At 38.2% G+C, this 144179-nt stretch overlaps 4 protein-coding genes across 5 annotated transcripts; 1 reads left to right on the top strand and 3 right to left on the bottom strand.

Annotated features, from left to right (window-relative positions):
* Positions 1-5297: 5297 nt before the first annotated feature.
* On the bottom strand, positions 5298-5921 carry LOC131153897 (uncharacterized). The gene has a single exon (XM_058106344.1). It carries the CDS (start codon positions 5919-5921, stop codon positions 5298-5300), a length of 624 nt encoding a protein of 207 aa, XP_057962327.1.
* Positions 5922-11112: 5191 nt separating this feature from the next.
* LOC131153896 (uncharacterized) lies at positions 11113-11832 on the bottom strand. Its single transcript, XM_058106343.1, has one exon. It carries the CDS (start codon positions 11830-11832, stop codon positions 11113-11115), a length of 720 nt encoding a protein of 239 aa, XP_057962326.1.
* Positions 11833-26895: 15063 nt separating this feature from the next.
* Positions 26896-31054, top strand: LOC131153170 (endoglucanase 12). Its single transcript, XM_058105296.1, has 5 exons — positions 26896-27783; positions 28723-29030; positions 29115-29712; positions 30072-30244; positions 30500-31054. Exons 1-5 carry the CDS (start codon positions 27345-27347, stop codon positions 30899-30901), a joined length of 1920 nt encoding a protein of 639 aa, XP_057961279.1. The 5' UTR covers positions 26896-27344; the 3' UTR covers positions 30902-31054.
* A 25729-nt stretch (positions 31055-56783) lies between these two features.
* Positions 56784-141595, bottom strand: LOC131153094 (beta-hexosaminidase 3). Of its 2 annotated transcripts, XM_058105139.1 has the most exons (16): positions 141246-141576; positions 140459-140519; positions 140021-140350; positions 137971-138045; positions 128230-128265; positions 128028-128139; positions 126706-126776; positions 111347-111477; positions 111192-111257; positions 99282-99382; positions 99106-99165; positions 91521-91554; positions 70558-70656; positions 70426-70485; positions 68372-68622; positions 56784-57174 (listed from the first exon to the last, which is right to left on the bottom strand). In XM_058105139.1, exons 3-16 carry the CDS (start codon positions 140339-140341, stop codon positions 57008-57010), a joined length of 1584 nt encoding a protein of 527 aa, XP_057961122.1. In that variant the 5' UTR covers positions 140342-140350; positions 140459-140519; positions 141246-141576; the 3' UTR covers positions 56784-57007. The 2 variants fall into 2 exon arrangements, with proteins under 2 accessions (XP_057961122.1, XP_057961121.1); XM_058105138.1 differs by having other exon boundaries at positions 140021-140519; positions 141246-141595.
* Between the last annotated feature and the right edge of the window lie 2584 nt (positions 141596-144179).

Below are 144179 nucleotides of genomic sequence, written 5' to 3'. Positions count from 1 at the left end.
AGTGCCTCGGTAGGGAAGATCAGCACAGATGCAAGGGGAGTTCTTTCGAACTCCAAAGGAGATAAACTCTTTCTTTCTTCCCTTTATATATATATTTTCAATTTTGTGTATGCTTGATTGCTGATTGTTATTTGCGTGGAAATTTAGGGCTTGAAGTACTTAAGGTTTCTGGTTTAGAAGTTAGGGTTAGGGGTTCAGCTAGGGGTGGTGAGGTCGAGGTTGAGTCAACTCGTCTTTGAGTCGAGTGAGTTGAGTGAATTCGGGGGATCACGAGTGAGCCACATGGGCTCTATCACATGTTTAGGTCACGTGTGGTCTTTGGGACAGGCTTGAGTGAATTGGGCCTGAGTTCGCTTTCGAAAAATGGGCTTTGATTGTGTTTTAAAACGGGCCGGCCCAATTCAAAAAGAAATAGGGCCCAAGTCATTTTTAAAACAGGCCGGCCCACTTTTCCTTTTAAAAAATAAAGCACGTGTCTATTTAAACGGTTGGGCTTGAATTGAGTTTTAAAACTGGGTCGGCCCAATTCAGAAAGAAACGGGGCCTAGGTCATTTAAAACAGGCCGGCCCACTTTCCCTTTTAAAAAATAAAGCCCGTGTCTATTCAAATGGTTGGGCTTGGATTGATTTCAAAACGGGTCGGCCCAATTCAGAAAGAAACAGGGCCCAAGTCATTTTTAAAACAGGCCAGCCAAAAAAAAAAAAGAAACAGGGCCCAAGTCATTTTTAAAACAGATCGGCCCACTTTCCCTTTTTAAAAAATAAATCCTGGGTTTATTTAAATAGTTGGGCTTTGTGCAAAATAAACTGGCATCAGGTTCTTTTAAAAACAGGTCCCAGGAATAAATGCGCCCCCCCCCCCTTTTTCTTTTTCTTTTTCTTTTTCCTCAGGTTTAGATATTATGGCTGCTCCACGTCTCTCAAAATCTGTCTCGGGATTTTTTTCGCCGCCTTGTGAACATAATCCTCCACTGAGGGGACTTCACAACTCCCACAGCTTACCTTGCTCACAATCCTTGGGGGTTTCTTGATGCACGTCGTCTCTCTCGTCCTCCTGTCAGACACACATTTTAAGACATATACAGCATGACAATCCTTTTTATTCTATTTAAGTAGACTTCCTCTCACACTTAAGCACCACAGGAAAACTCCACGCGTGATTGTAACCTATCTTTGGCCATCCTCTGTTACGAGAAACCACACCTTAACTATCTCAAATCTCTCAACACTCTTAACCGTTTCTCGTGGCTGGGGCTTCATCTTCCAAGAGGGTTCCTGATTTGAATGTGGCACCAGAGGTGCCATCCTATTCTAGTGTTCTCAGCTCCTTCCAACTCTTTCCTCAGTTCCAAAAAGAAATGCTGAGGAATGAGACAGTACTGGCCTCGATGTCCGATCCCGGCATAGTCAACCAGGCGCTCTATCACAGTGCCCAAGCAATGTCCTCGACATCTTACTTAGCCCATCGTTTGCAGAAACAAAACGAAACCATGACCCTCTTCGGAAATGAAGTCTACCTCTTATGGCAAAAATACCAAGAGAAACAATAGAAGATGAGAGACTTAAAGCAAGAAAATGAGATGCTGAAACGGGAGGTCGAATATTTGAGAAGAATGGTGGTCGTTTACTCCAACGACCTTGGGCCTAAAATAGCCGAGTTGAAGAAAAGCCGGGAGGATATCCAACGAGAGCATAAATGGCTCAAAACCATAATGCATGGAAAAGGCCAAACTTCTCATTCCTCAGCCTGAAAAGGGAAGTAGAGAAGCATGAAAAGTCGTGATGTTATGTGTTTATGTTGTCATACGTGACCTGTAAATGTACACCCCCCCCCCCCCCTCACCTTTTTTTTTTTTTTTTTTGAATTTGGTTTTGGGAGAGTTTTGGTTGTAATCTCCCAGGACCGTGACTGTAACCACGGTATTCCTCAACCATAAGCGAGGGTAATTAATAAAATTTAGGGTTTTTTTTTTTTTTTGTCTTTACATTACCTACTTTGAGATTTAACAACCAATGCCTCAATTGATTCTTGGGGTCAACTGCCACGATTTCAAATATTTCAAGACAAGAATGGCTTAATCAAGGATGCAAAAGGATTATTCAAAAGTTTATTTAACCAGGCAAGTATAAATGAATGGTACTCCATTGCTATATGTATGCATGTTACTAAATTGTGATGCTTGAATGTAGGGGCATGTTGTTGTATATACATGATGCCCGTTACATGATATGTCTATATGCTGCTACCTATAATGGGAATGCCTTGCATGAAATGCATGAGGATGCATGAAGTGCATGCCTGAAATGTATGAGGATGCATGACCTTTCTTCTCAATGTTGGATCTTAGCCAGACTTTTAAGCTATAGTCTAGCACGACGGTACCCGACTTCGCCTTAATGGAACTCAACAACTGCCCCGATTTTGTTCATTGGCTATTAGTCTTTACTGCGTTTCAGATCCCAAAAGGGTCTCGAAATCTGCCCCAATGTTTTCTTGTCACGGCTTTGACCATTTTCAAATTTTTATAGCAACATAAAATCTTCCCCAGTGTCTGACTGTCTGTATTTTCTAGAAGATACTCAACATTTGTTATAGTGTCTGGCTGTCAGTACTTTCCTTTAAATCCGAAATATGCTCAATTTCTGCCCCAATGTCTGGCTGTCGGCACTTCAGATTCCAAAAGATACTCAAAATATGCCCTAGCGTCTGGCTGTCAGTACTTTCCATGATCTTCAAAACTTAGGGATTGTTCAAGATCTATCCTGGTAGTTAATCACTAACACTTCCAGTGATTCCCAAAACTCGAAGGAGTACTCCGACTCCGACCCAGCATTCCTTCATTACCGATGTTTGACATGCTTCAGGCTCCCCGTTGGTGCCTGAACACCCTCTTGGTGTATTGGGTTCCCTGTTTTTGACCTCAATAAATGGGAGATTCCTAATAATGAGAATAATCATGCATTTATGTCATTAATGTGCTGAATCAAGACGTCAATTTGTGCGAAATAGTTGTTCTATTACATTCAAAATTTATTCATGAAAAAGATAAGTTTTACAACAGCATCCCCTGTTCTAAAAGGTATCGACATTAATTTGTGAAAACTAAAATCTCTTATTCTTGCGACAACTGCCCTGGTTTCAACTAAAAGGAGACTGACCCTTTTGGTACTATAAGGTTGAATAGTGCCCTTAGGTCCGTTGTTTGCTCAAGGCTTATTTGGTGCTTTGCTTCATGTTTCGATCTCTGGATGGTCTTTAAGACTTGGGACGAAACGTAAGCTTGGGGATTTAGGTTTTCAAAAGAATAAGGAAATCAAGGCTCAAAAACCCATCCAATGGCAAAAAATCCTACCCGAGTTTAGGGTGAGACATTTTTGCAAGAGTTTGACCGAACTCGTCCTTTGAACAAGCTGCCTATGTATCTTTTCAGGATCAAGTCATTACGTAGTTCATACTCAATATTGAGTCTGACAAATCATTTGAGGCAACAACATATGCCAATCTGGTCAGATCTTTTCATTCGGGTTGTAATGTAGGTTGTGGGTATTGGTTAAAGAAGAAAGGGTGCATGAGGCTCGAAATTATGAATTTTACCAAATGGTGAATTGGCCAAAGATCACAAACGACGCATATCTCCTGCCTTTCCTTTGCTTTGATTTTGCATCATGTTCTTTTGCATCATTTTCCCTTTTTTTTTTTTACGAGGAATCGTGCCTCCATTTATTTATTTAGGCTTCGTTCGAGATCGGTCTTTCCAAAACTGCCCTAGTGTGGGGTATGATCCTTTGGCGGGTTTAAACGAAAGATTAAACATTTTTCAGCACAATAGGGGGTATCAAGGGGTGTTTTCTTTCTCTAACTTTTGGGTAGCAGAAGAATGGTATGCCGTCATTTTAACACCACATTATTGCCTTGCATGATTTTCCTGACCTTTGAAAATCCCAACCCGGTTTAAATTTTGGGAAATGACTTTTTCGAAGAAGATGGTTCCAATTTTAAAGTTCAAAAAGGTTCATCAAGTGATTAAAAACATTGGGTTCTTTAAGGGAACTGGTGGTCTAAAAATGGCCATCTGTCATTTAATTGAAACAATGAGCAAAGAGGGAACACATGAAATAACATTGTGATCCTTTCATTAATTTCTTTCGGAGATGTATACAACTATTAGGCAAAATATTTCTTTACAGCATCAGAGTTAACAGGGTGCAATAGGTCGGTTCCGTCCATATTTGCTAACAGTAGGGCGCCTCCTGAGAATGCCTTCTTTACCACGTAAGGCCCTTCATAGTTTGGTGTCCACTTGCCATGAGGGTCCATATGAATTGGTAAAATCTTTTTCAGTACTAGGTCCCCCTCCTAAAACTGTCGGGGCCGCACTTTTCAGTTAAACGCTCTCATCATCCTTCTACAGGGACCACTGCCTCCATTCCGTACACCAAAGAGAAGGGAGTAGTGCCGGTGGAGGTTCTGGTCGTAGTCCTATAAGCCATCAGGGCGAAGGGAAGCTTATTATGCCAATCTCTGTAAGTTTCTGTCATCTTCTCCAAAATGTTCTTAATGTTTTTGTTGGCTACTTCCACCGCCCCATTCATCTGTGGTCTATACGGCGCTGAATTGTGATGCTTGACCTTGAACTGATTGCATAGCTTGGTCATTACTGCGTTGTTCAGGTTCTTGGCATTATCTGTGATTATTATTTCAGGGATTCCGTACCGGCAGATCAACTCTCTTTTGACGAAACGACTTACCACATTCTGTGCGACATTGGAGTACGAAACGGCTTCTACCCATCTAGTGAAATAATCGATTGCCACAAAGATGAAATGGTGTCCGTTACTGGCCTTTGGGCTTATCGGCCTGATCACATCCATGCCCCAGGCTGAAAAGGGCCAAGGTGCGGAGAGAACATGAAGTGGGGCCGATGGGACTTGGATCCGATCACCATAAACTTGGCACTTATGGCACTTTTGAGCATAGTCAATGCAATCTTTCTCCATGGTCATCCAATAATACCCGCTCCTAAGTATTTTTCGTGCCAATGAGTGGCCTCCAACATGGGTACCGCAGACTCCGTCGTGAACCTCATGCATGACTTGTCGGGCCTCCTATGCCTCTACACACCGTAAGAGGGTCATGTCATGATTTCTTTTGTACCAAACTTCACCATCTAAGAAGAAACCCATGGCCAACCTTCTGATAGTCCTCCGATCATTACTGGCTGCCCCTTCAGGATACTCATTTTTCTAGATATAGGTTTTGATATCATAAAACCACGATTTTCCATCGGCCTCCTCTATCACCATGCAGTGGCAGGTCTGGGTTGTACTCTGATTTGAATAGTTTCGATCTTCACCCCTTCTTCTACCTTGAATAAAGCTTCCAGTGTGGTTAGTGCATCAGACATTACGTTGTTTTCTCTTGGCGTGTGATAGAAACTGATACTGTCAAACCCTTCTATCATCTTTTTAATGTACTCTCGATACGATACCAGCTTGGAATCGTGAGTTTCCCTTTCTCCGGTTAGCTGGTGGAAGATCAAGGCCGAGTCTCCTCTTACTATTAATCGCTTGACACCCCGATCTAAAGTGGTCTGCAAACCGAATATACATGCCTCATATTCAACTATGTTGTTAGTACAAGGGAAGATGAGCTTAGCTACCACCGGATAATGTTTCCCATCTGGTGATATGAGCACCGCACCTATCCTATGTCCCCAAACATTGACTACCCCATCAAACAACATCCTCCATTCTTCGAGGTCTTCTTCCCCTTGGGTTAGGGAGTCTATATCTTGGTCTGGGAATTCGAACTCCATAGGTTGGTAATCCTCCATGGCTTTTTCAGCTAGGTATTCCACAATGACACTACCCTTGATAGCTTTTCTAGTAACATAAGAAATATCATATTCCGTCAACAACATCTACCATCGTGCTACTCATCTAGTTACTGCGAGCTTTTCAAACACGTACTTGATTGGGTCCATTTTGGAGATCAACCAGGTGGAGTAATACAAGGTGTATTGCCTCAACCAGTTGTGTGATGACCCAAAAATATATATACGATTAAAGTACAATAATAATAAAATAATAAAAATGGTCATTAAGTTAATATCAATACAGAAGTGTTTTTCTGTAGGATCCTTGATTCCATGTTTGATGCCTAAGAAAGACTTTGTCTTAGCGAGTGCTCAGAAACCATTGCGGTTCAGTCGCTGCCTGAAGGTCGGTCTGGTCAAAATGGAATTTCATAGGATAAACAGGGTAGACACTGTTTATATATGTAAATAAGTAAATAAAATAATATTTTGACTGACATAATTTCTAGAAATATATGATAAAATAATAATAATAGAAATATCCTATGTAAGGCCCACATGAGTCCTGAAGCCGTGTGGAGGTTTACACGAGTCTCGAAGCTATGTAGGGCTCATAAAATTGCATGAGGATTATTGGAGTTACGTAGGATCCATTTGAGTCTCGAAGTTGTGTGGGACCCCCAAGACTATGTGGGGCAGGGCCCATATGAGTTTTCAAAATTCAAATTTAATTCTTGTTTAAAAATAAATAATAAAATAAATAAATACTAAAAATAGTTTAAAAGTAATAACAATGATAATAATAATGATAATAATGATTAAGAAAAATAATAAAATAATAAAATAATTAATTAACTAATTCATTAATTAATTAGTAATTAATTAAAACTTTATTTAGTGGGAATGGTGGCAAGCACTCTCATATGACCTCAATCCCTATCCCATACTCAACCCATACCTTGCCCATCCCTTGCCCATTCTTTAATTTTAAAAAAATTATAATTTCACCCATCTCCCCACACTTTTATAAATTTCATTTCTTCCCCAAAATTTTGCTATAAATAGGAAGCTCTCAACCTTCATTCTTCACAACAATTTTTCCAAAGAAGAGAAGGATTAGTGAGTGAAAGAATTTGTGGTGGAGAGAGAATTTTTGAGTAAGTTCTCACTCACCCACTCTTTCCGATCTCATTTCTTAAAGATAGTTATTGTGTTCGTAGCATACGGTAAAAGAAGAAGGTAAGTAAATTTGATTATGTTAGTTTCTTTTTTATTTAAAATTCATACCCGAGTTTATTTTGTAAGTAAATTTCAATTATGTTACTTAGTTCCATAAAATTTCCATGAGTTTATTTTTACGTATATTTAATTATACCAGTTCTATCTTTAATATACTTACATTTATTTTTGGGTTAAGAAATGTTCTAATTCCCTCAGGTAAATTTTCAGCATTTATTTTGATAAAAAAAATTATATATATTTTTCACACAAAAATTGTGTGGTATGAGTTTATTTCTACGTTGCATTATTCATGAAAATATAAGTAAAGATGAGATTTTCACGAGATTATTTTAAATTGCATAAATTATAATAAGATGGTTTTAAAACCCCTTATGGCAAAGTAAGTTTAAAGTTACAGATATTCGGTACTGCAATTTAAAGTTTAAACGGATCAGAGTGCACCCACACTGTTTATAGAGTGGTTATTTATGTTAATGAATTTCTCCTAAGTGCACACCTGGTTCCGGACCAGGACTTAATAAGGAAAATCTCACTTAAAGTTTACGTACGTTGATTTAGTTTGGTCGGTCAGCCAGCTAAGTCCAGTCTTCGGACCGCACAACCTAGTCATGGGGGGTAAACATGACTTACGGAAAATAGGCCTAAGGGTAGTTTTTACAATATATGTTTATACATATTTAATTACGTGTACAAAGTTACTGATGATTTGAAGGAAAAGTGTAAGTTTACATGAAAATGATCATTCTGGTGCTTAAATGACGATCTGAGGAAAACATATAAGTTAAAGTATATGTATGTTTATCATTAAATATTTTCATAGTTTTAAAGTTAAAAGTTTAATTTAATAGTTATAGTATATGATTATAAAATTTTACTATTCTAATTGATGGTAAAAGTTTTATGTAGTAATTTTTAAATTTATATTTATTCTAGAAGCGATTCTGAAGTTATAGTATTAAATGTTATTTTACGAAATTTTTAAAAAAACTCATTTTGGCTACACGCTAATAATAATCTTATTTACTTACTGAGTGTCATCTCACTCTAATCATATTTTTATTTCAGATAACTCTGAAGGGCGTGTCGGAAATTAGGCTTAGCAAGCATGCGGGTGGGGATAGAAAAATAAAGATTGATTAGAAATATTAGTATGATACCAGATATTTATGCTTGTGTAATTTTTCTTTTTTTTAAATAAATGATTGTAATATGGATAGTTAGCGCTCTGGTCTAATAATAATTGAGTTTATTTGCTTCCACTGTAAATCAATAGTAAAAAGTTAATATCCCAAACCCCTCGGGGTTGGGGTGTTACATGCTGACCGTCCATACCAAAGCGCAACATGTTTTTTCCAGATCAAAGTACTTAGACTCATAATCTGTGAACTTCTTACTAAGGTAATAAATGGCCATTTCTTTCCTCCCAATCTCATCATGCTGGCCCAATACGCAACCCATGGAGTTTTCTGAAATCGCCAGGTACAAGATTAAAGGCCTTCCGGGCACTAGTGGCACTATACTGGGGGATTCAAAAGGTACTCCTTTATTTTTTCAAAGGCCACTTGACACTCTTCGTTCCACTTTTCTAGGTTGTTCTTTCTTAGCAGCTTGAAGATGGGTTCACAGGTGGCGGTTAATTGATATATGAACCGAGCAATGTAGTTGAGCCTACCCAAGAAGCTTCGCACCTCCTTTTCGGACTTTGGGTTGGGCATCTCTCGAATGGCTTTGACCTTGATAGGATCTACCTCAATCCCTTTCTCACTCACTATAAACCCCAATAGCTTCCCGGACGTAGCACCGAAGGTACATTTTTTGGGGTTTAACTTCAATTGGCACTTCTGGAGCCTTTCGAACAATTTTTCCAAGTTTAACGCATGGTCTTTCTCATTTCGCGACTTGACAATCATTTTTCCAGATGCTACCCCTGTCTAATCATTTCGGACGCCATCATATGCATTGTGGCGGAGTTTTGAGGGCGTGGGATTGGAGATCCTTTTGCTATAGTTGCGACATTTATGATCTCGAAGGCTCGGAATGAGTCCTCCAATGCCTCCTCCGCGGCTTCCACATAAGGAGTGGAAGTGGGCTTTGTTATCATAATGTCGTTTTCACCATATACTCAGACCAACTGGTTCCCTAGTACAAACTTCAGTCTCTGGTGTAGGGAAGATGTGACCGCCCCAGTGTTATGGATCCATGGCCTTCCCAATAAGCAGCTGTAGGAAGGTGTGATGTCCATTGCCTGGAAGGTGACATTGAAGATGACTGGCCCAATCAGTATGGGAATCTCAATTGCCCCTACAGACTCCCTACGGGTTCCGTCAAAAGCCCTCACTACTAGATTGTTCGGCTTGACATACGAAGGGTCTACCGGCAATTTCTGAAGAGTGTTCATTGGAAAAACTTTGAGAGATGACCCGTTATCGACTAACACTCGAGCAATTATATGGTCCTTGCATTTGACCGATATGTGCAGTGCCTGGTTATGCCCTTTTCCTTCCGATGGGATTTCTTCATCACTGAAGGTAATGTAGTTGGTCGCGGACAAGCCTCCAATTACATGGTTGAATTTTTCCATACTGATGTCTTGAGGTATATACGCCTGATTAAGCAGTTTCAACAGTGCTTCTCTATGAACCTCTGAGTTTAAAAGCAGAGACAAGACGGATATATGTGCTGGCATCTTTTTGAACTGGTCGACCACACTATATTCGCTATGTTTGATAAACTTCAGAAATTCTTCAGCCTCCTTCGGTTGAACTAGCCTTTTAGTGCTTCTGCTTGATTCACCAATTTGTTCTGTATTTAAATTCCTAGACTGAGCTGGTGCATATACTCTGCCACTACGGCTTACACCCGCAATATTGCATGTATCTTCCACGCCTTGGGCTTGGCAATTGTACTTCCATGGCACCGTCTTGTCATTCTGATACGAGAACGATCGAGGTATCGAGATAACCAAATGGGTTGGGGTCTTATGGACATAGCTGGACTTTTTGGCCAAGGGTATGAAAGGTTGGTGTGGGCATGGGGGATGTTCTTGTTCTTTATCTCCCAGAGTCAAAACTTCCCCATCCTTTTGAATCGAGCCGACTTCTATGGACTTGTCATCCAACATTTTGCGTAGGATCATCCCAAAGGTTTTGCAACCCTGAACAGTCTTTCTCAAAGAACTTTAGCATTCGCACCGTGCTCCTTTGGGACAGGTGGCCTCTGATTCTATTAGGCCCGCCTTCCTAAGCTCTTGATACACCCAATCCAAAGCCAAACAATCTAGGTTGGCTTCTTGTGCCTTTTTGAGTTCTACCCCGACCATACCGATCTAGTCTCCCTCATGATTGGGTAAAGGGTTTTCCTGAATGCCCGTTGCCTTGTCATCAAAGTCTAGCCACCCCGCATCCTTCAATGACTGAACTTTATATTTGAAAGCCCAGCACTGGTCAATGGAGTGGCCCGGAGAGTTTGCGTGATATGCACAGCGAGCATTGCGATCAAACCATCGTGGTGGGAGATTAGTGACGAGAATGGCTGGTATGGTCGTTACCATTCCTCTCTCACATAGTTGAGGAAATAAGTCGACATAGGGCGTTGGGATTAGGTCAATCCTTCTAGCATTCCTTGGTGCATCCCTTTCTCGAACTTGATTGTTTGTTGGTGCTGGTCTTAGTCGGAGGGGGGGGGGTGTGAACTGGGGCCTCGGGCCCATATGTAGTGTTTGGTTTACTACTGGTTCTATGTAGAAATTTCCCCTAGGTTGTTGACTTTGGTTTCTCTGCCCTAGGCTCCTGATAGACCCCTGTATCATTTGGGTCTCTTCTTCCTTTTTACCTTTGACCCACTTCTTACTTGGGCTGTTATCAATAGTGCCAGTCTTTATTCGTCTAGCGTTGACATCAGCTTCCACTCTGGCCCCTGCCGCCACAATGTCCATGAAGTTATGAGGGGTGGACCCTACCAGGTGTGAACGGTAGGGATCTTTTAACGTCCCTACGAACATTGATATTGCCTCACAGTCGCCGACCGAAGGATCCACTTGAGTGGCCGCTTCTCTCTAACGGTGTGCATACTTCCTGAAAGTTTCTATTGGTTTTTTCTCCATTTCAGAAAGAGACATCCTGTCCAGAGCCATTTCCAAGATATGACGATATTGCGCTTCGAAGGCATCGGCCAAGTGACCCCACGTACGGATCTGGGCCTTATTCTGCTGGACATACCATCTAGCCATTGTCCCGGTAAGACTGCTTCGGAAGCAATGCATCATCAACTTCTCATTATTGGTATAGGCGGCCATCGACTGACAATACATCTGAAGGTGGGTCCGAGGGCATGTGGTCCCGTCAAACTTCTCAAAGTCTGGAATATTAAACTTTGGAGGAAGGACTACATTAGGCATCAAGCAATAATCTAAGGGTCTGGCGGTACTGGCGGCCCGAGTCCCCTCTATGGCCCTTAGCTGCTCTTCCAGCTCGTCACAAAGGTATTCCGTCATGGTCTTGCTTGTCCCTATGCCCGCAATTCTTGTCACCACTGGGATAAAAGGCGGCGTGCCATGCGGCGGTTTCTTCAAGGTGAATCGCGGTGGATCGGAAGATTGCCCATGAATTGGCGTAAAACCGAGAGGGTGGATAGGGTCATTTTCTTCTTCATGATCTCGATCTTGGACTATCTTCCCTTTGTTTAGAAGTAGGTCCAATATCTTCTTCATCTGATTACTCAGCTCTTCCTGCCCCTGCTCGATCCCCAGAACATGACTCTCTAACTGTTCTTCCATGGCCTTAGCTTTTCCGTGGGTGTTGTACGGGTGCGTACTTGCCTTAATCTTGCTAGATCTCAGTCACGTCCGGCTTGTTTCCGCCTCCCTGTTCATGAATGGATGTTTATGAGTATGTATGAAAAAGGTGCAATCATGCAGTCCTATGTGCTTTAGCCAAGGTTCTGAAAAAAAAAATCCTTATTATTTCATTTCAAATTTTCATACAATTTTTAGTGAGAAACACAGAAAATTTCCAACTAGTCTACACAGATGTCAGATCCTGATTTCCTGGTCCACTCTCGACAAGGCAGCTTGAATCTTCTAGGGTTGGTTTTGACTTTGTGAGAGCTGCACTATCCACCTTCTACTTCAGTGCTTTGTACTGGGCTTCCCAGTAGTTGGCCTTGTTTACACAAGGCTCCATCTTTTCAAGCACTTTGTTGAAATGGTATCTCTGTTTGTCATACCGCTTTTCTAGGTCTTGTATGTATTGAGATTTTTCTTCAATTTCTACTTTTGACTCCCTTAGTTGTTGGACCTTTTGATCAATCACCTTTTGAAGTCTCTGCTTCTCCTTTCTCAAAACTACTGATGCTTTCTTTGACGATGAGCCCTGAATCTTCAGTCGCTTGCTTGACTTAGGTTGAGGATCTACCGGACCACGTTTTGGCAACTGTTCTCTGGAGGTCTTTTTTTTAGACAGAAACATGGTTTCTCTCGGCCGTTTCTTGTTTGTCAGAGTTTTTCCCTCGCACAGGACCCGAGGGTTCACCCTATCACATTTCCATAGCTCATAACTCTCCTGGACTCCCGATTTCTAACTGGTTGCTTCGACTATATGGACATGCCTCCATGATACAACAAACTCTCGGATCTTCCTTTGGCTATCATTATCCTCATATGTGAACTGAGCGTCTGCCAATCCATGGGTCATGGGTACGAACTGTATCGCGCCTACTTGTCTTCAGAACATAAGCGGTGCGTAGGATATTCCACCCCAAGGACCTAGTAGTGGGACCCAAGGAAGGTTTCCACATCTGTATATCACTTTGGGCTGGTTGATCCATGGTGCCTGCCATACAATCCCCTTGCTAACTAGATTTTGTAGTCTGTCTTTCCATTCGGTCCTGCTGGCGTGTTCCTCCCATCGAGCTACCTCAAACTCTGCTAAAGGTATTCTGATCATTGAGAAATAAGGGCGAAAGAATCCCTAGATGCATGGCAAATGGATCATCATCCACATATAAAGCAATGGTACATAGCAGGTCAATCGAGCATGTCTCCTGGTCTAGCATCTGTTAAGAGATTGAAACGTTTTGGCCAAAATACCGTAGACTAGATTCACCCCTTCCCTTACTTGTGCTACAAAGGCAATGGTGGCATGATCGATGATTCCTAGTTCCTTCGGGAAGATAAGCAGGCCGTAGATGGCTAATGCCAGTAGATGCAGCTGGGCTTCTTCCTTTCCCTCCTTCTTCATCAACTCTTTCAGGTGTTCCCAAGTGACCTTTGAGTCTCCCAGATTTTGGACCTAACCTCGATGGCCCTGAACAAATCCTTGATGACAGATGTTCGAGCGGACACATATGTTCTGTAGGGCGTCGGCAGTTTAGCCAGATGCAATAGTGAAATGTATTCCTTTATGGTGGGAGCAAGGTCTACCCCATCCAAAGTAAAGCGGCAATACGACAGATTCCAAAATTCCACTAATGCTTCAATCATGTGGGAGTCTACAGAAACATGCAACATAAAGCCGATGTGTCCTTATGTTTGAGAAAATGTCAATCATCCCTGAGGCGTCCACCCCTTCCAAATGTCTCTCAGCTCCTTTAGGGAATTGGATCGAGAGTTGATGTCAACCCTGTCTGGTATTTCAAGCACTGATTCCTTACTCGTGCTGTCGCCCCTCTTCTTTTGCTGACTTTCGGAGTATAGTTGCACCACTGGTTCGGTTTCATGGTGGACTACTGTGCTCTCTATGAGTCAGATTTTAAACGGAACCTTGGCCAAGTAGATGGGAATGCCTATTATGAAATGCAGGATGTTAGTAATCATGCAACATGTTTTAAATCTCAAGTTATAATCATATAACGTCACAAGGAGAAGGATGAAGCCTCTGTCCCGACCCCGGGGTAATTATGTACATAAGGTCCTCTGAGGCTCTACCCTAGGCAAGAGATTATGGACAATCATGTGTGGTTAAGCTCTAACCCCTATTGAAAAAGGTCAGCAGATTGAAACTTCATCCTCCCTCAAAAAGGTTCGGAAAAAAGCTTGCACTGAGCGGAGTGGTTCGCAAGTCCCCATAGGCCATGCCACATGGGACCTGGCACTATTACACTCCTTTCTAATCCTAGCTGGGAAAGCCCAGGTATAGAGCTATGAGAGTGTGTGAGTTTAACCATTTCAACCTACACCCTTATCCCATATCCATCCATTATTCAGAACACATGCTTAATAAAATAGCAAAGGAAACAAAACATCATGCTTATCCAAGGTACTACTAATCACATGCTTAGCAAAAACAAACAGAACCAAACACATGGTTATTCATGTATCAAAGCAAGCAAGGCATTTACAATTATTCATGTATATGCAACCAAATTTGTACAAAAATGAAAGGGAGTAATCAAAAAAGCTTATTTAGATTTGAGATCGGGATAATTCTCAATTAATCACTTGCTCAACTCTCAATGGTCCCCAGAGGAATCACCAAGCTATCACGACATCCCGGACTTGGCCTAGAGAACCAATCTTTGGTTAAAAATGGGTTCGGCTTGCAAACTGGAAAAAATGAATGTGTATTTTGAAAATGTGAATTTTCGTGGAAAACGATGTGTGGTGGAGTCGCCACTAACCTTTTGAAGTGCGGTTAGAACACTTGATTGCTACCCCATTAGGGATAGAATCGGCCTGCGTTACCAGAGTCGGGCTTGGGAGTACGGTTACGCAAGGGGAGGGTATTAGCACCCCCTACACGCCCGTTCTTACGAACGGTACCAGATTAATAAAGAATTATCTCGAAATAAATGTTTAAAGATTACTCCCTTTCAAAAATCAAAAGAATGAAAATACTATATAGGTATTCCCTCATAACCAGGGCAATCCAATACCCCAAAGAGTTAATGCTCTTGGTCACAATCATTGGGAAGAAAAATCGAAAATAGGATACAAAATACGCTCCCGGGGGTTTTGAAATCTATAGGTTTTTTTAAGTATCAAAAATACTATTCCAGGAGGTTTTTGAAATTTGTTCGGGATTTGAATGATTTTTTTTTTTTGTGCCTAAAAAGATATTTTTGTGATTTTTCCTAAGTGTGAAAATGATTTTTGTGATTTTTCCCAAACTTTCAAAATAACACAAATAAAATCAGTTGAAATCAAAATGTGAAAATATTTTTGGAATTTTTGAAAATTTCGTGATTTTTGTGAATTTTATGGATACAATAATAATATACAAGCGAAATGGAGAAAATCGGGGTGAACCAGTCCGGGAATGGTGAACCATCAAACGTTGACCGGTTTGGGGAAAAACCAGTTTAAGGTCTTAGTTAAGACCATTGATTTTTCGGCGTTTTCCAATGTTCTTCCGAATACAATAGAATTTTAGACAACAATCACGAAAGTCATAGTTTTAAAGATATGACTTTAGAATGTATTTTTGAAAATTTTGAATGTAAGGAAACAGATCTAACCTTTGCCAAACATATTGGAAACTTTCTTGGATTTTCTTCAAAAATGTTCAAATGTAAATAAGTTTCAAACCCTTAAAAATGTTTGAATTTTCTTTGAAAATATTTCTGAAATTTTGTGTCTTTTATGAAATTTCCTTTTTGTTTTTTTGTTTTTATGGGTTAAAAAGAAGCTATTTAAAATTAAAAAAATGAAATAAAATCAAATAAACCAGCAGAGGCCGGTTCGGGAAAGGGGGCGAAGATGTAACATAGGAAGAGAAAGTTCGTTGGTTTTACCTATCGTCTTTTTCTCCTCCGGTCTTCCTCTCTTGTCTGTGAATCTGTAGGGGTTAGTCTACAGCGCCTTCCCAAGGGTTGTTCTTGAGCTCCGACTCGTGGCACTACAAAGTACCTTCTTCAGATGGGGTGACCCGGCACCGGTAGGAAACGGGATCAGTCGATTGCTTGATCTTCTTTCATTTTCCTCTGCTTCGGTCTTCTTTTCCTGATGGTGAGTCTACTAGGGCCGCTCAACAGCGTCTTCCCAAGAGTTGTTCTTGAGCTCTGACTCGAGGCACTACGGAGTGCCTTCTTCAAATGGGGTGACTCAGCACCGGTAGGAAACGGGATCAATCGACCTCTTGATCTTCACTCAGAAAAACTAGCTTCACAAACTTATAATAGAAAATTTCAATATTTGAAATCTTCTCCTTACCACCACCAAGAACTCTCCTCCTTTGTTCTTGGAATGAGAGGGCTATTTATAGACTTAGCTTGGGGTAAGCATGGGAAAGAAGACATAGGGGAGTCATGATGGGGGGAACCAAGTATGGGGGGGAAAATGATGAAGGAAAATTAGCATGGGAAGAATGATAAAAGGAGATAATATGACATGTAGTGAGTGATGATAGGGGGAACAAAGTATGAGATGAAGAATGATGAGGGGAATATAGCATGGGAAGAATGATAAAAGGAGGAAACATGACATGTGGTGAGTGATGATGGGGGGAACAAAGTATGGGATGAAGAATGATGAAGGGAATATAGCATGGGAAGAATGATAAAGGGAGGAAACATGACATGTGGTGAGTGATGATGGGGGGAACAAAGTATGAGATGAAGAATGATGAAGGGAATATAGCATGAGAAGAATGATAAAGGGAGGAAACATGACATGTGTTGAATGATGATGGGGGGAACAAAGTATGCTTACATTTGACAAATTAAAATAAATAATAATAATAATAATAATAAAATAATAATATGAGGGTCCTAGAAGCTGTGCGGAGCCCATCAGAGATGTGTGGGGCCCATGCGCCATATGGGGTCCACAAGCCGTTTGAGGCTTATAGGAACCCGAGCTAGCAATGCACCGGATATGTGGATCCGAGGTTACGTACCAACGAGGGTAATGTGCACCGGATGTAGGAATCCGAGTTAGCGTACCAAGAGTGGTGGGGTCCATAAAACATATGGGGCCCAATGGAGATATGTGGGGCCCACAAGCCATGTGGGGTCCATGAGCCATTTGAGGGTTATAGGAACCCAAGCTAGCAGGTGCAAGCATGCCAAAAGAGATAACGTGCATCGGACGTAGGGATCCAAGCTAGCGTGCGAGAGGGGGTAACGTGCATCGGATGTAGGAATCCGAGCTAGCGTACTAGAGGGGGTAACGTGCATCAGATGTAGGAATTCGAGCTAGGGTACCAGGGGGTAACGTGCATCGGATGTAGAAATCCAAGCTAGCATACCAGGGGGTAACGTGCATCGGATGTAGGAATCCGAGCTAGCGTACCAGGAGATGTGGGGCCCACAACACATGTGGGGCCTAATGGAGATATGTGGGGCCCACAAGCCATGTGGGACCTACAAAGATGTGTGAGGTCCACAAACAGTGTGGGACCTACAAGATGTGTGGGGTCCACAACCGTGTGGAAAGGTTTTGACATAAGGTCTCCTCGAAGGGCCTGGTTAAAATTAGGGTGTCTACAATATTATTCAAAATCTTGAAAAATATTGCAAACCGATTAAAACCTCGATGTTGTAAAGCATGCATATTTATTTGGATGACTATTTAGAAAATAGATTACAACATTTGGTATGCCCACATATTGGTTCATTATGTGGTTTTCCTTTGGGATGTCAATGTACTTGTCTATATAAGGACATGTTTTACAACAAAATGAGATGATAAGATGATTACCAACATCTAGTTCCTGAAGAACTAGACTGTTAAATTTCTATAACTCCAAATTTTTTTGTATTCCTCTTTATTTCATTTACAACATGTTATCAATACGATCAAGTCTCTAATGGTATAGCAAGTTTCGTTAATATTATTCTAAGGTAAGAATCTTGTTTCCTTTAACATTTGTTATCTATATAACTTTAATTTTTCGTCAAACTATATTTATATGTTAATTATATCTCTTATCTTGAGTACGTGTCCTTAAATACTTTTATGTTGGGGGATATGTGAGAACAACATTTCCATTTAATATTTACCTAACTTTGAATTTTTATTTGTTTTCAAAGTGACTTTATGATGTCAAATCTCACAAAGTTTGAATTCGTTGCCTTTGATATTTCTAGAAGAAATTATCTACCATGAGTACTTGATATTGAGATTCACCTTAATGTAATGAATCTTGTAAGTACAATTGAAAAAGAAAATCAAGTATCCTGCAGGAACGCGTAAAGACAATAATTTTCCTTCAACACCATTTACACGAAGAATTGAAAATTAAGTACCATACTATTAAGGATCCATTAGTCATTTGGAATAACTTAAAGGAGAGATATGAACACCAAAAAACGGTAATTCTTCCAAAAGTTCGATATGATTTGATATACTTACTACTACAAGATTTTAAAACTATAAGTGAATATAATTTCAGCCTTGTTCAAAATTAGTTCTCAATTGAAGTTATATGGAGAAAAAATTGCTAATGATGATATGTTAGAAAGAACATATTCAACTTTTCATACCTCGAATATGCTCCTATAGCAGCAATATCGAGAGCATAGATTTACAAAATATTCTGAATTAAGTTCTTGCTTACTTGTGGCTAAACAAAATAATGAGATTTTGTTGAAAAATCATCAATCTTGTCCAACTAGCTCAACACCATTCCGTAAAGTGAATGTAGCTTTTTCTCAAGGTCGTGGTGGTAAAAAGGGTCGTGGTAGGAAAAATTGTTGGACCTGTGATGATTATCCCTCAAAGTTTGAAAGCAAAGGTGCTAAAAAGGCTCACAGGAAATGGGCAAAGAATAAAGAAAACTTTGAACAAAATATCAAAGTGCAAAATAATGACAATATTTGCTATAGGGTGTGGAACAAAAGGTCATTGGTATCGAATATGTCGCACTCCTAAACACCTAATTGATCTAAACCCATTGATGCTAAGTATGAGTCTCCTTTGGATGTTGATTTTGATGCTTCTGATTTTATTTCATTTTTTAGGATCCTAGTGGCAAAATTGATCATTTGATTGGGAATGAAAATGTCGACTATTAAATTATCTTTATGTTTATGTTATTTTGAAAAAATTAACTTATGTAATTTTTTTTATTAAAATTTTTACATATAATATGCTTGGTAATATTTTGTTATCTTTCCTAATTCTTAAATTTTACTTTTCATTTACTACATCATACAAAATAAAATTGATAAAATGGAGGATGACATGTGTTTGGTGGACAGTGGCACGACTCACACAATTCTTTGTGTTAAAAAATATTTATTGCATTTAACATTAGCTAAAATTAATGTTAATACAATATCTGACTCTACAAATGTAATAGAGGGCTCTGAAAGAGTTCACATTATGTTTCCAAATTGGAAAAAATTGTATATTGATGACGCGTTGCATTCAAGTAGATCCCGAAGAAATCTACTAAGTTTTATCAGCAATACTCAACAAACTTCTACTTGAGATTATTTCTTTCTATTTTCAAAAGAATAGTTTATCTGTTTACCTTTTTATTCTCTTTTCTGTTAGTTAGTTAATTGGGAATATTTCCCATCTTCTGCCCTATATATATACAGGCCTACAATGACTATTCATCACATGAAAAATTAATACAATTTAGTTTCTCTGATTCATCTTCTCTATTGTAGTTGTATCTGCTTTTTCTATTTTTCTATCATGGTATCAAAGCTACAATAGGACTCACGTTCATTTTATTGGGGCCTTAGCCTGAAGCTTGCACCATCTTTTTCATGGTTGATCTTCCCATTGGATCTCCTTCCCAGCAATCATCTGTTACTGTGCTTCCTCCTTCCATCAATCTAATCATAGTTAAGCTCAACCATGACAACTACCTGTTGTGGAAGGCGTAGATTATTCCCTATCTCAAAGGGCAGAATTTGTATGGATACATTGATGGCTCTATCATTTCTCCACCTTTGCTTGACAAACCATCGTTTGAATACCTAGCCTGGCAACAACAAGATCAAGTGATTGTCAGCTTTCTGATTTCCTCTCTTTCTGAAGCACTCATTGCTCATGTTCTCACGGCTTCCTCCTCTCTCGAGGTATAGAAAATTCTTGAAGATCTGCTTGCTGCAAAATCAAATGCTAGTATCATGCACATTCAATTACATCGTACCACAATCAAGAAAGGCTCAGATTCCATAGCTAAATACTACCATCATGCAAAGCTGCTCCAAGACCCTCTTGCTATGGCCGGTAAAATCATTTCCTCTTCTAAGTTAATAACCTTTCTCTTGGCTGGTTTAGGCTCGGATTATGACTCCCTGGTTACGTCCATCTCCACTCGTGTGGATCCTCTCACACCTGCTCAAGTCTATAGTTATCTCCTCACTCATGAGGCCAGATTAAATCATCAAACCTCCACCCTTACATCTTCTTTTGAGTTCTCTGCTAACCTCACTCAAACAAAATCTGAGTCCAGCTTCTCTCATGGCCGTGGCGTATCACATTTTCGAGGCAACTTCAGAGGTTGTGGTGGTCGCGATAGGCATGGAGGTCGTCCCTTCTCCCCTTCCCCTATTTCTCATTCACCCAATCGCCCTACATGTCAGGTGTGTCATAAGCCTAGCCACACTGCCCTTACCTGCTACTATCGTTTCAACTTCAACTTCCAGTTTTGCCCTAAACTCCGAACTGATGGCACAGTTTTATGACCTCTATCTAGCACCCATTCCTCTTTGGTTACTGTTCCAAATGAGCCCACCTCTATTACTTAAGCCTCCTGGTTTCCCGAATGGCGACAAGTAATGTAGCTGGAGTTTGACGCACTCATGACCACCAATACCTGGTCACTAGCTCCTCCTTCCTCCAATCAGAATGTTGTTGGATGTCGATGAATTTTCAAGACCAAACATTTGTCCAATGGTTCCATTGAACGTCGTAAGGCATGCCTAGTTGCTAAAGGTTACAATCAACTTTCTAGTCTTGATTACACTGAAACTTTCAGTCCTGTTGTCAAACCCACTACTATAAAGTTGGTTCTTTCAATCGTCGTTTCATCTCGTTGGCCGATTCATCAACTGGACATTCAAAATGCCTTTTTACATGGCACTCTAGATGAACATGTATTTATGACTCAACCGCTTGGGTTCATACATCCTCAATTCCCTCATTATATCTGTAAACTCAATCGAGCTCTATATGGTCTCAAACAGGCCTCCCGTGCCTAGTATGCACACCTCAGCTCTCATTTACTGGAATTGGGCTTTACTGTCTCAAAATTAGATGTTCATTATTTATTTATCGTCATCAATCAGCCACTGTGTACTTTCTTGTCTATGTTGATGATATTGTTATTACAGGCTCCAATCAGAGCGTGATTTCTCACTTCATCTCTATTTTACACATTAAGTTCCCACTAAAGGATCTAGGGGACTTACATTATTTTTTGGGTCTTGAATGTCATCGTAACCCTGCTGGTCTCATGCTCTCTTAACGAAAATATATTCTAGACCTGCTAAAAAAGGCTAACATGCTTAACTGCAAGCCGGTCACCACTCCTATGTCTTCCTTTGAAAAGTTATCAGCCTCTGACTCCACTTCTGTACCTGATTTTATGCTATATCGTAGTGTAGTTGGGAGCCTCCAATATTTACTATTCACCAAGCCGGACCTCGAATTCTTTGTCAATCGTGTTTGCCAATACATGCATGCTCCATGTGTTTCTCAATGGCAGAGTGTTAAGTGCATTTTACGTTTCTTGAATCACACTCTTCACTATGGCTTACTTCTGCAATCTTCTTCACACTCATCTCTGGCTGCTTACACTAATGCCTACTGGGTAGGGTGTCCTGATGGCAAAAAGTCTACTGGTGGTTATTATGTCTTTTATGGCTGTAACTTAGTATCATGTAGCTCCAAGAAACAATCCACTATTGTGAGGTCCAGTAAAGAGGTAGAATATGAGGCCCTTGCTCATGGTACTTGTGAACTACTATGGTTACAATCTCTCTTATCTGAATTGGGCATTTTCTCATCCTCTCCTCCAACCCCTTTTTGTGATAACTTGGGTGCAACTTACCTCTCTATGAAGACTTACCTCTCTATGAATCCGGTGATGCATTCTCGCACCAAACATGTCGATGTTGATTATCACTTTGTTCGTGATTGGATTCAGGCCAAAGCTCTTCAGGCCTCTTTTCTCTTAAGCAAAGATCAACTTGCTGACATCTTCACCAAGCCCTTGTCTTCCTCCAGATTTGCTTCTCTCAGATCGAGCCTCACTGTTCTTCCAGGACTACTTGGCTCGCCGGGGCATATCAGCAATACACAACAAACTCCCATTTGAGATTATTTCTTTCTATTTTCAAAAGAATATTTTTTCTATTTTCCTTTTTATTCTCTTTTCTGTTAGTTAGTTAACTAGGAATATTTCCCGTCTTCTGCCCTGTATATATACAAGCCTGCAATGACTGTTCATCACATGGAAAATTAATACAATTCAGTTTATCTGATTCATCTTCTCTATTGTAGTTGTATCTCCTTTTTCTATTTTTCTATCAAGTTTTAAAGATATACATCACAATGGATATCATGTTGAAACCAAAAATGAAGGAGATATGGAATATCTTTTTATTACATCTACAATTTCAAACCAGAAGATCATATTAGAAAAATTTTCAAGCTTTTCATCTGACCTATATTTCAAAAAAATAAGGATGGTTGAATCAAATTTTATGCACCAGAAGTGCTCCGAGCCTAGAAGTTTTATATTTTGGCATGATCATCTCGGCCATCCTAGTTTAACTATGATGCGATGAATCATTAAAAATACACATGGACATCCATTAAAGGATCAGAAAGTTCTTTTACCTGGTGATTATTTTTGTACTTCTTGTGCTCAAGGAAAACTACTTGTTAGACCTTCTCCATCTAACTTATCTTTAGAGTCTCCATCTTTTCTGCAAAGAATACAAGCAGATATTTGTAGTCCAATCCATCCATCTTGCGAACATTTTCGATATTTCATGGTTTTAATTGATGCTTCCACTTGATGGTCACATGTTTGTTTACTTTCAACTCGTAATATTGCTTTTTCTAAATTTCTTGCTCAAATAATAAAGTTAAGATCAAGTTTTCCTGATCATTCCATTCAAACTGTCCATTTAGATAATGCAGGTGAATTTTCTTCAAAAGTATTTTATGACTATTGTATGTCAATAGGAATAGTGTTGAACATTCTATTGCACATGTTCATACACAAAATGATTTAGCAAAATCCTTCCTTAACATTTATAATTTATTGCTAGACCTATGCTTATGCGATCAAAGCTTCCTATATCTGCTTGGGGTCATGCTATATTGCATGTTGCGTCTTTGATTAGAATTAGACCAACTACATATTACAAGTTTTCACCTTCACAGCTTGTGTTTAATCACCAACCTAATATATCGCATCTTAGAATTTTTGGTTGTGTTATATATGTTTCTATTGCACCTACACAACGAAGTAAGATGGGACCATAGTGTCGGCTTGGTATTTATGTTGGTTTTGATTCTCCTTCTATCATTAGATATCTTGAACCACTAACAGGTGATCTTCTTAAAGTAAGATTTCTAGATTGTCGATTTGATGAATCAGTTTTTCCATCATTAGGAGAAGGAAAAGGTAAAGGATTAAAAACACAAGAAATTTATTGGAACACACCAATTTTGTCTAATCTTGATACACACATAAATCAATGTGAACTTGAAATTCAAAGAATAATTCATTTGCAGAATGTTGCAAATCGATTGCCAAATGTTTTTACAGACACCAAAAGAGTCACTCAATCACATGTTCCAGCCGTAAATAATCCTACTAGATTGATTGTTCCTGAAGAACACCCAATGGGAATAGCAGCTAATGAATCTAAAATGCGCCAGAAGCGTGGTAGACCAACTGGTGCAAAGGATATTATTTCTCGAAAGAAAAAGGAAATGAATAAAAGTGACACTCCAAAAGAGTTCATTAACACTCGAAAAGAGGTTAAAAGAAATATAGATCAACAATCCCATATTTCCACAAAAGCAACACCAGAAGTGATTCCGATATCGGAAAATTATGAGATTTCATTAAATTTTGGAAATATGCAGAGAAAAAATAAAGTTGTTGTTGACAATGTGTTTGCATATGTGATTGCTTTTAGAAATTATTAATAATAATGAGTCTGAGCCTCAAACTGTAGATGAATGTCGATATCGAAATGATTGGTCATTAACCAAACGTAAGGTATATGGATCAGTAGTCCAAAAACCTGAGAATGTCAAACTTGTTGGGTATAAATGAGTTTTTGAACGTAAAAGAAATGAAATAAATGAAATTGTGAGGTACAAGGCGCGTCTTGTAGCACAAGGTTTCTCCTAAAGGCCTGATATAGATTATAATGAGACCTATTCCCCTGTTATGGATGTAGTTACTTTTAGATTTTTTATTAGTTTAACAATTTCTGAAGGACTCGACATACACCTCATGGTCGTAGTAATAGCTTACTTGTATGGCTCATTGGATAATGACATATATATATATATATATATATATATATATATATATATATATATGAAAATCTGTGAAGGATTTAAAATGCCTGAAGCATATAATCCAAAACAATGACAACTGTATTCTGTTAATAATTACAAAGATCGTTGTATGGATTGAAGCAATTTGGACGAATGTGATACAATTGTATAAGTGTATATTTGTTGAAAATTGGATATGAAAATAATCTTATCTATCATTGTTTTTTCATTAAGAAGATAATTTCTAGATTTTCTGTAATCGTAGTTTATGTTGATGACATAAACATGGTAGAAACTCCAGAAGAGATCTCAACGATTGCTGATTACTTAATGAAAGAATTTGAGATGAAGGATCTTGGGAAGACAAAATTTTGCCTTGATTTTCAAGTTGAACATTTTACAAGTAGAATTCTTATTCATCAATCATATTATATAGAAAAAATCTTAAAACAATTTTATATGGATAAATATTATCCATTAAGCTCCCCGATGGTTATTCGTTCACTTGATGTGAAAAATGATCTTTTTCGTCCTCGATAAGATGATGAAGAAATCTTTATTCCTGAAGTCTATCTTAGTGTAATAGGAGCACTCTTGTATCTTGCAAATTGCACTAAACTAGATATAGTTTTTGCGGTAAATTTGCTAGTAAGGTTTAGTTCTACACCAACTCACAGACATTGGAATGGAGTAAAATATGTTCTTCGTTATTTTCGCGGCACATATGATATGAGTTTGTTTTACCCAAAGAGAGTAAAGTCTGTGTTGAAAGGATATACTGATGCTAGATATCTTTCTGATCCTCATAAAGCTCGATCACAAATAGGCTATATTTTTACATGTGGTGATACTGTCATTTCATGGCGATTTGTAAAGCAAACGATCATTGCTACCTTTTCAAAACATTCAGAAATATTAATAGTTCACGAAGTAAGTCGTGAATGTATATGGTTAAGAACTATAATCCAACACATTAAATGGACAAGTGGATTATCACTGGAAAGTGACACGCCAATAATATTGTACGAAGACAATGTAGCATGTATTGCACAAATTAAAGGTGGATACATAAAAAGTGATAGAACTCAACATATTTCACCAAAGTTCTTTTACACTCATGAACTTCTGAAGAAATGATATGTTGACATTTGCAAAATTCGTTTAAGTGACAACTCAATAGATCTATTCACAAAAGCATTGTCAATTTCAATTTTCAAAAAACATGTACATAACATTGGAATGCGACAACTTAAGGACATTTCTTAATTGATTGTATTTGTTAGGGGAAGTATGAATATTGTACTCTTTTTCCTTCGTTAAGATTTTGTCCCACATGATTTTCTTTCGTGAAGGTTTTAACGAGACATATTCATAGTGTATAGTCATCCAAGGAGAAGTGTTGTAAAATATACATATTTATGTGGATGACTATCTAGAAAATAAGTTACAACATTTAGTATACTCATATAGTGGTTCATTATGTGGTTAATTTTTGGGATGTCAATTTATTTGCCTATATAAGGACATGCTTTACAACAAAATGAGATGATAAAATGATTAACAACATTTAGTTCCTAGAAAACTAAACTGTTAAATTTCTATAATTTCAAACTTTTTTGTACTCCTCTTTATTTCATTTACAACACTCGATCTTTAAAATTAAAATCTTAAATTTTAATTTTGAATATTTATAAAAAATTATTTTGACTTTCTCAAAGATGGACGTGGCTTGCCATTTAAAATTCCTAGGTGCCTTGGGCATTACATTCTTGAGAATGTCGTAAGGTTTCACCAACTATGCCAACTAATTTACTAAACCTATTTCACCAAAATCAAAAATACTTATAGCAAAAGTTCTTAGGAGAACAGAGTAATTTTATTCCCCCCTTTTAATACAAGACAGGTTCATTCATCAGTAATATGTAATGTATATATATAAAGAGATGGGAATTTTTTTATTAAAAAATAAAAAGGTCTATGTCTTTCAGTAAGCCAGAGTTTTAAAAAATATAAATGGGAATTTCTTTCCTGTATAAAAAATAAAAAGGGCAATGCTTTTCATTAAAGTCAACCTTCCCTCCCTCTCTCTCTCTCTCTCTCTCTCTCTCTCCGTGGGTGTGTGTTTTTCTGCGTAGACCAACGGGCAAAGACTAGCGGAAACCAGAGGCCATAAAAAATAAAAGAGACAGGGAGGGAGAAACCAGAAAGTCCCTTGTGGACAAAGAAGGCAATGTTTGCTACGCGTTTTGATTGACAGCACAGCCTCTCTCTCTCTCTCTCTCTCTCTCTCTAGCTTATAACGTGGTGGAGGCGCGTTATCAGATAATCTTTCTTTCCCCCAGATTGCGCCATTATTATTTATTGTTAATACTTATTTATATATTTATTTGAAATCCAGACATTGGATTATTATTGTTCCATATATGTAAATACGACAAATATGGTAGTAATTAATTAATTAATTATATATATATATATATATATATATATATTACTCCCACCCATCGCCTCTCTCCATGTTGCTGTCCCATTCATATCCCTTTGCAGAGCATTCTGAATCATAACACCGTGTTCCCGCCTCCTCATTCTTCTCCTTCTTCGTCTTCTTCGCTGTGCTTTCCTTTTTCCTTTTTTTTTTTTTTTTTAAAAAAAGTTTCCGGCCAAAAAATAAATACAGGCGCAAAGGTCTTATATAGAATCGAAATTTCTCTTTAATCCCTCATTCCGTTTTTTATCATATCATATGCGCCTCCCTCCTTAATCAATTTCCCGACCGGCTCCACTCCTAACTCCGGCGGGCAAAACCAATCCGATTACTTTCTCGAGAAAGAGACGGAAAAGGGTGGAGAAAGGAAGGGAGGATGCATTCGGGGAATCACTGGGGAGGGTCGTTTGAGATAGTGAATGGGGGTGAAACGGCTTCGGCTGGGGAGGAGGAGAGGAGCCGGAACATGTCGGACTGGGACCGGGGTTCGCTGTCGTTTCACCGGCGGCAGCAGGAGCAGGATCCCGACAACCCCGGGAATCATCATCATCATCAGGAGTTAGACGAGACGCAGCAGAGTTGGCTGTTGGGGCCGCCGGAGCGGAAGAAGAAGAAGTACGTGGACTTGGGGTGCATCATGTGCAGCCAGAAGGCGTTGAAGTGGACCGCGTGGTCCATCGTCGCCGTCTTTTTTGTGGTGGCGCTTCCCATCATCATCACCAAGTGCTTGCCCAAGCACCACCCTCGTCCGCCGGTGCCCGATAACTACACCGTCGCTCTCCATAAGGCTCTCCTCTTTTTCAATGCCCAAAAATGTACGCACCTCTCCCTCTCTTTTTTCTTTATATTTTTATTTTTTGATATAGTGATCAAATTGGTAGTTGATTTTTGGCTAGTATTATCTATTTATGTTTTCATAAATTAAGAGGAAGGAATAATGGAATTGAAGGAGTCAAAGAGAGAGACCCATGTATAGTTGTAGTGTCCCAAGCTACCCTTGCTCTATTTCTTGCAGTTTCCCTCATAAACCCTAGAACGACTCTTTGCCAAACATGTGGGGGGAGGGGCAGGAGACTATCGAATCTTAGATTTAGTTCATTTTTATATCATATAATACTAACGAATTTTCTCCTCTCTGGCAAGTAATAAAATAAATTTAGCCCGGCCCTCGTAGAAAATTCTGGGACCTATATTAAGCTAATCATAATCTAAAAATACCAATCAACAAACACACCTTTACTAGGTCGCTCTCAACTTGAAGGTAATTAATATTTTGAAAAATTCAAAACCGACCCCATCTTTTATCAGATATCACGCGAAGCACCAAGAAAGCAGTACTGAATTTCATTAATACACCCCGCGCTAGCAAAGACCTACACGAGTAGAACATGACCCAACAGCGCCGCGTCCACACTCGCCCCTAGCATTTGTAGAGCTGACCTGGCTGGGTAGCCGCTGGGCCCACAAAAGAAGACTATTGAGCTGTGTGGGACTCGCCACCTAACAAATCCGTTGTGATTTTTTTTTCCCTCAATCACTTTATTTTGGTCAAAAAAAAGACTTGACTTCGACGAGAGAGGATGTAATGTAAAATTATATTTAATTTTTTCAAAATATATTTAAATTTAAACCAAAAAATTTTAAAATCTTTATCAATAAAGACAATTAAAACAGTAGAGAGAGGATGTGATTGATGCATGACATTATTTCAATTTTGGGATTTAAATTTATGATCGGATGATGGTTTTGCGCAGCTGGAAAATTGCCGAAGAACAATGGAATAGGATGGAGAGGGAATTCGGGGCTGAGGGACGGATCGGACGTGCCGGAAGTGAAGGGAGGGCTCGTCGGAGGATACTACGACGCCGGCGACAACACCAAGTACCATTTTCCGATGGCGTTCACGATGACGATGTTGAGCTGGAGCGTGATAGAGTACAGCCACAAGTACCAGGCCATCGGCGAGTACGACCACGTCCTTGACCTCATCAAGTGGGGCGCCGATTACCTTCTCTTAACCTTCAACTCCTCCGCCCCCAAAATCAACAAAGTCTTCTCTCAGGTATTAGCATTACCTTAATGTATATATATATTCTTGAATAATTAATTTCTTCGTTGTTATACAAGTTTTTCTTGCACCTGCAAGGTTGGTGGATCGCCGAATCGCACCGCAACCCCAAACGATTACTACTGCTGGGAGAGACCGGAGGACATGGACTACAAGCGGCCGACCCAAACCGCGACTTCGGGTCCCGACCTCGCGGGAGAGATGGCGGCGGCGCTGGCGGCGGCCTCCATCGTCTTCCGCGACAACCTGGCCTACGCCACGAAGCTGAGGAAGGGTGCGGCCACGGTGTTCGCGTTTGCGAGGGACTTTGGGAGACGCACCCCCTACTCCCGCGGGAACCTCTACATCGAGCCCTTCTACAACTCGACGGGGTACTTCGACGAGTACATGTGGGGGGCGGCGTGGCTGTACTACGCCACCGGCAACAGAAGCTACATTCAGCTGGCGACCAACCCCGGCGTGCCGCGGAACGCGAAGGCGTTTGTGATGACGCCGCAGCGAAGCGTGCTGAGTTGGGACAACAAGCTGCCGGCCGCGATGCTGCTGCTGACGCGGCTGCGTATATTCCTGAACCCCGGTTACCCTTACGAGGACATGCTGAGGAGTTATCACAACGTTACGGGGCTTAACATGTGTTCTTATCTTCGGCAGTTCAATGTCTTCAACTGGACTCGCGGTAAGCTTAGAAGTAATTCAAATTCAAACCTACTCTAAATATAACAAACACTAATCTAAGCGCCGACTGTAAAAATTCAAATAGAAATGAAATTCGTAATCCTTTCTTATAAACACTTATCTGACATATATAAGGTACACACTAGTATTAATATACTGCAGGAATGGAATTCTTTCAAATATGAAATCAAATCTATCTCTATGTAAAATCTACAGTCAGCAAAAGGAAACTAATATTAAAAACAAGTCTAGCTTCTAATATTTGCATGGTGAAGTTTCTGAACAAGAAAAGGAATAATGGATGCTTGAAAAAAAGACTGAAGTGAATATTTATTTGGGATAGTTAATGAAATACTGCAGGGGGGTTGATAAGACTGAGCCAAGACAAGGAGAAGCCATTGCAGTATGTAGCAAACGCAGCGTTTTTGGCGTCCCTATTTGCGGACTACATGAACGCCACTGGCATCCCCGGTTGGAATTGCGGCCCCAAATTCATTCCTTCCCATGTTCTTCGCAGTTTCGCCACCTCCCAGGTACATACATACATATGCTTCATTAATTTCTCTTCTTAATTAGTTAGTTCCCCCATCTCCACCTGCCTCTTTTCATTAATTAATTCATTTTACTCGGCACTAAAAACACAGAGAAGTATTTGTGTAGTGTCTGTTTGATAAACGAGGATAAATGAACCAAAATTTTGAAAATAAAACTAAATAATTTTCCTCTTTTGCCTTTTTTTTTTAATTCCTTGATTCACATGGAGTTCTTCCTTGTTTTGCAATGAACAGATGGACTACATCCTTGGAGCAAACCCCATGAAGATGAGCTACGTGGTGGGCTACGGCAACAACTTCCCGAGGAAGGTGCACCACCGCGCCGCGTCCATCCCCAGCGACAAGAAGAAATACTCCTGCACAGGCGGATACAGGTGGCGCGACAGCAAAAAGTCCAACCCTCACAACATCACGGGAGCCATGGTGGGTGGCCCCGACGCCTTCGACCGCTTCCAGGACTCCCGCAACAAGCCCAGGTACAACGAGCCCACCCTCGCCGGAAACGCAGGCCTCGTGGCTGCGCTCGTCTCCCTCACCGCCAGCGGCGGCACCACCATCGACAGGAATTCCATTTTCTCTGGGGTGCCGCCGCTGTACCCCCCCAGCCCACCGCCACCCTCCCCTTGGAAGCCATGAAAGACGACGACTCAAGAGTTCATTCATTAGCAAACCCTGTAATTAATTAATTTTTGTTCCAAAATTTCCCTGTAGTTTATATAAACATTATACAACATCTGGTGATTTGTTGAGGCGTACAGACAATACAGGATTGATAATCTCTTCCTCAAATCTTTTTCTCTTTCGAGAAAAAATTGCATTTTTTCTGAGGTGTTGTAGCCTTGAAATACATGAAAAATAAATATAAATTTTAGGATGTTGCAGACGATCGACTTTCATTTCTACATTTAGGTTTGAAAAAAATTACAAAGAAATTAACTACTTTTCCAGCTCTACAATATTCATATAAAAATATAATAATAATAAAATTTCAATTTTTTTTTTCTAATGAGGAAAATTCAATAGATTTGTACTTATCTACAAGGACAAAATATTTTATAAAATTGTATTGAGATTTGCTTAAATTAACTAACATTCAAATTCAATTCTCAAATTTCATATTCCCTTTTAAAAAATTAATGCTAATTTAACTTTAAAGATTCTCTTTTATTAGCAAGGAAAAATTGAAAGAAATTTTTATGAACTCTTGTTCATTTTTTTAAAATTTTTTATTTCACTTCAATCATATATATACCATATATCACTTAAGAAAAATAAAAATTCTCTTTATATTTCTTCTATTTTCTTTTCCTCCTTGTAATGTAAAGCAATACATTCTTTGTTCCTAACAAGAAAAACATGCCTACGTGATTGTTTATATTTATGTTGTGTTTTGAGCATGAATTTTGACTATTAAGTTTAAATTTGGGTAGATTTGGATAAAACTCCATAATTTTGTATTACATTATGTTCGAATTAACACAAATCGAAACTCGAGGCCTTTTCCAAACATACATTTATGTTGCGTTTGGGAACTCTATAATTTTTTCAATGTATAGATCTTCCTCTCATCAATTCCCCACTTATAAGGAATCATTAAGGACATTAGAGGTTACACATGGACTTAGTGGATTTTTGCTAGAGAAGTTACATGTGTATTATCTTCCCTTTATTTGTCATTAAGTCAATTCCTAGTTCTCATTGACCTATAATGGTTCTTCAATTTTATACCTCATTAATTGCCTCTCTTGACCCTAGAAGTTACTTTTTTCAGCTTAGGAGTAGTTGCCATCTTTTATAGGCTTCTAGCTTAGCCTCACAATTTTTCATAAGCCTAAAATCATTGGGCTCTTGAGAAAATCTCCTAGTATATATGTTCATATATACAAAAATATGCTAAAATTATATTTAAGTGCAAATTTCAAGTCTTGAATTTAAATTTGTAAATTTAGACAAAAATCAATGACTTTATGTTGCATTATTTTTTCTTTACACTTAAATTTTGAAGTCTAGATTCCAAACATTTACCGTTCGAACCATCTTTTATGCTCTCATATAAAACATTATGAAATTATATTGAAAGTGAATTTCAAGTCTTGAATTTAAATTTGTGGGTTTGGAAAAAATCAATCTAAGCTTATGTTACATTTTTTTGTTTTAAATTTTATTCTTTGAAGGAGTAACGAGTACAACTATAACACTATTACTCAAGTTAGATTATTGGTTTAAAATTGACCTATTAATAATGTTTTTTTTAATGCATTATGTTCATGTGTAATTTTTTGACTCTTTTGTTATATTTGTGGCAGTATTTACTCATGATTTTATTTAATGAAAATTTTCCTTTTTTTTTTATTCATAAAATGTTGATATAAAATATTTTTAACCCCCCCCCCCCCTGGTTGTGTTTCTTGGATTTGCCATTGTTTGTGTGTGTGTGTGTGTATGTGTGTATCCTCCAACAAACATCTTCCCATTAATTAATTAAACTTGATGACCCATCAATTCCAAATTTTACTTTTTAGTGAACACCCCCACCCCCAATGTATATATACATGGGCCTCACCGACATTGGATTTAAATTCTCAAAAATGACTTAAAGAATTTTTACTTATTTTTCCTAAAATTTTTTTTATTTTTTCTTCATTTTTTTTCTAATTTCCCCAATTTTTTAATTAAAATTAAAATTAAATTAATAAATTTTAAAAATAGGACAGTCCAAAGAAGTTAGACCGATTCAATCATTTTGAACTAGGTCAACAGATCAACTTGAGTTGACCTGAGTCCAATAGAGTTGACTCGATTTAGGGCAAAAATAGAGGTAGGAGATTAAATTGGGCTAAGACAAATCTGGGCTAGTCCATGTGGGGAAAGGAGCTTAGGTTTTGGTTAGTTTAGGTTGCGGACCATGTTCTATTTTAGTCAAATCGAGCTGATTGGTATTGGTTTTGAGTTGAGCTTTTGGGCTTTAGGTAATTGGGGCTAGCTTAGGCCTGAACTGTCAAGTGGGTGGCCGAGTTGGGTTAAGCACAATTGGGTCCTGGACGAGACGGTTTTGGGTTAGGCCCAATTGGGCTGTCAATTGGTTGGTTTTAAGTTGAGCCCAATTGGGCCTTGGGTTAATTGCAAGATTAAGTGGGCCTAGGTAGTTTGGGATAATAGGTCAATTGACTTAGACCCGGGTCCTAGGTAGGGTCTAGGGTTTTATGAATTCGAGGGTTTGATTCAGGCCTAAGCATTTTTGACTTGAGTTTTTGAGTCTATTTTTCCGAATCTAGGTCAAACACCCAAATTTGGTGTAGAGGATTTGTGTAGGTTTTTTTCTTTTTCTTAAATGTTGATTTTGGCTTTGTTTGGGGCTTTTTGAATTTTGGGGTACTGATTGGGAGCTAAAGAAATTATATTAAATGAAATTTGGGCAGCCTATTAATGCCTCCACAAAAATCAAATTCCCTAATTAACTTAATCAAACATTAATACAAAATTAAAGAAATTGATAATAAGTACTTACCTTTAGTACGTCCCTTTTTGCTTCTGCTTTATTGCTTCAGCCCAAATCTCTTCTTCTTTAAACTCATTGCTCTACCTTTCTCCTCTATGACCTCCTAGCTACTTCTTCTCCTCTTCCTTGGCAAAGCCCTTATTCCAATTTCTCTACATCACTTTTATCTCTCTTTTCTTAGCATCCATTCTTCCTTCTCCAACATTCCTCTAAAGAACTCTATTTGTAGGCCAGAGGGAGAACCACCAATCAATTTTGATTGATCAATCAATTTTAAAACTAATTGGTTGATTTTTATTTTCATTGATCAATCAAAATTGAATTTATTTTGATTTGTTTACATTTATCCACCCATTACTAATCCCTTTTTATGTGTCCAAGTCACCTTGAAACTCTTTTTTTTTTTTTTTCCTTTTTTTCATATATATTTGTTTGTTGTGATATGGTTGGGATAACTACTAAGCACATCGGAATAAATAAAACTCAACCAGAAAATGATAAACAACAAGAACAACAATGAGATTTATGGGGTTCGGCAAAGCCTACATCTACGGAAGCACTGGTATAAGAATTTCACTAATGAAATCTCAACGTACACAATACACTTCTCAAAATGATCATACACACTCAATACATGCCCAAAATGACATATATAACAGTGTTTCAGAAGCTTCCCTCTGATTACCCAACCACCCTAATGTTCAAATTTAAAATTCAAAAAACTGTTCGCAACCTAGAACTTCTTGTTGACGAGAAGAGGGAATTCGTCGATGAGACCAAGAAGGCCACTTGTCGACGAGAATAGGGCATTCGTTGACGAGCCCATTTTCTGCTCTCGGTATCTCAGGATCTCTGATTTTTTTCTTGCTCTCTAGATCTCCTCGTTGACAAGTACAGGACACTTGTCGGCGAGTCTTCTGCTGCCACGTAGGAACACTTCAAAACTCATGTTTTTCTTCCTTTGTTTGTGAATCCCACTAAGTATAAGAGTTACACACAAATATAACAATCTCCACCTTGGTGATTATACGCCACTTAGGAGAATCCCGAAAAACATAGCTAACTGTTCAACTTTGAACTTGAACCGCTCGATTGGGTTTGTCTCCCTTTCATCAATTGGAGACATGGAGTAAGTTCAAGCAATGCTTGAACTTCTCAGAAGTAACTGATTTAGTCAGAATATCCGCTGCATTTTAGACGTGTGAACTTTCTCCAACACAAGCTCACCCGAAGCAATCAATTCCTGAACCCTGTGGAACCTCACATCAATGTGCTTGGTTCTAGCATGGTATATATGATTCTTCGCCAAGTAAATGACACTCTGACTATCATAATGAAGCACCACTCCATCTTGTTGTAACCCTAGCTCTCTGACTAAACTGATAAGCCATAAAGCTTCCTTTGCAGTTTCGGCAACTACCATATATTCCACCTCAGTTGTGGAGAACGATACCAGAGACTGTACCATGGATCTCCAACATACCGATCCTCCTACAAGAGCAAATACATATCCCGTTGTAGACCTTTTGTCATCCATATCTTTAGCATAATTAGCATCTACAAACCCCATAACTAAAGGACAACCCTGTTGCTTGCCGAACATGATGTCATATCCTGATGTACCCTGTAAGTATCTGAGTATCCATTTGACAACTTCCCAATGCTGCTGCCTTCTTGGATTAGAGAGAAACTTACTTACCACACTCACCGCATGAGCCAAATCTGGTCTCGTACACACCATGGCATACATTAAACTCCCCACAGCATTAGCATAAGGGACCTTTGATATGTATCGAATTTCCTCATCCATACTTGGGCAATCTATAGTAGACAACTTAAAATGATTCGCTAGAGGTGTACTCACCGTTTTTGCATCAGCCATGTTAAACCTCTCCAACACCTTATGTACATAACCGCCCTGAGATAGCTATAATCTCTCTGCAATTCTATCACGACGAATCTCCATCCCAAGTACTTTCTTGGCCGAGTTAAGATCCTTCATGTCAAATTCCTTATACAACAGGTCCTTTAACCTATTCACCTCAGTTAAATCTTTTGCATCTATCAACATATCATCGACGTACAATAACAAGAAAATAAGTGAGCCATCATCAAGTTTGTTCACATATACGTAGCAGTCATACTCACACCTGTTGTAGTCAATCTTGATCATGTAGGAATCAAATTGTTTATACCATTGCCTTAGAGACTGTTTTAGCCCATAAAGAGATTTCTTCAACCTACAAACTAGATTTTCTTTTTCCGATTCAATGAATTCCTCTGATTGTACCATGTAGATTTGTTCTTCCAAGTCAACGTGAAGAAACATCGTCTTCACATCCATTTGTTCCAAATGAAAATCATAATGAGCTACCAACCCCAACATAACTCTGATAGAAGTATGTCGGACCATTGGAGGAAAGATCTCATTCCCTTCTTCTGTGAGTATCCTTTTGCCACCAACCGTGCTTTGAATTTCTCTTTTATTTATTTATTTTTTTTCTGAAATTACCTCCTTCTTCCTATATACCCATTTGCAACCTATCGGTCTCTTTCCATCTGGAAGTTCCACCAAATCCCAAGTTTGGTTCTTATGTAGTGATTCCATCTCCTCAATCATCACACCCATCCACCTATCTTTCTTTTGGTTGTACACTGCCTTTTGAAATGTAGTTGGATCGTTGCAACTAGTAAGGAAAGTATAAGATACTAACTCTTCAAATTCATACCTTGGTGAAGGTCTGATAGTGCATCTGGATCTCCGTATAGGAATATCGTCGACTTGTTGGTTTCCCGAGTTAGAACTCTCTGCAACCATAGGACCATGATCATTTCTGTTGCACTGAGCTTCCAACTCCACCTACACAACATGCTCATCACTGCCCCAGCTTTCTGGCTCATGTTTCTATTCATTACATTCTTGAATACGCTTCACCATAACCTTCTCATCAAGGACTACATCCCTACTAATCACCACCTTGTTTGTCACTAGGTCTCAAAACTTGTATGTCACACCCTGAACCCAGTGATGGGACCCAGAGGTGAATTAGTAACCAAACCTGTCCCTGTATTATACAAAACATCAATGACACGGCCCAATGAATGAGGGTCCAACCCCGTGGGGTTCCCGGGCACCTTATACACATCCATATACAAACCATATACACAGTGAAAAAATGTCTTTCTATACATATACAGTACTATACCAGAGTCTATACAAAAGGAAACCAAGTTCCATAATACAAAACATAATCCCGGTTGCCTACCATGTCCCAAAAACGACAACCTGAAAACAACAGTCGTAGCACTTACACAAGCGTTATCCACAGTACACCGACCACTACGCTCCCAACACAAGGACGCTAGTTCCGGTTACTCAAAGGACCTGAAAATATGTACGTACAACAGGGGTGAGACACATCTCAGTAAGGCAAATCCAGGTTATATCGGTGTGTGGCATATGAGTGTTATCATGACATAAAACATACACAGTTAAATGCAATTCCAATATTTTCACAATACAGATCCAGTATAGTGCATCACACACACACACACACATATGATCAAGCAACCAGATGTCGTCACACCCTTCGGCCCAAAGCTGACCTGCATTACACAGCATCCCTGGCACATAGCGTAGCCCCAGGCTCCTATGGCATCATACCAGTACAATTGGTGGATCCACACCCTTCGGTGATCAGCTGGTAAGGCTCACGCCCTCGGATATAGAGCCAAACACTTTTGCCAAACATGGTTAGCAATTTCATATGCCCTTGGATATAGAGTCAGACACTCTTTCAGTACCTAGAACAACTTGGAACCCAGTTTCTATTGCATTTCAACAAACACAACCATGCATGCTCATATAACCAAACAAAACCACACTCATTTAGTAATCTCAACAATCATGGTTTTCAAAATACAGTTTATAATAAGTCAAAGGACGGTCATCTCTATAACACAATATATTTACAGTTTTCCAACAAAACTAGAGATGCATCCCAATGCCCCCTTTTCCCCAAAACTGTAATATGCAAAACCCATAATTTTACTCGTTAGATCCCCTCAAATGAGTAACCAAAACGCACGCAGGATCGCGAACCATAGTTCTACCGAGTCCAATTTCAAAAATAACTGACATAAACAGAATTCCTTTACCTTTCCCCAAACGACCAATCCCGAACTCTACAGGTCCTAAGCAGCAAACCGAGTTCTCAAAACCTATAAAACACAGTACAAGAAGTACTCACGACTCCGTTCTCTACAAAACTACCGAAACAAAAATGAAAACTGAAAATCGAGTCTTACCTCAATTTTACGCCAAAACCCGAAAATGCCCGGAACGAAGATCCGATCCACAAATCTTGAAGAGAATCTTTCCCTGATCCTCGTAGTAATGTCGGATTGATGATTCCAGCAACGTACAACGAAGAAAACTAGAGAGAGAGAGTGCCCTTCGAGTTTTAGAGAGAGAAAGAGGGAGAGGATTTTTAGATTTCTTAGCTAGGAAGTAATGGAAACTAATATTTATAGCCCTTTTGACTCGGTTGACCTCGTCGACGAATGGAAACTTCGTCGACAAGCCAAAGTAGACAACTCATCAACGAAACGGTGGCCTCGTCGATGAGCCTGAGATTCCCGGTTTCCCGAAACCTCACGGTTTCTTCTAGTCGACGAGCACCTAAAATTCATCACCGAGTAATAAAGGGCCTTTGTCGACGAACTCTAGCTTCATCGATGAAGCCTGCTCAATTACCATTTTACCCTTCTCTCCCTTAATTAAATCCATATATCATGGTTCAGGTTTTTACAACCTCCCCTCCTTACAAAAATTTCGTCCTCGAAATTTGCAATCTCTCATTCACGAACTCATTCATACACTCAAACACAAACTCGACTCTAGAAAGAACCGGTGACTACTATAACGCAACCCCGTCACAATACATATATACATACCCTCACTTATGGCGGAGGAATACCGTGGTCATATATACAAACCGTCTCAGGAGTTCACAATAACACACGCTCCAAAATACTAACAACTATTCCATACAAAGTAGGATAATACATACATACTCAGAACAACTGTGGATACTTCCAGTGTATCTTTGCTTCCAATTCCCAAGAAGCTTCCTCAACCTCATGATTCTGCCACAATACCTTCACTAGCGGTATATTCTTGGTACGTAACTTCTAAACTTTATGGTCCAGAATCCGAATAGGTACCTCCTCGTATGCTAAAGTATCCCCAATTCCCAAGTCTTCGTAACTAATGACATGCGATGGGTCCAGCATGTACCTCCTCAATATGAATACATAAAACACATCATGGATCCTCAAGAGTGCTGGAGGTAATGCAATCCTGTTGGCTACCGGACCCACTCACTCAAGAATCTTAAATGGTCCGATATATCTCAGGCTCAGCTTGCCCTTCTTCCCAAACCTCATCACCCCTTTCATTGGAGCGATTCGCAGAAATACCTTACCCCCCCCCCCCCACCTCAATCTCCAACTCACGGCGGCAAACATCCATATAACTCTTCTGCCAACTCTGAGCCGATTTAATCCTATCCCAGATCAAACCCACATTCTCAGATGCCTGCTGCATGAGTTCAGATCCTAACACCTGACGTTCACCAACCTCATCCCAATACAGAGGAGATCGACACCTTCAACCATACAGACCCTCAAACGGTGTCATCCCGATACTAGCCTGGAAGCTGTTGTTATAGGCTAATTCTACTAGTCGCATAAACTGTAACTAGCTACCACAGAAGTCTAATAAACAAGCTCGTAACATATCCTCCAAGATCTGTATTGTTCTCTCCGACTGTCCATTCGTCTGGGGGTGGAACGTTGTACTGAAAGTAAGTTTCGTCCCCAGCGCTTCTTGCAAGCTTTTCCAGAAACGAGAGGTAAACCTTGGGTCTCGATCAAACACAATGGACACCGACACTCTATGAATTCTGACTATCTCCTACACGAATTGGTCCGCTAGCCTACTCAAAGGGTAGCTCACCTTCATTGGTATGAAATGAGCAGATTTCATCAATCTATCCACGATCACCCAAATGGCATTCTGCCTGTGAAGTACAGGCGGCAATCTGGTCACAAAATCCATGGAAATATGCTCCCATTTCCATTCCGAAATAGCTAAGGGCTGCAACAGCCCTACGGGCCTCTAATGTCCAGTTTTCACCTGCTGACATGTCAGACACTGCTCCACGAACTGAACAATCTACCTCTTCATACCAGTCCACCAGAAGGTCTCGCGCAAATCACGATACATCTTTGTGCTACCAGGATGTACCGTGTACAAAGAACGATGTGCTTCCTCCATAATCGCCCTTCAGATCTCATCATCATTTGGAACACATAGTCTAGTTCCAAATCTCAACACACCTCTCTCGGAGATGTTAAAATCTGCAACCAACCCCTGCTGCACTTTCTCCACAGTCTCAACTAACTCCGCATTACTAGCCTGCGGGGCTTTAATACACTCAAATAAAGTCGGTTGGACCACCAAACTAGCCATGAAAGTTTGATGATCTCTAGCCACCAACTCTATGCCAAGGCTTCCCAGATCCCATCTGATATGATGCTGAGTTACTATTACAGACACTTCCGCATGCTCTAACTTTCGACTTAATGCATTAGCCACCACATTGGCTTTCCCTGGGTGATAACTGATGGTGCAATCGTAGTCCTTAATCAGCTCAAGCTACTGTATCTACCTCATATTCAACTCCTTTTGCGTGAAAAAGTACCTAAGGATTTTATGGTTAGTGAAAATCTCGCATTACACACCATACAAATAGTGTTGCCAGATCTTTAGTGCATATATAATAGCAACTAATTCCATATCATGCGTAGGGTAATTCTTCTCATAATCCCTAAGTTATAGAGAAGCATACGCTATTACCTTACCTTATTGCATAAGCACACATTCCAAACCCTTCAGAGACGCGTCGCTATAAATCACAAAACCACCATCCCCCGAAGGAATGGTCAAGACCAGAGCAGTAACCAAACGGTGCTTCAACTCCTGAAAACACTGCTCACAATCACTGGTTCACTCAAACTTCACCTTCGTCGTGGTCAAACGTGTTAGAGGCCCAAACAACTTAGAGAAACCTTCCACGAATTGATGATAATAACCCGCTAGTCTCAGAAAACTCTGAACCTCCTGAACACTCTTCGGCCTCACCCAGTCAACCATAGCTTCAATCTTGCTAAGATCAACTGAGATGCAGCCCTTAGACACAACATGGCCTAAGAACACGACCCGATTCAACCAGAATTCACACTTCTTCAGATTGACATACAACTTCCTTTCCCATAGAATCTGTAATACCAACCTCAGATGGTTTTCATGCTCTTCCAAACTCTTCCAATATACCAGAATGTCGTCAATGAACACCACTATGAATTGGTCTAGGTACTCATGGAAAATCCTATTCATCGGATCCATGAACACTTTCGGAGCATTCGTCAACCCAAAAGGCATGAGTAAGAACTCATAGTGGCCATATCTGGTTCGAAAAGCAGTTTTCGCCACATCGTCAGATCGAACCCTCACTTGATGATACCCTAATCATAGGTTTATCTTCGAAAAGACCTATGTCCCCTGCAGCTGGTAAAAAAGATCATCGATACGAGGCAAAGGGTAATGATTCTTCACAGTCACCTTGTTGATCTTACGGTAATCAATGCACATGAGCATCGACCCGTCCTTCTTCTTCACAAACAGAATTGGAGCTCCCCAGGGTGAAACACTAGGTCGAATAAAGCCCTTGTCTAGTAATTCTTATAACTACTTCTTCAACTCCTGAAGTTCTACTGGAGACATCCAGTACGGAGCTTTAGAGATCAGTGTCTTACTTGGCAGCAACTCTATCGCAAACTCCACCTCACGATCCAGAGGTAAACTGGGTAAATCTTCTGGAAACACATCCGGAAACTCACTAACTACTTGAATATCCTCAAGCCTCAACTTATTCTGTGGTGGTTCCCTCACACAAGCTAAGTACCCCTGACATCCGTCCAAGAGTAGCCTTCTCGTCTGTAATGCCGATAGGACCTATGGCGTTGAACGTACACACGATCCTACAAACTCGTACTCCTACTCCATAGGAGATCTAAATACTACCACCTTCCTACGATGGTCGATCACGACATAATTGGAGAATAACCAATCCATCCCCAGTATGGCCTCGAAGCCCGACATATCGTAGATCACAAGATTCGCCGATAGGGACTTTCCCTAAATTATCACTAGGCAGTTTTCTAACATCCTCCTACAGAATGATACACTCCCAGATGGTGTAACTACAGAAAATTCTTCATTCATGACTCGTGTCTCAACCCCGCACAGTTTTACAAAATTAGCATATAAAAAGAAATGGGTCGCACCCGAATCAAATAAAATCCCAGCTCTATTTAAAAGCAACATCAAAATACCTGTCACCACATTCCCTAAATGCTCAGCATCTGCTGGAGTAAGAGAGTATACCCTTGCCGGAGCTGTGTTCGCCTGGTAGGTTCCACGAGCTACCTGATTACTCCCCCGATTCTGACTCGAAGCGGGCGTACCCCTCTTTGGTGCATGACAATCCCAAGCCATGTGACCTGACTGGCCATAGTTGTAGCAGTTACCCCCAAATGGCTGGCACTCACCGCTATGCCATCTGTGGCACCTGGTACAACGATCACTTACCTGACTCACCTGAGAACTCTGGCGTTCGGTACTCTGGCGGTAACTCGAGCCTTTGTTCTTCTTCTTCCATGATCCTTGGAGAGATCCTGACTGGGACCCAGAAGGTACCAGCCTCTTCTTCGATTCTCGATCCACCTCATCCTCTCGGATGCCGGTCTCGATCACCATGGCCTTGTCTACCAAAATTGAGAATTCGCGGATCTGAAGCATACTCACTAGCCTGTGGATATCCTTCCTCAAACCCTTCTCGAACCTCTGAGTCTTCTCGTACTCGCTCGAGATCAAACACGGCGCGAAACGGGATAGCTCTATATACCGAGCAGTATACCCCTGCACTGTCATATCTCCCCGAGTCAGCGTAGAAAACTCATCCGCCTTAGTGTCGTGTGTGGAAGCTGAAAAGTATCTTTCAAAGAACACCTCCTTGAAACGACTCCATGACATCTCTATAGAATCGGCTCTCTTCTTCTCCAACAGACTCACTGCAGTCCACCAACGCCCCACCTCCCCAGTTAGCTGGAAGGTAGTGTATAGGACTCTCTGCCTATCGGTACAGTGGAGGACATCCAGAATCCTCTTGGTCATCTTGACCCAGTCTTCAGCCATCGTCAGATCGGGTGCTCCTGAAAATGTTGAAGGGTGCATACGTGTGAACCTCTCAATGGTACACCCCGCAGCAGTAAGAGAACATTCATGTCTCCTAACACTCTGCCCGATCTCCCGCATGACCTGTCTCGTCAAACCCCGAGGCATTGAAGGAGACTCATCGCTCGCAGTCTCTTCGGAGCCACTTTCCAAGTTTTTATCCTTGGGCTCTATTCTGAAAATACAATAAGAACCTATTAGTACTCTTACAACAAGTACGGTTAACACAATTATTTACCACAAATCATGTTAACTACCACCTCACAGGTCCAGGTCTATCCTATCTCACTGACATGAATATCCTCAATGGTTTGCCATGATTTTGCTAAAATTGTCATTCCAGAAAAAACACGAAACACCGCCAGTGAGTCCCTGTCTAGCAACAAAACAACCCTCGCCCTACTCTACCCATTTTCCACATCCTATACTCTGGTATGTACACATAACTGCGCCTAACCAAGTCCACAAGACCTAAAATCCTAGTTAGCTCTGATACCAAACGGTTACACCTTGAACCCGGTAATGGGACTCAGGGGTGAATTAGTAACCAAACTTGTCCCTGTATCATACAAAACATCAATGACACAACCCAATGAATGAGGGACCAATCTAGTGGGGTTCTCAGGCACCCTATACACATCCATATACAAACCATATACATAGCAGAAAAAAGTCTTTCTATACATATACAGTACCATACTAGAGTCTATACAAAAGGAAACCAGGTTCCATAATACAAAACATAATCCCGGTTGCCTACCATATCCCAAAAACGACAACCGAAAAACAACAATCTTAGCACTTACACAAGCGCTATCCGAAGTACACCAACCACTACGCTCCCAACACAAGGACCTTAGTTTCGGTAACTCGAAGGACCTGAAAATATGTGCGTACAACAGGGGTGAGACACATCTCAGTAAGGTAGATCCAGGTTATATCGGTGTGTGGCATATGAGTGTTATCATGACATAAAACATACACAGTTAAATGCAATTCCAGTATTTTCACAATACAGATCCAGTACAGTGCATCACACGCACACATACATGATCAAACAACCCGGTGTCGTCACACCCTTCTTCCCGAAGCTGACCTACATTACACGGCATCCCCGGCTCATGGCATAGCCCCAGGCTCCCATGGCATCGTACCGGTACAACTGGTGGATCCACACCCCTCGGTGATCAGCCGATAAGGCTCACGCACTCGGATATAGAGCTGGACACTCTTGCCAACCATGACCAGCATACGCCCTCGGATATAGAGCCGGACACTCTTTCAGTACCTAGAACAACTTGGAACCCATTTTCTATTGCATTTCAACAAATATAACCATGCATGCTCATATAACCAAACAAAATCACACTCATTTGGTAATCTCAACAATCATGGTTTTCAAAATATAGTTTATAACAAGTCAAGGCACGACCATCTCCATAACACAATATAAATAACACAATATATTCACGATTTTCCAACAAAATTAGAGATGCAACCTAATGCCCCATTTTTCCCAAAACTGTAATATGCAAAACCCATAATTTTACCCGTTAGATCCCCCTAAATGAGTAACCAAAATGCACATAAGACCGCAAACCACAGTTTTACCGAGCTAGATTTCAAAAATAACCGACATAAATAGAATCCCCTTACCTTTCCCCAAATGACTAATCCCAAACTCTACGGCTCCTAAACAATGAATCGAGTCCTCAAAACCTATAAAACACAGTACATGAAGTACTCACGACTCCATTCTCTACAAAACTACTGAAATAGAAATGAAAATCGAGTCTTACCTCAATTTTATGCCAAAACCCGAAAATGCCCAAAACGAAGATCCGATCCACAAATCTTGAAGAGAATCCTTCCCTGATCCTCATGGTAACATTGGATCGATGATTCCAACAACGTATGGCAAAGAAAACTAGAGAGAGAGTGTGCCCTTCGAGTTCTAGAGAGAGAAAGAGAGAAAGGATTTTTAGATTTCTTAGTTAGGATGTAATGGAAACTAATATTTATAGCCCCTTTGACTAGGCCGACCTCATCGATGAATGGCAACTTCATCGATGAGCCAAAGTAGACAGCTCGTTGACAAAACGGTGGCCTTGTCGACCAGCTTGAGATTCCCGATTTCTTGAAACCTCTCTGTTTCTTCTCATCGACGAGCACCTGAAATTCGTCGCCAAGTAATAAAGAGCCTTCGTCGACGAACTCTAGCTTCGTCGATGAAGCCTGCTCAATTACCATTTTACCCTTCTCTCCCTTAATTAAATCCATATATCACGGTTCAGGTTCTTACATTGTACCCCTTCACACCCTATGGATATCCCAAAAAAATGCAACGACGAGACTTTGGGTCAAACTTAGACCTCTCCTCACTAGATACGTGAACATAGGTTGGACACCCGAATGCCTTCAATTTGGAGTAGTCTACTGCATTTCACGTCCAAACCTCTTCCGCCACTCTTACCTCTAGTGATGACCTTGGTGATGGGTTTATCAAAAAATAAGTCATACTCACTACCTCGGCCCCGAAGTTTTTCGGTAGCCCTACATTTAATCTGAGACACTGAGACACTGACCCCTTTCATTAAGAGTCTGGTTTATCCGTTCTGCCACACCATTGTGCTGAGGTGTCCGACGAACTGTAAAGTGTCTTTTGATGCCCTACTCTGCACAAAACTCCATAAATCAAGAATCAGTGTACTCGGTCCCATTATCTGACCTTAAGTATTTGATTCTCTTTCCTGTCAGGTTTTCCACTTCAGCCTTCCAAATCTTAAACTTGGCAAACGAATTTGATTTGTGACTCATGAAGTAAACCTAGACCTTCCGTAAGCAATCATAAATGAAACTCACATAATACACATGTACACCCTTTGATGCAACTCTAGCCGGGCCCTAAACATCTAAATGCACATAATTAAGAATACTTTTGTCTTGTGTATAGCTGCACTGAACATTGCCCTATTCTATTTTCCAAGAACACAAATCCTACAAAATTCCAGCTGAAATGACTTCAAGCCCTTCAAAATTTTCCTCTTGTATAGTTCCTTAATGCCGCGTTCCCCCATATTCCCAAGGCGCATATGCCACAAGACAGTCTTATCTGATTCAACATCTACGACTACAGCTCCACCTACAATGGTAGTTCCCTACAAAGTGTAGATATTCCCATCCAATTTCTGTCCTTTCATTATTGTCAGATTACCTTTCCATACCATCAGAACTCTACCTTTGGACTTGTAGTTAAAGCCATTACAATCCAAAGTACCGAATGATATCAAACTCTTCCTCAACTCTGGTATATGTCTTACATTACACAACGTTCTTACAGCACTATCAAACATTTTTATCTTTACATTTCCAATGCCAATGATCTTGCAAGAAGCATCAGTACCCATAAGAACAGATCCAGAATTCACTAACCTATAAGTGCTGAACCACTCCTTGTTTGGAGTCATATGATAAGAACATGCCAAGTCAAGTATCCAAGAGTTCGTTAGATTTTCTGACTTCGTTGAAACCGATAGAACATCACCATCACTACACACTGAATCTCCTTCTTGAACAATATTCGCAGATTTTGAAGTACCCTCATGTTTTTCATAATTTCCCTTCTTCCAATCCGGATACTCCGATTTCACATGCCCATTTTTACCGCATTTATAATACCGGATTTCTTTCTTCTTCTTGGATTGATTTTGGAATTTCTGACTTGATCCATGTTTGGATTTTCCTTTGCCTCGCTCGTTATTTCCCTTTACCACAAGTCCTTCTCCTTCATTACATATTTTCAATCTTTGATGAAATTTAGCAAAGCACTTGTTACCTCTTCAAGATCAAGAGTTTCTTTTCCCCACGTAAGAGTGGTCACAAGATTTTCATAGGTATGAGTTGAGGGCAAAGAGTTTAACAACATCAAAGTTTTGTCATCCTCATCAAACTTAACATCAACTCTCATCAAATCACTAATAATTTGATTGAAGACATTACTATGTTGATCTAAATTTAATCCTTTAACCATCTTAAGCCAATACAAACGTTGCTTACGAAACATTTTATTATTGAAAAATTTGGAAATGTACCGACTCTCTAACTTTCGCCATATAGCTGTTGGAGAATCCTCCTCCATCACTCGATAGAGTACTTTGTCGGCCAAACACAAACCTATTGTAGAAGCGGCCTTTGCTTACAATTCACCCCATGTTGCCTCATCCATTCCATCTGGTTGAACACCAAGTAATGTCTTTCCCATTCCTTGTTGCACAAGAATGTCTTTCACTCTCCTCTGTAATAAACCAAAGTTCCTGGTTCCATCAAATTTTACGATGTCAAATCTTGCAAAAGACGATCCCAATGCCATAACAACAATCGCTCTGATACCAACTTGTTGTGAAATGGTTGGGATAACTACTAAGCACAACGGAATAAATACAACAAGTAAATGAAAACTCAGCCAGAAAATGATAAATGACAAGAACAACAACGATATTTATGTGGTTCGGCAAACCTACATCCACGAAAGTAATGGCACAAGAATTTCACTAATGAAATCTCAAAGTACACAATACACTTCTCAAAATGATCACACACACTCAATATATGCCCAGAATGACATATATAACAATGTTTCAAAGGTTTCCCTCCAATTACCTAACCACCCTAACGTTCAAATTCAAAATTCAAAAAACTGCACGTAGCCCAGAACTTCTCGTCGACGAGAACAAGGAATTCGTCAACGAGGCCAAGAAGGACACTCGTCGACGAGAATAGGGCATTTGTCGATGAGCCCATTTTATGCTCTCGGTATCTCAAGATCTCTAAGTTTTTCTTGCTCTTTGGATCTCCTCGTCGACGAGTACAAGACACTCGTCAACGAGTCTTCTGCTGCCACTTAGGAGCACTTCAAAACTCATGTTTTTCTTCCTTTTTTTTTGTGAATCCCACTAAGTATAAGAGTCACACACACAAATATAACAATTTTTTTATTATTTATTATTTTTTTATTGTACTAATAAAAAAAATCTAACGTTTTGCTATATAAAGCCACAGAAAAAATGAAAAGTCTAAATCGATCATAGAATTGAAGGACAAAATAAGAAGAATAGGAGAACTTACTACTCAATCAAGTGGAAGGGATTGCTAGAGGTGAAAGTAAGTTACAAAGGAGTATGTAACATTATGGAAATTTGAGAATCAGATAGGGGATTACCTTGACAATCATCTAATGAGGACATAGGTGGCTTTCGATGAGAGTGGCTTATCAGTCCCTTGATCTCTTGACATGGCTGAGCAATGTGGACAATTAGACATTATGTTGAAGTAACATCGAGACATGGTCTGGTATAAGCTATCTTGTAGACTTCGAATTGTTTTCGAAATTTTATGATGGAGAACATAGCATCCTCATTGTGTGGTTGTTAGGGTGCCTCGGTCGATGCTTAACATGGTTAGAGATGGACATTGCTGGGATCATGGTCTCTAACCACATTATTACAATGGTTCGTTTTGATTATGCCGCAGGATGTGTGTGCAATTAGCTCAGTAGTTTGTTAGATGCATCATATATCATGTGATAACATTTTTTTGATTGGCAAATGTAAATTATATTGATCAAAATGCTCATGCATGGAGAGGACATGATTGAAGATAATTGGTGCATATAACAAAGATTTGACTCATTGGTCATACTCTGAAAAAATATTTGGACAATCTTTTAACATGTTAATAGCAAACAATTATTTGAAAGCTTTATGTGATGGCTTACTTGCACTACCCTTTTTTTAAGGAATTTCGTGGGTTTCCAACACCTAGTAATGGTTTAGCCACATAACAACAATTAGAGTGGGTTAGTTCCTTATTTGCACATATTTGTTACATCTAGCACAACCTAGGAAATAAGGGTTGTCAAATGTAGTTCTTTAACTGTTAGCGGTGGCTACTGTGTAAATAGACATGCTGAGCACATGCTTAAAGCACCATTGAATTTGTATGCGGGTATTCATGTGTGTATATAGAGTTTGATTTCATTATTAAAGGCTGGAAGGTGTTGCTTCCTACGAATTTTGTGTGGGCATACATCCTTTTTCCTTATCTGTATTTGAAGGATAGCAAACCAACGAGTTCAATTATGAGGAATTGGTTGAACCAAGTGGAACTTGGTGCCAACAAAATGGGGAAAAATTCATCGGTAATTTAGACCTTGTGACAATATAACTTGTTTCTAATCTTTCAAGAATCCATTAGAACCTGTTTGTGATTGATGGCATCAATTGAAGAATAAGGAAGTCGTAAACATAGTGTTGCACCATTGAATTAGAGAGGAGACAAGAAGAATGGAAGGCAGAGCTTGATGAAGTACTTTTGGGTGACATAGAGAAAAAAACAAGTGTTACAAGGATGAACAATAATTTTAACCAAAAAAAAAAAAGTTATTTGCACTAATAGCAAAGTTCATAAAGTAGGGGAAAAAATAGCAACAAATTTTAGGAACTGTTGCTACAAAAATCTACTGAACTTGATCACAACCTCGATCTTTGAAAAAGAGAGTGAAAAAGAACTTAGAGGACCTGGGGTCTGCTTTAAGGGATCTCCCTTATGCTTAAGTCAAGAACTAAAGGAGCAAAGAGGGTATGAAAATAATACAAAGATTATGAAATTCTAAGATGCCTTATCTCCTCCATGGAATCTCCTTTTATAGTTGCAACATTACCTTTGACATTCAATAACAAGCACACTTAACTCAATGGGTTTTACCGGGATTATACTCTATTTTCATGTTTTACTAAGGGGTTACAAGTCCTTGTTTGGTCCACTCTTTAATTAACTGAAGTAATTTCCTTACTGGCAGATATTTTGTGCAGCGTCAAGTTCAAAACTAGAAGGGCACATGGAGCAAATGGTCTCTATTAGCTTAAAAAAAAAAAAATCAAGTCTATTCAATAGCCAAGTACAAAAGGTACTAGAAAAATACATCACAGAGAGGGAGGAAAGGAATGTTGGTGCATAGAGTCATCAAAAGAAGAAGAGTGCCTCAGATGGTGTAATAGGTATACTTGTTTTGTTAATTTTATTTGTTTTCAGGGATTATTTGTTTTCAGGGAACGAAGGATGTAAAAAGGAATTAATTTCCATTATTGAAACACTTTAGCTCATTTGTTTTCTTTCAAATTATTTTCTTGTAGAATTCTAAAGAAGAAATTTGTTTCCAAATCAATTCTTTTTCTTCATTTAGTATGGAATGTTCATCAACTTTTGTTCTGTTAAAGTATAATACTATGCAAAAGGGGGAGAAGAGAGAGAGATAGAGATTGCAAAGAGGGAGAGGGGGCCGCATACAGGCAAGCTAGAATTCAATACGTATTACAGAACTCAAAATACCAAGAGATTAAATACACAATAGAAATAAACATAAACCTAATATCAATAAGATGAGCCTTGTGAATGATATTAGCTGCATATTTAGACTGAGAGAGGAGATAACCTTTAGGAGAATAGGCTACCTCAATGCCAAGGAAGTATCTCAGGGGTCCCAAAATTTTCATTTCAAAATGGTGGTGCAACTTTGATTTCAATTCTGTAATCTCATCTGTATCATCGCCAGTTAAAATCATATCATCTACATAAAGAAGGAGAATAATACGCCCAGCAGATATATAACGAGTAAGCAAGGTAGAATCATGAACACTTGAGCAGAAGCCAAAAGAACAAAGTACTTTAGAGAACTTCTCAAACCAAGCCCTAGGAGCTAGTTTAAGACTATACAAATCTTTTCTCAGTCTACAGACCTACCTTGGACGATGAGAAACACTAGGGGATGGAGACATATAAACCTCTTCTTTGAGATCCCCGTTTAGGAAGACATTCTTTACATCTAACCATGAGAGGTTCCACTTATTAATAGAAGCTACTGCAATCAAAGTACGTACAGTTGTCATCTTAGCAACTGGTGCAAATGTCTCTTCATAATCAAAACCAACTTTTTGAGTAAACCTTTTTGCAACCAAACAAGCCTTATATCTTTCAACAAAACCACCATACTTAGTTTTCATCTTGTAGACCCAGCGACATCCCACTACCGTTTTATTAGGAGGAAGAGGTACTAACTCCCACGTGCTGGTCTTATACAAAACAGCAAGTTTTTCATTCATAACATGTTGCCAAAGAGGGTCAAAAGCTGCCTCCTTATAGGAAGCAGACTCACAATGGGTATGAAGAGAAACTAAAAAGAGTAGCAAAACTAGAAGAATAACAAGAATTAGATGCAAGAACATAGGAATCAAGATGAGAAGGGGGCTTACACAGTCGCGTTGGATAATGAGAAGGTGCAGGGTCCACATGATCGAAAGATGAAGAGGAGTCCGCCAAGGAGGATAGGGGATTTGTACTTGCAGAAGAAAGTGGAGAAGAAGGAGAAAAAAAAGGAACAACTGGGGAAGACTCTAAATCAATATCACATATAAATGGATCAATATTAACAAGTTCATATTCATTTAAGATGCTAGAGCTTGTTAGAATAAAGAAGAAAGGAATATGTTCAAGAAAGGTGACATGATGAGAAACATAAAGTTTTTGTGCTATCGAATCATAACAACAATATCCTTTTTGTCCATTATCATAACCAAGAAACACACACATAGAGGATCGTGCAAAAAACTTAAACCGTTCAGTATGAGGATGAAGGACAAAGTATGTGCAACCAAATACTCTCAAATGAAAATACTCCAGAGCTTTGCCATACAATTTTTCATAAGGAGGGACTCCCAAATTAAGAGTAGTAGGAATTTTGTTAATCAAATATATGGCAGTGAGAATTGCTTCTCCCTAGAAAACTTTGGAAACATCACCAGAAAGGAAAATGGAGCGAGCTATCTCAATGATGTGTCAATGTTTTCTTTCAGCCACACCATTTTGCTCAGGAGTGTCTGTGCATGATGATTGATGTATGGTACCATCAGAGGTGAGTAGGGTGGAAAACTCTGTAGAATTATATTCCCCCCCCCCCTCTCCATATCGTACCTGAAATATTTAATGACAGTTGAATATTGCGTTTGAACCAAAGCACGAAACATTTTATAAATGCTAATGAAATCAGAACATTTCTTCATAAGATATATCCAAGTTAATGAGTATAATCATTAGTGAATGAAACATAATATTGGGACCCTCTCTTTAATGCAAAGGAGTTGGTCCCCAAACATCAGAATGGATTAGATCAAATGGTGCAAAAGACATTGATGTACTTTTATTAAAGGGCAAAGTACAGAATTTTGCAAGCTTACAACCACTACAATCAGAAATGTCATGAGGAGATAAATTTCCTAGAACACCTGTGGGAGCCAAAAATCTCAGTCGAGAACTAGAAACATGTTTAAGACGTGAATGCCACAAATAAAAGGTAGAAGAATTGGAACTCAAACGAAAAGAAGACAAGTCAACACTAGAACCAGCAAATTCTTTGTCTCGAAGCTCTTCTAACACATACAATCCCTCCTTCCTATAGTCTGTCCCAATCAGCTTCTTGGAATTTGGATCTTGTACAAAACATGAGGTTGGAGTAAAAGAAACACAATATCCAGAATCGCATAGTTGACTAATAGAAATCAAATTCAAGGAGAGTTGATGAATACAATAAACATCAGAAAGACACAAACAGGATGAAATGATGGAACCAGTACCTACCAATGACATTAGGGTACCATTGGCAACCAAAACAGATAAAGGTGTCAAGGATGAAGGTGTCAAGGTAGAAGATATTGATGTAAATAGAGAGATGCTATTAGACATATGATCAATAGCACCTGAATAAAAAATCCAAGTAAACGGAGATATACCTGAAGTGGATGAGGAGGACAAAACCTATGGAGGGAGAAACAAATGAGACATTAGGCTTTGATATAGATTGAAGCTTCTGAAACTGCTCTACAAAAAGAAATAGTGTAGATGATGTAGTAGCTGCAGTGCGATAATGCCTAACTTTCGAAGTCTGTTGTTGTCTCTTACTTAACAATAATAGACATTGAGACCCTTCTGCTTGCAACACCTACACTCATCAATGGCAACTTTCTTACGTTGATTTTGACCATGGAAAGATGGCTTATATGAGACTGATAAATTAACAACCATCTTCAAATATAAAGAACTCTCAATTGCTCAATTGCCCAAAAAATAGAATAATTAATAAATTTAAAAATAAATAGCACTGCAAACACTTTATATTTTGGCCGATGACTGACTCTCCCAGAACAAACTCAGAAAGTATAAATACACAAATCAAACCGAATTGCAACGCCCATTACATTCAATCAGTACCCCAACACACGCGAACAGATACGGATGCACCCAACAAAAAAAAATCACAAAAGAGAGACCCTACAGCGGAAAGCAATAATTGGTACTTGCAGAAATCTTTGAATCCTTTCTGTCAACTGTAAATAATCAAGAGCATCATTGTATAGAGAAGTGGGAGAAAACCAAGAGGCTGCCAGAAAACCAAGTGAGAGTGCAAATGACCTTTACTGATGCAATAAAGCAAAAACCAAGAGGCTGCCAGAAAATAGGTGCCGGCGGCGACGGTCTGCAATTTCCGGTGAGGCAGAGGAGGGTGCGATTCTGGAGGTTTCTATTCCAGAGAGGGTGCGATGGAGACGAACAACGACGAGGAGGAGGGTACGATTACAAAACTCAGTGCTGGTTCCAGAGAGGGTGCGACGGAGACGAATGACGAAGGCGAGGAAGGTACGATTGCAAAACTCAGTGCGGCGGAGACGAACGACGATGACGACGGCTTCAGTGCAGGAAGGAAGAAAGCTGAGCGACGATGAACGAACGACGACGGCAATGACGAGCGAATGACGATGGCGACGACGGCTTCAGTGCAAGAAGGAAGAAAGCTGAGCGATGACGGCCACGACAGTCGCAGGCAATTGTAGGGAGGAAAAGCTCATAAACTACAACAACTGCAGACTCTGAACGACGACCTCGCAGCGAATATCCACAAAGGGGATCGGCTGCTCTGATACCATGTTAAAGTATAATACAATGCAAAAGGGAGAGAAGAGAGAGAGATAGAGATTGCAAAGAGGGAGAGAGGGCTGCACACATGCAAGCCAAAATTCAATATGTATTACAGAACTCAAAATACAAGAGACTAAATACACAATAGAAATAAACCTAGCTAAAATACCCCTAGTTAAATATACATATTATCTAACATGTTTAAGAATATATTAAAAAAATCATATATTCATATTTCATCATATCTTAGCTTAGTTTAATAAATGCTACAGGACTCTATTGGAATCTTGATTATACACATATTGGATCACAATGATAATGGTATGAATAGTGGTCTCACCTCAGTTTTGTTCTTACTTTTTGACCAAAATACAAAAAATGATAATGAAAAAGAAAAGAAAAAACTAATATATCCACGATGTTAGATATGTGGCTCATATTGAGTGAAATGCATGTGTCAGGAAAGCATGGTAAAGTAAAGAACAAGGAAGGGGGCTACAAGAAGAAACCGTCGACTACTACTTGGCGACGATATGATCGACGGTTTGACCTTAGTATATAACCATCAACAGTTTCTCTAGTTTCAGTCTATACTGTCAATGATTTGTTGAAATTGTCGACGATTTTGTTCAGCGCAAATCATGAATTTTGAATCGGAAGATCAGTAGATTAAGAGATTTCGGTGAATTTTCCTCCAAGGAATGCTACAGGAGTGTTTTAGATATAGTCTAAGTCTTCTGTATACATAGGATTGATATAAAAACAATATTTGTAACTCTTGATATAAGGTTGACGAATTGATAGTAAAAATCAGCCGTTTGCTCCCGTGGACATATGCACCTTATCAAACTACATAACTTCTTGTGTCGTGTGTTCTTATTGCTTCATTTCATCCTCTTTGTGACTGATTGTGTTTCCGTATATTCATCATTGGTTTCTCGCATTGCTTGTTCCGGATTTCATTTGTTAGTTTCCACAATGCATTGACATTCATGCCACTCTGCACAATACATGATAATGTTGCGAGTTTTAGTGTTAATTATATAATTTGTCCGGGAGCAACATCAGGCAACGACTTCTTTTAAAAAAAAAAAAATTAACCTGGATACCTTAAGCTTTAATGACCCTGCTTTTGGTCTTTGGTTTGATGATTGCACGGTTTAAAAATAAGCTTTATCGACCCTACTTCTCAGCCTTTGGTTGGATGATTCCGCGTGTTAAAAATTTAGAACATTCCATTTTGTTCGTTTCCCATCCCACACACTTCACATTTACCTCTTTTGTTAGGTTTTGACTTTCCTAATATCTTCTCAATGAGTAGTCATGGAAGTGCACTATGTGAATGCTTTAAAACCCAAACTCTTTTTAAGTTTTTATTTCGTTTTATACCATTGCTCTTGTCTTCACTTTTTAAAAGTAGAGAAAAACATTTACAGGAATGCCTTGAAAACTTAAAGCCAGTTGCAGAACTGAGAATCTACTTCTAAATAAGAAAATTTTGGCACTAGGATTTGAATTGTACTAGACATGGATGAAATCCATAAAATTTTATCTTACAGTTCGTTCAAATCTCCACAAATTTAAATTCAAGATTTAAATTTCAGGACCCAAATAGGATTAAATTCACATGCCTACTTTGATCATTATTATTATTATTATATAAGCCATAGCCCATTTTGACTCTTCATTTCACATGCCATTATAATTTCAAGGCGTGGAGGGAAGTTTCTCCTGTGCCCAAGTAGAAACTCCTCCTTTTAGTGCATACATGTAAATAATATATATCAAAAGGGCAGCTGAAAGCAGAGCATGCTTTAAATTAAAAGATAAAGATAACACCTCTGTTGTTCAGCTGTGCTAATCTCAGCATGAACCAATGAGCATAGGGTCCAACTGAGGCAGGTTGCGGCCCGTTGCCTTCTGTGGCAGCTAATTTTGAGTGATATTATGATAATAGAGCCAGGATTCAAATGGGTTTTGTCTGGTTGTGCTGAGCAAGTGGTGCTGATCCAGATTCATGATCCAGTTGCTGAATCACAGTTCGGTGTGTTGCAATAGAATCAATTAAGAGTGAAATGGAATGAAAATTTTATGATTATGTGCATTGTGAAGGAGAGAGATTATAAGGAACTATTCCTACACATCAAATTTGGAATCCACAAATTGCAAAATGTCACAGTAGCACCCCACACGAATCAGAAGTTTAGAGTGGTCTAGGTCCTGGTGGTGAGGCTTGCATAACTTTTCCAAACCTAAATATAACATATAGTAATTAATGGGCTCTTGAGTCTTGCATAGAGGGATCGTTCCTCACCAATTCTATTTCATTTTATTCCATTTTTTACTACCAGCAAATTTTTAATAATTTTTTCTAGAAACATGAAGTCAATTTATAATTGTGTTGGAGCTCAAGAACACTTAATACAAGTTTGTGTTGAATGTTTCAAATCGCACAAATCCAAGTTTGAGCCTTAAATTCCATTTTCCCAAACATAGTGATACGTTCACTTTAACAGTCCAAACTCTGTTTTTGCAAAACTCTATTTTAGGGCAGTTCACATTTGTGCCATTCCTCTATGTTGTTTTTGTTGTTCTCCCTAGAAGATGCTTCTCCCCATGCATTCATTCTCACAATCTTTGCTCTATAGAATCATTAATTTTTTCTCTTATTAAGGACAGCTATGAAGATCCATGCATTTCATCCGAAGTTCAAATCAACAAAAGCAATTGCTTGGAGCATGGATCTCACAGAAGCCGCCAGTTCATACAAGGAACGCCCCTTATTTGGACCTTATTAGGAGATAAAAAGCAATAACCAGTTCCATTTCTTCCGTTAAGAATTGGAGACTGATTGAGCTTACTATTGCCGATAGCAAGAGCCTGGCTCTTCTGGGGCACCTCGGCCAGGTGCAGTCACTGGTGCAGCTGCAACTCCTCTCTGATTCAGCAGGCACCGGAAGTGTTTCAACCTTCCAATAACCTCCATTGGATTCTTGGCCAGTTTGTCATAAGGTGTCCACAGCCGCTCTTCATTTACAAAGAAAATAAAGGAATAAGAGAGCAAAAAAGGGTTAGTAACAAGAATAAGTTATCAAAGAGAGAGAGAGAGAGAGAGAGAGAGAGAGAGAGAGAGCAGAGTAAAACATAAAAAAAGTATTTCTTGATGATAATGTAATCAAATCTAGACACAACAATGATTATGCATGCATCACATAGTTCACAGCTACCACTAACAACTACGAAATTATTAGGCAGTAGATAATCCTTCTGCCACTAGCTTTTCAGCAACTTGGATAGCTTAGTTTGCAGTTGAGAATTAGGTGTTTAAAAATCTCAAAGGACCTTGAATGCAGAGAAAATTTTTTGAAGTATATTAAATATTTTGATAAAATTGACGTCGATATATTTACTAAAAATGGCACGCATGAAGCTAGTTACACGCACCAACACTGCACATTCCAAAGGCTAACAAAAGAGCAGAGGATCAAAGAATGAGCTGAAGCAAGTGGAAGATGATCTTGTATGCTCCATGTGACATCTACCCCAGACATTTTCATCATTCGTGTTAGAGTTGGCAGTAGATAAATCATTGCCATTGCATTTTCACAGTAACACAAGTTTTGATGGTTATGGTTTCCCTATGACATGTTATCTCAATGACCTAAGCTTGTTGGGTGATTCTATGGTAAAATCGGCCGAAGATTGCAGCGCAATACTGACAGCATGAATAATTTGTTAATCAGGGTGGAGTACCAACACCTCCCCACCCCCACCGGGGTTGGGTTGTCAGGGTTGGATTTAGTCTTGTATCTCAATGCATTTCTGCAGGTTATGGAATGTTTGACAAAATTTATATTCTTCACTCCTATTTGTTAATTTTCTGTTATCTTTAATCATGATAATCATTCTGTACAGAGCCCCACCCCGCCGGAGTTGGGTTGTCAGGGTTGGATTTAGTCTTGCATCTCAATGTATTTCTGCAGGTTATGGAATGTTTGACCAAATTTATATTCTTCACTCCTATTTGTTAATTTTCTGTTATCTTTAATCATGATAATCATTCTGTACAGAGCCATGTGAATAACATGTGGCTTTTCAGTCAGGTTGTTAAAGAGTGAAGAAACAATTGAAGTATCAGACTTGAGAATGAGAGATGGATTGCCTGTTCATACTTCATACAGTGCAAAAGGTTTTGGTCTACATTGCAGGATGCCAAACAAATTAGTTTTCTTTCCTCCATGTTATTATTCTATAGGCTCTACGCCTCTAGAATTCTCAAATTTGCAACTTTTACTTTTTAGATATACTTATTTCTTATTCATGTTATATAGCTGGTCTTACATATCATCCTATAAAATTATCATTTTAACTTTAAAGGTATTTTATGTTCACAAAACATAATAGATTCATGGCACAAAGATATATCAGTTCTAAGAATTTTTGTGTAATCTAGCTTGCTTATGCTTATTTTAAAACCTCAAAATTCTAAAGCTTCTCTCCAAAATTTTAACATAGATTCACTCCATATCAAGTTTCATTTATTAAGACACTATTATTTGCAAACAACATATGCCATGGAACCTTGTTTTGGATATGCCTAGTTAGTCCATCTGTAACTCAAGAAAAAGAATACTGCACACCAATTGTCTATTTTGATTGAAAATTTCAGACTCTACTTGGTTATTACCTATTGTACATATTCTGCCATCTATATGCCTATTGCCTACACTTCCTACACTCTTTGTTTCTAGAACTCATCCCTTTATGCCATATCATATGCCGTTGCTATATCAATAAAAACCATGTGTGAGTTCCTTCCATTACCCAAAACTTTTCCACTAATCTTCTCAATGGATATATTGTGATAACCATACCCTTTTAAGTGATGGTAAATTCAATTTCAATTTCATAAATAGTTTGCATTTCCTTTATGTTGAATGAATTTGTATTTAGCAGGTGCATTATCTAAGTGGAAAGTAGTGTGCTCTTTTAGTCGATAGATATAGCACTTTAAGTTAATGGTGGTAGGAGGGGCTTGGATGAAATGAATGAGTACATGTTAAGATTAGGTATATCGGGATCGGGCAAAAATAAGTTGGACATTGCTGAAGTTTGTTATGGACAGCTGGCAAACACTTGGCAGAATACTTACGAGGTCACTAACAGCTTGCCGCTAATATGAACAGAAACATAGAAAATACCAATCATCATTTATGCCAATCATCATTTATGCTAGAGAGAAAGGGACAAAGAAGAGAGAGAAAGAGAGGAAGGGGATAGAAAATGATGTAAAATCAAGAAAAATAAAAAAATATATATATACGAAAAATAAATTCAAAGGTGTAATAAAATAAATAGGAGAAGCTAATAAACAAGATAGGTGTCCTAAATCTTCACTTGGGATTTTAGGTAAAAATGGAGTTGCTCAAGGAAAAATGTTGAAACTTGTATATTGAATCCTAATAGGGAAAAGTATTCATAAGTTTCTTATTTGCTAGTTAATATATATAGAAGAAAATGAGTTCACACATTGTTTTAAGTAGCGGGGAAATTCATTTCATATGGCTATTAGTCTTGCAAGGAAGATGGTTTGTTTGCTATGACACAACCTATGTCTGCATTAATCTAACTCCTATTATGTGAAATAGTTGGATGTCTAGTATACCTATGTGCTATTTGTGCTGATAATATTTTGAAATTTAAGTAGAGATTTTGACTCCCTTGGGTGAAAGACATTAAACCTCCAAAGGCTATTTTCACTTTACATAGTGGTTGGTCAAGCTGGAAATTTGCACTTGTTTGAGATGGCACTATGTTGAAATGAGGTTGAAATGGAGTGCTACTTGGATGGCTTATGATGGAAACTTTATATAAAGAGATTACATAGAATAGGGAATATGTTCATGACAATAATGCTTATGCATGCATATAGAAAGAACACATCTTAAAGTGTTGAAGTCCTTGTATGAATAAGGGAAGATTAAGGATGTCAGCTTGTGGTTGTTTACCCTATTCCTTTAACAATTTCACAATCAGTCAGATTGAAGGAAGCCACACTTGCTGAGTTTCCAAAAGAATTCCTACCTTTACAGACATTTACCACACATTGGCATGAACGTTTTGTTGTTGAACATATTTGGTTGGAGATGTAATAGGATCGGTTTGGCATGTGAGAATGATGTACATAAAGTGAGTAAAACCCGACGTACAGAGCCCAGTGACTGTAAATGTTCTCTTTCATTGTATCATGGAACAGATACCTATATATATATATGCATCTTGTATTTTTAAACAATGCTCTTTCTCTTTGGCTTATCACTTGTACTCGTAGGACAATTCTTTTAGAACTATTTCTTTCCTAAGCCTAGTGCCTCCACTAGATTTTGGATGGAATCATGGAAAAGGGAACCAACAAACAACATTGGCATGTAAATAGAACAGAAATAAAGACTGAGATTTCAGGATAGTGTTTTAGCAGCCTATTTTGATTCAAATAACTCCTAAATTCCTAAAATAATAAAGAAATGACTGCTATGAATTTCAGATCAGCAAATAAGACAATTTCTAGTCACAGCAGCAACTAAATCCTCAATTCAGTACCTGTTTTGACACTATTTCAGAACAGTAACAGCGGCTTTCTGCTAGCCTCTCGCAGGCCACTGCGATGGAGGGATTGGTAGGCACCACAGGGTCGAATCCTCAAAACCCTAGCCTCCAAGTCTTCACAACCATAGCTGGTCTGGAGCTAAGCTCTAGAGAAAAATACTCTCGAAGATAAAATGCTAAAAACCTCTAGAAAATGGCTAAAGACTCCTATTTATATTAGCCATGAAGCTTCCAAGAGAAGCCAACTCCTATTTTGCACATAACCCTCTGAATGTTAATGAATCCCGAACTTCAAAAATTATAAAATACCCCTAGCACCCAAAAATAGCAACAGTTGGTAGAAGCATTAAATAAAGACTGCTGATTGCATCATTCTCCCCTTCTTAGAAAGGACTCACCTTCGTATGATTTGTCATCTTGGCTGCCTGGCACATGTCAGGGTCAATTTTCCTGAATTCCTCCTAGCTGATCCATGAATTCTCAAAATCAGGTTTGCCAGCCCTTTTTACCAAGAATCTTAAATAAATTCCAACCCTAGTCTTCACCTCTCACAAATGTATGAAAACCTCAATTTTTTCTACCTTGCTAGAAGTGACTTTGGTGGAGTTCTTGCACTCAACACTCTGTATATCACCATGGAATGGGTACAAACCAGCCACATTAAAGAGTGGAATATATCCAAGCCATAAGGGCGTTCAACTTCTACGCATTTTCACCAAATTTGTGCAAAACTTTGCATGGCCCAATCTTTCAACTTTTCAACTTGTAGTAAGCCGCAAATCTCTCTTTCCAAAGGAAAACCATCACCAAGTCACCAACCTGATACTTCTTATACTGCCCATGTTGATTAGCAGCTTCCTTGTAGATTTGGTTCACACATCTTGGCATCATTCAGCATATGCTCCTATTTGCTTATCCAGGACTTTTGATGGTCAGGCTTTCCTTTCCACATGACTAGAAATATGAAGTGATTATCATTTTCTCTTTTAATTTCTTGCACCTCAGTTGCCCTTTTTGCCACATCATCTCTCCTTTTCCGTAACCATTTTTGAAATTTGCCTAGTTTGAAATTCATCTCTATGGTTGTAGTTCATAGCCTTGCTGCTCACACACACATTCTACAAGTTCCATCCTTCTTAGGAGTGAGTAAAGTTGTTACGACACAAAGACTTTTGCTTTCTTGAATAAATCCATTCTAAGAAGTTCCCTAACCTACTTACGAAATTCTTCATGCTCCTTTGGGCTCATTCAATAGTGGGGCAAATTGGGTACATGGTAAAAGATCAATTTGATGTTGTATATCCCTCATGGGAGGGAGTCCAACAGGTAACTCATCTTGCATCACGTCTTTGAACTCATTCAGAATCTCCTTGACATCATTTGGAAACTCCAACTGAAGCTTCCCTTCCTTTCGAAAGACGACGTAAATCAGCCCACTTTCCTCAGTTAAGCAAAATCCCTTTTATTTAAGAGAACAAGTGAACAACCATTTTCTTGCCTCTTAACATCATCATCCTTCATTGGTTTCAACACAAGCTTCTTCTTTCTCTCACCATTGTTTAGAAAATATATATATATATATATATATATATATATATATATATATAATAAGTATTCTTGATACAATCATGGATTGTGCCCGTGTCACACTGCCAAGGACACCCAAGAAGAATATGGCATGCATCCATGGGATCCACATCACAATAAATATATTATTTAAAGAAATTAACTGAGAAATTAACGAGGCCTCTTGAAGAGACAATTCATTTCCATTGTTGAACCATAGAACCTGGTATGTCTGCAGATTTCTTTCAGTTTAGATCCCAGCTTATCTACCATCTCTTGAGAAACTAGATTCCCATTGCTCCCACTATCAATTATCCAGTTGCAAAGCTTTCCAACATTTCTACATTTAGTTCAGAAGATATTCTTATGTAGCCAATTGTTGCTGGTTCGAGGGGAAAGTAATGACTTTCGAATGACTAAAGCCTCACCAAGGACATCACCCTCAATCCTTTCTTTCTCCATATCCTTTTCAGCTTCCACTTGCTGCTCTTGGTCTTCAAGAATTGCAAAAAAAATTTCACCATCAGCCTCTGGATCCTAGCCAAGATTAACTCTGCCTTCAGCCTTTCTTGGACACTCATTGGACTTGTGGCCAAGCTTGGAGCATCTGTAGCATTTAACCACTGTTTTCCCCTGGTTTTCTTGGGCTGCTTTATCATTATTATTTCTGATTGGTCGGTTAGCACGCATAGGGACAGCTGTCCGACCACTTCTAGTGCTGCCACCCGCCTTGCTAGTTGATGCACCACTGCTGCGTCCTGTCCCAACTCCAAGCTTCTTAGGCATGTTGCAAGTAACTTGTGACTTATCTTTTAGTACAAGCAAATATGCATCACTCACATTATAAGGACGCAGCAAGCTTACTTCGTCTTGTATGGTTATTTTTAGACCATTCACATAGTGACTAACCCTTTAAGGAACCAGTTTCAGCAACATTGCACCACAATTAAAGCCTATGAAATTCTTGAGTGTACTCTTTGCCTGACTTCTTGTTGTAGTATGTGACTCATATTGAGTGGAACACATGTACGAAGAAAGTAGGCTGAAGAAAACCAGGAAGCTGACCTGAAGAAAACCATTGACGGTTTTGTTTGGCACCAGTTTTGAAATTTAAACTGGGACGATTAATAGGTTGGGGGTCAGGGGCAACGCCTCCGTGGTACGGTACAGGTGTACTTGAGGAATTTTTCTAATACCACTGTACGTCAAGGGTTAGTATAAATACATATGATGCAACCCTACTTTTGATAATAGTGAAATTTCAGCCGCCACTTGCTCAACGTTAAATTCGTGCTTTTTCTTGCTTTCTTTATCTTTGTATTTTCCGTATTATTCATCATAATTGCTGCACGTTTCTCAATAATTAGTATCAGAGCCCAGGTCACGATGGCTGGTATTTCTTTTGCGAAGTTCGACATGGTCAAGTTCAAAGGATCTGGAAATTTCGGATTATGGCAAGGGAGGGTCAAAGATTTGTTAGTGCAACAGGTATGGTGAAGGCGTTATACGGAAAGCAGCTGGAAGGCATGAACGACATTAATTGGAAGGAACTAGAAGTGAAGGTTGTGGCAACTATCATACTTTATCTGGTTGACGATGTGATGTATTACGTCATGGATGAGGAATCACCGGCGACAGTTTGGTTGAAACTAGAAAATCGGTATATGTCCAAGTCGTTGATGAACAAGCTTTATCTTAAGTAGAAAATGTATGGTCTTAAGATGTCAGAGAGTTCAGATTTGAACCAGCACATCAACGTATTCAACCAGATCATCAGTGATTTGAAGCAAGTTGATGTGAAGTTCGAAAACGAAGGCAAGGCGTTGATGTTACTGAATTCCCTACTTGCTTCTCCTATGTACGAAAATTTGGTTACAACTCTAATGTGGGGAAAAGAAAATCTCGAATTGGGAGAGATCACAAGTGCTCTATTAGGTTTTCATCGGAGGAAGAAAGCAAGTGATGAGAATTTACAAGTTGAAGGGCTTGTGGTGAGGGGTAACTAGGAATGTGGGAGAAACAAGTTCCACAGCAGATCAAGTAACAATAAATCTAGGTATAAATCCAAGAAGAGGAAGGACATATAGTGTTTTAAGTGTAGGAAAAAAGGGCACATAAAACGTGATTGTCCAGAGAAAAGGAAGGGGAATACAGAGAATAAAGAGGGTCCATCAAAGTCTGCGAATGTAGTGGAAGAAGAAGACTTAGAGAGCGGTGATGGGGATATGCTTTCTGTTTCATCCAATTCAAAGCATCTCACGGATAATTGGATTCTAGATTCGGCATGCTCCTATCACATGACACCCAATAAAGATTGGTTTGACACCTAGAGGTTAGTAAATTCTGATTCTGTTATGATGGGTAATGATGCATCATGCAAAGTTGTTAGAATAGGAAATATCATAATTAAAATGTTTGATGGTGTTGTTAGAATGTTGTGTGATGTTAGACATATACCGCATTTAAGGAAGAATTTGATTTCATTGGGCACTTTAGATCGTAATGGGTTTAAGTACAAGTCTGCAAGTGGAGTAATGAAGGTGAGTAAAGGTGTCCTAACAGTGATAAAGGGGCAGAAATTAGCAGGGCATATCTATACACTGCTAGGTACCACAGTTGTAGGTGGAGTTGTAGCTGCAGAGTCTGAGTCAGATAGTACAGTCTTGTTGCATATGCGGTTAGATCATATGGGTGAGCGTGGGATGATGGAGCTTCATAAGAGAAATCTATTGAAGGGTGTCAAAACATGCAAGCTTAATTTCTGCAGATATTGTGTTCTTGGGAAACATATTAGGATGCAATTCAAGACAGTCACACACAAGACAGAGAGAATTCTTGACTATGTTCATACAGATGTTTGGGGGCCAGTAAGGGTAGCATCACGGGGAGTACATACGTATTTCGTGAGTTTTATTGATGACTACTCGCAAAAGGTTTGGGTGTACTTCATGCAGCACAAGTCAGAAACGTTTACCAAGTTCAAGTTATGGAAAGCTAAAATAGAAAACCAGTTAGGGAGGAAGATCAAATGCCTCGGGTCCGACAATGGTACTGAGTACACAAATTCAAAGTTCACGGAGTTGTGAGAGCAGCATGGGATTAAGAGACACTTCACAGTACGCAAGACACCACAACAAAATGGTGTAGCGGAAAGGATGAATAGAAGAAAAGCTGAAAGAGCTCAGTGTCTCAAGTTGAACGCAGGGCTTGCAAAGAACTTCTAAGCAGAAGCAGTGAGTATGACATGTTTCTTGATTAACAAAACATCTAGTGTAGCACTAGATTGAGAGGAGGTGTGGACAAGCAGTGTAGTAAACTACTCTGGTTTGAGAACGTTTGGATATCCAGTCTATGTGCCTATTTCTAGTGAAGAGAGATCGAAGCTTGATGTGAAGTCTAGACAGTGTATCTTTATGGGGTATCAAAAAAGGGTGAAAGGCTTCAAGCATTGGGATCCGAAAGCAAACAAGGTGGTGATTAGTAGAGATGTGGTTATGAGAAAGTCATGTTGCAGCATACTCAGGAAAAAGAGAAAAGGTGCCAGAAAATTGCAACGGTAATGAGCATGCGGTGCAGGTGGAGCTAGAGACCCATGGTAGAGAAGAGAATGTTCAAAATGTAGGGAGTTCTAGCTCAGGAGATCAGCAGCATCACAGTATAGCTATAGACAGGCCCAGACACACTATTAGGCCACCCACCAAGTATGGTTTTGAGGATTTGGTTTCTTATGCACTCATTACTAGTAGCAAGGATCCTACTACTTTTCAAGAGGCGGTGCACAGCCAAGAGAAAAGTAGATGGATAGGTCCTATGGTGGAGGAGATGGAGTCTCTGCATAAGAACTAGACATGGAAGTTGGTGGAGCCTCCAGAGGGGAAGAGAGTGATAGGATGCAAATGGGTGTATAAGAAGAAAGAAGCAGTATCAGAAAAAAAGGAGAAAAAATTCAAGGTTCATCTAGTAGCAAGGGGTTACTCACAGAAGAAAGGGGTTGACTATGACGAGCTTTTCTCCCCTGTGATCAGACACACTTCCATCAAGGAAGTGTTGGGTTTGGTAACACATTTTGATATGCATTTAAACCACATGAATGTAAAGATAGTTTTTCTTCATGGTGGTTTGGAGGAGCTGATTTTTATGGTACAGCCAAAAGGGTTCAGTCAACTTGGACAGGAACACTTGGTCTATAAATTGAGGAAATCACTTCATGGGCTGAAGCAATCTCCGATGCAGTGGTACAAGCGATTTGGCTCCTACATGATCCAGATTGACTACAGGAGATGTGAGTATGATTGTTGTGTTTATGTGAACAGCCTTGACGATGATTCATTTATTTTTCTATTACTTTATGTGCATGATATGTTGATTGTTGTGAAGAGTATGAGTGAGATCAACAAGTTGAAAACTTTGTTAAGCAAAGAATTTGACATGAAGGATTTGGGTGAGGTCAAGAAGATTCTTGGGATGGAGATTCGTAGGGACAGAGCTTCCAAGAGATTATGATTGGAGAGGTTCAATATGGATAATGCAAAACCAATGAGTACACCTTTGGTGAATCATTTTAGATTGTCTACCGCCCAGTGCCTGAAGACAGATGATGAATTTCAAGACATGTCAAAGGTTCCATATGCCAGTGGAGATACTTGAAAGAAGATAATAAATCCGATGATTTGATGGTGATTGGAAAATAAAGAGATGAAGTAGTAGTTATAAGCACAATGTAGGGCTACAAAAAAGTTGAGTTGAGCCGAGTTTTACCATGTTCGAGCTTGTTTATCAAATTTTGAACCGAGCTTAAATATACATGCTCAAACCTATTCATTTATGCAAACGGACAACCTAAACAAGCCCTTCCAGAGTCGAGCTACCGAGTTGCTCATGAGTGGTCTGGTTCCTTTTGAACCTCTCAGGCTCTCAATGTGAAAGAGACTTTGTAATATTTTCTTAGAGTTCCTTTGTCCTCCACCAAGCCAGCCTAGGCCTTGGCTCTATTGCTGAACTCAAGTTATGAAGTTTGGGCTAAACAAGCTCAAACCTAGAAAACCTTCACTTTTAGGCTAAATAAGCCCACTACCATCTTCAAAGTCTGATTCAACACTATTAACAAGTGCATAAACAAGCCTAATCCAAGCCTATTTTTAAATGTGCCCAACCAAGCTTGTAATTGAGTCCACTCACAAGCCAAAATGAGTTGAGCCCATTCATGTTCAAGTTCGGCTCCTTTACTACGTGAGCCTCAAAATTAGGCTTGAGATTCACTCGTTTATGTAATGAATGTGCCTAAATGAACTCTTAATGAGCCGAGCTCCCGAGCCACTGACAAGCGGCTTGGTTTTTTTACAGCCCTAGGCACAAAAAAAGTTAAGACTTCGAGGAACGTGAAAATGATTGGGATAGGCAAAATCATGAACAACAAAAATGTTAATTTTGAACGGTTACTGCTTAAATATCAAACACAAAGGAAATTCTTAGGGGAAAACTACGTTCACTTAGGTCAAGAGGAAGGAATATGGTTATTACACCATCAATGTGGAATAAATTGGGGGCAGGAAAGTTCAATAGTAACTTCCTTGTTGAGATTACTTAATGATTCCAATGTCCTTGAAAAGGACAGAAAGAGATATAAATGTGGAGGAAGTGAGGGAGAGAGAAAGAAAGATGGAGGCTGCAGCACTTCAATTTACCCCTTAATTAACAATTTCCTCTAATGAAAAAAAAAAACAAAAACAAAAATGACAAGCTTTCTTAGACAGTGAGAAGAACCAACTGCCCCTAACCCACATCCCATCTGCGAGATCTGCACCACTAGCATGTAATGCCTTTTGGCACATTCAAAGACATATATAGACGCATTCCATATGTTTCAGACCTGAAATGAAATCAAATATTATGAGTTACAATGTTCCAATTTAGCTATTAATGTAACTATGTAAGGGAGGATCTAATGAGCCTATTCTCTGGACTTTTCCTTGAGATTTCAATCTTCTTTATACAGATCATCCATATAATAACTAAAATAAGAAATTGTGACCTTAACATTAAATGTAAGTACCTGCAGCTGCTGCAGCACGTGGCCATATGGTTTGTTCAATATCTGAAGCATCAACGTGTTCACCCCACATACATACCTCACCCCCAATAACCAATTTCTGTTGCATGGGATCTATGATATTTGAGAGTGGCTCATTCATGTAGAATTCCTGCCATGTGGTATCCAAGTGGTCCAAATACCACTTGTCCTGGTTGCTTACAATGCACCTCAGCCCAGCAGCAACCACTTTCTCCGCAACACCTGCCTCAAGCCTACCAGATAGATAATGAGCAAGAGTTATTGTTTCCTAAGGTCTCAGTATAGTAAGCACATAGTAGAAAAATTATTTATAAATCACAATATAATTTTCATCCTGAAAGTCATTTACAGCTTTGAAAATAATTATGCATGGGATCATCTGGCTCAGTTTCTTACAGAATAATACAATTGAATCTGGTTGGCAGATAACTCACCCCAAAAATTAAAAAACATGGTTGATAAATAGCACATATGAAGATTAAAAACTTTAGTTTCTCTGGGATTTCTAGGAGACTATGTCTGCATAATAATTTTATAAATCAGCAGCATTTAAAGCAAAGATAATGCATGTGTTCTAAGACAGCATATTAGCTGAATGGTCTTTTTCATTTTTCAAATTTAAAATGATATTGACTAAAATGTTCAAGTTTTTCCATGTTGCAAAATTACAATATCTGACCTCAAATTTTCCTAATCCTTACTTCTTGGTAAAGGTACTAAAGTTTCTATACCAGCAAGAGATAATTTTACATTCGTGAGGATTCTAAACTTGTAAACTAATTTAACAGGTTGATCAATGTGTAATAAACTAAATTGATTTTCATAATAATGAATATATCTCTAAGAGAAACTATAAATTTCAGATCCATCAGATTCACAAGTAAATAACTATAATTAACATCTTCATCCCAATTTAAGGATGTATATTTTATTTGCATTTCCTTGATTTGGCCTGCCATATAAAAAGATAAGGGGACAGAATCTTTGTCTAAAAGAATGCAGTCAATGCACTAAGAAAGGCCAGGTCTGTAGAATCGTACAACAAGATGCTACTATTTAACTTGCTCAAAATGATTCCATTCCTTACTTCTAGATTGAGATCTTTAATGTTCAGAGAGTAAAAATAAATATAGTCAATATTTGTTAGACCCATTGCATAATGAGAGTAACATTCAAGCATCCATATTCACTTTTATGACACGATGCCTTGGAGACTATTAGGGAAAAATTCACTTTCTACAGTGGAAATTGAAAAAGTGGTGTTACAGCACTCAGGAGTATTTTGCACTCAGGAGCAACACTTGAAATACCTTCTGAGGAACTTCTGAAAAAATCTATCTAGGGTTAAGTGAGCAGGTTAAGAGCGCATGGGAGCAACACTTGAACTTAACTTTCTCAAGAAATTCTTACAGACAGCCCTTTTAAAGGGAGAATGGACTATTCAGGAGGCAATTGGTCATCTGTGGCTCAAAATACTTCAAATGTGCCATCCATTTCAATGTCAGTTGATCTATCCTAGTTTCTTTGAGGCAACTAGAGTCGGATTTTTTTTTCTCTTTTGAATGTTTATGCATTTCTATTTGTTTAGTTAGCATTTTACCAGTTTGCTATTATAGTTTAGTAGTTTCAGGCTCATGTGCTTGTACATCACATTTTTGTACTTCTTGAAAATTTCATGCACCCTCTTTCCCTAAAAAAAAACCACTAAAATCAGTACTCGACAATTATTTTTTAATAAATTCATCATCATATCACTTTATGAATTTTAAGCATAGTGAAGTCTAACATGTTCAATTACTAATAAAGCCCAAGTAATCTGAGAACTATCTGCATCTTGATTGTTTAATTTTATCAGCAAAGAAAGATATTAGAAATATCACCTGATTGTGATGCTTTTCATTATTTATTTCTTTCTTATAGCCATTCTTCCCAATGTCTCCTTTTCAAGAATTAACATGATCATGACACAGCAATAAAAGAGAGGGTACAATATGTAAACATTCAAGCTCATCATGCAAAAAATTCTAGGGGCATACCAGTTGTGCACCACCGTCCTTCGGCTCAATTTATTGCCAAAGTTGTTGAATGTCTCCTCCCTATAATATTTCATACACACATATAAGATTGGTAGTAGTTAAATAAAAGAGAGTTGGTGCAAGATTTTATACCAGTTAATAATTTCGTAACCATGGGACAGAGCTATTTTCTGTGCTCGTAAGACGAAATACTCATAGGCATCTGATTCATCCATACGATGTTTGCTTAACCTGCAAATCTGAATGTCAATCTGATTTGTTTATGATCATTCAAAGAAATTATTTGAGGAAATAGAGTTGAACAAGAATAGAAGTTCAGAGGATAATATAATATAACATAGCACAGAAATAAGCATTTATGGAATGAAGGAATCCTAAAAATGTTTTGGAGAGTAGATATTGGATCGGTAGGGGTAATGCTAGTGTATAGAACCATGAGGCAGCGGGCTTTAATGGTCAAACTGTACAATTATCATGGCCCCAAATTTCCAAGACAAAAAAACCTTTTCTCACCTCCAAGTTTACCGAACTACTGATCCTGAAAAGCTGAACTGTAATACAACTTAAAAAATCAACAAAACAAGAGAAAAAATATCGAAAGGTGAAAAATGATCAAGGGAATGCCTAAGAACCAAAAACTCCTACAGATAAGATGCCCTAAAAACCAATTTTATTAGCAAGAATGTACCATTTGGCTTTCACAATTCTGCACTTATTAGGTTTTCATCTTTTGTAGCTTTGTTGCGTTGCAAATGTACCATTTGGCTTTCACAGTTCTGCACTTATTTTTTTAATTTGTCTTTTAGCCATGCAAATCCAAATTAGGTGAATTTCCTTTTCTAAGGATGTTTTGAAGGCCTAGAGTTACATTTTATGTGTTTAGAGTCAGACATTGAATGAATGAGCTCTTTCCTTTGAGATGTGTGATACATCTCCTTGGTGCGATGCCCAGAAAATTTCTACTATTATTAATTTTTAAACGTCATCCCATTCTAATAATTTTTCTGTCAATATTACTAACACCCCTGCGACACCTTCCCTTTTTAATGCCAAATCAATCATCTTTCCTTACTGTGGATGAAAAATACAGTAAGAAAAGCATATATATACAAGCTTGTACTATGAAGTTATGCAACGGAGCATATAAATATTAAACCACCCCTTAAAGCCTAAAATTTAAACCATTTGGTGAGCCAACAATATATCAAATTAACATTCCCCTCCTAAGTGGCACATAAACTCATGGTAAAGAGAACAAATAGATAGCTGAAACAGATTCGAGAATAAGGTTTGTCAGCCATCCAGGGAGTTAAGAGCTTCAGTTCGAATTGTATGCTTAATTCCTATTTAGCAACAAAAGAAGAAAGCCAATCATGAAAACAGATGGCTACCCTATTATGAAGAGCCACATAGACGTTTAAACTTCAAATGATATACCTTTATTATTATATTTAATATACCCACATTCGAGCCGGCACATGCAGACCACACATCCCCAGCTCTCCTAACACATAATAAAGTGAACAACTAACAACTCCTTTACAGAGAACTAAAAGTTGATTTCCAATCTGCAACAAAGAAAAATAAATTTGTCCAGACTGTTAGGGCCCATTTGGTTAAGAATTCAAAAAGGAGTTTCTGTGTTGTTGCTATTGAAAATGGAAACAGGGGATTGTATTATGTACTTTTTATAGTTCAAAAAAAATGTTTGACTAGTGTTTCCAAAACTGTTCCCCGAAAATGAAAATAGTGGAACAACGCTTCGTAAAGGCTGATCCATGTGGCAATTTATTAATATATAATAATTATTATTAATAGCAGTAGCAACAGTTTTTTACTATGAAACAGTGGTTATAACACATACCCCATATTTTCATTTTGTACGAAAACTGTATCCAGAAACATGGGACACTTTAAAATCATTTCCTGAAAACTTGTATTTTTTAGGAGTGCTTCTGGATATGTTTTAGAAAATGGCTTTCTGAAAACACTTGATAAAATACTAATTTTGTATATTTTTTGCATCTTGTGCTTTCAAAACATGAAACTGTATCCCAAACCTTAACCAAACAGGCCCTTAGTTTCTCTGCATCAAGTTACATTGTTCCTGGCCCTATCACCACAGATGGGTTGTTATGCCAGCAACAAAAATTGAACCGAAATCTAATACCAAGTGATGTCCTAAAAGTTTAGACGCTGTTTGGTATTACTGACACCATGGTCTTAAATTTCTACAAAATTGTCAAAATTTCTACCTTCCATTGCCCTTGAAATTGAAATGGCTGTCGATTTCCATCTTACATAATTTCCATTGAAATATTAACAAATCAGTGAAATTTATCAAAATCTCAAAATTTTAGCGAAACTTTTCAAAATCTTAATTAATCCTTTTTTTTTATTATTAAAACAAAATATTATTAGAAGAGCTTTTGAAATTATATGAAAATAGAAAATTTTAACTTACAACAACATTTTATTTAACCATTCATGTTTAGATATCATTATTTGTATAATAAATAAAATTTAATTTTTATGAATTTCATTTATATTAACAGAATATGTTTAATACACATGTTTTATTACAAATATATTAATACACATTATATTTCTCAGATTATCACTTTATCTAAAAGCTTAAACTGTTAGTTGTGGGCCAACATCATATATCAAGCTTTAACACTCCCCCACACATGCAGCCCAATAGCACGTGATAAACCAATGATAAATAACATGCATAACAAGGAATAAAATAATTTTTAAACACAACAAAATAAACATGGTCAACAAGACTAGAACCTAGGACCTGCTAGTAAACAGTTCTGATACCATGTTAGGTTACCACTTCACCTAAAATCTTAAGTTGTTAGGTTGTGGGCTGACAATGTATATCAACCTTTAACAATATTACAACTAATGCACCCCATACACAACATAGATGTATTTGATTTGTAATATATTAATCCTAAAAATTACATTATTATGTCTATTAACCATTTCTAAAGTTTCATAAAAGAATTCCATGCTTTAATACTAATTTTCATTTTTTTTCAAATAAAAAATGAAGTTGATATCGAAATTGAAATTTCATTGAAATTTTAGTCGAAATTGGAATTTAAGACCTCGACTATCACAAATGATGAGCAAGAAAAAAAAAAAGCTAAAAATGTGAAACCAACAATCATGATTGAATGCATGTTAATTTTTATTTTTGGATCAAATAACAATTAATTATCATATTCTCCTACAATCAGCATGAAACATTTCATCAAGTGTTGAGCAATTTAATGGTAACACTCTTAAACCTTAATAAATCAAAATTTAGTACTAGATTACCACTTTTCCTAAAAGCTTAAGGTGTAAGGTTGAATGTTTATCAAGGCTTAACATTCCCACACAAGCATCTCAATTGCATGTGGAGAGAGAAACAAAAAGCTTAAGGTGTAAGGTTGAATGTGTATCAAGGCTTACCATTTCCACACATGCATCTCAATTGCATGTGGAGAGAGAAACAAAAATTGAATAATACCCATTAAAGGGGAACATAATAATTTTAACAAACTTCCTAAAATGTAGGCAATAAGAATAGAACCCCAGGCATCCTTGCAACAATGGCTTTTGACACCATGTTAGATTACCTAAAAGCTTAAGCTACTAGGTTGTGGGCCAACAATGTATGTCAAAGCCTTAACACTCCCTCACACATGCCATCCCAATTGCACATGGAGAGATAAACAAAGAATAATACCCATTAGTAGGAACATGGCAATTTTTTTTTTTTAACAAACTTGCATTGATGTGGGTCAACATTGTATATCAAGCCTTAACAACCCCTTGCATGTGCAACTTGATTGCATGTGGAGAGATAAACAAATGTGAACAAAACCCATTACAAGGTAAATGATTTTTAACAAACCAACGATAAACAAGGGCAACAAGACTTGAACCTAGGAACTCCTGGAAACCATGGCTCTAATGCCATGTTGGATTACCACTTTAACTAAAAGCTTAACCTATTAGGATGTGGGCCAACACTGTATCTCAAGCATTAACAATATTATTATGGAAATAGGAATTACTTCACAATTATTTTGCTATAGGTATATTTTTTAACTCAGTGTTTAGTATAGCACAAACAATCCAAATGTATATGAATATGAAGGTTAGGAAATGGTGAAAATATTTTTTGGGAAGGAGTTTATTATTTTTCAATTTTTACTTAAATTTTTTGGGATATATTACTTTTCTTTTACCTTACACTCATACGGTAATTTTATTTTATTTTAAAGTAATGTGACAATAGGCTACAATGCATTTGTTTATGTCGCTAGTTTTAAGTATTCATAGTCCATTTTCAAGTTTTATTTTTCACTTGCTGTCTTAGCAGCTAACAAATATAAGCTGAAAATTAGCAACTAGCAATGTAGAGAAATGCATTGATGCCACCAGTTGAGTAAAACAAAATTCCATTAAGTGTTTTAAGTTATAGGCCAATAATGTACATCAAGCCTTAAGAATGAGCAATATTAATAGCTATTTTATTATCATGATAAAATAGCTTTAGGTTGTAGGTCAACAATATATAAAACGAGGAGGAATATCAATGGTAGTCTTATTGTCATAACAAAATGGCATACTACATGAGGAGTTCTCAACAACATAAACCCGCAAAAGCATAGATCTAGAGCTCTGAACTCAACCTTTGCTATAGTCCATGTGTAGGACAAAAAGCCAGACCATGAACACTCCCTTGTTGGAAACTCATTCAAAAGAAATGGATCAAGTGATTGTGGGGTTTGGTTAATAGTATTGTATGTTTAGTTTAGTTAGTAAAGGACTATGTATCTAGGTGCATGTTTGTAATATTTGTGTGTTTAAGGGGTGTGTTAGATTTCTTGTAGTTTTTAGGGGTGTGTGCGTAATTTTTTGCGTCATTGGCTTTCTTATAAATAGTGTGTGAAAGCCATGTAGGAATTGGTTGTTCTTGAATTCAATGTTTTAAAAGGCTCAATTGAGGCTCACCTCAAGACGAGGCATGCCTAGAACACCTCAATTCTCAATCTAAAACAATGAAAATACCAAATCCCAAAAAGGCTATTGTATTAGATGCTAATGCTTACGCATTTGTACAAAGGCACACCTTTTACGCCTTTTTAGTCAAAACTCAAGAATTTTGGGTGTGTGATTCTCAATTTAAATTTGGCTTGAGGATTTCAACAACATTTTTATATAGAAGGAATATCATAATATGAGATTTCTAACAACTCTTGAATCTCAAACTTTCCAAAATAGTCGAGAGTTGTATCTTAAATATTGAAAATAATTTGAACTTTGTAATGTTATAGCTATTTCTTGTCATGATATTTGTAATGAATTCAAGTAAGCAATTTTTTGAATGGCAAACAAGTAGTTAACTTCTTATTTTTACCATTTTTTTGTGATTTTTCTTTAGTTTTCTTTATTTTTAAAAATATATATAGTTTCTTTATCTTTACATATTTTTGTCTAAAATTAAATTTATCAAAATGCTTATGCCCTCCACACTTGAAGTATTATGCCTCTCTTGAAAACCGAATGAAATTTCTGTATTTCTTGAATTCAATCTTTGTACATCCCAATTTACAATATATAATACAATCGAAGGTTCTAAATATGGAAGCAATCTCCCTACAGAATCACTCTCAATAATATACAATCTTCTATATTTACCTACTTTCCTAATTTACTCAATATACCCAAGGATACTCGGGATTTTTACACTCCCCCTCAAGTTGGATCATAGATATTGATCAAATCCAACTTGCCAATGAAATCATCAAAGTTATGCCATGCTAACCCTTTAGTAAAGATGTCTGCAGTTTGTTCCTTGGTAGGTACATAAGTCATATAGATGGTTCCTTTTTCAACCTTCTCTTTGATAAAATGTCGGTCCACTTCCACATGCTCAGTCCTGTCATGTTGAACTAGATTGAGAGAGAGACTGATGGCGGCTTTGTTGTCACAATAGAGTTTGATAAGGAATTTCACCGAAATTTGTAATTTTTCCAAGAGTTTCCGTAACCACATTCCTTCACATATTCCTTGTGCAATTGCCCTGAATTCAGCTTCAGCACTGCTTCGAGCCACTACATTCTATTTTTTGCTCCTCCAAGTTACCAAATTTCCTCATACAAAGTTGCAATATCTAGTGGTAGACCTTCTGTCTTCCGCTAATCCTGCCCAATCTGCATTTGTGAAGATTTCTACTTCCTTGTTTTCACATTTCTTGAAGAAAAGTCCTTTGCCAAGAGAACCCTTGAGGTACCTGAGGATCTTATACACAACATCTAGATGAGTCTTTTTCGGTGAATGCATGTGTTGGCTTACCACACTTACCACAAATGCAATGTCGGGTCTGGTATGCTATAGGTAAATTAGTTTACCAACCAATCTCTAATACCTTTCTTTTTCAACTAGTATTCCACATTCTTCGACCCTTTTTACGGCTTCAATCGGAGTTTCACTAGGTTTGCAACCAAGCATGCTAGTTTCGGTTAGGAGATCAAGGATATACTTTCGCTGAGACACACTAATACCCTTTTTTGATCTAGCAATTTCCATTCCCAAGAAGTACCACATTTGTCCTAGGTATTTAACTTCAAACTCAGCAGCTGGGACTTTCTTTAATCTTTCCATCTCCCCTGTATCATCTCCTGTTAGGATTATATCATCAACATATACTCTCAGAATTGTTTTCTTACCAGTTTCAGATTGTTGGAAGAACACAGTGTGATCTGATTGCCCTTGTCGATATCCCTGATTTTTAATCACTTTTGCAAATTTGTTGAACCATGCTCTGGGAGATTGCTCAAGTCCATACAAGGACTTCTTGAGTTTACATACTCTGTTTTCTTCACCTTTCTTACTGAAACCTGGTGGTATCGTCATGTAGACTTCTTCTTCTAACTCGTCATTTAGAAATGCATTCTTAACGTCGAGTTGCTGTAGTGGCCAATCTAAGTTAGCTGCCATGGACAAGAGGACCAGAACTGTATTCAATTTTTCCACTAGTGTAAATGTCTCCATGCAGTCAATGCCATAAATCTGTGTAAATCCTTTTGCAACGAGTCTGGCTTTATATCGTTCAACTGTCCCATCAGCTTTATATTTCACTGTGAAAACCCATTTACAACCAACTAGCTTCTTCCCTCTCGGCAAATTCATAACGTCCCAAGTTTCATTTTTCTCCAAGGCCCACATTTCCTCCATGACAACCTCCCTCCATTTAGGAACTTCCAGGGCTTCCTGAATATTCTTTGGAATTTTCATCCTATCAAGGTTAGAGGTAAAAGCACGATATCCTGTAGATAGGCTTTTATAAGACATGTATTTTGACTAGGGATATTGAGTACATGACCTGGTTTGTTTTCTAACTGCAATGGGTAAATTGATGTCATCAGGTGCAAGCTTATCAGAAGGGAGCTCATGACCATCTATTACCTGATCGGGATTGGGCGTGGACTCATGGTTGCTCAGACCTATCACCGGTTTCAACTCTCTTGGTGCCTCAGGTATGAGATTCTCCCTATTCTTTGTGTTTGGCTTTCTTAAGTAAACAAGTATTTCTATATTGTTTTGTTTTTCTGCATCTCCCCCTAAGTTATGTGGGTTTTACCTAAGGTGGCAAGGGTTCGTTTTGGTTTGATAATTGGTTGGCTAGTGGCTCGCTTTGTTTGCAATTTAACAATATTCAAAACCCTCTACTGAATATTAAAGATGTGCGGGTGGATGGTGCCTGGGATAGGCAGCACTTAGTGGAGTTGGTTGGTAATGACAAGGCCGAAGAAGTCATTCAGAATATTGCTTGTGGGAGACAAGGTGAGGATATTCTAATTTGGAAACTCAATGATAAAGGAAGCTTCACATCGTCAAGTGCTTGGGATTTAATTAGAGTCAAAGGGCCACATGTATGGGATATGGATTGGTTGTGACACAATCTCTAGCCAAAGAAGGTCAGCATATGTGTTTGGAAAGCTCGTTTTGACAACTTGCCTTTGGATGAGAAAGTTCAATCCTTGGGAATTGCTTTTGCTTCTCGCCGTAACTGTTGCAAGCTGGGGCAAACAAAAACCTTGGATCATGTGCTTTGTTTGAGCAAGATTGCTGTCAAGGTTTGGGATCTTGCCGCTACAGCCTTGGGGGTTCCTTGTACGACTATAGTTTCTTGGATTTGTTGTGTTCAAAGCTGGTTTACTTATGCTAAGAAATCGACTCAGAGGGGTGTAATCATTGGTATCTTACCAAGTTTAATAACTTGGAGACTTTGGGTGCGTCATTGTAGAACCCGAATGGAAGGTGCTAAGGAATCGGCTGAAGGAGTTTGGTTGGTAATTAAGGTTTGGCTTAGAAGGATTTCGGAGAATATGAGATCAAGCGGATCCCTTTCTACTCAGGATAGCAAAGTTCTAAGTGCTCTTGAGATTCCAATTATTACTCCGAAGGCACGGACTCCTTGTGTTGTTAGGTGGGGGAATCCTCAAGTTGGGTCCATAAAGCTAAACGTAGATGGTAGTTGTCGTGGGAATTCAGGGACATGTGGAGGGGGTGGTGTGATGCGAGGTTGCAGCGGGGATTTCCTGGGTGCTTATTCGTCCTTCTTTGGCTATGGAACTAATAATAAAGCCAAACTTAGGGCCCTAACAGAGGGAGTGCGGATGTGCAAAGAGATGGGTTATATGAATGTGAAGATTGAATGCGACTCTAATGTAGTGATCGATTGGGTTCGTTCTCGGAAATGCATGGTATGGAATTTGTGTATTTTTGGGAAGAGTTGCTTAAGGCTCTTTCCATGATAAATTTTACCATTGCTCACCAATTCAGAGAAGGAAATAAGACTACGGACTTCTTGGCACGATAGGGAGAGAAAGGAACCACTACGAGATATTTGGAGTTTGATTCTTTACCTCATCTAGTTAGAGGCATGATACAACTTGACAAAATTGGTCTTCCTAATTTAAGGGTCTAATGTGTTGTTTTGTCTTGTTTTCCTTTTTGTTACGTTTCGTTTCTTTATGTTTGTAGTTTGATTTGCTGGAACCACAGTTTTCCTCCTCCATAAGTGAGGGGTTTTCTAATAAAGAATGGAGGTGTCGCCCCTCTTTTACCCAAAAAAAAGCTTCTCCCTTTAGGCCTAACCAAAAAAACATTTCTTGTCTTTCTAACACAACCCTAACTTCAAGAATTTTCCCATCTCCACAGGCTTGATAACCACCCAACACAAGACCTTCCCAATTCTAATTCTAGGGAAGCACCCATCAACCTATCAAAGACCAACGAAAACCCGTTTGGAAAACATTGCCACTAAAGAACCGAATTCATACATTAATAGTAGTTGCATATGAAAAATCTGAAAAATATGATAGCATAGGAGGTTTGACACTAACCGGCTGATTAAATCTATGGTTATACCATGTTAGATAGGATAAGAATTTTTCAACATGCGTTTAAAAGCTGTTGGATTACCATTTTATCTAAAAGCATAAGCAGTTAGATTGTGGACTAACAATGTATATCAAGCTTTAACACTCCACTGCGCACACAGCTCGATAGCACGTGGAGAGATAAACACAAGATAAACAATACCCACTACAGGTTAAACAACACACAATGAATGCAGGTAGCAAGACTAGAAACCAGGTCCTCCTTATAACCAGCTCTGATACCATGTTAAATTACCAGTTTACCTAAAAGCTTAAGCTATTAGGTTGTAGCCCTACAATGTATATCAAGCTTTAACAAAGGTGATTGCCATTTAAGAACCAAATTCATCCATTAGCTGCTGTTGCATATAAAATCTGGATGATAGGCTAATAGCATAGGAAGCTTTATACAAGAAAAGCAATCACCTCCAAAGCTTGGGCATGATTTATGCCATGATCTTCGACAGATAAATCATACAAGTCTAAGATAATAAGAATATCATTTTGCTCACTCTCACATTGGGCCTCTTCCCCATGTATAGGTCTCTCTCATAATCGTCAACAGATAATCCATACAAACGCTAAGATAATTACACTATCATTTTGCTCCCACCCACATTCAGCCTAGATAGCAACGATCACCATGACGAGAGAAATCAATAAATTTTGGCTTCTTTTGAACTTTTAATTTCCATAATCACTTTTTAAAGTGATTTAGACCTTGAATATGTTTTTATATATTGGATTTTGAAACTATTTCTATAAATTGAACTAGTAAATGTTTCAGTAGTACCATTAAATTGCTTAAATGTTGAGGATGGACTACTTCATGGGTGCTCAAGGGCAGTGTGAGAATTAATTGTTATTTGATCCAAGAAAAAAAAAATAAAGTATGCATTTAATTAGGTTTTCAATTTTTGTTTCAGTTCTAGGAATATAACTTGGTTGTTAGCTTGCAATCTTAGCTTCTCTTTCTAGTTTTAAATTTTTATTAAGATTCTCATTTTTGGAAGTGCCAAAACAAATTAACTAAATTTCTCTATTTAGAAGAGATTCAAGGTCCCGATCAACACTGCAATGATTAATTGTTTAATTTATTAGATGCTGATAACTTGGATGCTCTTGCTCTTAAATGTGTTTCAGGAGTATTCTTGCACTCAAAAAGGGTATCATTGCTACAGCTCTACATTGCACCATCTACTAATGTTATTTTCTTTGACTCTACTTCCTACAACTCAAGACTCTTAGTTGATCTTCTTTCCACCACCTAATTTACATTCTTTAGGCTTATTGTCTCAACCTAGTCATCCACCTAAACCTTCATTCCCACTGAGTCCTTTCAGTTGTCTAAAATTTGCAGGTATATGCATGAAAGCAGCTTAAGGTAGGAGAAACTCCAAACTATAGTGTTGCAAACTTGCACCTTCAGCTCCCTTGTTTAACCATCATGTTTCTTGTGATACTGGTCGTCCTCTTGCTGTTCGAAAAGGTAAATGCAGTTATACTCTTATACCGAACCTCCTATCCCTAACTTTGCATGTTGCAACTTCTCGTCACCACTATGTTATTGTTTTCTAAAAATCCATTTCCCTCTCTAGGTGGAAAACTACAATTGACAAAGAGATGCATGCCCTGCAAGGAAAATGAGACTTGGGATCTTGTGCCAGTTTTGATAAGTTTTTTGTTGGGTGTTGCTGAGTGACAAAAGCAGATCTCTCTATACCTACAGTGAGGATACCTGAACTAGGAGTGCTCAAAGTATGGATGCCAGAGGAGGCACAAAGCACATTCAAGTAAACTTTGGAAAAGGATGGTGATGCAGGAGCAGCATCAAGGTTCTGCAGGCATGGAGAAATTAGAAGAGAAGAAGGAAGGGGAAGGGAGGAGAGAAGAGATACCAGGGGTAAACACACGTTCACTTCAATTCAAATTCATCAATAACTGCCTACTACATGGCTTTCATAGACTATTTATAAGAAAGCCTCTTTGCATGAAATTACACTTCAACCCCTAAAACAACATTACACTACAAATATACCCCTACTTTACACAAATATTACAAACAACCCCCAAATACACATAATCCTACTAATTAATACTAAACACAAATAATAAACTACTAACCACACATAATAAACTACTAACTTAACCCCACAATTCCTTAACCCAACTCTTCTTAATTATTTTCCAGCAAGGATCTTCCAAGGTCTTACTTCTTGTCCTACATCAACTCTCCCCTAGTTAGGAAAAATTCGGCCTAGAATTTTGAAATGTTGGAGGATCAAAAGGGAGAAGCAAACTTGGACTTTTCTAAAGCCAACACTTAAATGAGGCAAGAAACCACATTCCATTGGTAGCACCTTGAACTTAACTTGAGAATCAGCATCAATGAACTCAATGAGGATGACAAACTCTATAATAGGAATGTTTGAAGACTTCGGATTGTTGGGAATTAAGAACAAATTCCCGAAACCTGTGAGAAACAAAATAGAGAAAGAATACACGCCAAAGAAAAATCAATCACACGCACAAGACAGTATTTACATGGTTCGGAAATTTTTCCTACATCCACGAAGTTGCAAGGATTTCACTATTATCAGGAAGAAAAATACAGAGAGTGCAGCGGTACAATGCTCTCTCTCTCACTCTCTCGCGAAGTGTGACCGCATACCCTAATCACCCAAAAACAATCATTTTATATGCTGCGCACAGGGTTCCGGAATGGGCTACAAAACGGGCCCAAAAATTTACAGCCCAATCCTTCGCTCCATGGACTAAGCCTTAGGATAGAAATCTCTCATTAAAAAAAAGTCAGGTCATCATCCAAATTTAACGCAACTAGGCTCCACAAAAGCCCAACAAATCTCCTACTTGGAGACTAGTTCAATCACCAATATCGACTGCAATCCTCCAAATGAACAATCCCTCATCCCTGCAACTCATCCTCCTGTCCTAAAGCTAGAAGACCAACTGAAGCTGCACACAGCTTCAGCTTCTCAATAGTAACACCCTTAGTCAACATGTCTGCCGGGTTCTTAGATCCACAGATCTTCTCAAGTATTACCAGCTTATCTTTAACAAGGTAATGGATAAAGTGGTATTTTGTCTGTATATGTTTCAACTTTGAATGAAAAGCCGAATTTTTGGCAAGAAAAATTGCACTCTGACTGTCACTGTGTAGAATGCCCATCTTCTGCTTCTTACCCAATTCGTGTAAGAAACCATGTAGCCAAATCATCTCCTTTCCAGCTTCAGTTGCTGCAACATACTCATCTTCTATAGTAGACAAAGTAACAATCTTTTGCAAATTTGAAGCCCAAGATATAGCTGTACCACCCAGAGTAAATACAAACCCAGTAGTACTCTTTCTACTATCATTATCACCAGCAAAATCAGCGTCTACATAACCCTACAGTTTCAAACTTGCACCTATGAAGCAAAGACATGTATCTGATGAACCCCTTAGATATCTCAGAATCCACTTGACTGCCTCCCAATGTTGCTTCCCTGGCCTACTCATGAATTTGCTCACAAATCCCACTGCATATGCAATGTTTGGCTTTGTACGCACCATAGCATACATCAAGCTGCCAATAGCTGAAGCATAGGGCACCTTGCTCATATGGTCCCTTTCTTCTTCTGTCTTTGGTGACTGTTCCTTGCTTAATTTGAAATGACTACCCAAGGGTGTGCTCACTGGTTTAGCTTCATTCATGTTGAACTTACTGAGAATTTTCATCACATACTCTGATTGTGAAAGCTTCAATGTACCATTAGTCTTGTCTCTAATGATTCTCATTCCAAGGATTTGCTTTGCAGCTCCTAAATCCTTCATTGTAAACTGTTTTGACAATTGCTTCTTCAGATTATTAATCTCCTCAATGCTAGACCCTGTAATGAGCATATCATCTACATTTAACAATAAAATGATGTAAGAATTGTCAAAGAACTTAACATGACAACAGTGATCAGCTTCACATCTCTTGAATCCAATTTTATGCATAAAACTATCAAATTTCTTATACCACTGTCTTGGAGCTTGTTTTAGACCATACAAGCTCTTCCTCAATTTGCAGACTAAATTCTCTTGTCCCTGGACAATGAACCCTTCTGGCTGAATCATGTAGATGTCTTCCTCCAAGTCACCATGAAGGAATGCTGCTTTCACATCTAACTGCTCAAGATGTAGATTTTCTGCAGCCGCCATTCCTAGTACCAGTCTAATTGTCAACATCTTCACAACTAGAGAAAATATTTCTGTGAAGTCAATGCCCTCCTTTTGCTGGAACCCTTTGACAACTAATTTGGCTTTGTAGCGCTTGCTACCATCATGTTTGTTCTTTATTTTGTATACCCACTTGTTGTGCAAAGCCTTCTTCCCTACTGGCAATTTAGTCAGTTCCTATGTCTGATTCCCCAACAAGGAATCCATCTCATCCTTCATGGTTAACTCCCACTTGCTTGAACTTTCATCCTGCTAGGCTTCATCATAACACTCTGGCTCACCACCATCAGTTAGCAGGAGATAATTTAGAGCAGGTGAATAACGTTGTGGAGGTCTAATGGTCCTAGAAGATCTACGGACCGCAGCTACAGGCGTATTCTGATTTGCCTGTGATTCTACATTCTCCTTATCATCTTCACCCCTTTCTTGGACTGTACTTTCAGTCAACTCATTTAAGTTAACAAACTCATATTTCTTTTGATCTATCGCTGTGACATTTGACACTATAGTTGACCTATCCTTGTACATAACCTGTTCATTAAATATCACATTTCTACTTTTGATGATTTTCCTATTTTGTTCATCCCATAACCGATAGCCAAATTTCTCATCACCATAGCCAATGAAATAGCATATTTGAGACTTTGCTTCAAGTGTACTACAAGCATCAGAATCAATAATATGAAATAGCATATTTCCTGTTGGTTTTGGTTTATGCTTTATGTTATTTATCTTTTATTTGTTTTGTTGCGTGAGATTTGTTTTGTAGGTCCTTGTTTTGTTTTGTTTTGCTTGGACTTATAATCCTGTTTTCGTTTGATGTTGGTGTTGTTTTTCAGGAGACCTTTAAAGTTTTGTCTTTTGTTTCTTTCTTTGATTGTCTTGAAACCACGGTATTCCTCCGCCAAAAGTGAGGATTTATCAATAAATAAATGGAGGTTCCACCCTTCTTTAAAAATAAATAAATAAATAAATATAAAAATAAATAAATAAATAAATAAAAAGAAACACAACCAAAAATTTTTAAGTGAGAAAACTTTACCTCTTTATCGCTCCAAACCTCTTCAGGAAGTCTAAACTCCATGGGAACTGAAGGTCCTCGGTTTATCAAATAAGCTATAGTACTAACAGCATCAGCCCAAAAAGTTTTTGGTAGTTCAGCATGCAACCTCATACTCCTAGCACGCTCATTGAGAGTTCTGTTCATGCGCTTAGCCACACCATTCTGCTATAGTGTCCCAGGAATGGTCTTTTCCATTCTGATTCCATGTGCAACACAATACTCTCTGAACCCTCCATCTATGTACTCTCCTCCATTGTACGACCTCAAACACTTTACTTTCAAACCTATCTCTGTCTCAACCATAGCCTTCCACTTCTAAAAAGTTTCAAATACATCATATTTATTTTTCAGAAAATAAACCCATACCTTTCTGGTTGAGTCATCAATGAAAGTAACGTAGTACCTTGAACCTCCAAGGGATGCAACGGGAGAAGGCCCCCACAAATCTGTGTGCACTAACTCCAATTTTTCAGCCTTCAGTGTTCTACCACTTTTTACGAAACTCACCCTTTTCTACTTTCCTAAGATGCAGCTTTCACACAAGTCAAAATCAACGGACTTCAATTCTGGTAGTTTCCCTTTTGACAGCAGCATCTTCATCCCTTTCTCACTCATGTGACCAAGTCTGCGGTGTCATAAGCTTGTATCAGTACTTGCTTCAACGACTGCAATTGTGTCTCTTGGACTTGAGGTCATGTATAGAGTACTAGATTTCTTTCCATGAGCCAATACTCTGGCTCCCTTTGTAACCTTCCAAGTGCCACCAACAAACAACATTGCATGCCCTTCATCATCAAGCTGCCCGACAGAAATCAAATTCCTTCTTAGGTCAGGAATATGTTGTACCTTCTCCAGTAACCAAACAGACAAATTGGGCAACAACATCCGGACGTTTCCCATACCCACAACATCCAAGGCTGTACCATCAGCCAAATACACCTTCCCAAAATCTCCTGCTACATAGTTCTGTATGATTTCATGGTGTGAAGTGGTATGAAACGAAGCTCCTGAGTCCAAAACCCAATCATCAAGTGGACTGTCTATTACAAGAAGTAGTGCATCCTGTACCTCTTCTGTTACAGCATTAGCAGAATCATCCTCATTCTTCTTCTTAAGACTTTTGCATTGTTTCCTAAAGTGACCCATTTTCCCGCGGTTCTAGCATTGTCCCTTTTGGCCAGATCTAGATTTACTTCTGTTTCGATTATAGTTTCTGGATTTTGATCTACCCCGATCTGAATTTCGGTCATTACCTCTGCCTCTTGTCTCAAGGTTTAGGGCAGAACCAAATCCTGAGGTTTCACCCGCATCTCTTCTACGAATTTCCTTGGCTAGAATTAAATCCCGTATATCATTATACTTCAGTTTTTCTTTTCCAGTAGAGTTGCTTACTGCCATCCTCATTGCTCTCAACTGTTTGGCAACGAAGCCAAAACGATCGATGCACGAATCTCATCATCAAAATCAATTTCTACAGACGATAATTGATTTGTGATAGTATTAAACTCATTCAGATGTTGTGCTACTGATGCATTCTCTGTCATCTTCAAATTAAACAATTTCTTCATCAGATGTACCTTGTTATTTGCTGACGGTTTTTCATACATACCAGACAAAGCCTTCATCAGATCTGCTGTAGTCTTCTCCTTCACAACGTTGTGTGCAACAGACCTAGACAGAGTTAATCTTATAACTCCCAGTACTTGCCTGTCAAGGAGAGTCCATTCCTTGTCCTTCATAGTAGCAGGTTTTTCTCCTAGAAGCGGCAGATGTAACTTCTTCCCATAGAGATAATCCTCGATCCGCATCCTCCAGAATCCAAAGCCTGTGCCATCAAACTTTTCTATTCCAGACGCATTTCTTGCTTTCTCTGCCATTGCTCCCACTCGAACCTAACCCTAGGCTCTGATACCAGTTGTTGGGAATAAGAACAAATTCCCGAAACCTGTGAGAAACAAAATAGAGAAAGAATACACGCCAAAGAAAAATCAATCACACGGACAAGATAGTATTTACGTGGTTCGGCAATTTTGCCTACGTCCATGGAATTGCAGGGATTTCACTATTATCAGGAAGAAAAATACAGAGAGTGCGGTGGTACAATGCTCTCTCTCTCGCTCTCTCGCAAAGTGTGACCGCATACCCTAATCACCCAAAAACAATCATTTTATATACTATGCACAAGGTTCCGGAATGGGCTACAAAACGGGCCCAAAAATTTTTCCCAGGGGTACCCAATCCTTCGCTCCATGGACTAAGCCTTAGGATAGAAATCTCTTATTAAAGAAAAGTCGGGTCATCATCCAAATTTAACGCAACTAGGCTCCACAAAAGCCCAACATGGATGTCTTCAAACACATTAATTTCCTTCTGTGTATTGTCTTCAAGCTGAGTATTTATAACTAATTCTTTGTCTTGGTTCATTGGTAGAGCAGACTTCGAAACAAATTACCAATTATAGTGAAAGATATATGTGCTCTCATGTCCTCGAGTCACACCTAAATCACCCAACCAAGGAGAACTAAGTAGTACATGGCCAATGTTCATGGTTACGATGTCACACCAAACATTAACAAAATAGTCACCCATTTGGATAGGAACTAAACATCTTTCACAAACATGTATGGCAATGTCATCAATTGAGATATCTTATAAGGCAGTGGGTGAGGTTCTGGATGAAGTTGCATATGAGTGACTCCATTTCTAGAACCCACGTCCGTAGGACATCTTCCATCAATGATGAATTTGCATACATTCCTCCACACTTGAGAAATGTGTGGAAAAGCTTGAACTTGTGCCCAAATAATTATGGCATTTGTCCAATAAAATGTCACCATATTGCCAGATTTATGCAATATGCTGCAGCTATATATCACCAACAGCCCCTTTAACACAATTTTCCTTCAATTCTCAAATTAATCATGCAAAGCCATAAACTTAACTCCGAATTTTGAAGAAATATCTTTAATTCACCTTGATATTTATTGTCGTGCTGAAATGAAACAAATTCACGAAGAAAACTCACAAATTACAGCAACAAAACCAGATTTTTGATGCTGGCAGTGAATACTTCTAGGTTTTTAACAATATATTGTGTCCGTGATCAAAATATCAAGCTGCAGATCAAATTATCATGGAGAAACTCAAAATATCGTGGCTGCAGGCGATTTCTCACGAGACAGGAAATTGCAGAAGACCCTGGGAGACCCCACGTGCTTTGTTGGCATGAGTCACCAGCGGCAAGATTCTGGCAATGAAACTTCAGGTGAGTTCAGATCAGTGGGTGGGAGCACTGTGGTGGTGGTGGTGTGGTGAGAAAAACACAAGACACTAGGGATTCTTGAAGGCCAATGGCTGAAGTATGTTTGTCCAGCGCATGGGGGTTCCCCCGGTGGTTGGACGGAAATGAAATTTTGAAGGTGAGGGTTTCGGGGGGCTCTGATGCCAAATGATGAAGGGGGAGCATCAAGGTTCTGCAGCCATACAGAAATTAGAAGAGGAAGGGGTCTGGAAGGTGGTTTTTTTGAAAAATGGGACACAACTGGAATTTCTGAAAAAGTTCAGAAACTGCAGAATTGCTTTTCAGTTTTTTTTTTTTTTTTTTAAATGAAAAAGAAGAAGAAGAAGAAGAAGAGAAACAGAGAAAGAAGCAAGAGGGCAGAAGGCTGTTGGACAGCAAAAGATTAGGGAGAGAGCAGGATATCAGAACAGACAACCAGAGAACAAGAAGAGAAGAAAGATGCAGCAGCAGCAGAGAGGGAGCATAAGTTACAGAACAAAGGAGAGAAGGAAAGAAGAAGAAGAGGAGGAGGAGAAGCAGCAGCAGGAAGGGAGGGAGAAGTAACAGAACAGAGGAGGAGAAGAAAATAGAAGTTGCAGCAGAGGGAGATAGAAGTAGCAGAACAGTGGGGGAAAAGAAGAAGAGGAGGAGGGAAGAAGAAGATTGAAAAGAAAAGATGGGGGAATTGAAATGGAAGAAAGACATCATGGTTGGGCTCTACTACCAAATGATGCAGGGGCAGCATCAAGGCTCTGCACCATGGAGAAATTATAAGAGAAGAAGGAAGGGAAAGGGAGGAGAGAGGAGATACCAGGGGAAACTCACGTTCACTTCAATTCAAATTCATCAACAACTGCCTACAACATGGCTTTCATACACTATTTATAAGAAAGCCTCTTTACATGAAATTACACTTAAACCCCTAAAACTACGTTACACTACAAAAATACCCCTACTTTACACAAATATTACAAACAACCCCCAAATACACATAATCCTATACTAATTAATACTGAACAAACATAATAAATACTAACTTAACCCCACAATTCCTTAACCCAACTCTTCTTAATTAGTTTCCAGCAAAGATCTTCCCAAGGTCTTACCTCTTGTCCTACATCAGATGGCAATTCTGTTCTTTTCAAATCTTCTATCAGACTGCCTGAAAAACTCAGGTTTCAAACCTGTCAGGACTCGAGAATTGCCTGTTCCCTCTGTTTCTGCATTTCACAAATGTCTAAAATTATAGGTTGCACAATTTTCAACTCCTCAGGAACGTGCTTCATCTCAGCAAAGTATTCTAGGATAATTTTGCCTCTGTTGTAACTAAAACTATGGCAGCCCTTATGAATCAAATTACTAATATATAGTAGTTTAATATAATTGTGTATCTCCTTAGTGATATCAAGGTGCATACACATTCTAGCAATTTAACAGTTAACACTCCATGGAGTTCCACAAGAAGGAAACCATCAGTGCATCTTCCCAGACCCATACTTCATTCTTATTATCATGAGGGTTTGACACAAGAATGTGTTTAAACTTACCTAGGCCATTCAAATATTCAAATATATCTTAACAGCCTTAGACCACTGCAAATAGTTGTTCATTCAGCTTTTCAGTACTAATTTGTGGCAACTTGGAGGAAAAAGACTCTTTGGGTTCAAGCTCCATCTCCAAGACATAGTGGACAGCAATATGCATGCTATATACCACTACCAATCACACACAATTGACAAATACCACTCTGGAAGAGACAAATAGTTCACAGAAAATTGGTGTGAACAGATAAACATTTTGAAATCTAATCTCCAGATGAAACAGGGTTATCCACGAGCCAGCTAGCTTTAAAAACATGCTCTACAGTTCTTGATGCGTAGGAAAAGACTAATATGGAGTGAAAACGTGGCCATAAAAGGCCTCATACAATAGCATATGGGGTCAGGATGCCAAACAGCAACCAGCGCATGAGGACATGTGCACCGGTAGCCAGGGTTGAAATTTTCAAGGTTACCAAATCAGCACACTTCTTAGGGTTGGTTTGTCAAGAGAAGACCTGGAGCTGTCGCCAATCATAAAGGCAGTGATGAGTTATCTTTTCCGCAACCATTCCGATAACGGCTGCGTTAACTTGGTACTGCACAATGTTGTTTAGGGTTTGGGCATCGTGATGACAACTCTAGCATTCTAGTGTCATTGATTTAATACCATGTTAGATTAAGATATGCATGAAAAGGTTTTGTTGTCACACCATAAACTGAAAAAAATGTAAAAGTCTCTCAGTCTATTTATAATATATCTCATGTACAACAAAATGAGAATCATAGCTCACTGGTATATAATAATTGTTAACCTGGTATGACACAATGTTGTTCAGGGTTTGGACATGAGAAATTCTGCGCATAAGATGACTACTCTAGTGTTCTAGTGTTGTTGATCTAAATACCATTTTTGATAAGGAGATGCAAAGAGAAGGGTTTGTTGTCGCACCATAAACTAACATTATGTCTCTCTCTCTCTCTCTATTTAAAATATATCTCATGTATATTAAAAATGACAATCATACCCTCACTGATATACAATAATAACATGACATATGTTGACTTTTGACACTTTTTAAGGATTGTGAAGTTGAACAATGCTTGAATTATCATTATCTGGACGGACTGGACTCGCTGTGATTTATAGATGCATTTTAATTGGATAGAGTTCTTTCTATAGAGAAACTTTGGGCCGCTTTTTTTTTTTTAATTTCTAATCACAATAAGTTGAAGTATCAAATTTTTGCAAATGTTTTAATGTAACTTCTATATCTCTACCTGTGAAGGATGGGTATTGCAAAGCTGACGAGTTCCAATACACACACACACACACCAGCGCAAAAACTCAGAATTCTAGCAAATAATCACATGCATATTTTATCAATATATACATGCAACTTCATATGATACTCAGTTAATGATGAAAAAAATGAGATTCAGTACAAGGATGTAATTCAAATAAGGAATAAATTAAGCCTTTGATCATGCTATTTAAGTATTCTGAGGACGAATAAGATCATAAAACCATTACCATTGCCTTATGTGAGGAGTTGTTATCCAACAACCTGAAATTAATTATACAGCTGCTCGTGTCAGTCTCATTCAATATATCATATTCCATATGAAAGGGGACAAGACAAGTAACAAAATAACCTTATGCTGACATAATAGATTATTTGTAAAAAAATAAAATAAAATAAGGGAGAGAAAGATAGAGAGAAGAACAAGAATGAATTAAAGAGAGAAAGCATGCAACAGAGAGCAATTCCTAAAACTATCACACTGGTCAAAGTAAATCAAAGGACATGATTACAAGAACGTATGGATGGAAAGGGAAATTTGAATTAGACTAGATTCAAGGTTTCACTTGAATCTTGGATAGAGGGGATAAGTCTTGGTCAACAGGTAGGAAGGTCAAAAAATGATAAAACACTTACCTGGAAGGTGAAGGCTGACAGTGTTGTGCTGGAAGTAAAGATAAAACACAAGCATGCTAGTAAAGCAAAAAGAATTTGGAATGGTCACTGTTCTATATGTCTGTATCACCTAGCATGCAGCTGGAGGGGCATTTTAAGGTCATACATCACAGAGCTTTCTACAAACTTGACGGTCAAACAGTAGTAACTGCATAGCATTTCATGTAAGTGCATTTTCAATGCTAAACTATTTGGAAAATTCGCAGGGAAAAAGGTCATTGCAGATATTGTTCTGCTGCATAGGCAGAATACTAAACAGGACAACAGCATCATACAACAGAGACATTGAAATGAAAATTCAAAAACAAGAAGAGAACACAAGGAGGATGTCAGTAAATAAGAAAAAAGAAAACATGATGTTCTTGAATCAGCTATTTTATCAAACAAGGAAAACAAAAGGTGAAGGACAGTACACACAAAGCTCATTCTAATTACTTCGTGCTGTATCTGACCTATCCCCCTTTATAATTACCCCCTTAAGTCCCTTTATGGCTCCCTTTCTGTCATAAATTATCTAAAAAATGAATTTTTTTTTAATCAGGAAAGTGAGATTTCATTAATAAGTAATCAAGGGGTTGCCACCCATGTGCAAGCAAAGAAAAGTGAAAGAAACAAAAAGCTAGAGGACAAGATTTTCTCCAATGATTATAAAGAAAGTAACAATAACAAAGCCGCCTTGCAAATCTCTTAGTAGATCAGTCAAAGAAACAGCCAAAAGGGCCCCGCAATGCTAAAACCCAAGGGGAAGCTAGAAAAACCACTCTATCCCATAACTAGTAAGAAGGTGTGGCTTGATCTTTGAGTATCCAAGCATTCCTTTCCATCCACAAGGTGCAAATAATAGCACACCAAGCACAAATCCGCAGCACTTTCGCTTTCTTACTACTCCCACACCCCCAAAACTTCAACATCAAACCATCCATCGATTGAGGAATCACCCATATCTTTCCAGCAAAGGGAAAAATGGTCACTCCATGGCTGCCTAGCCACTTATCAATAAGAAATATGTGTGCTCATTTCTCTCATTCAAATCTAAGCATGTCGCACAAATATATTGACCAGTAGTTTTATTAGCTCTCCTCACATGTATCAAGTCATTAGTATTTAGTTTAAGAGTCAAAGTCGAGGTAAATGCTGTATTTCCTAGCATATGCTTCCTTCCATGGTGTTTCTCTAAATCAGAGACATGGATGTTTGGATCATCCGTCACTTCAAAAACTGCAACAAGGTTCACATCTATTTCTCATTTTGATTGTTTTGGGTATTAATTAGGAAAACATTCAAGGATATCTTTTCCATCTAGAGTTATGTCTCATTGTTTTCTCTTATTGATTTAGATATTCGGGATGCATGTAGAGTCAAGAATTTGACTAGTTATGTTGTGTCCTTTGTGGATGATATTTTGCTTATGACCTGGAGCTATCAATTAAAAATACAGGTCTGAATTTCTCAAATGTATTTACTCAGTTCTACAAGGAACTAAAATCCCAGTTTTTCATAGTATTCAAACTTTTTCTATCTATAATGCACTTGAATTTGTTCAAAATGGGGTTCAGCATTTTTGCCTGGCCAAAGGAGTTATTCATCAAAAAATAATGTGTACATACCCCACAACAGAATGAAGTAGCTAAACAGAAAAATAGACATTTACTTGGCATAGCACGATCACTACTCTTTCATATGCATATTCCTTAAACCCTATGCCCTTCTTATGGCCTGTTTCCTGCTTAATAGGATGCCCTCCAATGTCCTAGGTGAACAAATTCCCGTCTCTATTGTGTACCCAAAAACAGTCATGTTCACTGTTGTGCGTTGTGTCTTTCGGTGCACTTGTTTTGTTCATGTTCCATATACAGGTTAAAACAAGATCCTTGTGCTGTTAAACATGTCTTTGTTGTCTACTCGAGAACTCAGAAAGGATATAGATGTTATGATCTCAACATTTTCAGGAAATATGTTACTGCACATGTCACCTTTTTTGAGTGGACATCTTATTTCTCTAGTTCTAGGTCCTCCTTGGATGAATATATTTTGAGTCCATCAATGATTTCTATCTCCCTCATGTGCATTGATCCTCCTGTCCATTCCTTGATCCCTCTAAAAAAAAACTTCCCCTCATGCAATTGAGGGTTTATGAATGACAGAATGCAGGCACAAGCACTGCTATCACCATTATTAGAGAAATATACACTTCATTTAGAATATATACTTTCCCTTTTTTCAATTCTCTCATGTATATATATTCCCTTGTAATCCTTGTAATATGTGTGAATCAATAGAGAAATTTTATTTTTTCTCCAAATTTTAACATGGTATCAGAGCAAACCTAAATTTTTCTTTTCTTTCTTGTCGCGCCGCCCCCACTGTTGCTGGTCTCTTGTTGTCGTCCTCTCTTTCCTGCCGTCACCCTCTCCGGCTTTCTCTTCTCGGCTGGTGTGTCTTCTTCAGCAGCTCTGGCGGTCTCTCTCTCAGTCCCTCTCTGTTCCCAGTTCCGGCAGCATCTCTCAGGTCTCTCTGCTTCTCTCGTCGTCGTCGACTCGCCCTCGTCACTTGTCACTAGCAGACTGCAGCGATGGCCATCGCCACCCCGAACTCCATTGCCAGCAGCCGATCTGCGAGCTCCTGTTTTCGGGTCGTCTTCTCCGGCGAAGAGCTGCAGCAGCAGTTCTCTCTTCCAACTCCAACGACATCTTCCATGCCATTCTCCCACTCAGTTTTCCATATTCTCCGGCAACCCTGTCATCTCCCTCATAGTTTTTTTTTTTTTTTTGGTTATCTCTCAGGCCACCTCTCTCTCAGCTATTCTTCTCCAGCGGTTCATTCAGCGCTCTGGCGAAATCCCAGCTCTCAGCAGCATCCCTCAGTTCATCCAGCGTCTTCTCCAACGATTCTCGGTTCGTGTCTCAGTCCTCCGACAGTTTCTCAAGAGGGGGCGTGCACCAGTCTTCTCCGGCCATATCTCTACGTCTCAATCACCGGCGCTCGTTGTCTTTCTCCGGTGTGTGCTCAGCATTCTCTCAGTTGCTCAGCGGTCATCATCTTCGCCACCGGCAAAAGCAGCTGCAGCTCTCTGATTTCTCATCTCCAGTGCTCGCTGGTTCATTCCGTTCCGGTGTCGCAACCTGCTCTGTTGTGCTCCGTGTTTGCAGCATCTTTCGGCCAATACATCTACAGTTGGTTCCCCGGCAGCCTTCTTGATTTACTGGCAGCAGCTGTCTCAGCCTCTTCATTTTTTTCCGGCGCCTCGCATGCAAGCACATACGCAGCAGATTTAACGTTTTTTTTGGTTCCTCTGAACTATGTCCGACATCACATCAGCGGAGGCCTCCTCCTCCAAAGCAACATCCTCATCAATTCTGGATGTGTCTTCTCCATATTTTCTCCATTCTGCTGATCACCCAGGTGCCATCCTTGTGTCCACTCTTCTCAATGGTGACAATTATCCTACCTAGAAGAGGGCTATGAAAATGGCCTTGAACGCCAAAAATAAATTTGGTTTTCTTAATGGTACTCTTCCCAAACCAACGTCCTCCTCAGCAGAAACTCAATTGTGGGAACGTTGCAGTGATATGGTCTTATCATGGATCCTTAACTCCATTGATCCATCCATTGTTCACAGTCTGATCTATCATGAATGTCCCCGTGATGTATGGCTAGATCTTGAAAATCATTTCTCTCAAAGCAACAATCCTCGTATTTTCAAGTTGAAGCGTGACATTGCAAATCTTACCCAAGGTTCCATGACCATCTCTGTGTATTTTACAACACTTAAAGGTTATTGGGATGAAATCGCCATGCTTGCCTCCACACCACAGTGCACTTGTGGTGTCTTAACCAAATTAATCTGAATGCAAGACACTGAGCGAGTTTTTCAGTTTTTGATGGGGTTACATGACTCATATGCGTCCATCCGCAGCCAAATTTTGGCCATGGATCCTTTACCTTTCGTCACTAAAGTCTATTCAATTTTGCATCAAGAGAAGCAGCGCCTTCTTCATATCTCTAGTGTTCCAACAGAATCTGCTGCCATGGCAGTTCCTCGTACTTTTTCTCATTCTTCTGATAGCAAGGGGCGAGGGCGTGGTCGTCCAAAATGTGACCATTGTGGTCGTGATGGTCATTGGAAAGCACAATGTTATAAGCTGCATGGTTTTCCCAACAAGAAGTCTCAGTCTCGTGGAAAACCCGACCAAAAAACTCTTTCTCCAATGGCTGCAAATAATGTCACAAGTCCTTCAACTTCTTTTGAGATTGCTGTCCCTAGTCTCACCAGCGAACAATACCGTCAGCTCTTGGATCTCTTATCACCCTCAAACACCAACTCTGCCAACTTTGCTGGTAACCTTGCATCTTGTCATTTTGCTTTTTTTTATAATACTGAATGGATTGTTGATTCAGGTGCCTCAGATCATATGACTTCCAATTTGTCTTCTCTTGACAATATTAAGCTCCTAAATCAACCATGCCCCATTAAGCTTCTTATGGTGACATTGTTTCTATAACTCATACCGGCACTATGCGTTTTTCTCCTAATCTCTCTCTTTCTAATGTTCTTTATGTACCTTCTTTTAAATTTAATTTATTGTCCATCCGCAAACTCACCACTGATCTCAATTGTGTTGCTATCTTTTTTCCTACTTTTTGTATTTTTCAGGACCTATCAACGAGGAGGCTGATTGGAACGGGTGAAGTACGGGATGAACTTTATCACTACAAACCTTTCTCCTCCTCCGTTTTCCACTCTCAGCGTGTTTTTAACACTACTCTTTGGCATCAACGGCTTGGTCACCCTTCTATTTCATGTATTCCGAAAACTTTAAATATTTCTTCTTCTCATTTGCTTTGTGATGTTTGTGCTAGAGCAAAGCACACTCGTTTACCTTTTTCTTTGACTACACATAAGAGCACATTTTGTTTTAATCGGATTTATCATGATATATGGGGTGGTTATCCTGCAGCTTCACTTTCTGGTGCACATTATTTTTTAACAATTGTGGATGACTACTCATGTGCTACATGGGTATATCTTATGCGCATGAAATCTGGTACTTTCACTTGCCTTAAGAATTTTTGCGCCATGGTTAGAAATCAATTCAATTGCACTGTTAAGCACGTGCACACTAATAATGGTAGAGAGTTTCTATTTACTCCACTTCAAACCTTTTTCTATGATCACGGCATTTTTCATGAACGCACATGTGTAGATACACCTCAACAGAATGGTGTTGCTGAGCGTAAACATCATCATCTTCTTAATGTGGCTCGGTGTTTACGTTTTCAAACTAATCTTCCCATCTCTTTTTAGGGTGAATGCATCCTCACTGCCACTTATTTAATTAACCGCACTCCTTCACCCAACCTCAATAATAAGTCCCCTTATAAACTTCTTTTTCAGAAACCGCCAACAAACACACACTTGCGGGTGTTTGGGTGCTTGTGCTATGCCCAAACTGCTCACCAACATCGCAATAAATTCTCTCCCCGTGCTCTTCGATGTGTTTTCTTGGGTTATCCTGCTCATCATAAGGCTTATTGTGTATACAATCTTGAAAACAAAAAAAATTTCTATCCCGTGATGTCACTTTTGAAGAAAATGTTTTTCCCTATCATCTCATATGTCCAACCCCTCCACCTTCTCCTGTCCTTCCTTTTCCTATTCCTGATATACACCCTTCCTAATCTTTACCTACCCAACCAACCACACCTAATCCTAGCCCCTCATCTCTCCCTCCTTCTCCCTTGGTCTCCTCACCGACACCCTCACCCTCACCCCCTTCCCCACCGCCCCCTCCACCCATTTCTTCGCGACCCAAACGAGCTGTCACACATCCCTCTTACTTGGATGATTATATCTGCCTTATTTTACCAAAGTCCTCCACAGCTTCACAAGTTTCAAGATACTCCTCAGGTACGGTTCATTGTCTCTCACTATTTTGACTTCTAATTCTAGAGTTCAATCCCAATATGACTTGGATTTGCCAATTTCACACAAGAAAGGCACGCAAACAACTACTTAGCAGTCATTCGTTGCTTATCCTATAGTTCATTTTGTTTAAAACAATCAGTTCTTCACCTTCTTAGTCCTATGTGTTCTTTTGCCTCGTCAATGTCATCTGTGTCTATCCCTTCCTCAAATATTGAAGCACTTGCCAACCTTGGGTGGAAGCATGCAAAGGATGTAGAAATGGATGCCTTGACCACTCAGGGTACATGGGATGTGGTGGATGTTCCTCCTGGTAAGAAGTTGGTTAGGTTATTGGGTTCTACCAAATATCTTCCTCGCAACTATTAAACGGTGATTGGCTTTCAATGAGTATAATAAAAGAAATGGTACTGCTTATTGTAAGACCTTCTATCTTGTTGCTAAACTAAATTCTACTCATGGATTGATCATTGGCCCTTATACCACTTGCATGTGAAGAATGCCTTCTTGTGTAGAGATTTGTAGAAAGAGGTATATATGGAGCAAAAGCAGGAGTTTTGTTACCCACACTAGAATTGATCAAATAAAGGATGCCATTTTATATTTAAAAATTTGTTTTAATGTGGGAGACAAGAAGAAATGTTCAAAAAATTTGCAAGAAGGTCTAGACAACTTAAACCCAACTTTCTAAGATAAAGCTGTTCATTTCAAATATCTATGCTAGGATGCCAATGATGCTTTGCTCTATAGTTTCTGACAAAATATCTCCTTTTTTCAAAAAGGCTTCTTCTTAAATTTGTTACTTAATAGCACAATACTGAAGTAGTTGTTCCCTTCATTAAACAAGGAAAATATGAAGGTCCAGAAAATTTGTTTCAATGTGGAGAACAAGTAGAAATATTCAAAAAATTATTGAGGTCTAGACAACTTCAAAACACAACCTTTCTAAAAAAAACCCTTGGACTCCAATGTACTTAAAAATGCATCATTTTATGATTTTTATTTTACTTAATTAACTCTTAATTTTCTTCCTAGCCAAAACAGTAGAACCATGAAGCCTAACTCAATTTATGCTGGTGCATGACATACTAACACAGGACTTCTATCTCATCTAGTTAACACATTGCCACAATGAAAATGTGAGGCCTCTATGGCTAATTACACTAGCAAGGGAAATTCGGTAAAAAGATTCAATGTAACAAAAAAATTCAACTTACTTGTATTTACTTCATCACCACCCAGGTGCACAAATCTATATTTGAAAATCTTGCTGAAATCTGAAACAAGGAAGGCCTCAAGGATTCTAGTTACTTCTTAGAGTGCCAAAATAGTGACAGAGCTGACCAAAATAAATAACACAAGAAAAAAACAAAACCCAGCAACAAATAATAACCTGAAAGAACTCCATCTATTACTTTAAAGGTAAATTCATTGCTGACATCAAGTGGTTCCCAACAATCTGTTGACGGCCACAGAGTAGGATAGCCAATCCCCCTAAAGATGAAAAATTGTTAGATTTTTGGAAAAATTTACAGCCAAGGCACAAATGACAGTTTCTTCTCCAGATTCTAGATATTGATTTTGTAAAGAAGAAACTTCCAAATAATGCCAGCAGTACAAAAGCTTCTTAATTGTTAAGTTGCCTAAAAAATTGTCAGGATGTGGATGATGCATTCCACATAGATATTGAAGTCTAAGACCACAACCTCAATATTAACGAAGACATTGAGAGTTTAATATTTCAGACATCTATAGATTCATCCATATAAATTTCAAAATATCCACATTGGTTTAGAAAATTTGAAAGCAGCAGCCGAAAATGGAAAGCAGAAGCTGCATAGCTAAAACTTATAAAGAACATTAGAATTATCTATCATTTTATCAGGAAGTATTATAAATAAAATGCAGAAAGAGAGAGTACCTAATATTCCAGATTCGAAAAAACCCACATTAATTAGGATATGAATATGAAGGAAATCAATTATTCTTACCTTTAAAATGTTAAATGAGCCATCCAGAAAAGAATAATTTATTTGAAGACAAGTTACATAAAAACAAATAATCTTTCTTTAGTTCTCTTGGAAAAGGCTTGAAAACGTAGTTGACCAAAGAAAATTCAGCATCTAGAGCAGGCAATTTAAAGTCTTCTGACTGGTTGCAGTTCTAACAGCTTATTATGAACTAACTTGGTTGACGATATCGAGGGTATACGAGTTTCGATATTGAGGGAATGGTGGTTTATTAGAATCTTAATCCTCCATGCTGAATACTCAAAAATTACTAAACACACCAGACAAAAATTATTGCGCTTGCAAATTATCATAGGGACACACTTTTAGTAATTGTAAATGATCAAAAAATAAACCTGCATCAATCTGGAATTGGATTACATCATAACAAACATCAGGCGGCAGAAACTAAAATCCTTAAGTAGCCACCAAAAAAGGGGCAAAGTTGAGGAGTAGAGTCTTAAATTTCAATTTCGACTAAAATTTCAAAGCTTCAAAAATATGGAAATTTTGATTTCAATTTCTAAAAAACAATGGAAATTAGTAGTAAAGATTGGAATTCTTTTGACTTCAGAAATGGGTTAATAGATATAGCAAAGAAAATTTTTGAAAAAACAGAATGGAATTTCTTTATTCCTTGAATAATTTTGTATAGACCAATATACAATATTTATAATATAATCGGAAGATCTAAATATGGAAATAATCTCCTAAACAAATCTCTTTCAATAATATACAATATATACTTTCCTAAATCACTCCAAGATATTCTATAATACTCAGAATTTCTACACTTCCCCTCAAGTTGGATCATAGATATTGATCATATTCAACTTTAAAAAAAAATCATCAAAGCTCTGTCGGGCTAACCCTTTAGTAAAGATGTCTGCAGTTTGTTCCTTGATAGGTACATAAGTCATACAGATGGTTCCTTCTTCAACCTTCTCTTTGATAAAATGTCGGTCCACTTCTATATGCTTAGTCCTGCCATGTTGAACTGGATTAAGAGAGATACCGATGGCTGCTTTGTTGTCACAATAGAGTTTGATAGGGAATTTCACCAAGATTTGTAAATCTTCCAAGAGTTTCCGTAACCATAGTCCTTCACATATCCCTTGTGCAACTACCCTGAATTCAGCTTCAGCACTGCTTCAAACCACTACATTTTGTTTTTTGCTCCTCCAAGTTACCAAATTTCCTCATACAAAGGTGCAATATCCGGTGGTAGACTTTCTATCTTCCGCTGATCCTGCCCAATCCGCATTTGTGAAAATTTCTACTTCCTTGCTTTCACATTTCTTGAAGAAGAGTCCTTTGCCTAGAGAACCCTTGAGGTACTTGAGGATCTTATACACGGGCATCTAGGTGAGTCTTTTTCGGTGAATGCGTGTGTTGGATCTGGTATGCGATAGGTAAATTAGTTTACCAACCAATCTCTGATACCTCTCCTTTTCAACTGGTATTCCAAAGTCTTCGACCCTTTTTATGGCTTCAATCAAGGTTTCACTAGGTTTGCATCCAAGCATGCCAGTTTCGGTTAGGAGATCAAGAACATACTTTCGCTAAGAGACACGGATACCCTTTTTTGTTCTAGCAACTTCCATTCCCAAGAAGTACCGCATTTGTACCAGGTCTTTAACTTCAAACTCAGCAACTAAGACTTTCTTTAATCTTTCCATCTCCAGTGTATCATCTCCAGTTAGGATTATATCATCAACATACACTATCATAATTGTTTTCTTACCACTTTCAGACTGTTGGAAGAACATAGTGTGATCTGATTGTCCTTGTCGATATCCCTGATTCTTTATCACTTTCGCAAATCTGTCGAACCATGCTTTGGGAGATTGCTTGAGTCCATACAAGGACTTCTTGAGTTTACATACTCTATTTTCTTCACCTTTCTTACTAAAACCTAGTGGTATGGTCATGTAGACTTCTTCTTCTAACTCGCCATTTAGAAATGCATTCTTAATGTTGAGTTGCTGTAGTGACCAATCTAAGTTAGCTGTCAGGGATAGGAGGACCCGAACTATGTTCAATTTTGCCACTAGTGCAAATGTCTCCATGTAGTCAATGTCATAGGTCTATGTAAACCCTTTTACAACGAGTCTAGCCTTATATCATTCAACTATCCCATCAACTCTATATTTCATTGTGAAGACCCATTTGCAGCTTACTGGCTTCTTTCCTCTCGGAAAATTCATAACGTCCCAAGTTCCATTTTTTTCCAGGGCCCACATTTCTTCCATGAGAGCTTCCCTCCATTCAAGAATTTCCAGGGCTTCCTAAATAATCTTTAGAATTTTTATCCTGTCAAGATTAGAGGTAAAAGCACGATACCTTGTAGACAGAATTTTGCAAAACATGTATTTTGACCAGGGATATAGAGTACATAGCCTAGTTTGTTTTCTGATTGCAATGGGTAAATTGATGTAATCAGGTGCAGACTTATCAGAAGGAAGCTTATGGCCATTTATTACCTGACCGGGACTTGGCATGGACTCACGGTTGCTCGAAACTATCATCGACTCCAACTCTTTTGGTGTCAGGTATAAGATTCTCCCTGTTCTTTGTTTTTGGCTTTCTTGAGTTAACAAGTATTTCCCTATTATTTTGTTTTTCTGCATCTCCCCTTGAGTTTAAGTGATGATTTGCACATGACAGGTCAAGAAATGATGCAATGGGAGACTCAGTAGATGGCACAGATTCATTAGTAAAGAAATCAATAGGAGGCTTAGTAGATGGCACAAATTCATCAGTAGAGAAATCAAAGAACTGATCTCCACTCCACTTCTCCCCCTGAAGAGAGGACTTTTGGAAATAAATAGTGGTTTCAAAGAACGTGACATCAAGGTTAACAAACATTCTTTTTGTGACAGGGTCATAACATTTGTAGCCTTTTTTAGTAGGAGAGTAACCAATAAAAACGCATTTAATGGCACGAGGTTTTAATTTATCCCAATTGTGAGCATGAACATGAACAAATGTAGTGCAGCCAAAGATTTTCAGAGAGGGATTGGAGTGGAGTTAAGAGTTGGGAAAATATTCCTGAAATTTGTGGAGAGGAGTGGCAAAAGAAAGAACTCGACTCGGCCTTCGATTAATGAGATGTGTAGCTGTTATGGCATCACCCTAAAAATATTTTTTCATATTTGTAGTGAACATCAATGCCCAAGCTACTTCAAGTATACGTCTATTTTTACATTCAGCGGGCCCATTTTGTTGAGGGGTATCCACACATGAACTTTGATGAACAATGCCATTTTCTTGAAGATAATGTCCCAAGATATAATTGAAATATTCCGTACCATTATCAATACGTGAAATTTGGATGTGAGTGTGGAATTGTGTTTGAATCATGGAGTGGAAACTGACGAAAACAAAACGGACTTCAGTTTTATCTTTCAACAAATAAACCCAACAAATGAGAGTATGATCATCAATAAAAGTAACAAACCATTTCATATAAGTGCAATTAAGAGAGCGTGAGGGCCCCCATAAATCACTGTGAATCATAGTAAATGGACGAGATGGTTTGTATATGGACTTTGGGAAGGAATTACGCCGGTGTTTTGCAAGCTCACAAATTTCACATTGAAAATTAGAAGACGTTTTATTTGAACAAATGGAAGGAAATAAACGTCTTAAATATTGAAAATTTGGATGACCCATCCTAAAATGCCATAACAAAATTTCACTATCTCTAGAAATAGATGCAGAATCAAAAATTGCAGTATTACATTGTTCACTCATATTTGCCTCCTCAAAGTAGTGAAGTCCCTCACATGCCTCAACACTGCCAATCGTCTTCCCCAAGGATAGGCCCTGGAAAACATAGTGAGATGAAACAAATTTAGCAGAGCAATTGGAATCTTTTGTCAACTGGCTAATGGATAACAAATTGCAAGACAGATTAGGGACATGTAGGACAGATTTAGGATTATAGAATTAGATATTCGAATACTTCCTTTGCCTGCAACAGATGAGAGTGATCCATCTGCAATTTTAACTTTCAAATTTCCAGCACATGGTGAATAGGATGAGAACAGATGATAAGAATCAGTCATATGATCAAAGGAAGACTAACCCGATGCGTGAATGGTAGAGAGCATTTTATAGAGTTGTTCCAATTGCTCTGGACTGAATGCTCCACTTGGAGTGGTATTGGTATTTTTCTCACCTTGTGATTTCTCAGCTGGATTATAAATAGCAACCTAATAGCCACAATTTTTTTTATTTTGTCTCAGCTTCCAATCTGCAGGCTTTCCATGTATTTCCCAGCAAGTGTCTTTTGAATGGCTTGGCTTGCAGCAATGCTCGCACGTCTCCCTTTATGTGTATTTTGGCCTGTACCCACAACATTTCGCAACATTAGGCCCGGTCCTTCATTATTTCTCGAGATTAGGGCTGATATTTCATTCACTGTGTGTCCGGTTGGTACCTTCATCATAACACTGCAATGGCTCTCTTCACGCCTTACCTCTGCGAAGACCTCTTGAGTCGAAGGAAGGGGGCGTCGGCCGAGGATCCTTCCTCGCACATCATCCAAGTCACGGTTGAGACCAGCCAAGAACTCGAAGACTCATTCATTCTCGAGTCTCTTCTTATAGCGAATACTGTCGCCAGGGCATTCCCACTCTTCATCAACGCTTAGGTCAAGCTCCTGCCAGAGAGTGGTCATCTCCATGAAGTAATCGATGACATCCCTCTCTCCTTGTTGTAGCTGCCACAGTCGAGTCTTGATCTCGAAGATCTGGGAGTAGCTTTTGACATTGGAGTACGCCTCACAAATAGCATCCCAGACATCCTTCATCGTTGGTAAGAACAGGTAAATCTTGCCGATTGAGGGCTTCATCTAATTTACGGGCCATGCAGTCACCATGGAATTCTAGGACTTCCATTTTTGCAAAGCTGCGACGTCGGTTGAGGTGGACTTCTTCCTTTCACCGGTAAGGTATCCTAACCTTCCTTTGCCTTCAATCACAAGCTTGATGGACTGAGCTCATTCACGAAAATTTTTTCCGTTCAATTTCTCCACTGAGAGTGGAAAGGCAGAGTTGTCTAGCCCATGCAAACCCATGATAGAGGTGGCTTCAGAGTAGCCGTCGAGAGTTTCAGAGGAGCTCGACCCTCTACTGTTGACGGCCCCGGTCTGCCATTGTTAGCTAAGGTTTAGAAACCATAGCTCTGATACCATGAAAAAACATAATGAAATTTCTTTATTCCTTGAATAATTTTGTACAGACCAATATACAATATTTATAATATAATCGGAATATCTAAATATGGAAATAATCTCCTAAACAAATCTCTTTCAATAATACATAATATATACTTCCCTAAATTACTCCAAGATATTCTATGATACTCGGAATTTCTACAATTTTAAAACTACTGTATGATAAATTAAATATGTCAAAGACCCCGCATACGCGGGAGCTCTGTGCACCGGGTTGCCATTTTATTTTATTTTTTACAGTTATGTTGTGTCTGAAGTGCAATAGATGCAATAAAATATCCTTATTAGACATATTCAGAGATATCAATGAAATTCATAAATAGGTAAATATTATCTATTATAGAAATAAAGATAAACAAGACATAAATGGTTAAATAAAATGTTGCTAATATCTAACTTTAATTTTTCATATAGTTTAAAATCCCTTGTAATACTATTGGTTTCAATCAAAAAATAAGAAAAACTAAGAGAGAAATTTCACTTTGCATTTAAATCTTACATTTGAATTTCAAGAAAAATCCATAGTTACAATTTCAACTAGTTTTACTAAAATTTTGAGGTTTCAACAAATTTCAGATGATTCATTGAAATTTCAACAAAATTTTTGCAAGATGAAATCTACTTCCATTTTGATTTTAAGGGTGATGGAAAGTATAAATTTCAACGGAAATTTCAATGATTTTGTGGATTAAGACCATGTAGGACAGAAAACCCTTCAAGATCATGTGTGGATGGATAGGACAAAATAAATAAATAAATAAAGCTACAGCAAGCTTTTATTTAACTGTCCGTACAGATGGTAAATGTATGGTATGGACATCATACACCTATTGGGTCTCAATTCCTCTTAATGGTTTCCCTACTTCCTCTGAGGTTTCTGCCTTTTTTTTTTCTAATGACAGAATAGAAGAACAAGAACACTGAGGAAACAAAAGCCTAATCAATTTGAAGGATTGGCACCCTAATACCATGTCAGGATTACTAAAGCAAGAGAAGATTTCCAACCTATTGGAACAAGAGAAAGTAACAAGAAAATAATGGGAAAATGGACAAAAATTAAAAAAACTTTAGAAGAAAAGGGAAAAATGAAGCAGAACTTAACTAGCATTCAAGTCACAACATTGCAAGCTAAATCCCATGTTTGCTCAAGCCTTTATGTAGGATTTTCTCCAAAACTAAACAAAGAAACACATTTTAGGAAACAATATTGTTCCAACTACATTACTAAGGCTTAGTTTGGCCCCTACCGTAGCTTTTTAAAAGGACCTTCCAAAAAGAAGCTAATGAAAAGGAGCTTATTATTGTTTTAAAAATGTCCACCCCCCCCCCCCCCCCCAAAAAAAAAATGAAAAAGGGGTTGTTAGAAACAAAATCCTAAATGTTCGGTAAAAAGGTTGTAAGGTACCTAAAAGGATTTAAAATAACTAAAATGGATTTGTATTTTTAAGAAATAAAACTAATGCTTTGATAGTTTTGTAATATTTGAAAAAAATTTAAGGACAACAATGGAACAAAATAATTTGTTTGAGAAAAAGCTAGCTTTTAGCTTTTAAAAGCTTCAAATCTGTAACTTTTAAAAGCTCCCCAAAAAAGCTAAAAGTTGGCTTTTAAAAGCTGGAAAAGCAGATTACCAAACATGTTACAACCAGCTTTTGCTTTTTAAAAAGGAGAATTTAAGGCAAAAAAGTAGGGTGGGGGGGGGGGGGACTCACCCTAAATCCAATAAACAAAATCTTGAATTAGGCGAATGTCTCGCCAAGAGTGAACCCCATCATTTCCCCCAGATGGGAAGAACTCCCCCCCTCCCCCCCCCAAAACTCACAAGTGAGGAAAGACTTCCACATCCAGGCAAGGCAATTCATCCTTGGTAATACATGTGAAATTGAAACTAGGGAGAATGGAGGTATCATCCATAACCTCCCTGCTAGATTCAACATGGTTGTTTTCTAAAATACTTTCAAAACAATGTGTAGAAGAGCGACAAAAGAAGGAAGAACAAGAACTACAACTGAGTGAGAAGTCCCCTCCAAACAGAGAAATATCTACATGCACTAAGGAGGCTTGATGATCTCTCAATGAGGAGTAAGTCCTGTGTGTAGAAAATATGACTAGTGCTTATATTAGATAATACCTTAAGTGCAAAGTTAGGGCCTAAATGACTGATAATGAGAGAAGGACAAGAAGCACAAACATGTGTCTTCATAGAATAATGCTTGGGTTAACATTGGGGTAACATTCACAATGGATGTGTACAATCACATAGTCACCCTCATTAACTTTGACGCACCAATAGTGAGCATCATCAGCTAGCTTATGTTAAGCAATATTCGTAGCAATCTTTCGCCTAACATCAGATGTAGGACACAAATATGTTGGACAAAAGCCTCACGTCAAAACAAATGGGCGGGCATTAGGTGGCAAGGGAATAAGGTCAACAAGTGGCAAGGAGAATAAGTATGGGCAATCTCAAAATCATTCTACCAATTCACTAATTATTATATGCAAGCATTGTAGGGGGTAACAAAAAATGTTCTAGGCTTATCCACTACTATGCACCTAAGTCACCAATAATGTGATCAACCACTTTAGTTCGGCGATCACTTTGATTATAGAAAGCAGCTGAATATTTTCGCTAGACACCACACAGTTTCCATAGGATCTTCTAGAAATAGCTAACAAACTTCACATCCTTATTAGAGACTACTGAAGTTGGCAAACCAAGGAGCCTGACAATGCCACGAGAGAAGAGCTTGGCTATAAGTGGCATTACTCACAGAATGAAATGGGCAAATTTGTTTTTATACCTTTAACCACCAAATAAACAAAATCATGGCCTCAAATAGTTCTGGGGAACCCTTGAATGAAGTCCATGGTAATATCCTTCTACGGTATGTGGAAGTGGAAGTGGAAGTGGAAGTGGAAGTGGAAGTGAGAGTGGAAGTGGAACTAGTGTATATATACCTCTTAGCATTGGCTAACTGGCAGGTACGAAGTTGAGACACAATCCTAACAACATATTTCTTTGAGGAGGGCCAATAAAACCTATCATTATCCTTATCCAAAGTGAAATGGCCAACAAGGCCGCTAACTGCATCTCCCAAACCAAAACAATCATGAAGGGAGGTGCGATGATTTTGAAGAGTCTAGTTTCCTATAAACAAATAACCATCCTTAGCCACAAAAGACACTATCATCTACAAGCTCACCTTCATTAGTATCTACAACCTGATCCTCATAATCGAGCATGTCATCAGTCTATACTTTGCAATACTCCCTCCAGGGATAGATTGAGGAATGATAGGTCTACGGCCCTAAATTGAGGGAAGGATTTGGAATGGCAAACTGAGATTACAACCTACAAGGGATCTGAGGTACTTTTTTATGGCAATATCTTTCTGAAAAGCTACTTTAAAGACTAGTGAACACAATTGGACCTCTTTCCTAAAAACCTCCTTAAGACGACTCATGAACCTAGTGGTTTTGTGATGTGCAACCTCAAAAATATGCAATAGCTCCTCAAACTGCTCAATATAACTTGCCATGATGGAGGTTTGTCAATCGTTCAAAATTCATTAATCATTTGTTTCTTATAGACAAGATGGAAATACTTCTCTTTCAACCATTGTCTCATCACTTCCCAATGGGTAATAGAAGGATCATCCAACCACGGGAGAGTTTGTTGAACAGTTTGCCAATACTCCCTAGCTGGTCCTACAAGTTTCATCTTCGCAAACTGAACTTTTTCCTCCTCACCTCATATATGACAGCACTCGAAGTAATCCTCCATCACTTCATATAAGAAGGAATTTGGATCTAATTTCTCATCATAGGCATGCACATGTACCCTGACCCTCTTAGTCTCCATAGCCCTCTCAATCATGCCTAGGGGAATGTTAGGTAAGCCCAAGGTTAGGTCAGTACTTTAAATTGTTATACTCATCCAAACTACCCTCCTCAAACCAAGGCTCTAGGTTTATTTGTGTCTGGAGGGGCTGAATTGGTCTACTAGGTTGTCTTGAGGTTTGACTCATCTTGCTAGGGAGGAATGGCTTGGGCTGATCCTACTGAATATGGGGGTTCATTAGGGTGCTAACTGATTGTTCTAAGCCATCAACTATAAGTGTTTACCTGACAACTTCATGACTTGTCCAAATTGTTCACTGAGATGCCCAAATTTTCGATCTGTAGCGTCTCAACGAGTGCCAAACTGGATAGAAAAGATTGGATATCAAATTGGTGCAAGTTCAGTGGGGATAGTTTCAATGTTTTTTTTTGGAGGCCATAGATCATGCAATATGGTACAAATGATGCCAAGGAAGACTAAACTTGACTGCAAGTGATCTGAATCCTAAAATTATTACAACTCATACACAACAAGCTATTGAACATAATGCACATGATTTGGGATGGTCCTTCATAATATGACAAGAAGGTAGTGTTTATGAACAAAGATTGAAGCAATGAATGAACCAAAAAGATCCATATGAAAAAGGGCAGGGTTTTTTTAAAATGGTAACAAGAAACTTGGAATTGTGTAAATGACTAATTTTCTGGATCATGTAAACATTAATCAAGATAATGGGAGAATTTTGGTTACCATACCGAAGACTCCAAGCAGTAAGCACAAATTGCAATGAATCTCAATCTCTCAGCATAGCTCTGCAATTTCTCAAATCCTCAGAAAACAGCCCACAAAATGCAGTAAATAGGTCAAGAAGGGGTGCTGCCAAAACTGAATTCATCCTCCAAAATATGAACCAGTCTTAATCAATAAATATTCATCAAACAGCTTCAAAATCTCAGGAAAAACCCAAATCTCGTGGCCTAGAGTCAAATTCTAGTGATTCTGGAAAATGAACAGAACTCTGTCAGTTTCTTACACGTGTTGCAGGCTCATGGGACATGTGCACCACCAGCAAGGGTCCTCCGGCAATGGACTCCCAGTTGGAAGAAGATCGAGGGGTGATTGGTCAATGGTGGTTTGTCGAGAAAACACTGGAAGATGAGGGATGTTAAAGGGAGGTTAGCAGGATTAGTTTCAGGTAGCGCATGGGGTCACTCCTCATCAGATAAAGGAAAAATATTAGGGGAAAGCCTCATCACAAGCTTCTTGCTTGAGCCCCCTATTTTTTTGTTCTAACACACTTATCTTTGTTTAATATTAAAATTTAGGGGAGAGCCTCTCACGGTGGTCTGTTACTGATGGTAAAGGTTTCATAAAATGATACCGGGAAAAGGATTACAAAATTTAAGGGCATAAATGTAATTTTCTGAAAGAGCTATGACAAAACTGTGCTCTGCATGGTGATTGTAGTTTGCACTGATACCAAATTGATGTAGAACAGGAATAGAAAATCAGAAGCAGAGAGAGAGAGAGAGAGAGAGAGAGAGAGAGAATTAAGGGAGATAGACAAAATGAAGAAAAGAAAAGGAGGAGAAGAAAAAAGAAGAAGAGACTATGACAATGAGAAAAGAAAAGAGGCAGCTTTATATGTTATTCCAACAATGTAAACCTCCTGTTGTCCAGATTTATTTTCGTGTGAAAGATTAAATGGTCATGGAATCAATAACATTGTAGGGCTCTACGATTGTTTTCTGAGTTCACGATATACTCAATTCGGGACTATTCTAACATATCACTAAGATTGTTTTAGAGAGACATTTAAGCTAATGTATCTATAATCAAGTTACGCTGAAGCAAACTAAATATATCAGGAAATAGCTGAGGAGTATTAAACCCAATGTTGGGTATATCATATAGCAGGAAAAAGATTTAGAGCATAGGACTGCAGCAGCACATGAAAAGAACTCCAAAACCTACCTACGGTCATGAAGATTTCAAAGAACAATAACCACTAAAGCTGAATATATAAAAATGAATCACAACAATCTACTGCATTGGAATTTGGCAAGATGAGAAGCTCAAAACCTACCTACAGTCATCTTAGCCCACAAAAGGAGAAAAACAAAAAAGAAAACAATTACAAACTCCAGAAAAAAAAAATCAATGCAAAAATCCAGTGCATGGGAATTAGAAAGGGATCGTAACTACCATGAGAGAGCATGTCCTGGAACATCAATTTCAGCCAACACATTTATCCCTCGTTTTTTAGCATAACTGGAAAATCAATACACATTAGAGAAAAAAAAAATGCAGAAATTCAGTATTTAATGCTAACCACCAAGGCATATAACAATAACACTTGCCTCACAATTTCAGCAGCATCAGCCATTGTGTACCGCTCTGTAACAGAATAAGCACCATCCCAAAGTTTTGGATATGAGGGGATCTCCAGAGGGAAAGACTGTGAATCTACAATGTGCCAGTGCAGCACATTCTGTGCCAAAGCATGTTAGAAATGATTACAGATATCATTTTTTATTGTATATCGCAAGTATTGAACCACCAAAAATGTTACCTATGTTAGCAAAAGGTGTTCAACTTGAAAATTGTTAACAATTTAAAATTGATAATGATCATTTTCTCCCATATATGATGACATATTAACTTATGGAGATTGTAGCAGAAAGGAAGCAATCAAGAATGCTTTTATCCCAATACCCCCCAATAGCATACATTACAACTAAACTTATATACCAATCGACTACCCAAATTAAAATAAATGAATGGACCACCTACATATAATCTGTATAACAAACAATATTACAAATTAACTCTACTATCACTTTACCTAAAAGCTTAAGTTGTTAGGTTGTCAACCAATAATGCATATCAAGCTTTAACACTCCACCCCACATGCAGCCTGACAGCATGTGGAGAGAAAAACACACAATAGATAACACCCATTACAGGGAATACAATAATTTTTTTAAACACAACACAATAAAAGTGGGAATGAGACTAGAACCCAGGATAACCTGCTCTGGAACTATGTTAGATTACCACTTAAACCATGAACATCATATCCTGCTTTTATGGATCTATAAATAGATATGGATTGTTCTTAGGTTTTATGAACACTATATACGCCTTAAAATTAGTCTTCTAATGCACTAGACCTAAAAGCAATGTTTTAGAAGGCAAAGGAGTAAAGCGGGGCGTTTTAACCCTTAAGAGACAAGGCGTAAGCCTTAAGGTGTTGGGGTGTAAGCCTATTGATCAATTTATTTTTAGATAAAAGTATGTAAATAAATTATACATTTTTTAAAAAATTTAAAAAAATTAAGAAATCAAAAATATAATGAAAAAATAAATACATTGCAAACTACTCCTTGGCCTGTTAACTTGAATTCACATAAATCATGACAATAGATAGCTATACTATTACGAAGTTCAAATTATTTTCATGATTTAAGATACAACTCTAAATTATTTTGGAAAGGTTGAGGTTCAAGAGTTCTAGAAACTAACTCAAATTATGACATTCCTTTTATATAAACATGTTAAAATTTTCTAACGAATTCTAACTTGAGAATCACACCCAAAATGCATAAGGCTCGACCAAAAAGACACAAAAGGCATGCCTTTTGTACAAATGCATAAGCCTCAACTGCATTAACCTTTTTGGAATCTGGTATTTAAGATTGAACTTCAAGGCATTAGTCATGCTTTGCCTTGAGGTGAGCCTGGATTCAGCCTTCTAAAACATTAGCTAAAAGCTTAGGCTGTTAGGTTTTGGGCCAACAATGTATATTAAGCTTTAACAAACTCCATTATTTTCCTTCTTGTTAACATGCTCTGCATCATTGCCCCACATTAGAGAAAATTCAGCATCACCTTTTCTTGGAACTGCAACAATTATCCAGCTTTTTGAACGTGCATACATTAAATCAGAAATAAATTGAATATTTAATTAAAAAATACAGATATTAGGGTTAGAGAAGGAGAGGGAGAGTGGGGAAGAAAAAAAAGAGGGGAGAGAGAAAGAAAGTGGTAGGCAGTCTTGGATAACTGACACACCTCCAGGTCATCTGTGCTTATATATTGCTAATAATCATAAGATATGAAGGGCAAAATAGCCCCATGCCCTGCCTAATAACTAAAATGATATATTGCCCTCCAATGGAGCCTAGGTGCAACGGTAGAGCTGTTGCACAGACCCCGCATCCACAGGAGCGTGGTGCACTAGGCTGCCCTATATATTCCCTTCTAACACTCCCCCTCAAGTTGCAAGCTACATGTGTATAAGTATCACCTAACCCAGCTTCTCAGTTCTTAAAACAATTAGAAAAGGCAAATTTATTAAATAAGCCTTCCTGAAACTCCTAGCTGATCCATATATTTCGAAAATGGAATCCTCACAACCTTCTTCAACACAGTACCCCAAACAATCTTACAATTGCTTTGCCCTTAGATGAAGTTCTTGGTTGCTATCAATAAAAATGGCAACTTTATCAAAAAACACATCTGTGGGCTTCATCATTAAGAAACTCATCTGTGGCATAAAATCCTTCAACCCCACAAGCTTGCTAATAGTGAAAGCCATGGCTCGGTATCCTGCTTCAGCACTGGATCTCACCATGGTAGTTTGTTGCTTTGTTATGCCAGGCAACAGTATTAAGACCATAAATGTACATTATCCAGCAGTAAACCTTAGATCCACAATCTCAGATTTTCCATTACATTTATATATCAAACCTCCACCAGGAAAGCTTTTAAGATGCCAGAGAAACATACAAACATAATCCCACTATGGCTGCTCAAGGTTCTCCATAAACTGACCCATCACCCCCATGTCATATTAGGTCTAGTGACATTAAAGTAGATCAACTTTCCAACCAATTGCCTATATCAAAGTTACTCTTCAAAATTTGGTCCAACATCCCTAGAGAACTTCACATTGGAAAGTATAAGAGTATCAACAGTTTAGCTCCCAACAAACAAGTCTCATTTAGCAACTGCAAGGTATGGCGCGTAAATTGGGAAATGCTTCCTTTTCCACTTCTTTCTTTCCTCTCTTTTTGTTTGAGTTCTAAGCAAAATAGAGCCGTATCTTTCTTTGTTGAAGAAGTGAACAATCCTTTGGTTTCCTTGAATCTCCATTTTAGGAGACCTCTTAACGATTGTCTTCTTTGTTTTCTTTATTGAATGGGAGTAACCTTTCTTCAAGGAGGGATGTTCTTTCTTGGTCTTTGGATCAGTTGGGAGTGTATTCTTGCAAATCTTTTTTTTTGAATTCTTGATCTGTTCCAGTTCTTCATTTTCAATCTATCCTATTATTTGGAAGGCCAAGGCTCCCTCAAAAATTAAGACTTTAACTTGGTTGGTTCTGCTTAAATAAAAAAATATTAATAACGTATTGCAAATCAGGAGAACTTTGAAGGCTCTCTCCAGATGAATGTGTGCTCTGTTTCAGGAAATCTAGGACAGCTTCTCATCATCTCCTGGACTGTGACTTTGCTTGGAGGATTTGGACAAGCTTTTTGGTATTATGAGAGAGAGCTGGGTATGTTCTTCTCCAGTGGAAGACCTGTTAGTCAGTTCTTTCACAGCCTTTGGATGAAGAAAGGATAGGGCAGCTTTATGGAAGTGTGGCATATTTGCAGTTTTATGGGAGAGATGGCTGGAGCATAATGCATAGATGATCTCTGAGAAAAAAAATTAAATTGAGTGCTGGTTTTTGCCTCACTGTGGTGCGTGTGTTTTGGATTTTTCAGTGATATTAGTTTCCAAGAGTCAAAAAGAGAATGGAGGAACATGCTGGCTTGTTGATCTTTTCTCTGTTTGACATTTTTAGTTGTTTTTTTCTGGTTTGTTCCAGAACTTTTTTGGTAGATGCCTAATTCTCCCTCTTGTGAATTATTTTCTTATTAATGAAATTTTCTTTTGTTATTGAATAAAAAAAAATACAAGGTACTCTTTCTTACACTATACAATCTCAATGCCAAGAAAGCAACGCAAAGTACCCAAGTCCCTAATTTGAAATTTTGCTTGAAGCAAATGCTTGACCATGTGCAATCCCACCTCAGTCACTACTAATGATGATGATATGAACATAACCCCCTAATATTAGCAGGCTTATCTCTTTTTTGCAAACAAAGAGCAACAAAGTAGCACTAGATAAAACTAAATACAAAGCTCACCATATTAAATTAGTCATACAAGGCTCAAGGAGACTATTTGTGAAAACAGAATGGAATTTCTATATTTCTTGAATAATTTTGTACAGACCAATTTACAATATTTATAATACAATCGAAAGAACTAAATACGGAAATATCTCCTAAATAAATCTCTCTCAATAATATACAATATATACTTCCCTAAATTACTCCAAGATATTCGAAGATACTCGGAACTTCTACACTGCCACTGAAGTTGGATCATAGATATTGATCATATCCACTTTGCAAATGAAATCATCAAAGCTCTGGCGGCTAGCCCTATAGTAAAGATGTCTTCAGTTTGTTCCTTGGTAGGTACATAAGTCATACAGATGGTTTCTTCTTCAACCTTCTCTTTGATAAAATGTCGGTCCACTTCTACATTCTTAGTCCTGTCATGCTCAACTGGATTGAGAGAGATACTGATGGCTGCTTTATTGTCACAATAGAGTTTGATAGGGAATTTCACCACGATTTGTGATTCTTCCAATAGTTTTCGTAACCATGGTCCTTCACATATCCCTTGTGCAACTACCCTAAATTCAGCTTCAGCACTGCTTCGAGCCACTACATTCTATTTTTTGCTCCTCCAAGTTACCAAATTTCCCCATACAAGGGTGCAATATCTGGTGGTAGACCTTCTATCTTCCGTTGATCTTGCCCAATCCGCATCTGTGAAAATTTCTACTTCCTTGCTTTCACATTTCTTGAAGAAGAGTCCTTTGCCTGGAGGACCCTTGAGGTACCTAAGGATCTTATACACAGCATCTAGGTGAGTCTCTTTTGGTGAATGCATGTGTTGACTTACCACACTTACCGCAAATGCAATGTCGGGTCTAGTATGCGATAGGTAAATTAGTTCACCAACCAATCTCTGATACCTCTCCTTTTCAACTGGTATTCCGCAGTCTTCGACCCTTTTATGGCTTCAATCAGGTTTTCACTAGGTTTGCATCCAAGCATGCCAATTTCGGTTAGGAGATCAAGGATATACTTTCGCTGAGAGACACTGATACCCTTTTTTGATCTAGCAACTTCCATTCCCAAGAAGTACCGCATTTGTCCCAGGTCTTTAACTTCAAACTCAACGGCTAGGACTTTCTTTAATCTTTCCCTCTCCAGTGTATCATCTCCAGTTAGGATTATATCACCAACATACACTATCAAAATTTTTTTCTTACTACTTTCAGACTGTTGGCAAAACATATTGTGATTGATTGCCCTTGTTGATATCCTTGGTTCTTTATCACTTTCGCAAATCTGTCGAACCATGCTCTGGGAGATTGCTTGAGTCCATACAAGGACTTCTTGAGTTTACATACTCTATTTTTTTCACCTTTCTTACTAAAACCTAGAGGTATTGTCATGTAGACTTCTTCTTCTAACTCGCCATTTAAAAATGCATTCTTAATGCCGAGTTGCTATAATGGCCAATCTAAGCTAGCTGCCAAGGACAGGAGGACTCGAACTGTATTCAATTTTGTCACTGGTGCAAATGTTTCTGTGTAGTCAATGCCATAGGTCTGTGTAAACCTTTTTGCAACGAGTCTGGCTTTATATCGTTCAACTATCCCACCAGCTCTATATTTCACTTTGAAGACCCATTTACAACCAACTGGCTTCTTCCCTCTTGGAAAATTCATAACGTCCCAAGTTCCATTCTTTTCTAGAGCCCACATTTCTTCCATGATAGCTTCCCTCCATTTAGGAATTTCCACGCCTTCTTGGATATTCTTTGAAATTTTTATTCTGTCAAGGTTAGAAGTAAAAGCACAATATTCTATACACAAGCTTTTATTAGACATGTATTTTGACCAAGCATATTGAGTACATGACTTGGTTTGTTTTCTGACTGCAATGGGTAAATTGATGTCATCAAGTACAGGCTTATCAGAAGGGAGCTCATGACCATCTATTACCTGATCAAGATTGGGCATGGACTCATGGTTGCTCGGAGCTATCACTGGTTCCAACTCTCTTGGTGCCTCAGGTATAAGATTCTCCCTGTTCTTTGTATTTCGCTTTCTTGAGTAAACAAGTATTTCTGTGTTATTTTGTTTTTCTACATCTCCCCCTGAGGTTAAGTGATCTTTTGTACATGACAGGTCAGGAAATGGTGCAATGGTAGACTAAGGAAATGATGCAATGGTAGACTCAATGTATGGCACAGATTCATCAATAGAGAAATCAAAGAACCGATCTTCACTCCATTTCTCCCCTTAAAGAGAGGGCTTTGGGAAGTAAGGAGTGGTTTCAAAGAACGTGACATCACGGCTAACAAACAATTTTTTTGTGACAGGATCATAACATTTGTAGCCTTTCTGAGTAGGAGAGTAACCAATAAAAAGGCACTTAATGGCACGAGGTTCCAATTTATCTCGAATGTGAGCTTGAACGTGAACAATCGCAGTACATCCAAAGATTTTCAGAGAGAGATTGGAGTGGAGCCGAGTGTTGGGAAACCATTCCTGGAGTTTCTGGAGAGGAGTGGCAAAAGAAAGAACTCGACTAGGCATTTGATTAATGAGATGTGTAGCTATTAAAATGGCATCGCCCCAAAAGTATTTTTTCATATTTGTAAGGAACATCAATGCCCGAGCTACTTCAAGAATATGCCTATTTTTACGTTCAGCAACCCCATTTTTTTAAGAGGTATCCACACAGGAACTTTGATGAACAATTCCATTTTCTTGAAGATAATGTCCCAAGATATCATTGAAATATTCCGTACCATTATCAGTACGTAAAATTTGAATGTGAGTTTGGAATTTTGTTTGAATCATGGAGAGGAAACTGGCGAAAATACAACGAATTTTAGTTTTATCTTTCAACAAGTAAACCCAACAAATACGGTTATGATCATCAATAAAAGTAACAAACCATCTCATGTGAGTGCGATTAAAAGAGCATGAGAGCCCCCATGAATCACTGTGAATCATAGTATAGGGTCTGGATTGTTTGTGTGTGGATTTTAGAAAGGAATTACGTACGCTAGTGTTTTGCAAGTTCACAAATCTCACACTAAAATTCAAAAGACGTTTTATTTGAAAAAATGGAAGGAAATAAACGTCTTAGTTATTGAAAATTTGGATGACCCACCCTAAAATGCCATAACAAAATTTCACTATCCTTAGAAACAAATGCAGAATCACAAATAGTAGTTTTACATTGTTCACTCACATTAGCCTCCTCAAAGTAGTAGAGTCTCTTATACTCCTTAGCACTGCCAATCGTCTTCCCCGATGATAGGTCCTGAAAAACACAATGAGAGGGAAGAAATTTAGCAGAACAATTGGAGCTTTTAGTTAACTGGCTAAGGGATAGTAAGTTGCAGGATAAATTAGGAACATGAAGAACAAACTCTAGTGTGATGGAGTCAGAGAGCCGGATATTCCCTTTGCCTGTGACAGACAAGAGTGATCCATCTGCAAATTTAACTTCCAAAATTCCAGCACAGGGTGAATATGATGAGAAAAGATGATAGGCATTAGTCATGTGGTCAGAAGCCCCAAAATCAATAATCCAAGGAGTTTTGGATTTAGAGGTTATATTCAAGGCTTGCAAAAAATTACCTCTTTGGGCTAAAGAACCCAAAGAAATATTTATGGAAGACGAAGCTCTATAATAACTAAACGAGGCCTGCTCCGCCAACTATCTGAACATTTTCTCATCAATCCCAATCTCTGTGTTGGAACCAAAAACATCAAGGTCTTGCTCCAGTCTTTCCTCTTCTTTTTCAATTGCCTCTGCTTCCAACTTTGCCATGAAACCAGGTTTGGGACCCTATGGCTGCCTCTTCGTGCTGATAACCTCACCCCTTGCCTTTGCCTCGGCTTTCAATTGGTCATTCTTCAACTTCCTAAGTCTGAAGTCCTCTGTGCACCTTGAAGGCGACACGTGTTCGACTCTAACATGGATCCTTTTTCTGATTATTCTATTACCAACCTACTTGTTGACTTCAACGCCAATAGCACGCTTGGTGACATTCCAAACACGGCCGGTGCTACCATGGTAGAATTTCTGTGGCATTCCCTTGTGCACAGCGCCATTAACCTTGATATCGACAGAGTCCCCGATTTTGTAGGTCCTAAGGTACGTTGTGAGCGCGATGTAACCCTTCTTCTTGAAGGGCCAAGAGAACATATCTCTCATCCTCAACCTCACTTCGTGACCCGCCAACATCTTCCCTCCCTCACTCTCTTCCTCTTTCTCTTTCTGAAAATTGAAGAGTGATGGAGAGCTCAGCGTAAAGCTCCAAATACACCTATTCAACATCTTCTTGAGCTTCTGGTGCTTGAGTCTCCGGTACTCCTTGAAGCTCAAACCCTTCAACTCCTTGTCCGAATCCAAATAGTCACCATGCCTACCCCTGAAATTGCGATCGAGATACGCACGACTCTTGTTCCTGCGATGGTCGCCATCGCTGAACCTTCTCTAGGGCTTGCTTTGAAATCTGGATGGTCGTAGGAGTCCGAACGGCGACGGCGGCGATCTAAATCCTAGTGATGGGCTCTATAGCCATTGATGGGACTACAGTTACGACTGCATTTGGAATAGTCGTCTGATCCCGACAAGTAACGGCGGTTATCTTGGCCATTATGGTGGCATCTGGTAGAAGGCGACAAGGGCCTTGGTGATGAAGAGAAATCCATGGAGTTCTCAAACCTTGTGGAACTCTGTTGGAGGACCTCGTGAGATTCAGAGGTCATCGAACCTCTACTTTGGCTGGCGATTTCTGCCATTGATAGCTAGGTCTAATCTCCTAGCTCTAATACCATGAAAACAGAATGGAATTTCTGTATTTCTTGAATAATTTTATACAGACCAATTTACAATATTTATAATACAATTGGAAGATCTAAATATGGAAATAATCTCCTAAACAAATCTCTCTCAATAACATACAATATATACTTCCCTAAATTACTCCAAGATATTCGAAGATACTCGAGATTTCTACAATTTGAGAACACAAATGGACTAATGCAAGCTACGTACCTAACCATTCTTTCTTATAACAACATACCCCAAAAGTAGCTCCATGTACACCTCTTCTTACAAATCTCCATGCTAGAAGACATTCTTCAAATCCAAATGGCACAAGGGCCAATCAAAATTATCTATCAACATAATCAGCACATGAATGAAGTGAGTCTCAAAATAATCAATACTATATAATTAGGCAAACTCCTTGGCAACCAGCCAAGCCTTAAATCTCTTAATAGAACCACTAAGATGATATTTGACAAAGTAAACTCAATGACACATAACCAACTTCTTACTGAAAAAACATCCACAGAGTCTTGCATCCCTTGAGTAGTCTAGGCATCCATTTCTAAACCCATTACATGCTTCCAAGCAGGATTAGCAAGCACTTCAAGAAGTGATCAAAGACTAGGAACAAAGGAAATAGACAAGGTACGAGCGCAGAGTAATAAAAAATGAAAAATTGATGCATAATGAGCAAATAGGATATATATATATAAGCAACTATTAATGGTAATTTGGTCATTTGGCATCATTAGTATGTGTTAGAGTAACATTAGTAAGTGTGAGTTAGTAAAGGTATTATGGTCATTGGTATTGTGCTTGAAATATATTATAAATAGAGGGAGAGATCTATCATTGATGTCAAGTCTTCCATTTTACCATGGTATCAAAGCAAGATCAAACGTAAACCCTAAGCCCAAACAAAAACCAAACCCTACACCAAATCCTAAACCTCAAACCTGCTGCTGTATAAGGATAACCTGCACCATCAAAGACCAGAAGCAAAGTCCAGGACTTGCCAGAAAATACTGTAGTCACCGAAAAAATCCTGGGTGCTGCTGTCCTTTCAAAAACTCAAAGAAACGCCTCATATTTTGCTAAAATAACTCCAGGAGCAGCCACACGCCAGCCAGAAGCTAGCAGCTGCAACTCCACATGCCAGCTCATGATATATTTTTAGCAATATTTCAGCCCCCATTTTTTCCAGAATGTTCTAAATACCTCCATACATCATAATATCAAGTTGTTTGTCATGTATTTTGTTTAAAATTGTTCACTCAGAGCACAATGTTAATGATCGTTTGGCACTGCTAGATCTGTGTGCCGGTTTCTTGGGGCTGTGTAAGTTTTCTTTTGGAGCTGTGGATGCCTTACACTGGTTTAGCTGTGACCCATACATGGTGGGTCACCTTGTTCATAGTTGCTCCAATTTTTCTGGTGCTGTGTGTTGGTTTCTTGGGGCTGTGTCTAAGTTTCTTGGTGCCGTTGCAGCCTTGTGCTGATTTATTTGTGACTCGTTCATGGTGGGTCACCTTGTTCGCTGTTGTTACAACTGTTCCAGCAATTAATCTTGTTATCATTGGTTGAAGTTTGTGAGTGTTGGGATGGAGTTTGCAAATCCCAAAAGTATGGTTCCCTCATTAGTCGCTCGTTTGAGTAAACTGTGTACTGTGACTATATTAGAGGAGGAGTTTCAAGGTTTCTACATTATCAATCGTCTCAACAAGCATCTTATCACATTGCATCTTTTGACCAAAAAGATAATCCAACAGTCTGTATGTCATCTAGTATCTCTTCTACTAGTCCTTATGTTATCGATCTGCTGCCATTGACCACATCGACCATATGACAGGTGCAACCAACTTCTTTTTGCGCTCTAGTATCCTAAAAATTTACCTCAAGTTGCCCTTGCTAATAGGTCCACTACAACAGTTAAGCGGATAGGAACTGTAAATCCTACTCCCTCCATTTCTCTTTATTCTATCTTATACATTCTTAAATCCCCTTTCAATCTCATATCAATTAGTAAGCTTACAAAGTCACTAAATTGATCTATAGCCTTGTTTCCTGATTCTTTGGTTATTCAATATCTGAAGATAAGGAAGACAATTGGAAAGGACATGAGGCTCAAGGGATATACTACTTTGAGTCACTCTCTCCTCCCATTGCCTACACAACCGTCGTTACACCACTTCAAATCCATTGTCACCTAAGCCATCTACTTGGACAAGTTGAAACAACTAGTTCCTACTTTGAGTTCGTGTTTAATCATAAGTGTGAGTCTTGTCAATTGGGAAAACATCATCATATTCCCTTTGCTTGCCGGGTCAACCAACGTGTAGTTAGTCCTTTCAAGCTAGTCCATTTCGATGTTTGGGGTCCTAGTGTCATATCGAAGTTGGGGTATCAGTACTTTGCTGCATTTGTTGATGACTACTTAGGATGACTTTGCTATATTAATAAAAGATTATTATGAGTTGTTAAATATCTTTTGTGCCTTCTGTTCTCAAAAAAAGTGATGTAGGACCAGTAAGGGTGGCCTAGTCCTACGGTTCAACCCTCATAAGCACATACACTCAAAACACTTTAAATTAAGAATTCAATTATCCAAACATAAACACCATAAATCAAAAGACATTTCACATGTTGAATTTTTAAATGGTGTATGATGCTGTCTAAAAAATAAGTCCCAAGAATTCTTTCACAAAGGAATCAAGTTAAATGCGGAAAAGATGATATTTCAATATTTCAAGAATGAAAGTTCTATGTTTAGCACAACAATATTCCACACTTGATTTAGACTAGCAAGCAATAATATTGAAAGTTTAAGGATTTAGATATGCTATTCAAGTTTGGAATTTCATAATTTCAAGCAAAGGGTTTATCAAATATGAAATTGCAGAATTTGAAACTAAGGTTTTAGTAATAGCAGGGGCTGTAAGATATAACAGGGGTTCAAACAGAAACTGAGGTTACCACGAGAATCTATGGATGTTTAACGTTGTTCGACACGCAATGGGATCACACCTGGAGTTGGTGGTGGCCGTGTGGGTGCTAGATGGGAGGTCGTGGGAGTGGAATAGGGATGGAGTCATTGGATATGATAGTGGTCTCTCAACACTTGATCTCTAGAGAGAACGACGTAGCCTCACACTACACAATCAAAACGATTGGACAAAGTTAACAAGCTTCACAAAGGAAATACCTTTTTAATTTCAATATTAACATTCTGCTTTTTTTCTTACAATGATACAGGACATATATAGACTTAGCAAAGGGAAAGGGGAAGACAAGTCATTAACTAGCTAAGCTAGCAAGGGGGACAAGACGATAAACAAACTAACAATTCCCACATAAGCATGGGAGACAAGAAAAGTAAATACAACACAACTTACAAACACTCCAACTTACTAGACACAATAAATGCTAACTCAACTTTCTAACACTCTCACATGCAAGCAAGCTTGGTTGTCTTGCAATACTACACATTAAACAAAAGTCAAAGGGAGGCTCAATTCATGTGTGGTCCACAAGAGCTTGTAGGGTCCACATAGGTCTCAAACTTGCTTATTTTAGTGCTTAGATGAAAATATTTTCGACTAGGTCACACCCCTAAGGCTCCTGGTCGCACTCTTGGTCGAAGTTCTTAGGAATTTTTCAGTGTACAGGCGACCTGGTTGCACCTCATGGTGTCCTGGTCACACCCTAGTCGAGACTCTCAGGAAAATCTACGAGCTACTGAGGGATGGACAATTTCAGCCACGAATACCCTTCAGAATTTGGGGCATAACTTTTTCTATAGAGCTCCAAATAAAGCGATCATGGTATCAAAAGAAAGCTAACAAAATTTCCCACAACTTTTGTGTTCAAACTTTTTGAAGATGGGAAGGTTTTGACAGAGAAATTTGCACATCAATTCAGCAGTAGAAAAATGAAGATGTTGGGAATTAGTCTTGAAATGGCATATCCGAGCAAAATATCAAATCCCAAATATCCAAGCAAGTACAAATCAACATAATAATAAAATCTTCCATCCAAATAGTTAGATGGTCTTCAAATCAAAAGGTCTTCAATTAATCCCATGGGTTCCTACAAAAAAGTTATAACTAAAGTCGACATCTGGAGGTCGTCCACGTGTTAGCATATCAGCAAAGGAGTGGACATCGGGAGGTCATCCACGTGTCACAACATCGGTAAAAGAAAGGGGTAAGGCATTCTGATCCCCATCAAAAAGACTCAATTTGATATGCCAATCAAGATACTTCTCAATGATAATGCTAAGGAGTACTTCAGTACCCAATTCACTACCTACATGAAGGATGTTTTGTGGTACACAAAAAGGGATTTCCCCCATAACACATAGGGCATCCTATATAGCAAAAAGTAGGCTATGAAGAGACATCACTCCAAAAAAAAACTTTTAGGAGCACTGAAGGAAAAGAGTAGAGACCAGGCTCTATCAAATGTCTATTTTTCCATTCAGCTACACCATTTTGTTAAGGGGTATACACGCATAATGTATGATGAATAATCCCATTGGTCAAACAAAAAGTTTGACGCATATTTTGAACAAATTCAAGTGCATTATCAACTTAAAATGCCAAGCTAAGTTTTTATTCTTTTTTTCCTAACAAAATTAAGTGAATACAATAGAATACATTATGAAATTCATACTTGTCTTTTAACAAATAGATCCACATCATACACAAAAAATCATCCTTAATGGACACAAAACATTGATGACTAGTCAAATTCTTGACTTTAGATACGCCCCAAATATCTGAATGAATAAGAGAAAATAATGATTTACTAGGAGATTCAACTCTAGACAGAAAAGAAGTCCTAACGTGTTTTCCTAAGTGACACACACAAACTCAAAATAGGAAAAAAGACTTTAAAATGGGAAAGACTTGTTGTACTTTTTGAATCGATAGATGATCCAAGCAAGTGTGTGGTGTGCGGCGTGTGCCACACATCGAGAAGCACCATTAGTAGAAATTGAAGAAGGTGAATGACAAAAATTGGATGTACCACCACAACCGCTGAAACGGTGCAAGCCATCCTTCTCAGGCCTTCCACCAATCCTCTTCTTTGGAAATCCGAACAACTCAATGAGAAGGAAGCAGGTTACGATGCATTTATGAGATTTAGTTAATTAACACATGAGACAACAAGTTCAACAGAAATTTAGGCACATATAATACAAATGAAAAATGAATAAAAAGATACAAAAGAATACCACCACAAACAAAAATCGGTGTAACCAAACCATGAGCAACAATAATTTTAGACCATAGTTACCTTAAAACACTAACACCCTAGCAAACCATGTAGTGGTACAAATGTTCCAAAACACGAAACACTTTCATTCCAAAACACAAAATCTAACAATCCAAAGTTTAAATTCAATATAACATATATTTTTTATTGGTTAAAGTGCAGAAATATCACATTATAATCGCATCCTAATTCATTATTTGTCTATTTCACAAATAAAATCCCTTTAGATTTTGAAACACATAAACATCCTTCCCAAAATATACAATTGTCAAGACATATATTTCACCATATCTATATAAGTTTACCTCTAACATTCTACATTTGAGAGCATGAGTAGTACCAAGATCACATTCCCATTCCCATTCCATGAACCGGAACGTTCTGCATTCTAAGTAACATTGTCTTAGACTATGGGGCAGTGGGTTTTGAGTTGTTGGGAGGAGGCTCTAGAATCATTAACCAAAGGAGAGGAGGACAAAAAGGCAAGAAGTGCAGTTATACTTAAATAGTGAGGACCGTGAAGAGACAAGAAGCATGTCTATACTTGAATAGACCACAATCACACTAGATGAGGAAGAGTGAGCTTGGAGTTGTTGAACCATATGAATAAGATTGTTAGACTCCTCTTAGAGCATAGTAGATGATTTGCTTACCGCCCAATGGAGCGGCCAGAAAGTGTCAACGGTACAGTCACCCTTGGCAAGAGACTTATTACCCTAAGTCAATTCCCATGGAGATCCCAAAAAAGCAATGAATAGAATCATTGACATAGCATGGGACAATATAAGAATTAATACAATGAACTCCTCATCCTAATACACTATTCTTTATAGGTAGCTCTTGAAACCTCGGCCTCATTTTCCAACACTTCTGTTACCGTGATTACAGGCAGTGCCAACCATGGCTAAACTATCACCTAAAGAAGCTTGAGTAGAGGATTGAGAGTCATCTTTGGCAATCCATTGAATTCTAGCATATGCTTCATTCATGGACCATACGGAATCACCACCAAGAATTTCATCCCAAATAAGTTGAAGCTTAAAAGTCAACTTGGACAAAATTTTGGCAGACAAGAACTCTACTCGTAATCATTCCAATGTTGTGACTAACTAGTTGGTAAATATTGAGTTCCTTCCTTATACCCTTGAGAGAGCTATAATACTAATTGATAGAGTGCTATAATACTAACTAACAAAGGGGCATAAGTGTTCATAAAACCAAATGTTAATGTATGTTGAATGTAAGAAATGCCAGGGGATATTCATATTTTTTTGACAAACCTCAAGGGACATCTATGTTGCTCATGCTTTTATTTATTCTTGCCCAGCTTTTGGTTTTTGGTTTACTCAAACAATAAAAAGAAGCCTAGGCCTCTAAAAATTGGAGAGAATTCAACAACTATGTTAACAAATGAATGGTAGAAACCAGGCACAAGGGTATGCACTACATACCAGTTTTGTGTAGACCATAGAATCAATAACACTTTTTATCACTGGCAATGGCTGGTAGTGCCTAGATGTGTCTGCACATATTATCATTCATGTCACAACAAACAAATTTCAAGTTAGATGCAGATTTTATTTCGTACAATCAACAAAATCATAAGAACTAAAACAAAAAGAAGATTGTGCCTAACTCATTCTTAGATGTGAACCACCAGAACTTCAAACAGAAAATATATATATATTGAGCACCACAACCAAAGAAATATAGAGTTTTGATCCACATTATCATTTATCCCCATCAAATTCAATTCTTTCCTTTTCTCTGGCTAGGCTATGACTTATGATCTTTCTTCCCTATGGAATTCCTTCAGACAAACAAGCAACCTAGCACTGTCCTACTAGGGACTTCCCTGGTCTAGTTTAGACCTCATTAGGTCCTACTTGAAGTGTCATACCTATTTCATAAATTGCCGATTATGACATTATGTATGAATGAGAATTTCTTTAAATTTACCAAGCAAGGCTATTTTGATAATTTTGGTCATGGGCTTGTAATATTGGATCTGAGTACCTTAGGCTTTTATTTTTAAGGGTTTAAGCCATTGCATTTAGGTCAATGTCAGTGAATCTAGATTCCTAGGTAAGTGCAGGATTGCCTTACTACTCAATATCCTATTAAATTACTCACCAAATATATGAGTCTATGCATTTGTCTGTCTGTTTATTGATGCATTTTTCTTTTGCAAGTTAATATAGTGATGCAATGGAATCTTACAGTGGAAATAAAGGAAGGAATGTAGAATTTCCCACTCTATGCTTTTTCCACTAGCACCCTAGTTGTGATTGTTTACATCTCCCTAATTTCCTCTTCTTCTCTTTCATCTTCAATATCTTAGAAATCTCTGCAATAGCTTACAACATTCAATTTCAAACTAACTCCAATCCTCTCTTGAAAACTCAAAAATCCTTTTCTACAACAAAAACAACTATAAATTATCGACCACATATAGCCTAATCCTCTAATAAACTCTAGCTCTGAAATTCATTATAGTGCTATTTAGTCACAATCCTGCATCATGTTCTGAATATATGTTTTCTTTGATCTGTGTAAGTCATATTAAATGTTAATAATAAACTTATAATATCTCTCTGTCTTTTATTTGGAGCATAGACAATTAAATAGGAACAGGGGACTCATTTTAGTCTGATTTATTAGTGCCAAGAGTAGAGATTTATAATATACTTTCAATTGCTTATAAACGCTGAGAACTTATTGCCCCTGCAGAAATATAGACGACATGAAAAGGTAAATGAAAAAACCGTCTCACCAATTAAAAGACCTCGATAAGAAAATCTAGGCTGATCAGTAATAGTCCATGGGGCCTGATGAACTTCAACAACCCTGGTTGTAAAATTAAAATGGCATAGTTGACTGAAAGTCTGCAATAACCCATGCAAACATAATAATTTAGAAGTTTACGAATTCAAAAGAAGAAACAATTTTGCGTATCATGAGTGGGAGTATATAACCTGCAGCCCTTGTAGTGCACCATAAACTGTTTGTGCCTGCATAACCATAACAATATTGAGTATATTAGATGATAAAGAGTTAATGAAAGATGCAAATATAACCTCAGCTATCTTAAGCTATAAAATAATTTAAGCAATGCCAAATACATCAATGCCTGTCAGACATTGGACACCATTTCATACAGCAGCACCCATATTGTACTCATTTTGTGATGTAGGACAAGAAGTAAGACCTTGGGAAGATCTTTGCTGGAAAATAATTAAAAAAGTTGGGTTAAGGAATTGTGGGGTTAAGTTAGTAGTTTATTATGTGTGTTTACTGTTTAGTATTAATTAGTATAGGATTATGTGTATTTGGACGTTGTTTGTAATATTTTTGTAAAGTAAGGGTATGTTTGTAATTCATGTAGTTTTAGGGGTATGTGTGTAATTTTATGTGTTTAGGCTTTCTTATAAATAGTGTGTGAAAGCCATGTTGAAAGTTAGTTGTTGATGAATTTGAATTGAATTGAACATGAGTTCCCCCCCCCTCCCCCCAAGTATCTCCTCTCTCCTCCCTTCCCCTTCCTTCATCTCTTCTAATTTCTCCATGGCTGTTGTAGAACCTTGATGCAGCCCCTGCATCATTTGGTATCAGAGCCCAACCACGATTTCTTTCTTCCATTTCAATTCCCCCATCTTTTCTTTCCAATTTTCTTCTTCCCCCATCTTCTTCTCTTCTTCCTTTCCCCCACTCTTCTGCAACATCAATCTCCCCCTGCTGCAACTTCTTTCTTCTCTTCTTGTTCTCTGGTTCTGTTCTGACCACCTGCTCTATCCCTAATCCCTTGCTGCCCAGCAGCCTTCTGCCCTCTTGCTTCTTCTCTTCTTCCTCTTCTCTTTAATTCTATCCTATAACTCTCTCAACTCTCTCTCATTTCTGAATTCTGTGGCTGTCTCTTGGCAGTTTCTTTCCAGCAACTCCTCCAACCTCCCATCTTCTTCTTTTCTCTCCTTCAGTTTCTTAATTCTTTCTCTCTCTCTCTCTCCCTCCCCGCCCCCCATTTCTGAATTTCAGTTTTAAAAAAAAAAACTGAAAAGCAGTTCTGCAGCTTCTGAACTTCTCAGAAAATTCCAGCTGTGTCCCCATTTTGTCAAACACCACTTTCTACCCACCATCCTGCAACACGACCCACACTATCAAAGATAGAACACCCCAACGCCCCTTCCCTGTAATTTCATCGCCTTCCGATCACCAGAACAAGCACACACACCAGCCAAAAGGACTCCAGCCGTCGGCCCCCTTGAATCTCCAACATTTGGTGATTTTTAAAAAACACTGCAACCACTGCTAAACTCTTTGTCCCTTGATCCCTCCTCGAACAAAGTTTCATCGCTGGAGGTGCCTCGCTCGTGGCACACATGCCAGGACCTGTGACTGGGAAACTTTTACAGTTTTCTGCAATTTCCAGCCTTGATAAAATTTGCTTCGGCAACGAGATTTTGGATTTTCTCCACAATATTTTGGCCTGCAAGGAGATATTTTAATTGTAGAGACACTACATTGCAAGCAAGCATAATAATTTGGCATGAAATCCTAGAAATTGTCATTGCTAGCATCAAAAATTCGGTTTTCTTTGCTGTAATTTGTGAGTTTTCTTCTTGAATTTGTTTCGTTTCAGCAGGACAATCAATATCAAGGTGGATTAAAGATAGTTTTTGAGAAATTAGGAGTAAGGCTCATGGGAAATTGTGTTAAAGGTTATGATATATAGCTGCAGCATATGTATACGCATAATTAAGCAACATGGTGACAAATTATAGGAAAAAGGAATGTCATTTGCCAAACTTTCGATGCAATGTCAAGCTTTTCAACACTTTTCTCAAATGCAGCAAAAAGGTTTGTAAAATCATCATTGATGGAAGTAATCCAATGAATGTGGTTTCCATAAATGGAGTCATTTGTATGCAGCTTCATCTGCAACCTCACCCAAAGCCTTATGTGATATCTTGGGCTGATAACTTTACAGTACATGTTTACAAAAGATGTTTGGTTCCTATCCAAATGGGTGAATATCTGGCTAATGTTTGGTGTGATATCATACCTATGAAGATTGGCCATGTACTCCTTGGTTCTCCTTGGTTGGATGATTTGGGTGTGACTTAAGGACATGAGAACACACGTCTTTCACTATAATGGGAATAAAATTGTTTTGATGTCCACAAACCAAGACAAAGAAACAGTCATAATTACTCAGCTTGAAAACAATACAAGAAAGGAAACGAAAGTGTTTGAAGACATCCAAAGTCCTTCAAACATTCCAATTGTTGAATTTGTCATTCCCGATGTGCTTATTAATGCCAACTTTTAATTCAACTTTCTTATAGAAGTAAGTAAAAGAGAGAGAACTATATAAGAGAAAGTGAATATCACTTGGTGCATTTTGCTTACAACTTTGAGATGTATATATATAGCTATACAAGAGAGTGAGGTTATCCTAACATTCTGATGTGGGACTAAAACTATACACTATGTTCAATACTCCCCCTCAAGCTGAAACGAAGATGTTGACAAGTCGAAACTTGGAGATAGCAGTCTGTAACAAACCTGGGCCAACAAACTTCGTGAAGACATCAACAACCTAGCCTTTGGAGGAGATAAAGTGGGGAGAGATAATCCCAGAATGAACTTTTTCCCTAATAAAGTGAATATCCACCTCAATATGCTTGGTCCTCTTATGCAGACTAAATCAAAAGAGAGAGATATAGCAGACTTGTTGTCACAAAACAACAAAGAAGAGTCTTTCACAGGAAAGCCAATCTTAGATAGGAGAGAGAGTAGCCACAAGATCTCACAGGTACCTTGTGCCATAGCCCATTACTCAGCCTTAGCAGAAGAACGTGAAACCACCGCCTACTTTTTACTCTTCCAAGAAAGAAGATGATCACCTTTGAAAGTACAAAAACTTGAGGTAGATCGTCTGTCAATCTTGGACCCCGCATAGTCAGCATCAATAAACATGAAAAGACCTGGTTGTATTCTAGATGAATAGAACAATCCCAATCCAAGTGAGGTCTTCACATACCAAAAGATGTGATAGACGGCATCAAGATGTGAAGTTGGGGAGAATGCATGAACTAACTTACTAGGCTCACTGCATAGACCAAATCAGGCCGAGTGTTGGTCAAATAGATGAGGCAACCAACAAGTCTCTCATACACCGAAGGGAGATATTCGGATCCATGGGCGTATAAGCAGACCGACATCCCAACATACCAGTGTCCATAAGGAGATTTAGGGGATATTTCCACTGAGAGAGGGAAATGCCCTTGCGGGAGCATGCTATCTCAATGCCCAAGAAATACTTGAGGGGTCCTAAATCCTTGATGTCAAAGGTGTCTCCCAAGTTCTTTCTAATCTGAGCAATTCCAGACAAGTCATTACCTATAACAATAATATCATCCAAATAGATAGAGATAATGGAGCAAGGACCATGGGAGAGACACCTAATAAAGCAAGTGTGGTCTGACTAGCACTGAATAAATCCCATAGAGAGAACCACATCACTAAATCTTTTAAATGATGCATGAGGTGATTTCTTAAGCCCATATAAGGACTTGCACAATTTACACACCTTGCCAGAATACTCCCCCTGAGCAGAAAAACTAGGATCCATGTAAATAGTATCAGCAAGATCACCATTCAAGAACGCATTCTTGACATCAAGCTGATATAAAGGCCAAGTGAAAGAAGCCTCCAAAGAGATCAGGAGGCGAACAGTACTGAGCTTCGCCACAGGAGCAAATGTAGCATGAAAATCCTGACCTGGAATCTGCGTAAAACCCTTAGCCACCAAGCGGGCTTTATACCTGTCAACAGTACTATCTGCAACGTTCTTAACTGTGAAAACCCATTTACAGCCCACCGCACGTGCACCGGAATAAAGGAGAACAAGATCCAAAGTATGCTGCTAATGTAGAGCTTTCATCTCAATACGCATGGCGACAACCCATTTGGGGTCCTAGAGGGCCTCATGAATTGAGTGAGGTACGATAATAGCATCAACCTGTCCCAAAAAGGCTCGATAACTCAAGGAAATATCCTGATAAGAAAGATACTGGGAGATAGGGTGATCATTAGAACAGGCTAAAGAAAGTCTATCAAGAGCTCGACGGGTTCGAGAAGGATACCGTGAGGAGAGAGCAGGGGGATCAAGGACTATAGGAGACATACTTGAGCTTGGTGAAGATGCTGGCAAAGGCCCCGAAGGGCACGGTCGGCAACGAGTGTAAACTTGTGGAATGAGAGAGATATGGTCCTGCCCAGTGAGGACAGAGGTAGGAGGCTCAAAAGATGAAGACGACACCGAAGAAGAGGGCACTGGTACAGATGGGAGAAAGATAGGCTCAAGTCGAGGAAGTGGAGATGGCACTGGCGGAGATATGGAAGGAGAGGAGTCAATGTAGAATGGGGTAGACTCATGGAACATGACATTGAGAGAGTGATAAGTGTGCCGACCAACAGGATCATAACAGCGATATCCATTAGACATAGAGGAATACCCTAGAAAAATGCACTGGATGGCTTTATCATCAAGCTTGGTCCGAGAAGGACTTCGGTCATTAACAAAGCAGGTGCATCCAAACACTCTAGGAAGAAGGGAGAAAAGGGACCTATCAGGATGCAGAAGATGAAGTGGAGCAGAATTCTGCAATGCACGACTCAGGGTACGATTGAGAAGATAGGTTGTAGTGAGAACGGTGTGAGGCCAATAAGACTTGGGGACATGCATTCCCCGAATAAAACAATGGACAATAGACATAATGTGACGATTTTTGCGTTCAGCCACATCATTTTGTTCAAGAGTGTAGGGACATGTTAGCTATTGAAGAATACCCTTTTGACATAGCTCAACACAAAACTCATTACTAAGGTACTCACGGCCATTTTCAGACCTCAAGATACGAACCACGGTATTGTATTGAGTCTTAATCATTCATAGGAAAGCTTGAAAATGAGTGAAAACTTCAGATTTATTTTTCATGAGATAGACCCAGGTACAACGGGAGTAATCATCAATAAAGGTGATATAATATCGATGTTGAGTGAGTGAGGAGAAAGGGGAGGGACCCTAGACATCACTATGAACAATACCAAAAGCTGCAAGAGAATGGTGCATACGAGACGGATAAGATGAACGAACATGCTTAGATAATTCGCAAGTAGCACACTGAAAATTAAAATTCTTACAAGCTTTATTAAATTCTGGAAACAACCAACGCAAATATTTAAAATTTGCGTGTCCCAAACGTGCATGCCACAAATCCAAGGTTTTTAAAGAAAAAACAACGAAAACATAAGAAGGCAAAACAAATGCCTAAAAGTCAGAAGAGGATGCAGGACAGGAAGGCGGATCGCCAAAGTAATAGAGCATGTCCCTTTCAAAGCCCTTGCCAAAAATCTTCCTCCAACTCCTGTTCTGCAAGTAACAAGAGTTGGGTAAGAAAATCACAGCACAATTATATTGTTTGGCAATCCGGTTAATAGATAACAAGTTATAGTAAAATTGTGGAACATAATAAACAGGAAATAAAGATAGATTCATGGTCTTAAATTTCCAAGAAACTGTCGAAATTTCTAATTTTCGTCACCTTCGAAATCGAAATGGTAGTTGATTTCCGTCCTGCATAATTTCCGTCGAAATCTCAACGAATCATCCGAAATTTATCGAAACCTCAAAATTTTAGTGAAATTGGTCGAAATTTATCGAAACCTTGAGAGTGAAGTGAAATTTCTGTTTTAATTTATTTTATTGAAACAAAAGGTTATCACAAGTGCTTTGAAATTATATGAAAAAATAAACTTATAGTAATATTTTATTTAACCATTCATGTCTGAATTATAAATATTAGTATAATAAATAATATTTAAATGATTTATGAATTTCATTTGCATTAACTGAATATGTTTAATGTACATTATCTTACAAAAATGTTTGATACACATACTATTTTACAACTTTTCCACCTCATACAAAACATAGATGTATTTAATTTGTAATATATTAGTCTTAAAACTTATATTTTTATGTTTGTTAACCATTTCTAAAGTTTCACAAAGAATTCCATGCTTTACTACTAGTTTCCGTTATTTTTTCAAATCGAAATCGAAATCGAAATTTCCGTCGAAATTTCCGTACTTTTGGAGCTTTGAAATTTGAGTCGAAATTGAAATTTAAGACCTTGGATAGAGTCAAGGATAAATAGGCAGTGCCTTGGGTATGAATGGAACAATAGCTACCATCGGCAATGCGGACATTACGAACCAACGAAGGGACAGTGGATGTAATTAGAGATGCCTCACCAGTCAAATGGTTGTTCGTCCCTGAGTCTAGTATCCAAACGGGTGTGCCACCAGGCGTGCTAGACTTATTTAAAAGGGCAGTAAGGTTACTTGCAGCAAAGGTGGCTGTAGAGGAGGATGCAGTTGGTGCAGCAGAGGCAAGGAGGCTAATCTGAGACTGAAGCTGAGTAAGTTGAGCCTGGAGCTGGGAGAAATCTGGAGCAACAGTAGGTGCAGGAGTAAGAGAAGTCGGAGGTGCAGGAAGAGATTTTGCAACAGCTCCAATGTTAGAAGGTCCCCGAACTTTGCCATGACCACAATTACGACCATGAAAGGCTTGTTTGGAGTAATGCTCTTGCAGCTCTGGATGGAGAATGAAGCAGTGCTCAATGGTGTGATTATTCCGTTGGCAGTGCTGGAAGAATCGAGTCTTGCGGTCAACAGCATCAATCATTGCAAATGCCTCGTACAAAGAGGGCACTGGGGACGTGTTCAAAATCTGAGTCCGGAGTGATTTGAACTCGGGTTTTAAACCCATCAAGAACTGATAAGTATGCCGACGATCTTGGCGCTTTGCCTCAATAGCTGCTGCCTCAGTAGGAAACTCAGAAAGAGACTCATACTGGGCGAGCTACTCCCACCAAGACTAGAGATAGCCGAAGAAGTCCGTCATAGATAAACCCAAAGAAGCCTGGGTCGCCTGGTGGAGCTCCCGATAAAGCTCAAAAATCCAAGCCTCACACCTTGTGTGGACAAACATTTTGGTTAAGGCATACCAAAGTCTATGAACAGTATCGTAAAACATGAACATTTGTATAGGCGGTCTTCCATAGAAGCAAATATCCAACCTAGGATAACACAATTGTCCATGGACCACTGTCGGTAAGCCGGATCTGTATTAGCAGGACAAAACTCCATTCTTAACAACTAGTCAGCCTTGCCATGGCCCCCAAGATATAAGCGAAAGGACTGTGACCAGGCATGAAAGTTGCTGCCATTCAGAAGAATGCTAGTGACTTTCTGAACAGGAGCAGTCTGAGCCAAAGATAAGTCAGGGTGTGGAAGGTTCAGAGACAAAGAGGTGGATGTACTGTCCTTGGTAGGCATATCATCATCCTTAGTAGCCATTGTAAAGAAGAGAAATAGGCTGCAAAAGTATCAACGCAGCAAAGCAAAGCAAGTCGTCGGAAAAGTCGCCGGAAAGTTACTGGAAAAATCGTTGAAAGCTGTCAGAAAGTCGTCAATCGCAGTGAAAGTCGCCGAAAAAGGTAGGAAAAATAGCTGAAAAGTTGCCGGAAAAGTCACTGAAAAGCTGCATGAAAATCGCCGGAAAGCTGTCGGAAAAATCTCCGGGCACCGGAAAGCCACTGGAAGTTGTCGGAAAAGCCGCTGGACGACAAGAAGTCACCAGAAAAAAGCCAGAAAGTTGACGAAAAAGCTGCCGAAAAATTTTCTGGTTGATGGGAAAGTCGCAGGAAGTTGCCGGTCGCCAGAAAGTCACCGGAAAAGCTGCCAAAAGGTACCGGGAAAATAGTTGACTGAGTTTTCTGATGTACAAGATCTACTAAAAGTGGCAAGTACAGAGCATACGACTCAACCTACTATCAATAAAGCTTTCTGATGCACAAGCTCCACATACATGGCGAGCACAAAGCATACGGCTCAATTGAGAACCCCAACCTTAAACAAGGAACCCAACCTTGCTTCCGATGCCAAGAAGAAAGTAAAAGAGAGAGAACTATATAAGAGAAAGTGAATATCACTTGGTGTATTTTGCTTACAACTTTGAGATGTATATATATAGCTATACAAGAGAGTGAGGTTATCCTAACATTCCGATGTGGAACTAAAACTTTACAATATGTTCAATACTTATAAATAGTGTGTGAAAGCCATGTTGTAAGTTAGTTGTTGATGAATGTGAATTGAAGTGACCATGAGTTTTCCCCCTGGTATCTCCCCTCTCCTCCTTTCCCCTTCCTTCATCTCTTCTAATTTCTCCATAGCTACAGAACCTTGATGCTGCCCCTGCATCATTTTGTTTTAAGAAAAGACTAGAACCTCTCTTTTCTAGGTTAAAAAATTGACATCAATGACATTGTCCTTGTCACACACACATTAATGGATCCAAAATGGTCTAACAACAAACATCGATATTAGATAAGCATAGAATACAACTAACTCTTAGCACATACAAAAATTTAATTTCCTTAAGTATTCATTTTTTGCCAAATCACCTTAACATTTGTTGGACAGGTGGCCAGTTTATGACCATGCGATACATATTCATTTTGAAAAATTTTCAAGGTAAAAGATCAGCTTTGTAGAATCCCCTGAAGACCAATTTTATTAGTCTGTACAACAATTGAACAACCATAGATGTAGTGCCCTTACCCAATGTTTGGGAGCTTGGAGTTTGGACCTTGGATTGGGATAAAATGTGTATTGAGTTTTGTCCAAATCTAGAAAAATCCAAATCCAAAGCTTGAAATTCATGCTCCCAAATGCAGCTTTAGGAGTTGGGCACAAATAGTGGGTAAATTTTGACATCGAAAATTGAGTATACCACCTGCCTAATGTATGTATCAGCAACCTACACTAAATCATCAAGAATTCAAGAACTATTTCCAAATAAGTGAACCACAGTAACCAGTGATTAATTACAGTCTAAGGAATTCAGCTTTGAATGAGATTGTCTTATTTGACAATGCTAATCCCTGTGAGACTATATCAAATCTGTTTCCCATTGCTTGAATCCACATTAGCATGTTGGAAGCTGAATTTGAAAAATATAATAGTTTGAAAATTTTAATGCAGTCTGCATTACACTCTCAAACAAGAAAGGTAATTGATTAGTGAATCGCAAACGGTTAAAATTCATAGGACCTCACTTGCAGGATCTTCTAAATTGGTGATGCTCTAGTCCAGAATCATGCTTCCGCATTTCTTATATACAACCTTTTGTATGAACTTAAACAAGGTTCAAGCCGTCACACATCAAGAAACTTGAATCACTATAACATAATTAGGATAATGGAGGGAGTGGAGAGAAGCAAGAAACAACTAGTACAAAATTTGCAAAAAAATATTATTCTAATCCGATTATTCTTTGTACAGTACTAGACTATTGACTACTCCTTTACATTTAATAATTTTGGTTTTAGGAAGATTCTAATTTTATTCACAAATATATTTTAGATAGTTCCTTCACATGCCAAACATTTGAATCACCCAAGTACAATTGCTCCCCTGCTCCCCTTCTCCCACCACCCCTAACCCCACTCCAATACCATCACCTTTCTGTATTTTTATGAAGGAACACAAGCGAGAGATTCTATGATCACAAACCATATATTGTACTCCCAGATAGGACCTCTTGGAGGCATGTAGAGATAAAATATATATTAGCTAACACCAACCTGCACATATGCAAAAGTCTTCTTCCTGTTTGCAGGGATGGATAACTGGTATGACTCATCAATACCATATTGTAACTGCACAATCAACAACAATTTTAAGTAACAGAATTTGACATTTACTTGCTAAAATAAACAGCACATTTATTGATTTATAAACTAGCCAAATGAAACACACATGAAAAAATTATCAACAAAAGGCAGGTCAAAAATGTAAACTGTCAAATATTACCAATCAAACATTTAAACAATCAACTAAAGCAAAACTTTCAGTCCTAAATCTCCATCATCACATAAAGAAAACAACACATAAAACAGAACAATCAGCCAATCACCTCACTTTGCACCCAAATTAATATATTGTAAACTATCTAAATTCAACAGCCATATAGCTGAAAGGACATTATCCCTAAAACTTTTACAAGCCACAACAGGAAACACTAGAACCTTCACATGTTCAAGAGGGCCTCCCCCATTGAAGCAATTTTAGGCAAGGATCAAATTCCGCAATCAATTAAACTTGAAAAAATGGAAAATGGTTAAATTAAGGTGTGATGGAATGCACTTTTAAAGTGGTGTTTTATATGAGTGTGGGGTCCACTCCCTGTGTCTGGTCAGGATGGTCGGGACAGCACCCACAGGAATTTAAAATTTTGAGTACTGCTTTATACAGTATACAAAAAGTCCAAATGTGACTTCTATATTTACTACTAGCAGTGACTCCGTGCAATACACGCTAATAGATATTTTTAGTATATTTACTTCACTATTATTTTTATTATTATTATTATTATTATTATTATTATTATTATTATTATTATAGAACTTAAATATGTTAAAAGTTCACCAATTTTTTTTATTATTAATATATGCAACTACAGTTTTTACACAGTTTAAATTTAAATATCGATATAAATATTAAAAATATATTTTTTTTATAATCATTATTGAAAATGATTTGATTCAAATACATTATAAGTTAATTTATGTTTGTTTAATATTTAAAAGTTAAATTTCCTAAGTATGTTATAACCATAAAAAATTTTAAATAATAATTTAGAATGATTTTAAAAATATCTTGGTCTAATGTAAAACATTAAACTAAGATCCAATCAGGTTTTTTAATATTAATTTTTATGCAAGTAATCAAACTTTAAAATTTTATTTACTATTTCAAATTATATACTTAATACTGCAGATGAAATGACACTTAGTAATGTAAATGAAAGAATTATCGACAAAAGGCAGGTCAAAATTGTAAGCTGTCCCAAATATTACCAGTCAAACGTTTTAACAATGTTATTAAGCAAAACTCCGTCCCAGATCCCTATCACTACATAGAACAATCATTCAATCACCTCAGTTTGAAACCAAATTAATGTATTGTAAACTTTATAAAACATAGATACATATAGCTGAAAGGAAATTATCCCCAAACTTTTACAAGCCACAACAGGAAGCAATGAAACGTTTATATACATTTTACGAAGATAAAAGCAAATGAGTTCGTGAATTCCAATGCATCTATCCTTTTGAAATAAAATACATTATTAAGAAGTGATTTCACTTCCACCAATGGAAATCTAGGAACAGCCAACCAAATATAAATAGACAAAGAAATGAAGAATAAGAACAAAGTTGCTAATCTTTTTCTGTACTTGAGCAAGCAATTACCATTCACAGGAAACTTTAGAGCAACCAACATACAATTCAACTAATCACTGATAGAAAAGCAAATATGTTGTTGTCTAGATCCAATATGAAAGCTTTTACACAAATAACCAACTCACTAATCCAATCCAACATCATCATTTAACTCGCTGATATTTGATGGCCGAGCACTTATTCAGCCCAGTAAATCTCCTTTTAAAGAAAATATCAAAATCATTTTATATGTAGTAGATTTAGAGCAGCAATTGGGCCTCCTAGACATGATTAATTGCCCAAATAAAATTAATGACTGAAGTAACAAATTGAAACAAGAAACCATCCATTCAAACTCTCTCTCTGCAGTAGAATTAAGAAAAGAATCAGCCGTCTTTTATGGAAGTACCTCATCTTTTGCTGACAAAATAACCACATTAATCCCCTGGAGTAGGGCTGCATCTTTGACATCAGAAAAACTGCCAATAATGTGCTCCGCATCAACAATATCAATTAACCTGGAGAAGCCATCCTTCAATATCCCCGAAGAATCAACATATTTGCTGCCCTTGGTCTGCAGTGCAAAGCCCTTACTAAGATGAAGTGTTTGACTTCCATGGCTCACTGATTTGGGCATTGGCCATATGTTCAAATGCCGGACCCCAACGGCTGCAACTGCAAGGACTTCCAAGAAAAGGAGGAAGAAAAAGCTTTGGACTATCTTCCCCATAAGAAAACTCTGCCGGGAAGGAGCACTAAAATTTTAGTCTGTATAGCAATCCTTAGCTCCAATTCAGCAGAGTTGAGGCAAAAAAATGAAATTTGAAAAAGAACTGAACTAAAGAACCTTAAATTCAGTTTGATGGCCCAGGAAAACCTCAGGATAGAAGAAAAGAGGAATAAGAATCCTGCAAGAACCAGCTTATGTCAGACCCCTTTTATGAAAATCAAAGTCAATCAAAAAAATTTCCCATGCTTTCTCGGCAATCAAGCAAAGCATTATTTCCATTTAGTTCTTTAAAAAAAGAATATCAAGAAAGGAAAAAAAAATTTAGAAAATTCAGCATACGTTGTTTTTCAGTGTTCTATTTTGTTTTTTTCTTTCCATTGTTTATTTTTTTGTTGTTTCCAGAAGTGGAAGAGCACTTGCCTTAACAGCGCAAAATAATGGCATTACACAAGATCGAGAGAAGGGCACTGGTTTTTCTCAATTCCCAACAAAAAAGAAAGTGTAAGATCAAAAAACTGAATGCTGCATTCATTCCTAAATTTTCTCGTCTGACAAGCAGAGCATCTGTACAACCCCCAAAAGGAAACCGCCACCAGAAAGGGAAGATAACTCCCAACAAAAAAAAAAATGGGAAGATAAAAAAAACTTAATGCTGCATTTATTTCCTAAATTCTCTCGGCAAACAAGCAGGGCATCTGTAATATCCCCAAAAGGAAACCGCCAGCAGAAAGGGAAAATATCAGTGTACGTTGCAGCAGATTCTACGCCCATAAAGAGAGCTCCAGACACCAAATTCAAGTTTTAAAAAAGAAAGAACGTCGAGAGAGAGAGAAGTAGATAAAGCAGGTGAACGGAAACGATACCAACCAATAGAATAGAATGTGCGTTTTGGTACTAAACTTACTCTTTCCAAACAAAATTTTCCCGAGAATCCCAGCCCAGCAAGAGAGAAGATCTGTCGGAGTGAAAGCCAGGTGGAGAAAATATCTCTTTCCTCACACGGGTTTTAGCAGAAGGTGAACCGAAAAGATACCAACCAGCGGTAGAATAGAATGCGCATTCTCATCCTGGGCCATATATTCCTCTCCTAAGCAAAACTTTCCCGGGAAAGCCAGTCCATAAAGTGAGAGAAAATCTGGTCACGCGGAGACAATGAGGACATAAGGGGTTTTACATTTACAATTACATTTATTTCCTCTCGTGGGTTTTAGCAGCAGGTGCCGCAGTGGGTGGCATTGGTCGGACCGGACAACTCCCCCTTCATCCTCGGCCTCGCTGCACATGCATGGAGTTTGGCATGCGCTCAGCCGTCGATCGCCTGGGCCCACAAAAGAAACAAACTCCCACCCTTGATCAGGCAATTGCTGAATCACCGCCGACCATCTGTTAAGCAATTTGTCCAACCTTCATGTGATGGAAAATGATAAGCAAAAATTAACAAATGCATTTAAGGTGGTGTCATATCAGGTTTGGAAGCCCACCCTTGTTTTGTCAGATAACCACGTCACCACCCAACAAATATTTCTCACGCTTAAATATTCTTACGATGCTCTTTGGGCCCATGCAAACAATTTAATTAGAATTTTTTAATTTTTTATTTAATTTTTATTTTTATTTAAAATTAATTTTTTAACTAATTAAAATTTTATATTTAAGATTATATTGAAATTTGAAAAAGAAAGAATTAAATTACATTTATTTTACTTTTTAAAATATACTAAGATAGTGAAAAAGTTACGCATCGGAAAAGATGACATTATAAATAATATTAATATTAAAATAAAATTAGGGATCCCAACTTTTAAGATAGTCGGAAAACCAATGTATTGGAAGAGATAACAGTATAAATAATATTAATATTAAAAAAAATTTGGGAGACAAATTACTCAATAGCCTTGTGGTCAGGCCGGCGTGATTATCTTTATACTTATTTGGAACTTAACAAATATATATATATATATATATATATATATATATATAGATATATAGATATATAATGTTTAAAAGAGATCTTAAAGTTATATTTTTGTAAATTTGAATAAAATATTATATAAAGTAATATTTTATTTTTCTAAAATTACTCAAAATTTAAATTTAAAAGTCAAAATTTACACTGCTCAACACAAAATTAGTGTAGTTTACATATGACTATTATTAAAAAAATAAAATCCAAATTTATTAAAAAGGTATTTTATATTTTTTTAGAATAAATATTGTAGTTTTAGTTTGTTTAATGTTTTAAATGTCAAAATTCCTCCGCCAAAAGTGAGGACATATTAATAAAGTTTGTGTTTTCTTTTTTGTTTAATAAAAAAGAATTGTTCCTAACTATTTTGTTGGCATAAGTACTTTGAAAGAATAATTTAGAATAATTTTAAAAATATTTTGACATGCCATAAATTATAAAACATTAACCTAAAATCCAACCAAGTATTCTAGTATTACTTTTTATACAAATAATTAAACATTGAAATTTTATTTAGTATTACAAATTATACGCTCAATGCTGCTAGGGCTGAGCATGGTTCAACTAACGAACCCTGCCCTCATAATCTTTTATCAAATTGAAATTTCAGTTTGGTAAAAAAAGAGAATTGAAATCGAATCGTTTTAAAAAATTATATAGGGGACTTCAATGAGATCCATCCTTGTTTGACTTTCTTATTCTTTTATTTTAAATTTTAAATAAAATTAATACCAACATCACAACTAACCAAAACATTTCTTCAATTGGCAAGTAATTAATATAATTTGTCACTAGATTGCACACAAATTAGCATTTCATTGCATAAATTTTACTATCTATCTTTATCGCTAACCTAACCTGTGCATTATAAATTTTCTATTTTCATCCTATAAAATTTCAACGCATTCACTAAAAATGTATTCAATCAATATATTTTGTCATTAACTAAGGATAAGAACCTAATCATTCGCTAAAAATATTATATCTTGAAATCACAAGAGGAGGAAAAACTTATTTCTTCTTTAGTTGATTGCAGATAGATCATAGATAATGGAGACTTGCAGGCAACTTCCATCTCATTCATCAAATAGTTCTATCCCCTTAGTTTACAGCTATCTTATTTATATGAAACTTGATGCATATCTCAACTTACTTATCAATGGATTATAATGATGATAGTGTTTGCATCCATAGGAAGAGAAAGAGTATCACTCTCATCACTTGAAATAATTACACAAGTAATTTGTTTGCAAGAATTTAATTTTTTAAATTGTTGCATATTGAACCCAATAAGCTAATCAAAGTTAAATAATTATTTTTCATTTATCTTTTTACCAAACCTTTTAAATAGTAAGCAACCATTCAATTCCAGATGTAAGTTAAGCACCGATGTAAGTTTAGTTAAAATTTTAAAAATTCGAAAATAAAGAATTTAGGATTCAAAGTTTGGAATGTGCTTTCTTCCTATTTTAGATTGTTAGTATAGATTTGATAGTTTAATTAGTTATAGTTTTGTTGACAATAAAAATCAATAAACTCAGTTCTCGGGAACCAACTATTGAAGAATTTCACAAAATGGTTTTTTGAGTCACGTGAAAATGGGTAAAAATAAAAAATTTGTTGAGCTAAAATTGCAGGTGGCATTTAGAAAATACTTAATTATTGAGAAGCCACTTATCTATAAGCAATTTTGTTGAAATACATGACAAACAACACTTAACTCACGTGAGGTTTCCAAAAATATATGGACCTCCCATGAGATTTAAAATTTTCGTGAACCTAGCCTAACATCGGCCAAAAATATAGATCTTTCTTAAGGTTGCAAACATCTCATGAACCTTGATAGATATTTGATTTGTGGGGCACATACCC

This window comes from Malania oleifera, chromosome 4 (assembly GCF_029873635.1).
Source record: "Malania oleifera isolate guangnan ecotype guangnan chromosome 4, ASM2987363v1, whole genome shotgun sequence".
NCBI classification, from domain to species: domain Eukaryota; kingdom Viridiplantae; phylum Streptophyta; class Magnoliopsida; order Santalales; family Ximeniaceae; genus Malania; species Malania oleifera.
Note: the sequence above shows the minus strand (reverse complement) of the source record. Positions and strands in the feature narration are given on the sequence as shown.

Bases quoted from the DNA above. Each gene is read 5' to 3' on its own strand.
- LOC131153897 (XM_058106344.1), bottom strand. From the start codon at position 5,921: ATGTTGTTGACGGAATATGATATTTCTTATGTTACTAGAAAAGCTATC.
- LOC131153896 (XM_058106343.1), bottom strand. From the start codon at position 11,832: ATGGAAGAACAGTTAGAGAGTCATGTTCTGGGGATCGAGCAGGGGCAG.
- LOC131153170 (XM_058105296.1), top strand. From the start codon at position 27,345: ATGCATTCGGGGAATCACTGGGGAGGGTCGTTTGAGATAGTGAATGGG. The intron at 29,031-29,114 runs GTATTAGCATTA...TGCACCTGCAAG, and splicing joins TCAACAAAGTCTTCTCTCAG to GTTGGTGGATCGCCGAATCG. The intron at 30,245-30,499 runs GTACATACATAC...TGCAATGAACAG, and splicing joins GCAGTTTCGCCACCTCCCAG to ATGGACTACATCCTTGGAGC.
- LOC131153094 (XM_058105138.1), bottom strand. From the start codon at position 140,341: ATGGGGAAGATAGTCCAAAGCTTTTTCTTCCTCCTTTTCTTGGAAGTC. The intron at 138,046-140,020 runs GTACTTCCATAA...TTGATTGTGCAG, and splicing joins TTTTGTCAGCAAAAGATGAG to TTACAATATGGTATTGATGA. The intron at 57,175-68,371 runs GTACTTACATTT...TTGTAAATGAAG, and splicing joins ACGTGCTGCAGCAGCTGCAG to AGCGGCTGTGGACACCTTAT.